General features: G+C 38.5%; 1 protein-coding gene across 1 annotated transcript; it reads left to right on the forward strand.

Annotated features, from left to right (window-relative positions):
* Positions 1-24,739: 24,739 nt before the first annotated feature.
* On the forward strand, positions 24,740-115,700 carry SLC15A5 (solute carrier family 15 member 5). Its single transcript, XM_002752196.6, has 9 exons — positions 24,740-25,157; positions 30,323-30,545; positions 43,742-43,911; positions 52,153-52,373; positions 56,761-56,947; positions 80,592-80,780; positions 87,713-87,844; positions 109,403-109,511; positions 114,385-115,700. Exons 1-9 carry the CDS (start codon positions 24,797-24,799, stop codon positions 114,530-114,532), a joined length of 1,740 nt encoding a protein of 579 aa, XP_002752242.3. The 5' UTR covers positions 24,740-24,796; the 3' UTR covers positions 114,533-115,700.
* Positions 115,701-144,179: the final 28,479 nt, after the last annotated feature.

Here is a 144,179-nt window from a genome sequence, read left to right on the forward strand (position 1 = left end):
GATGTTATTTGTGGCAGGATTTTTGTTTTGTGTTTTGCTTTTATGTTTTTTACAGGGGTTGGGTGGTGGCGAGGGAAGAGTTGGAAGACAGTGGGCATGTTTCTAGTTGTAAATGTGAAGAAGGTGTCTATGGCACCTTCCTGTGTGTGTCTGAATACTTCCCTTGTGTGTCTCCTCTAAGCATGACTAAGCACTGATTGAGTTAAATATTTGTGCTTTTCACCCAGGTTCAACACATTGAATCTTGGGCTTAAATATATTTGACAGAGGTAGCACCAATTGTCTCAGAGATTAATGCAGATTTATGTAAAAAATAGGCAAACTAACGCTGCTCTAGCACTTCTTATTTTTAATTGGCACATAACTGTACTTATTTACGGAGTAAGAGTGATATTTCAATGTAGGTGTACAGTGTGTAATGATCAAATCAGGGTAATTAGCATATCCACCGCCTCAGACATTTATCATTTCTTTGTGTTGGCAACATTCAAAAACCACTTCCAATTACTTGAAAACAGACATTGTTGTTAACTCTACGTCTCCCTAGAGCACTGTAGAACACTAGCCCTTATTCCTCCTATCTACTTGTACTTTTTCTTTCATCTATTAACCAACCTCTGGCTGCTCCCTGACCCCTTACCCCTCCCAGTTTTTTACTCTCTTATTCTACAAGAGAATAGAAGCCACTTTTCTACTCTCTATTTCCATGAGATCAAATTTTCTAGCTTCCACATAGAAGTGAGAACATGTGGTGTTTATCTTTTCTGGCACTGATTTTAGCGGGACAAGAGTCTAGTTCTAAAGAGAAACAAGTTAAAGTAAACACCTGCCTTTGGGAAACGTTTTTCCTCAACCCCTTTCACAGACTGGTCTGTCTCACAGAGAGTTGTTCCAAAAAAAAAAAAAAAGAAAGAAAGAAATGTCTTAAAATATAATGTGCAACTTAAATGCTAAGGCAACAAAAATCCTTTTTTTTCTTTTTTTGAAAAACAAACTAGAGAACAAAAAAAGGTTGAATTCTTCTCACTGAATCATAACTTTGCTTTTATCACAATCTAGAGGTCCTTGTCACCACCAACTTTTATTTTTATTTATTATTATTATTATTATTTTTACAGATAACCTGCACAAGACTGCAATTCACAAAGCACTTTATCCTCTCCTGGATTTCCTTCATGACCTTGGTCAAACTGACTTCCGGCAGGCTTGGCTGGGAGCTAGGCAGAAGCCTATCAGGCAGGAAGCAGGAGGCTGGGTCACTGCTGCCCGTCGCAGACCCCACACCCACATCCTAAATCCAAAGACTCCACTGCTTTTAGTATTTGGGCAACAAAGTAGAATACACAATAATACAAAATAAAGAATAATGCTTCAGGGACCTAAGAAATCAGCCCAAAGGATGATGGAATCAGAGAGTGGATCCCCTCCAACGGCATGATGCTTCTGTCACTGCCCCACTCTCCTACAGACACACACACTTCACTCGCTTTGAAAATTTAAGGAATTAATTGTAAACAAAAGGGGAAGAAAGGCCTCCAGAATGTCTGGAATAACGGTTTAGTGTAACACATTTGCACCCTATTGACAAAAACAGGCAGAATTGAGAGGCCCCGAATAATATTCAGGGATATAGACAGATGCGTTGGAAGGAAAAGTTTAAAGAGCTTTGTCGGTCAAGAGGGGGCTATTAAGTGAATGTGACTTTTTGCTGATCACTAAGTGGATAATGATACTAGCAGTAGCAGTGGTAGGTTGAACTTATAGGGAACTTTCTATTTAATATCATTTGTGGTAATTTATTAATAATTAAATATAAAGTATACCTTGTTTCCTATCTCCATAAAATGCATGTTGAATTCATCCCAGATGTTCCTCCGCATTAGCCAACATACTTTCATCAATCCACATAGCAAACAGCAGAATAGTTTTGTTAGCAAATGGGAAAGGGAGAAAAAAATTAAATTTTATTGTCAACCCTGTGCCAAGACATACTACAAACATTACAACACTGAATCCCCACAACAATCATAGGAGTATTATATTACTATTTTCAATTTATAAATGAGAAATCAGAGATTTAGAAACGCCAAATAACATTTTTAATGTTTCACAACTAGGAAGTGGCAGAATCAGTATTTGAATTGTAGCCCATCTGGCTTCAAATCCCAGCAAGCTTTCTTTCCTCAGTGTTAAAATCCTCCCTAGTGAATGCCTTATGCAACTGTGAAGCAGTAGAATGGGAGAATTTTTCCTACTCCTCTAATCTAACTTTGGGGATTTTTTTTTTAATGGAGAAAACTGACATCAGGCGGGGTGCGTGGCTCATGCCTGTAATCACAGCTCGTTGGGAGGCTGAGACGGGTGGATCACCTGAGGTCATGATTTCGAGACCAGACTGATCAACATGGTGAAACCCCGTCTGTACTAAAAATACAAAAAATTAGCTGGTCACAGTGGTGGGTGCCTGTACTCCCAGCTACTCAGGAGGCTGAGGCAAGAGAATTGCTTGAACCCAGGAGGCTGAGGTTGCAGTGAGCCAAATCACGTCATTGCAATCCAGCCTGGACAAGAGTGAAAGTCCGTCTCAAATAAAAAATAAAACTAAATTGACGTCAAGCCTCATACGAAACGCTGCGAGTAGTGAAGGGCTTCATGGAAACTTCCTGGAATATGCGGCTTTGCCTCCTACTACCAAGTCATTCACAGGAAATGCCTATCACTAAAACACTGCTGATTGCAAGTGACTTCCAAATCCAAATAAGCATTTTAAGCCTGTTTAATATATCAATACAGTAACTCGCTCCTGGGTCCCTGAAATCGTTTGTTTGGACCTGATGTCTATGTAGTCAGATTGAGGTGTATATATTAGCATGTGCAGGGAATTTCACAAATAACTTGCATTGCAAAATGTTAAGCCAATTTAGATTGTGTGAAGGAGGGAGTACTTAACTCATTTCCAAGTGACTGGGATTAAATGGGTCATTATAAAGACAACACCTTCAACAAGCATCAAAAAGGAAAATAAAACTTTTGGCCAAAAACAAACAAACACACACACTCCATCACGTAGAGATGCTTTGGAGTTCAACTGAAATAGAGGTTAGAAAGGAACTAGTAAAGAAAACCTAATATAAGTTGAAGAAATTTTTTTTATTTTTCTTTCTTTTTAAAAAAATCACTTCCACTCAACAGTGAAAGACTGTCCCAAGGGAAATAGTAGAGGACCTGTTGCTTGATTCTCTTAAACTCAGTGGACAAAACACCAGAGGGGAACAATGTTGCCTTCACTCCCAGAGGCACAGGGTCTATGTGAAACTTATAATAATTTTCCATTTCTAATTCTGATGACATGAAAACCAGGGTTATGTGCTTATTTGATCGAGTGTTGGATTGGATTTGAACAGCAACATTTCATAGCAACTGAAATTTGCTCATTATGTGTGCTGGGACGCCAGCCAAAATACCATTACAATAGTCCAAAGGGAGTAAAATAAAAAGTTTCAACATGGATCCTTCCATCAGGAACAGAGAATTGGCAGTAAAAGAAAAATTTCATTACAGTTGAGGTGTGACTTATTTGTCAGGTATTGAAGTAAAAGAGGATTCTCTATAAGAGAAACAAAAAAGATGCCTCTTAAAATAGCTTAAAAGGAAGTTCTTTGCTGATCAATGAATGACTTGAATGTGTCCACTGATGTAATGCTGTTTACAGTGAAGTCATGCACATGTTATTTATTCAATCACTCAACCCACAGTTGTTTTTTACCACAAAGTACTTTTTAAGTTTTATTTTGCTTTTAATTGACACCTAATAATTGTACCTTTTTATGGGGTACGATGTGATGTTTCAATTAATGTATACATTGCACAACGTCTAATCAGGATAATCTGCATATCTATCACCTCAACATCTGTATCTGGCTTATTTCACTTAACGTAATGTCCTCCAAGTCCACCCGTGTTTTCACAAATGACAAGATTTCATTTATTTTTATGTCCGAATAGCATTTCAATGTATATATACCACTTTTTAAAAATCCATTCATCCATCCATTGATGAGTGCTTAGCCTAGCTACAGCTAGCGTGTGATCCAACAATCCCACTTCTAGGTATACATCCAAAGGAAATGCAGTCAGTCTGAGAGCTATCTGCATTCCCATGTTTACTGCAGCACTATTCGCGATAGCTAAGATTGGACTCAACGAAAATGACCAAGTACTTTGCCAGATGCTGTCAATACAAAGAGGAGGAAGACTCTGTCCACGTATGAAAAACAGAAAGAGAAATCGGGAAAGGAGATGTATATTGATAATTATACTGCAATATTATGAAGCACAGAGTGTTATGGCAACACAGAGGAACAACATCTTATCTGCCACCAACTGAGACATGAGGACATCCTCCTGGAGGACAAGACCCCTGAAATAAATCTTGAAATATGAAAATAAAACTTGTCCAACTGGAGAGGGTAATATTTATGAAATTGGAGACAGCACGAGTTAAAGAAAGAAACTAACACCAGAGTTATATTAGGAACTATGGTGTAGTTCGGTGCTGATGAAGCAGAAAGAAAATTGAAGGCTGAAGACCAGGCAGAGGCAGATTATGGTGGGCAGCGTGAGGCTTCTCAAGGGGCCTGGGCTTTATTCTGGACACTGAGATGCTAATAGAAGACAGTGGCAGCTGAGTAGAGAAGAGATTATGATGACACAAAAGTGGAGGCAGGGTGATCAGTAGAGAATCTCTTATCATAATTATAGCAAGAAATAATGATGCCTGAATAAGGGACAGTATGGTTAGTGGAAGAAATGGACAAGGGGACACGGCCCGTTCACCCTTGGAAGGGTCACTGAAGATGAACTGACAAAAGGCAGTTAATAGGAGAAGAGGCATACACATTTATTTGATCATAGTTGTATGTGACATGGGAACCTTCAGAAAGAAGACCCAGAGATATAAAGAAACTGTCCATTTTTATGCTAAATTCAACCAAGTACGAGCAGTCACGTAGAAATAGGATTGGACTGAAAGAGTATGACCTAATGCAATAGACTGGATGGGAAACCCAGCCAGGCCTGTCTGGGTTCTTCTTGGCCTAAACATGCATTCCTTCCAGTTATGGGGCAGGAACCATCCTGAAATGAGAGTTTTACAACCGACAATCAAATAAAGCATGTCAGATAATTTCTTTCTGACCAGTTTTTTCCACAGAAACGTGGCGAGAGGGGAAGAAGCAGGTTAGAGTAATCTTTTTCTGTTTCATAGCTGGCTTTGGAAAAAAGAGATTCTGGTTTCTACGGCCCACCCTGGGAAGAGGGATTCTAGTTTATATGGCTGGCCTCAGGGGAGAATGAAGGGCCAGAGACAGGAGGGCAGTGGAAGGTCAGAGAGAAGCCTGTGCTTTTGAGGCTGTTTCTGAGGCCTTCAAGTGGTGTTATCATTTTCTGAGTCCCAGAGTAGAAAAGAGAAGGGAGTATGAGAACTATTTTAAGATAAAATGGGTAGAGCCTGGTGAAGGATGTGAAGGATGCTGAGGGAGAAGAACAAATATCTGAAACCTCAGAATTTTCAATGAGAAAAGGGAAGGGTGTAATAAAAGATAATAACATTTGTCCATAGGGCAAGAATGTAAGAGGCTGAAAGAAACAGTGATAAAGATGGCACACAGAGAGAGCTCTGAGAAATCTTCAGTAAATTATGTCATTTCCCTGGGCTAATGACCTCACTTTTGCTTGGAGTACTTGATTAGATGCCTTCTGATAACATATTCAGGTCTATTATATTTGCTTTCTAATTTTTATTTTTTTAACTAGGTAACATATAGCTGTATGCTATATATAAAAGTGCTGAAATGCATCGTGGTCGATTCAGTTCCAGTCTAAATCTGGCAATACTGAGCCGTGCCGCTCCTACCTCAGCGTCAGCTGCCAAGCCGGTTCTACAGTGCTCTTTCAGGCCCATCGTTTACTTCTCTTCGTTTTTCTATCAGTGTCTCCAAAAAACGAGGCACAACTGAAAGTTTCTGCTTCCTCTGATCATCCTGAAGCACAATTCTGATATCAATCAGCATTTTCATCATATAAATCTCAATTTTCAGTTCAAACTACTAGTACATACGGCATTGCATTTTCTGCTGTTTGGTATCTGACTCAGTCAGAGTTTACCTGTAAGTACGAGTCAAGAAGATGAGAAAAACAAAAACATCATTTGGGCAGCTCTTTAGACAGATCAAACAATGTCAAACGGCCTTTCTATTCTAATTGTTAGTAATTTGCCTTGACATACACATTTTTTCATTCATTTGACAAATATTCATTGAGCACTATTTTGGGACTCTTGAAAACGCGTCTGTTAGAAAAAAATGTAGTGAGAATTTCTGCCATTATAGAACTTAATTCTAGTATGGAAAATATTTAATTGAACGTGTGTGTGTGTGTGTGTGTGTGTGTGTGTGTGTGTGTGTGTGTGTGTGTAAAGATAGGTAGATTTGATAGATAGGTTAAAACTTGGGCAGAGTAAAGGATATTGGACTGAAGGGTTTCCTGGATGTGGAACTTTCAGTGTTAAAACCAGGAAAGTCTCAGGCAAATTAGAACAAGTTGGCTGCCCTGCAGGGCGGAGGGAAGTGGTAAACAATTCTGAAGAGGAAGCTCAGTGTCAGCTTAATTGAGAATATGTTATCTGAGCAGGTCATGATGGAGGTGAGGAAGCTGGACATGTGGATAGCTAGGAGAAAGGCATTGTAGACAGAAGGAAGAGGTAGAGAAAACACCTAGGGTGATGGAAAGCTTGGCATGAATATATTAGGTCCGTGCAAAAGTAATTGCGCAAAACCGCAATTACTTTTGCACCAATTTAATACATAGAAAGTACATATTAAGACAGATTATGTTTATAAGGCAGTAAAATAAAAGAGTGAGGTGTAAGTCAGAACAGTGTTCGAATCTAGACTCTTCTACTTCCCAAGACTCAGACTGGACCTCCCCAAACTCCTTAGGGGCACAATTATACATTGTGAAAAATAATAAAATATAAAGAGCTTGGATATTCAGTGAATGGAAAGGGATTTAATAAAATTGTATTTGTACAAAATCAATGAACCAGAAGAACTTTGGAACCAAAATTCATCATACGTTTTCTTCAGTATCCTGTGAATCATTCGGACTTTGTCAATATAAATAAAACCAACATGAAACCAATCAATATAATTTTTTCATACATGTTTCTGGCACTTAGTTTCTGCCTTGTCTTAATGATAAAATATGGGCATGAAGAATCCTGAAACACTCAATAAATATTTGGTATGACCTTAACAACCCGTCTTAATCTGTACCAAGACTAACTCAGCATTTCACAAGAAAAATAGAATCTTGCATTTTCTCAGTAGTTTAATTCTTATTGACGGCTTCTCTGGATAATTCACACAAAAGAAAATCCTTAGCTGAGAAGGACTTTATTTGAATTAGTTAGAGCTATTTCAGTAAAGCATGCAATTGTATTAAATTTTAGATTCATTTTGCATGTTGTGGACAGAGTATACCTGTTCAACTAGATTGAATACTTCAAATAAAACCAGATTTACAAAGCCCAAATCTTTCCTCTTTGGTTATTTCCTACTCAAGGATACATTTTGGCCTAAAATGTACCAATTCACAGCAGAAGTCCCTTTCTCTTTACTTTTTACCACATCCTAAGCAATTCCTCCAAGGACTTCCTCAGCGTTATCTGCAGATGGGAAAAGCAATTCACAATGCAATAAAATTTATAGCTCATAAAATTATGAATAAGCCAAACGTTAAAAAAGAAAAGTTAAACTAGGTTTAAAATGATTTTTATAATATCAACCACATGAATTGACACAGAAAATGAATTGCAAATGTAAGGGAATGCAACAACTAAATGCTCTGTGCTCTCTGGGTGTTAAATGGAGACTGTCAGCACAGCACAAAGAGATTCGGGAAACAGTCAACGATTTCTCTCAGCAGAGGTGGCCAAAGTAAGGCCCAAAGTATATTTTTTAAAGTGGTTTAACTGGGATGACTGTATGTACACAAGCCCCAAAAAAGGAGGCATCTGGACATGAGATGGTGAAATGAGGTGTCAACTCTAGTCATCACTGTGGTTTTGTATAAGAAAAATAAAAATACAGCAGATGAAGAATTGAACAATCGAATCTTTTTTTGGCTCAGTAGTAGAAGATCATTTTTTAAAGAAATATTAGAATACACAGCAATGTTAGAACAGACTCAATTTTCCATTTCCCTTAGCTACTTATGAATACCTCTGGCTACACTGACATCACACTCTAGAAGGGTGAGTAATGAAAACAAATGTTTAACCCAGAATGTGTGGGTCTGTCACAAGGTTCGTCGGTGGTGGCATTTTGTTTCTTACTCTACACGTTTTTCCTGGATGACCTCACCTATTCAGTTGGCTGCAATGATTATCTACACATTGATGATTCCCAAATGAGCATCATTATCACTCACATGGTTGTGCCCCAGGCCATATTTTTAACATTATCTGAGTCTTTTTCAGTCACTCTAACCAGTATGCCTAAACTCAATCTAAATATCCAATCCCAACCTGCCTTTTCCTCTGTATTCTCCATCCCAGTTAAACATCATTCAACCCAACGAGTGTGGGATGGCAGAGGAGGCAGAGACGGGGGAACATGGCATCACTCCTTCTACATGCCTCCGGACGGACCCACTGTTCCTAGCCCGGTCGACACAGTGTATTTAGACACTGATACCTATTCCCAGTATCACTTTCTCTCAGGTCTATTCCCAGCCTGTCCTCTACTTTGCTGTCTACAGCTGGGAGGCTTACTTCTGCAAACTCTGTTTATGAAACTCCCTCACCACTTCCTTCTGCTGTACTTTGATCAACGGGGTACACATGGAAAATTGGAGGCTTGCAGAAAGGGGTGAGGTCAGGTGATTTCAAGCCAGACTTGGAGCCAAATACACCATGTTTATCAGGCTCATGTTGTTTTTCTGGGTGAAATTCACTTTTTACCTTTTCCACGTAACAAATGCCCACATTCTTCATGCCCAGCTCAAATACCACCTGACTGTCTCCTCGTCTTAGGGGAATTAATCGATTTCTCCCTCTTCCTGAGCACTTTAAAAATACCTTGAGTGTACTGTTCAATCTACCAATGAAAGTTATCCCTCGCCAAAGACATCAATATGTTGGTTACTTAAATCAAATAAGTACATTTTAATTTTTATCAACTTGACATTTGACTGTTCAGTTCTTCCTAAATCTACCTGGCAATTCCAATCCTGCCATTCTCATTTTCTTCCTACACTCCCACGTAAGCAATGCTTTCTCTCTCTTACATAATGAAATCCTCCAAAAAGCCTTGCTTTCCCCTCTTCTTACTCTTACTCACTCCTTGAGTGACCTCAACCACTCTTAGGGCTCCCTCTACCATCAGTAAACAAATGACTATTATTTAATCTGTATCTCTGGCCCAGATTGGTCTCCCCGACTTCCTATATGAACAGTCTGGGCATCTCTTTCTCTGTGCCCCATAGGCTTCTCAAAGCAATATATCAACACTTGGTTTATTCTCTCCCTCACTGCCACCCAACCTCCTACCACCCACCCTCTTCTTCACTCATCTGCATCTCAGGGAATAAATAGCACTATAAAATTTCTCCAGCCAGAAATCTGGGAATCAAGATTGATTTCCCGTCCCCTAGCACAGAAATTTTTGTAAATTTTTCCTCTTTAATGACTCGCTAATCTGTATGATTTCCTATTCCCCTCATTATAATGCTCATTAATAGGCTCCTATCAATCACTTATCACTGAGATCCGTTCCATACTACCTGGTTACTATGACCTCCTGTCCATTCTTCCCACTGCTACTAGAAAAATGCTCCCTCTGCTCTCTAGAATGTAGTTCTGACCCCATTAATCCTCAGTTGGAAACTTTTAATGGCTTCCCACTGAGAATAAAATCTAAACTCTTCATCGTGACTGGCAAGGCTCTCCACAATTCTGCCACATCTAAATCATTTCTCACCACTCCGGCTCTTCACATTGTGCTCTAGAACTAGCGAAGAGTACCTACAGTTCTCCAATTCTATTTGCCTTCCTATTTCATTTCCTGGCTCTTTCTCTCTCTTCCCGGAATGCAGTTTACCTTCTTGTCCTAGACAACCCTGCATTCTTCACCGAGATTTCATGCAGACATCACTTCCTTCAGAAAGTGTTTATTGTACAATCTCTTTAAGGTGCACCTCATCTCATATCCCACAGTGCCCCATGCATATCTCTCTGAGAACAATCTTCAGTGCTTTCTAATTGTATTTATATGCATTTAGTTCTATCTCAACCCTGAGACTATGAATTCCCTGAAGGCCAAATCTGTGTCTTTTTCTTTCGGTTCTTCTTATTTAGTACATTGTTTTAGCATACAGCTGGTTTTAAATAAATATTTCTTGAATGAATGAAGTAATCTCATCATACTTATCTGTATACATATGGCATGTCTAAAATATGTAACATACTTCCTTAAATAAATTGAAAGTTAATGATCAGGCCTTATTCACTTTAGAAACCACACCACCAAGCAGAATGCCTGACATGTAGCAGGTGCTCAATAAGTGTTGAATTTTGTTGGCGACAGATGGTTTAGATCAAGATAATTTGGTGCCTGAGTTTATTGGATAATTACGCTAGCCCACTGCTCTCTTGTCCTGCGACAAACTATTAAGACAGTCTGTGCCTTCTGAGGACCTATACTGGGCTGAGCACGATGAAAAGCTTACACGTGATACAACGCTTGGTCTTTGTTCTCTTAGGATTTTACAATCTAAATATATACATTCATGAACATGTAAATTTTCTATCAGAGTCCATCATATGGATGGAACAAACAGGACCTTACTAGACCTATACAATGGTTCACCACTCTTCCTGGCCCCCATGGATCCAGAGCCAACCTTGTTTCCATTCGTATATGCTGTTCCACAATACAAAAACTTTTCTAAAATCCATGTCAAGAGCTGGGAAATGAGTCGGAAAAAGACATCTCACTCAATGAGATAACTTACTCTAATTTCCTCATTAGTGAAAACGACATCATCATAAAGAATATCTGCCAACAATCTGATATAAAAATGTACATGCATCATGAAAAATAATTGCTGTTCAATTACTACTGAATTATAAAGCCGTCCTCGTACAGGTGCAATAATGCAAGAGCCTTGAAAAGTATGAAAAATTACTTAACTCAGGTAATTACATGTGTGTGAATAACGTCCCCAGAATAAAATGTGCAGAGTTTGAAGAAACAATGAAATTAAAACCAAAGAGCTATTTATAACTCTATATTTTTAAAGTTCTGTTTTTTTTTCTTCTGTATAAATTTTGAAAGGCCAGGGATAATTTTTGAACTACGAGTTGCAGGAATAGAGAAAGAGATGGAATAGCTCTTCCTTTGCTTCCCTTTGTCTCATCTCTCAAACTGGATCTTCAAGGAGGGCACCACAAACAGAAATCTAGCCACAACCATGGTAATTGCAGCTTTTAAAATGGTTAAATCTTACTTATGCCCTCTGCATCGTTTACATATATGAAAAGTAAAATTTATAGGAAGATTATTCTATTACTGTTCTGAAAAAGATCTATTTCTTGTAAATTTCCAGGGTCTTTAGAAATTAGACTCAGAGAACAAGGAAGTGTTTTAAATGTCATCTAATCCAAAGCCCTTAGTCACTGTATAACAAACTAAGGTTCTAAGAAGTTAACTGTGCAAATTTGTGTAGATAGTGGAACAACTAAGTCTAAAAGCATTTCTACAGCAGATTGATTTGATTAGGTATGTGTTTTATTGGTCCAAGTCAATTTCTAATTTTTTTTTTTTTTTTTTTTTTTTTTTTTTTGAGACAGAGTCTCGCTCTGTCGCCAGGCACCAGGCTGGAGTACAGTGGCGCGAACTCGGCTCACTGCAACCTTTGCCTCCAGGTTCAATCAATTCTCCTGCCTCAGCCTCCCAAGTAGCTGGGATTACAGGTGCACGCCACCACACCCAGGTAATTTTTGTATATTTTTTGTAGAGACGAGGTTTCATCATGTTGGCCAGGATGGTCTTGATCTCTTGATCTCGTGAAATTTTTAAGATACTCAAACTTCAAAGTTCTAGGACAGATTTTATTCAAGAAGAATGTTGGACAAAATGGGAGTAGCCCCAAAGGGGCATGAATTTTATTGTAGGATAAACTATTAATTAGTTAAGTTAGCTTAGACCAGTCAATTCAGGTCTCAGATTTTCAGCTGTAAGACAATGTAACATAAAAGGCTTGGCCAAAATGCCCTCTTTTAAATCTAATGTTGTATGACTTTGAAATTAGGGGAGAATTGGTCTAAAATGATGAACTCTAAAAATCAGATGTCACCATCCTTACTCTTTATCCACCTCACCAATCCTTCCCCCTTCATGATTTAAATTTAAAATCAAATTTAATTTCTTTGAGTCTCTTTTTTATTTCTTAGAGTGAACTAAAAATTTGGCTATTAATTCAACTCAAGATTATATTTTCATTATAAATAAGACATAAGCATTTGGATCACGTGCTGTTAATCGATGTCTTCAGGGCTTCCTTAAGGTAGCCATTTCCTCAAAACATTTCTGCTAACTCATAATCTAAGAATATGATAGGTTTAAAAGTGGGGGCCTTAACATTCATGAACAATTTAATTTCCCCCTCCACACCTGCCCTAAAGTTTTTGAAAGCAAAACCCAAATCTCAGATGAAGGACAAAGAATTAGGTCTATCTCGACACTGATTCACAGTATGTGATCCAAATGCTTACGTCCTACTTATAATGAAAATATAATCTTTCATTAAAATAATACCCAAATTCTTTAGTTCACTCCAAGAAATAAAAAAGAGACTCAAAGAAATTAAATTTGGGTCAGGCCCGGTGGCTCACGCCTGTAATCCCAGCACTTTGGGAGGCCGAGGCTGGTGGATCACGAGGTTAACAGATCGAGACCATCCTGGTCAACATGGTGAAACCCCGTCTCTACTAAAAATACAAAAAATTAGCTGGGCATGGTGGCACATGCCTGTAATCCCAGCTACTCAGGAGGCTGAGGCAGGAGAATTGCCTGAATCCAGGAGGCGGAGGTTGCGGTGAGCCAAGATCGTGCCATTGCATTCCAGCCTGGGTAACAAGAGCAAAACCCCGTCTCAAAAAAAAAAAAAAAAAAGAGAGAGAGAGAGAGAGAGAAAAGCAACTGGATTCCCTTCTTTCATCAACTACTGGATATGCCCCAGGTGCGTCAGACTCAATGTGAAATGGTAAAGTCGTGTTCCATTGTCCCGGTCTGTTCCCTCGTGCAGAATAGCATCACCATCCACCAGGATGCCTATGCTAGAAATCTGCACATTTTTGATGCTTTTGCTTCTGTCATTAATACTCTACCTCTAATTTTCTATCAAATTCTAGTACTTCTGGCAAACCTTGGTACTTCTTTTTCTGCATTTTGCCTAGATTATGACCCCAGTAGAGTGGTGGTGGTGGTCAAAGAAGTAGCTAAGAATGATCCAATTTCACCGGTACTTTTTTTTTTTTTTTTTTTTTTGAGACGGAGTTTCGCTTGTTACCCAGGCTGGAGTGCAATGGCGTGATCTCAGCTCACCGCAACCTCCGCCTCCTGGGTTCAGGCAATTCTCCTGCCTCAGCCTCCTGAGTAGCTGGGATTACAGGCACACGCCTCCATGCCCAGCTAATTTTTTGTATTTTTAGTAGAGACGGGGTTTCACCATGTTGACCAGGATGGTCTCGATCTCTTGACCTCGTGATCCACCCGCCTCGGCCTCCCAAAGTGCTGGGATTACAGGCGTGAGCCACCGCGCCCGGCCTCACCGGTACTTCTTAATTGGCACCCAGACTTCAGACCTTAAATGGGCAAAATGGCTTTGCAGCAAAGACTTTAGCTCTTTATACCTTGCTTTACTGTAGAAATTCACTCTGTGTAGACAGGTCCATGAGTGACTTCAAGAATGAGTCAAAATTACATCTTGTGAAGCTATGTATGATCTGGCTTTTCTTACTCTTCAGTCTCATTTCTCCCCCAACTCCTGCAGCTCCATGACCCAGGACTTAACAAATCTGCTCCTGCCTTGAATCATAAAAAGACCTTTTTTTTAAGGTCCTGAAACAGTACATGCTCGTCATCACAGAGAGCATAGCCTCTGTTAAGAACAATCCTCACCTTATACCTCTTCTTCCAGCTGAATTCTTTTCCTCCTTTAGATCCAAGCACAGATGTGATTTCCATGGAAATGTTTACGGGGACTTGCTTCGGTTGAGATGCAAGCCTTGCTATATGCCTCCATGACATTTCCTTCTTCCTCCATCAGAGCATATAGCTCACCGGACTGTCGTTCTTGCTAATCGTGGGTATCCCTCACTAGACTGTAAGATCCATATAGCCAAGATAGGTATTTTGTCATCATAGAGTTTTGGTGCCTGGCTTCTGTTAGGTGCCCAGTAAATATTTTTAGTAGTCAGATACAGTCTACTTGCTATCTAGTAATGCTTTTACTTCATTCATAACATCCTGACAATATCTAAACCCACATTTTTCATTCATTCAGAAAATCAACTAGGCATTCATTCATTCAAAATATTTTACTATATAGGTAGCAAGTGGATTTTACCTGGTTATTAGAATCAAGATCCTGGGAGTCAATTGGGAGGCGAACTTAGTAAGTAGCACTTCTTGTAGAACTCTGTCTGAATGAAAGTAATGTATGTCTCAGTGAACGTAATTTAGGTCTGGCTATTTCAGTACATGCTCAGGAATGTGCTGAAATAACTAGTATATTCCAGGCACTGTGCTAGGCTTATAAAGATAAATATGAAACTGCCTCCTGTTCTTGAAGAAAACTCCTGATAAGCGAGAGGCATTCAAACTAATTAATACAATATAGTATGTGTTAGAAGAGAGAAATATGAAGTGTTTTAAGGGCCCAGAGAGACTGTCTTTGAGAACCAGAGAAACATTTACTGAAGACGTGATATTTATGCTGAAGTTTAAAGACTGAAGAGAAGTTACCAAAGTAAATGGAAAATAAAAGTGTGCCCAAAACAAGAAATAGCATGTGCAAAAGCATGAAGAAGTAAAAGAACATGGCATAGTCCCGGCACTGTGAGCATGCTCTCCACTCCATGGCAAAACAGCAATAGAAGACTCTTATCACAAGGCAGGAGCGTGATCATAAAGCGCCTTTTGTGCCCCAAAGAATTTCTAACTTGATCCCATAGTTTAAAGAGATTGTTTACATATTTTAAGCAGAGGGACATATTGAACAAGGTTAGATTAAACAAACAAACAAAAAAAAATCTCTGGAGGTTTAGGGAGGATTAAATAGAAAAGTGTTTCCCAACATATTGGAAATTGGAGTTATTTTAAGTGATATGTGGTTTGGGCATTAGATAATGTAGAATCCTGCAGTAAAAAAATGGTTGTTTATGTACTATCTTTCAATCTTTCTTATTATATAAAGGAAAAAGCATATGTTGAGTGGAGGTGGTGGCATCAGGCCACTTAAATATCCTGCTCTACTACTTGTAATTGATCTTAAATAAGTTATTCCCATTCTGTGCCTCAGTTTCCATAATGGTAAGATGGGGTTCATAAAAATGGTATCTTCCTCATAAGAAGTTTCAAAGATAAATGAATTCATACTTAGAATAGTCTGGCCAAAGAAAACAGTTCATAAATATTAATAATTATTTTTGAGTAGTAGTATCATTACCTTCCATTTATGGCAAGCAATTTCATTTATGGTAGTTATTTAAAGTTTCCTTGTTAAGGAGGTAAAAGGTCTCTCCAAGTAGAACTATAAAACGCTGATAAAAATTACCACAGATAACACAAACAAATGAAAAGCCATTCTATGCTCATGATTTGAAAGAATCAATATAGTTAAAATAGCCATACTGCCCAAAGCAATCTACAGATTCAATGCTATTCCTACCAAACAATCAGCATCATTTTTCACATAACTAAAAAACAAACAACAACAACAAAACAAAAACCACTGTTCTAAAATTCACAGAAAACCAAAAAAGAGAACAAATATCCAAAGCAAACCTAAGCAAAAAGAACAAACCTGGAGGCACCACATTACCTGACTTCAAACTATACTATAAGCCTACAGTAACAAAAACAGCATGGCACTGGTTTTTATATCATGGTATTGGTATGAAAACAGATACATAGACCAATGGAACAGAATAGAGACCCCAGAAATGAAGCTGCACCCCTAAATCTCCCTTTGCTGATGTTCAATGAAGTAAATAAAAATAAGCAATGGGAAAACAACACCCTAGTCAACAAATGGTGCTGGGATAACTGACTGGCCATACGAAGAAGAATGAAACTAGATGCCTACCATGCACTATGTTTAAAATTTAACTCAAGATGGATTAAAGATTTACATTGAAGACCTCAAACTATAAGAATCTTAGAAGAAAACCTAGGAAACACTATTCTAGGCATCAGCCTTGGGAAAGAACTTACGACTAAGTCCTCAAAAGCAACTGCAACTGCAACAAAAATTGACAATTGGGACCTAATTAAACTAAAGAGCTTCTGCACAGCAAAATAAACTGTCAATACAGTAAACAGACAACCTACAGAATAGGAGGAAATATTATCAAACTACACATTTGAAAGAAGGCTAATATCTAGAATCTATAAGGAACTTAAACAACTGAACGAGCAGAAAACAAACAATCCCATTAAAGAAAAGCAAAAAGACATGAACAAATACTTCTCAAAACAAGACACACCTTCAGGAGGCTGAGGCAGGAGAATTGCTTGAACCCAGGAGGCGGAGGGTGTGGTGAGCTGAGATCGCGCCATTACACTCCAGTCTGGGTACCAAGAGCGAAACTCTGTCCCCCCCCAAAAAAAAAGAAGACACACAAGTGGCCTCCCAAAAAAAACCATAAAAAATACTCATTATCACTAATCCTCAGATAAATGCAAATCAGCCACAATGAGATATCTCACATGAGTCAGAATGACTATTATTAAAAAGTCAAAAAAAAAAAAACAGATTCTGGTGAGGCCGTGGAGAAAAGGGAATACTTGTACGCTGCTGGGGAAATGTAAATTTGTTCAGCCATTGTGGAAAGCAGTTTGTAGATTCTTCAAAGAACTTAGAACTACTTTTCAATCCAGCAATCCCATTACTGAGTATATATCCAAAAGAAACCAAATCTTTCTACCAAAAAGACACATGCCCTCACATGTTCATCACAACACTATCCACAGTAGAAAGGAATCAATCTAGGTACCCATCAACAGTAGAGTGAATAAAGAAAATGTGGTACTTATATACCTTGAAATACCATAAAGCCATAATAAGGAATGAGATCTTGGGAGGCCAAGGCAGATGGATCACTTGAGGTCAGGAGTTCGAGACCAGCCTGGCCAATGTGGTGAAACCCCATCTCTACTAAAAATTCAAAAATTAGCCAGGCATGGTGGCGCATGCCTATAATCCCAGATACTAGGGAAGCTAAGGCAGGAGAACTGCTTGAGCCCAGGAGGCAGAGGTTTCCGTGAGCCAAGGTCACGCCAATGCACTCCAGCCTGGGTGACAGAGTTAGACTCTGTCTCAAAAAAAAATGAGAGTATGTCCTTTGCAATAACATGGATGCAGCTAGAGGCCATTATCTCAAGCAAATTAACACAGAAACAGAAAATCAAATACTGTATGTTCTGGTTTAGAGGTGAGAGCTAAACATTGGGTACTCATGGATCTAAAGATGACAATGATAGAATCTGGGTGCTACTGGGGGGTGGGAGGGAGAAGGTAAGGATTGAAAAACTATCTGGTACTATGCTCACCACCAGCGTGATGGGCTCATTTGTATCCCAAACTTCAGCATCATGGAAGATGGCCAGGTAGCAAACCTGCACATGAACCCACTACATCTAAAATAAAAGTTGAAAAAGAAGTTTTCTTCTTAAATAAACTTAATGGTCTTCAAAAATAAGAGATTTTAAATAAGACTATTCAGAAAAAATAGGAAATAAGGCAAAAAAAAAAAAACCCACAATATAACAAATGGCAAAAATCAGGCCAGTCAGAGGGACAAGAAGTAGCAGATAGGGCAAACTGATGTAAATGATGTGTAAGTGACTAAGGTCCACGAGAGACGGAAGCAGTGCCTGAGGCAGCAGTGCCAGGGAGGTATACTAAAGGACTCGAACTACAGCAGAGAAAAGGAATGGATGTGTAAAATATGAAGAATGTCGGACCGGGCATCGTGGCTCACGCCTGTAATCCCAGCACTTTGGGAGGCCGAAGCGGGTGGATCACGAGGTCAAGAGATCGAGACCATCCTGGTCAACATGGTGAAACCCCGTCTCTACTAAAAATACAAAAAATTAGCTGGGCATGGTGGCGCGTGCCTGTAATCCCAGCTACTCAGGAGGCTGAGGCAGGAGAATTGCCTGAACCCAGGAGGCGGAGGTTGCGGTGAGCCGAGATCGCGCCATTGCACTCAGGCCTGGGTAACAAGAGCGAAACTCTGTCTCAAAAAAAAAAAAAATTAAGAATGTTGAATTGACAGCACTGCCCCTCCCAAACACCACAAAGTGTAAAATAGCCTAGCACGTGTTAGGGACTCAATAAATATTTTCCTGAAAATGGTAAATACAACAGGCAAAGAAGAAGTGAAGCGAGGACATCTCAGATTTTTACCTTGAATATGTTGGTAAGTAGCGACGCCGTGAACCAAGGAAGGGAGAAGGAGGAGTAGGATCTGGCAAGGTGGGGAGTGAAGCTTGGAACACGGGGAGTGGGAATTTCCAGTGAGAAGCTAGATGGGCGTGTTTACCCATCTACCACAAACTCCAGAGGAGGTCTCAGTTCAGCGCACCAATGTGGAAGCCACCCGTGTTGTATTTAAATCCTTCTATTCCTTATGATTAAACAGGGAAAAAAAAGGATGAACAATATGGATAATATGGACAGTGTCTGTATTCGTGTTCTTCAGAGAAACAACCAATAAAATATGCTTGTGTGTATATTTCCATGGATTTTAAGGTATTGGCTCATGTGATTATGGAGGTTTGGCAAGTCCAAAATCTGATGGGAGGTTGACAGCATGGAGATTCGGGGAAGAGCGGCAGGTGAGTCCAAAGGCACTCTGTTAGGAAACCAGGTAAAGCTGACGTTGCAAAGGAAGTCCGCAGTCTGCTGGGCAATTCCCCCTTTCTGAAGGCGGGGCTGTGGTCAGCCTCAGCCTCTTGTTCTATTCAGGCGTTCAATCAATTCGATGAGGCAGTCTACTTTACTCAAAGTCCACTCAAAAACACTCACACGGGAATACCCAGAATAATATTTAACCAAATATCTGGGGCCTATTGCCCAGCCGAGTTGATACATAAAATTGACCATGATGGTGTCCATGTGGTAATTCATTCCCCCACTTTACTTACTTTATACTGATTTATCTGGCACGTAGAATTCAACAAAATAGCAAGCTTTGTAATGGTCATTACATAGTGTGGAGGGAAAAATAGGAGAAAAACACCCTCCATTCTTAGTTATTACCAGAAAGGGGAAAAAACACACTATGTTGGAGAAGAGTTGAATATCTTACATGTTCTTGGGACTATATGAGTTATTTTCTGCTAGGGGCTTGCATTAGTCCATTTTCACACGACTGTAAAAAACTGCCTGAGACTGGGTAATTTCTGAAGAAAAGAGGTTTAATTGACCAACACAGTTCTGCAGGCTTAACAGGAAGCATGGCTGGGAGGCCTCAGGAAACCTGCAATCATGGCAGAGGTGAAGGGGAAGCAAGCACTTCTTCCATCACAAAGCAGGAGACAGAGAGAGAGAGAGAGAGAGAAACAGGAAACAGAGAGAGACAGAGAAAGACACAGAGACAGAGACAGAAAGAGAGAGACAGAGAACGACACAGAGAGGGAGACAGAGAGACAGAGAGAAAGAGAGGCAGAGAGAGACAGAGAAAGACACAGAGAGAGAGACAGAGAGAGAGAGAGGCAGAGAGAGAGAGAGAGACAGAAAGAGAGAGAGAGAGAGATATAGTGAGAGAGAGATAGAGAGAGAAGGGAAAAATGCCACACACTTTTAATCCATCAGGTCTCAGGAGAACTCACTAGCATAAGAAAGACAAAGGGAAACGACCCGCCTTGATCCAGTCACCTCCCACCAGGTCCCTCCCCCAACACTGGGGATTACAATTCAACACGAGATTTGGGTGAGAACAAAGAGCCAAACCATATCAGTGCTGAAGTAATTCTCTTTCACACTGGACAGAAGGACCAAGGTATAGATATACAACTCCCAGAGCCTCTTTATAATGGAAGAGTACAGGCTTACACAGAGAGTATCTTTTTCACAAAGCAAACAGTGAACCCCAATATGCTGTCTTTTCATTTCTGCTTCACATCTCAAACAAGGAAGCAAAAATTTCACTCCAAGTCTTTGATGTGCCATTTTTAACAATTAAATTATAGTAAAGCCAATCTTCATGTGCTTCACAATGCCTTCAAACCAGCCACCAAACCTCAGAGTCAGTGGAATTAAATGGAATCAATAGGCCTAAAAGAATAAATATCTTCAAATGACCTTTGTGTATACCATTTACAGAGAATTATTCAGCTAGGAAAGCTCTTCCCTTAAAAATACTTACTGTTTAGAGGAGCTATGAAAAGTGATTCTGAAAATAAGCACACAAATGGAAAAGCATTGCAGCAGCCCACTGTCCAAACATTTTAAAAGGCACCACCATTTTCTCAACATCTGTAATCATCTTGGAGGTAGCTTATAGAGATCCTTTGTAATCCTGAATATTTTAAAATAGCCTCCTTAGAAGCAGGGCCTGCATTCCTAGTGTGTTCCCCAAACAATCCTTACAAGATCTTATGTATACATGCTCTAGGTACTCAGAAAAACACAGGGATGGCATCAGTTCATCAAGTGAGCATCTGACTAATTTTCTCTATTAAATAAGATGCATTTGCCAACACGTACAAGTACGGTCGACATCATTACTCCCCATGTTTCCTCTGTGACTTCGTCTTCCCAATGAAGAATTCCAGTGATAAGTATGGTCTTTGCCTTCCAAAAGTAATATGGGTTTTTCAATTTTAACACATTTCTGAAGTTTATACTGTAATTTTGCATTATATGTTAAGAAACTGAAACACTTTCTCACACTTTTAGCCGGTGATATTGCTTTCGAAAAACCTGCCTAAGAATATAATCTGGGAATGGGGAAAGCTTTATGCACAAATATTCATTTCAGCATTATTTATAAAGGTGTTTTTTCTTTCAACTGTGGGTTCATGGTCCAATGTTTGAGAAAGGCCAGCTTATAACAGATCTGAAACAAATATAACTAACCAGCGATGGAAGAATGGTTAGGTAATCTATGTATCAATTAATGCAACCATAAAATACGATGTTTACAATGAGTTTATAATGGCATGTTAAAATGCTTTATGTACCTAACAAAGGGATAGAAATGTATTGTGCAATGATTGTATACAATTATACAATTTAAATGTTTTAAATCTACTAATAAAAAAAAGAACCATGGGGGAAAAACATCCAATGAAATTCTCCAAAAACTTTCATGGTTTTTCTTCTATTTTTAGATACTTTCCAGCTTGTATCCAATTTACATATATTGCATACATGGCCTTCATAAAGGAAAAAATACCACTTCATTGCAGAGAGAAGAGGCGGGGATACAGAACAAGCCTGCGTTGGAACAGGGGAGGGGTGGCATAAAACTAAAGTATGTGTAAGTCCCCACTCAGGGCCCCAGTGTGTTGATAAAGATGAGGACATTCAGTATTCCCTGCCAAGTATTATTCTCAAGTGGAATTACTACTTGTCCTTTGAGCTCACTCTGAACTTTGTGCTGGGAACTAGTAGGGATGTGACAAATAAAAAGGGGGTGGTTTTCCGTTGCTTCAACTCTATTCTGCATAATCCAGCCCTCAACGTCTGCCCCTCGTGCAAACTGGAATTTGGAAGTGGTTCCATGACACTTCTTTATGGGTCGTTGCTTAGAGTAGCTGGAAAATGTAGGAGTATCGAAGCAAGTAATAACAAAGGCATTTCCATGTACAATTCCTGAAATTTCATAAGCCCTTTTTTATACCAAGCCTCAGAAATGATCTTCTGAGACAGGCTTTACTGTTTGTATTTTGCAGTTAATGTAATAGGCTCATAGACGGAAAGAAATTTGCCTTAAGTGATAAAGGGGCAGAAATATAACTTAGTTCTCCTAAATCCCACTTAAATGAATCCTATTTGCTAACTATTATGTCCCTATTAAAGTCAGATTTCTTCCCCCTTGCAGATAACTAAAGTAAACTTCATTTCTGAGTAGGTGGCTCTCTTGGAGGTTTACCAAATATCCCCTCCAAAGAAAGCAATTTATGTTGCTCTTACTGACTCAACTGTCCCCAAACTACAGGTTACCACAACCTGGAGCCTGATCTTGATTGAGCAAGTATACAGAGAGGAGCCAAACAATTCAAATGGGATTATCGTCAGGCCCTGGGAAAGAGCAGTGCTACTCTGCTTGGGGAGAAAAGCTTTGCCAGGGGCTAAAGAAACCAGCCAGTGGCTAGAGAACAGCTTGCCCTTGCATCTAGGGTAAACAAAAAAGGAAAATATTATTTAGGTTCTTTGTAAGCCACAGAAGCCAAATGGGGCTAACTAAATCAAACCAAAATTAATGGGCATGCTTTGAGCCTTCTACATAGGAAAAAGTAATTGTGCCTCTAGAAAGAAAAGAACCAGGTAAGTGCTGAGTTCTCCATCAGGGCCTCATGGGCAGTTCCTTTTGGGTACTACTGATAGGATTTGGCTGTGTCCCCACCCAAGTCTCATCTTGAATTGTAGTTTCCATAATTCCCAAGTACTGTGGGGGAGCCTGGTGGGAGGTAATTAATCACAGGGGCAGTTTCCCCCATACTGTTCTCATGGTAGTGAATGAGTCTCACAAGATCTGATGGTTTCATAAGGGGTTCCCCTTTTTGCTTGGCTGTCATGTTCTCTCTTTGCTTGCTGCCGTGTAAGACATGCCTCTCACTTTCCATCATGATTGTGAGGCCACCCTAGCCATGTGGCACTGTGAGTCCATTACACCTCTTTGCTTTATAATTACCCAGTCTCGGGTATGTCTTCACTAGCAGAGTGAGAACAGACTAACACACTGCCATCTGAATAACTCAGCTGCCATCATGCCCATTCTTGAGTCATTCCACTCAAGATTAAAATTCCAGAGGAGAAAAGTCAAGGCACTATCTTAGACCGTGTGTTGACCCCCTTGGCCAGAAGAAAAGGGATATCCTGATCAATAGCCCTGCCATGGTCTCAGGTGATAAATAGGAGTCATTCTCCAAAGGTAGGGTGAACAGGTGTTAGAGTGTTGCCCTGGACAGTCCCAGGTTATAACTGTTTTTTTTTTCAGGAGTAACTATAAATAGCATCACTTTTCACCTACAAAACGGTCCAAGTTTGGATAATAAATTGCATGATCAATTTACACAAAGGAAAGATGGGGCGTTGTTACCAAGGTAGCAATGCTGAGCAGATACAAATAGCTACCATTGCAATGAGGCTGTTAGTAGGGGTCAACACAGAGCGTTTTGCTCCCGGTCTCTCAGGACCAAAAGATGAGAGTCAGAGCCAAAAGCCCCTATCGGTCACTAGGCTTTGACTCCAGTGTGAAAATAGCATTCCTATATTCAAGCGTTGAATTATTACGACTTTGACCCAGTAGTTCCAGTCCCTTATCTTCCCATGTCCTTGCAGCTTAAGCACTGAATGTGAAGGTGTTCTCTTTCACTGCCGTTTTTCTTAGCTTAATTGGCCCTCCTGCTTTCCAAAATAGAATGCTAACATCCATTCACCCAGCTGGAGGGTCAGGGTGATACTAGATCCAATATTCCCCGAAGCCTGTGGAGGCTGGTTGCTGTATCCCTGACTACTGATTAATAATGAAGGAGTCGACCAGCACCTTTGGATTCTGATTTCCTCTGAGAGGCTGTTCTACAAGCATGGGGTCAGCTTAAAGGAAGCAGGGTTTTGTTTAATATTTTCTCCTTTCATTAGTGCACTTAAATTACTTTCTTGTAAACTCTGCTTGTTACCTAAATGTACTAGCACTTTTGTTAGCTAATTAACTTTTTATCAGAATTCCAACCAAAAATAACAAGAAATGTAATAATGATAAGGTATCGTGCCCCCTCAAAACAGATTTCCTTTTGCACTTTATCTCTTGGTACTATTCTGGCTTGTTTAATTAAAGTATCAGAAATTATTAGACTCAAATTATTTCTTGATCTAGTGCTCAAATTCTCCTGAAAAACTGCTTCCTCTGCCTCCGTATTTAAACCTTTATCAGTGTGAGGCAGATGAGTTTCCACCTGTTTGCAACTGGATTCATGTAATTCAATATAATTTTGGAAGAAGATCCTAATTTTGCCGCTAAGTAATTAAGCAAACAAATCAGATTTGGCTACACTGAGCTATCGTGAACGTTTAAATACGTGTGTCTCCTCTCCTGTGCTCTCGGACCATCAAAATGAACAACATTAATGTGCAAAAACACAAACCGTATGAAAGTTTAGCATGGGGTTGTGAAATTCAAAGCAACGTTCTTATTTATTTTTTCATTAGAGGGATGGGGCTCAAAATATCACCAAGTTCAAACCACTAACGTAAGTCGTGTTCAAGAAGGGTAGTCATGTCCGTTACAGCCTTCGCCGTAAGGGATGAGAAAGCACGCTTACATCCCAGCATTCAGGAGGAGAAAACCGTGAGACATGCTGGTGATTTCTGCTCCTCATACTCTGTGAAAAAACTCCGGGTTGGAATGTGCTTGCTTCTGGTGGAGCTGTGTGAGAGGTTCGCCTTCTTCGAAGTGGTCTGCAACATGATCCCCTTTTGCACCATCAGGCTCGGCTACCACAACTGCCAGGCAGCGGTTTTAAACTTGTGTTTTATCGGAACGTCAGTGCTCACCCCCGTGTTCACCGGATGGCTCACCGATGTCTATTTACGAAGAAACAGACTGGTGTATATTTGCTTGTTTCTACATTTTCTAGGTGAGTGTTCTCTGTGGACTGGATTGTTTGGTGACTTAATCGAGTAGATTTTTGTTCGAATTTTTAGCTGATGTTATTTCCACTCTGCTCTTAGCATAAAATGTGATAAACAAGTAACCATGTGGTTTCAATGTATTTCATTCTTTGTGCTTTTGAAGAATGCTAGTGTGTGTGTGTGTGTGTGTGAGAGAGAGAGTATACTTTGATGCCTATATCATTGCACTTGTATTTTACAATAACTACTCCTTTACCTATCTGTCTTACTCCTTAGAATGCCTTCCTTTCTCCCTTTTTTACCTCAAGCCCAAATTCATGACACATTCCCTCAGAAATGTGAAATTCATCTGCTTCACAACTGAGATGAGATGTGCTAAAAAAAAAAAAAAAAAGAGGTTTCTGAAGTTCATGTGAAATAATTGAGAAGTGTTTTTATCCAAAGGTGGTCTTTTAATTAGTCATATAGTAATTAAGATTGCATATGATGGCGTGACTTCCATATTATGAACTATGATTATATGCTTTAAAAATGAGTAAATTAGACACTACAGTGTGCTTCTTTTTTTTTTTTTTTTTTTAATTTTTTATTTGATTATAGGTTTTGGGGTACATGAGCAGAGCATGCGAGACAGTTGCGTAGGTACACACATGGCAGTGTGCTTTGCTTTTCTTCTCCCCTTCACCCACATTTGGCATTTCTCCCCAGGCTATCCCTCCCCACCTCCCCCTCCCACTGGCCCTCCCCTTTTCCCCCCAATAGACCCCAGTGTTTAGTACTCCCCTTTCTGTGTCCATGTGTTCTCATTTTTCATCACCCACCTATGAGTGAGAATATGCGGTGTTTCATTTTCTGTTCTTGTGTCAGTTTGCTGAGGATGACGTTCTCCAGATTCATCCATGTCCCTACAAACGATACGAACTCATCATTTCTGATTGCTGCATAATATTCCAGAATTTACAAAGAACTCAAGCAGATTTACAGTGTGCTTCTTTACATATATATTAATGTATCTATGCAAACGTTTGGGACCAATTGTGAGAAATGCTGGGACAAGATCAACATAGTTTAATAGGGAAGAGAGAGCAAGCTGAAGAACAGACTAGAATTTTAGGATGAAAAGTTCAATTATTCTTCTTAAACGACAAGAAGTCTCTAAAGATACCATGAAAACGACACTTGAGAAGTGCTCAGGATGGACACACAGTGAGGGATTAAACAGAGAGATCAGAAAATCCCAGGATGAAGGCAATAACGTGCCGATTCAGGAAAGAACAAGTGAAAAGCTTTAAAACTTGGCAACTAAATAAAGGTACGATTGTGATGGGGGACAAAAATTAGCTCCTAGTTTCTGACCCGAGCAACTTGGGAATATAGCATGCTTTTCACCAACGAGAGGCACAGCTGAAATGAGTGTCGGTAGGGGAACGGATGAGAATGAGACGGATAGATATCAGGTACTCGACGTATCACACAATCTCAGGCAGGTGGTAAATTACCATTCAGAGAATCCGATGGAATGTAAGTCAAACCTGTAAACTTCGCAGCTGAAGTTCCATGAAATAAAAACTAAGTCACTGCATGGCAAATAATCAGTCAACATTCCACAAATATTTCTTACTGACTACTCTGACTAAGGCATTATTCCGGGTCTGGAAATGCAGTAGAGAAGAAAGCGGTCTGTTTTTGCTGAAGCTGACTTTCTGGTGCAGGGAGAGAGAAAATAAAAGAGGAAATAGATATAAAGTGATGTGGCAATGAGTTAGGATGAAAAATAAAGCTGGGTAGGGGACAGGATGGAATGGACAGTGACGGGGCTGCTACTTGGTGCTGAGAGAAAGCTTTCTGATGAGAAAACATTTAAGCGAACCCCAGACTCATTTACTCTGCTTACCTTGGTAACAGCCCACACCAGTAACATTTGGTGACTTCTTGTTTAACGTGGTAGTTTCTGTCAGTCTAAATTCTGAGGCAGGTCATCAGACAAGACAGAAATCCCAACTTCAGAATGGGGCAAACAAAAGACTTACGTCAACTCTACATCCATTCATTTTTTCACTAAAAGTTATTTCTTTGTTGCCCTCCACTTACAGCTGCCATCAAATTCCAACCAGTCACTAAATATCAGAGGTTATATTTTTAAACAGTCTCTTCTGCCTGAATGTCTACAACCCTAGCTGAAAAAAACGCAGCTTTCTCCTTTTTGACCATGCCAGCCGCCTACTTATTCCCCCAGTAGTCAGTCTCCAGTTCACACTCCATTCTACCAACAACACCGACTTCCTGAACAAACAAATCTCTATATTGGCTCTAGTGTCTAAAACATAAAATCCAAATGTATTAATTTAGCATGCAGGAACCTCACCAACCAAGTCCAAGTTCACCTCTCTAGCCTTCTCGCTCAACATTCAACCCCAACCTTACTGACCTTCTCCCAGCCTCCTTCCCTAGTTTTCTAATCTTACACATGCTCTTCTCTCTCCCTGAAATTGTCACCTTCCCTTAACTTTCCATCCCTTATCCATGACTGGAAAACTCCTGCTGTTCTTTCAAGAACCAAATAGTGTTTGCTGCTAGCTTCTCTGTGTTCAGCCACACCCATATAAAAGCTATATGATCGCATCTGTCACTTTAAAACGTAATTGTCCACCTGCATGGCTGACTTCTCTAATATACTCGTTAGTTCCTGAAGAGAAGAGCCAGTGGACCCCCACCACCTAGCAGCGGGAATGACACATCACGGTGCTTCTACAGCGCTACTAAATGCACATGTACTGATGATGCAATACACAGCTGCACACATCACAGAGGAGACTTTTCATCACATATGTCATAAATTTGTCTTTTTATTACATCATTTTACAACAGATAGGAATAAAGTTTTGATTTAACACAATCAATCAGCTTATTATGACATTTTCTCAAAAGATGGAATAAAGTGCTTTTCTAAGTTACACAAATACATCATTCAAACTAAAAGTGCCTTGTCCCTAAGTAAATGGTTGCTGCATGAAATGGTTTCCCTGCCCATCCTCTTTGGACATCACTTTATCTAGCCAGCCCTCATGTGACACCTACAGAAAAGAAGACGGAGCAGTAGACAGAGAGCAGTTAGTTCCACATCTGGCTAACCTTGAAAGGAAACATTTCAAACTCAATAATTTAAAGGGCACACCTCATGGTAAATGAATCTGCTGCCAAATAGCAACTCAGTGCACGTATTCTTTACATTGTGAAAGCCTCTGTAGGTGAGATGAAAGCATTAGACCAAATTTTTATCTAAAGGAATTTATAATCTAATTGAGAAAACAAAACACACGAAATAAAGACATAAAAATTCATACCAAAAAATCTTAATGTCAAATTAATAAAATGAGCAAAATGAACTTGGAGGAGCCATTTTTCACTAATCAGATCATCAAAACAAAACAAAATGAATGATGGTAACTAGTATGAATGAAGGTCTTCTCATACAATGATGGTAGGAGATTAACTTGTTGCATTTTTTTTTTTTTTTAAGACAGAGTCTCACTCTGCCGCCCAGGCTGCAATGCAGTGGCATGATCTTGGCTCACTCCAACCTCCACCTCCCTGTTCAAGTGATTCTCCTGCCTCAGCCTCCCAAGTAGCTGGGATTACAGGCACCTGCCACCACGCCCAGCTAATTTTTGTTGTATTTTTAGTAGAGACAGGGATTCACCATGTTGACTAGGATGGTCTTGATCTCTTGACCTCATGATCCACCCACCTCAGCCTCCCAAAGTGCTGGGATTACAGGCGTGAGCCACCACACCCGGCCATGTGTTGCATTGTTAAAGAATATTTGCCAGTGGATTTAAGAAGCCATAAAAATAGGAATGCCTTTGACTGACAACTTAGGCTAATAAAGAGGAGCACAAAACTTATGTGTCAGGGTATTTTATGGTATTCATTTAAAATAACTGGAAAGGTCTTTTAAAACACATTATGACTAGAATATCACAACATCACTAGAAATCGTGTTGGAAAAGTATAAAGGTACTTTAAAAATTGTTCATATTATTTGGTTACATTAAAAAATTAACAGTGTAACCTCAATTTAAGTAAAATATATTTATAAAAGTATATCTCTGAGTCGTGACAATATGGGCCTTTTGTATTATTCTGAGTACTTTCCTCTATTTTTTCAAATTTTCTGAAGTAAGAACATATTACTTTTGTAATCTGATGGGGAGAAATGCTATTTCGAAAAAAAATTATTTGACTACTTGATGATAGGAGGTCCAAGAAGGGAGAGAATCACAACTGGGCTACTTTGTAACATCGGGCAAATCACTTAACCACACTGATCCTGTTTCTTAAAAAATAAAACAAAATAAGAAAATCTTCCAAAATCTGTCCATTCACATCACAAAGTTTGTCCAAGATGAAACAATGTAGTACATGAACATGCTTTGCAAAATACAGTGAGCTTAGCAAAAGCATGGAATTGTACGGTAATTTTTATTCAACAAGGAGAGTCATCAAATGCGGTCCCTGCAAGGTGGAAGAGAGAGGACAGTCAACCTTTTTTTGTTAGTTATGTCCTTTCTCCTTCCAGCTCACACTCCACTGTCCCCAGCCTTCTCATCTCTGTGTGTGGCAAAGAAGGCTTTATCCAGCTTTGTGAGAAATAAGAGAAATAAGAAAGGCATTACAGTAAGGAGAAAGAGAGGAAGAAAAGGGAAAAAAAAGAGACTGTGTCCTCCTCTAACTGTAATAATGTTCTTCTTAAAAGTTTTTATGTAACAGGCTTCTGAGATTTCTGAGATCATGGTGTTTTCTGTCACTCAATTGATTAAGAACAAATAACCTTTGTTAACAGTTGTTTTCTCTGGGGGTGAGAATACTAACAGCTTCATTTTTTATATAATGCATTTCTAATTTTGGCAAAATAAACATGATTTGCTTATGCACTCTAAGAGAAAACATAGTTCAAGCTTGAGGAGAATAAAACCCCTAAAACTCTGGATTAGTTAAGACACATACTGAAGGAGATGTTTACAATTAGAAAACATCAGGCTATCCCCACAACTGCGATGATAAGACACTCACCACATGATGCTGCTGTCAGAGGAGAAGCCCTGTGTATAATGTGATTCGGCGATCCAGTTGTGCTGTGCCATATTTATTCTTTTTTCTCTACCTACAGGCACTGCTTTATTATCCGTGGTGGCTTTCCCCTTGGAAGATTTCTATCTGGGCACATACCACGTGGTTAACAGCATCCCCAAAACGCAGCAGCACAGTCTGTTTTACGTAGCACTGTTGACCATCTGCCTTGGCATGGGAGGCGTAAGAGCCGTCGTCTGTCCACTGGGTGCTTTTGGCCTTCAGGAGTATGGACCACAAAAAAGAATGTCTTTTTTTAATTGGTGAGTAGCACTGATTAGGAGAGAAAAGAGGCTTATGACCAGTCTCACTGTTTACTTTCCGATACCATATGGATAGTAGTTGCTCAGTCTTGGTGATGAATTGCGCTGTGACAATGTGATGAATCTGTGATCATGAGGCAGTCAGTAATCGCAGGAGACTCTAAGTCTCGTGGAGACCAGTACAGCTTACCAGCACCTTCCCAACCCGCGCTGATACATTTATCCTCCACGTAAAAAGAGTTGAAGTGCTTTGCCCTGCAGAATAGAACATGGCTTTGGAACCAAACATACCTGGGTGAAAGTGTGGACTCTGCGTAACACAAGCTGGCTGATCTTGACCTAGTCATTTATTCTCTAGTACAGTTTATTCATTTCTGAAGGGGGCTAATACCTTTTCTCCAGTTTTATTAGAGGTAACACCATGTGTATTGCTGGCAAAGAACTTAGTGCATAGTAAGTGACCAAAACATGGTAGCTGTTAGTATGTCCATATTGTAACAGACTAATTTGGCAGAAATTATAAATTTCTAGGCCAATGAAGAGAGAAGATGCAAAGATGCAACATGGATTTTACAATTTGTTAAAACATCACCCAGCATCTCTGTTTCTCACCCAGTTCACTCACAATACCTAAAAGAATGTATATTCCATGAACTCAAACAGCCTTCCTGTGACTCTTAGTCTGTCTCAGTGAGTTCTTATGGAGTTCATCTGTTTTTGTGTTTTTTAAGGAAACAATTTATATTACTAAATACAAATTCAAGAAAAAAAATTACTATTTGGATCTTAACGGAGGGCAGTTATGCATTTAGAATAAAACTTCTTTGTTGCTGTTATCTGTCAGTGGATGTCAAACAGGTGTGAGCTACCTTGTCTATTTTTAGAGTAAATAGTGTCTACATGTATAGGTATATGTAGCTATCGCAAGCAGTTCCTCTTTTCTCTCTTTCTTTTTCTTTCTCTTGCTCCCCTTTTTTCTTTCTCTGATTATATTAATATTACAAAGCGCTCAGCCCTATTTTGGATTAAGTCCTAATGTCAGAGAACAATGCAGTTTTACTAAAGGTAGAAGGAACTCTTTACTTCCTTGCAGCAAATTCTGCCTCCTTGACCTGCCCAAAGGAGAAAGAAAAATCCTTCTTTTTTATTCTATTCGGAGGTTTTAATCCTTAATTAGCAACATCATTTTGATTAAATAAGACTCTGGAGGATTAAGACTGGAGAGCAATCAGTTGCTCTGAAAGATAGCTCTGGAGAATTTATTGTACTGTGGTCTTAGTCATTCAGAGTTGTGTTTAATCAAAGTGACATTTCTCAGTGTTGATTACAAAGGAGACATTATATGAATGAAATATTTCCTTTGGGAAACAGAGGGGACTCCCACTGGGTTTGTGCTTTAGGGCTTCAGGAAGGGGGATGGGGAACAGGGTGAAAATGAATTTCTGCAGCTGTAAGGAACCGGGCCAAATTTAGGATGAACACATTTGGATTTTTAAAAATTATTTTCTGAGTTCACTACGTATCTCAGGGTTTTAAAATTTTTAAGTTAAAGCATCTAGAGATGTGTGTAAAGAATCAGGCTGTTACTCTTTAATGTGATAAAAGAACGGATGGTACGCCCCTTGAAGGCTGAGTCTGGTTGTTTTACCTTTTTTTAATTTTCCAGTTTGAATATGAAAATACAGGCCAACTTTTAATAACGTTTACTTACCTTATTGCAGTTTATAGGAATGACTGCTGATTCCATTCCTGTACATAGTACAGAGGTTGGTGGCAAGATGGACAGAGACCTTACTGGTCAACCAGACAGCTGGCAGAATCCCGACTCTGTCACTTAAGAGTTTTGTGGTCTTTGGCAAATTCCGTAATTTCTTCATCCACAAAGTGGAAATATCTTGGAGAGCTATTGTATCACTTATTCATAAAGAATCCTGGCATATGATAGGTATTGAAATTATGACAGTTATTGTTGTTATTATTGCTAAATCATGTATAGGCCATCAGCTGAAACCAGTGTCTAAATGCTGGGAAAGAGGGAACCCATTTAAGAGGAGATCATCTCTAAAAGCAGCAGTTAATTAATTTGTAATCTGTGTCTTCCAGTCAAAAATGCCTCTAGAAATTACAAGCCTGATAAATATAATGAATTTTAGTTGTGCGTTAAAAAACAACCTACCACTTGAATCTGTAACCACTTGAAGGCTGCATTCAGTCCTGTCTGCAGCACAGATGTCGATGTTCATAGTTATGGGACCTTTAATGAGATGTGTCATTGCTTCTATACCACCTAAAGCTTCCCAATGATCATGTTAAGTAGCACAGACTGGAAGTCTCGGGCACTGAAAGCACCACTTCCGAATAAGGCTGCCAACCGTAGGTGAGAAAACCACTCCCAGCCAACATTACCATCTGGTACTGGATCTTCCTCAACTAACACACCTCACTAAAAAAATAAAGCTAAACTCCCTGAAATCAAGAGACATCATAATCTGCCAACATCCTTGTGTCACCCAGATCAGAACCTGGCTCATTCCACATATTTCGAAAGCTAAGATGGATAATTAAAAAGTGCCATTCTGGAGATCACCAAGGTAAATACACCTGTGCAGATTCTTTTCTGGAAGCAAAAAGAAGGAGGATAATGAAGTCTGTTCCTGGCCCCAATTTTAAATCTACCACAGTTAACCTCAAATCTTGTTTCTGCATTTCTCTACTTACTTCACCTGATAATTTGCATCCTATCTGCATATCATAGTTTGTTACTAAGGGGTTACTAGGGTGCATTACACATAATTAAAAGCCCAAATAGAATATTGGTAAAGTTCTTGAAAAAGTCTAGAGGTTCATTTATTTCACCCCAGAAATGTTGAATATCTGGTACTCAAATTGACTCTACATGATATGTCTCAAACTGAAACATTCTGACTTAATACTCAAATATCTTTTATCTTAGGGAAGCACTAGAGGTAAAAATGCATTATCCCACAGCATTTTTCCAGAATCTATTTTAGTATTCACAAGAACACTGAGAAAAATGATTGTCAATCCTAGGTGCACATTAAAGCCACCTGAGGATCCTTTTTTAAAAAGAGCAAATGCCTGGGTCCTGCCGCCAAAGATGATTATTACATTGGTTAGAGGTAGGACCCATGGACCAGGATGTTTTTGAAGCTGTACAAGTAGTTAGAGTTGAGAGCCAGTGTTCTAATGCAGTGTTGCTGATTTTAATTATCACTTGAGAGCTTTGTTGAAAATGTTTCCCAGGTCCCATCTTGAACCTCCTGGATCACAATTTCCTGGGAGGACAGGTGGGAAATGCATATTTTAAATGAGTACTATCTTAGTCTATTCAGGCTGCAATAACAAACCAGCAGAAATTGACTGGCTTATAAACAATGGAAATTTATTTTTCACAGCTCTAGAGGCCAGAATTCTGAGATCAGGGTTCTGCTGAGGATTCTCCTCCTGGATGTAAGACTGCCGGCTTCTCACTATGTCTTTATATAGTGGAAGGGGCAAAGGAGCTCTTGGAGGTCTCCTTTGTAAGGGAACTAATCCCATTCAGAAGGGCTCCAACCTTACGATCAAAAGCCCCACCTCCCAAATACACTACTTCCTAATACCATTGTTACAGGATGCGTAACGACTAATACCAAGTTAGGATTTCAACGTATGAAATTTGAGGGGACACAAATCTTCCTACTATATCAAGTACTTCAGGTGATTCAGAAGATCAAAGTGTGGAAACAATTTCAGAACCACAAGGAAAGTCTAGTGATGCCTTTGAAAAGAAATGAAACCAATCACTGATTGTGAACCCACTGCTGTGTTTCAGACTGCTTTGGAATTTTTTGACAATTTTATAGCAATTATAATCACATTTAGACATCTACCTGATTGAGAAATTCAACATAATTCTGAAAAGATAGAGAAAATATGTAATTCGACATATATTCTTCAATTGTAAAATCAGTTTATAAGGTCCATTTCAGCCAACAGAACCAAAGCAGTTCATGAAATGATCTTACTGATACTCAAATGTCCTGAGTTGCATGCTGAGGAGTAGTAGCTTGTAAATGGCTTTGACAAAAATCACCAGGCCCTCCCAAATTCTGTTTGCACTGGCTTTAGCCAGTTTAGCAAACGCTACCCTCTCACCCTAATAACGAAAGCACCTGCTTCTTTACCTTTGCCAAAAGCGTAAGCTTTCAGGAAGTACACTCAGAACTTCCTTCCAACATATATGACTGTGGAAACCAAAGACCACCGAAGGAAAGAAACACAAGACAGTCCTTACCTTTCTTAATTTTATGTTGCCTCCTGCATTTTCTTAAGCCCTGCACATTCTCTTTTAAGCTTGAAAGGTACATGAGTCAGGACAACTGTTAAAATTAGAGTGTTTGCCAGGCACGGCACCTCACACCTGAATCCCTAGGCTCTGGGAGGCCTAGGCAGGAAGATCACTTAAGACCAGGGGTTTGAGATAAGCCTGCGTAACCCCATCTCTACCAAAAAAAAAAATTCTTTTAATTAGCCAGATGTGGTGGGGTGAGCCTGTAGTCCCATGTACTTGAGAGGTAGCCTGGGTGACAAGAGTGAGATCCTATCTCACAAAAAAAAAAAAAAAAAAGGTTGGGGGTTGTTGGCAAAAGCATGAGGGACTGGGAAAGGGAATGAAAGAGGTCAGAGAGTAAGAGACACAGGGAACGCTTGGAAAGAGCGTAAAGCAGTCCCCCGATTTTTACGCTAAAAACTGCTTCAATTCTAATGTCTAGTTGCCAAAATCAATATTTTATTAAATTGTCTTTTTTTTTTTTTTGAGATAAATTTTTTTTTTTTTTTTTTTGAGACGGAGTTTCGCTCTTGTTACCCAGGCTGGAGGGCAATGGCGCGATCTCGGCTCACTGCAACCTCTGCCTCCTGGGTTCAGGCAATTCTCCTGCCTCAGCCTCCTGAGCAGCTGGGATTACAGGCACGCGCCACCATGCCCAGCTAATTTTTTTTTTTGTATTTTTAGTAGAGATGGTGTTTCACCATGTTGACCAGGGTGGTCTCGATCTCTTGACCTCGTGATCCACCCGCCTCGGCCTCTCAAAGTGCTCGGATTACAGGCTTGAGCCACCGTGCCCGAATTGTCTTTTCTTTAACAGCTCTATGGGGGGGGGGGAAAATTACAGATAAAAACGAAACTTAAAGTTTCTATTTGCCCCTTCTTTCTCCAAATACTTGGCTGCCAGAATATTCTTTGAAGTTCTTCAGCGGCCAATGGTTATGCTAAAAGCAGCAATGATTGACAGCAGCCATCCACCATGAAATCACTGCCCGAGTATTTTATTTCACTGACTCCTCTAAACAGTTCAATATTATCCCATTGAAGAGTCACAGATCCCCTGGAAAATTATCTCAGTATTGATCAAAGTAGAATGAAATACTTTCTCTGGAATATTTAAATGGCCCGCTAATGCTGTGAAGACCTGAAACTTGCAGGAAACTTGACTCCCTTCTTTGATACTGTCTCAGGTTGGGAGAGACCATTTTAAACAGTCTCTCTTCAAATCACTAAGAAGAAACATGAAACGTGTCAAAATTGGCCAGTCTGAGAAACAGCAAAATATTTGAGTAATTTAAATTTATTACTAAATTAATTAAGTGAATATTTAAAATAATCTGGGGAGAATTGCTGAGCTCTGCAGCAACAATTTTTTTCTCATTCCTATTCAATACCATACAATCATGAAGACAAAAAAATTACCACTTATCTACACTCCCAATTATTTGCACTTCCCAGTCTATATTTAAAAGTAGACTAAAGAAACATATTTTTACTGCTGCTTTCAATTTTTCTTAATCACTGGTATTTGTTTTGCTTTAGTGCTTTGCTCTCTGACTTTTTGTGTGAGAGGTGCTTTATAAATTCAATTTGCTAGTGAGCTATGAGATGAAAGAAAGCAGTCTTAATGATAAGTTTGAAGACTGTGGGTTTTTATTTCTTTTATGTTTTTATGGATGATACATATACAATTTCACCCTTAATTATCTAGGGCTTGTCCTGTCCATGGATCAACAAAGACATATATAAAGCATGCCTGTAATAGGTAATTCTTTCAGAAAATTACACAATCAAATAGGTTGGGTGACATTTGTTAAAATACATTTAGTACTTCATGTAAAATCTCTTCCTAGACATTCAGCACTATAATGTTTTGGTTTCTAACTGCTTTTCACAAGATTTAAGCCTCGAATAATCATAATTGTCCTTGACCCTCTTTAGAGCATTGCAGTTCACCTCACCATGTGGTAGACTGAAGAGTCACACAGTGTTCTCTTGGAGTTTCTCAGCAACGCTTGACATTTTCCAAAGGGTTTCCTAAAGATGGAAGGAACTGTAACAGCGCTTTTGGCTCCAGATTCTCTCTGTTGCTGCAGCCGCAGTCAAGTGTATGGCTTGCAACAGCATGAAAGGATAACCCGCGGCTGAGCCTAGGGGCTCCATCCAGTTGTCCCAGAAAATTATTACTTTTTGTACCTCACCTACATTGTGATAAATAAATTCCTGTTAGTGGATGACAGTAAATCAGTTTGCTCAATGTGATCATGTTCGATGTTCTATGACTCTTCTCGGTCAATTACTGACAGGTTTTACTTTGTTTTCATTGTGTTTGTTTGATTAATTGATTTTTATGAGATGCCTTATGATTAATCTATTTCTTATTTAATCTCCATTTATTTTGAATCTAGTACTCTGCTAGGTCTCATGGAGATAAGGAAATAAAGAGTAAAATGTTACCAGCAGGGAGCTTCACAGTCTATAAACTAAAAGCAAAAAACGGACAAAAATGAAACAATTAAAGAATGAGTATTTGCTTTAGAAGTTCAGAGAACAGGCCGGGTGTGGTGGCTCTTGTTTCTAGTCCCAGCCACTATGGGAGGCCAAGGCAGGTGGATTACTTGAGCTCTGGAGTTCAGACTAGTCCGGGCAAAAGAGCAAAACGCCATCTCTACAACAAATAAAAAAAAAAAAAAATTGGCCAGGCGTGGTGGTGCACACCTGTGGTCCCAACTACTTGAGAGGCTGAGACGAGAGGATCACTTGAGCCCAAGGGGTCAAGGCTGCAGTAAGTTGAGATCATGCCACTGCACTTCAGCCTGGGCAACAGAGTGAGATCATATCTCAAAAAAGAAAAACGTTTGCAGAAGAGAACAAGTAGAATATTCAAGAAAGTATGTAATGAAGGAAAAGAGACTGAATGTGGGACTTTGAAAGTGAGACAGGGCAAACAAGAAATAGGACAAGTTAAGGAGACAAGCATGATAGGTGTGTTTCAGGGAGAGCGAGGAGGCTAGCTTGATTTGACACATCTTTCCAAACACATTATCACATATCTATCCACTTCTCTCTCTTTCCTTTGCTACCACTGTGGCCCAGTGTGCTCTTAGCTCTCATCCAGACTGTTAAAATAGCTGTGATTTTCTCCATACCTTGCCTCATGTGCAATTCATGGAGCTGACACAATCATCTTTCCACAGAAAACAAGATCATATGCACCCTCTGCTCAGTTCCCTTCAGATGGGTTCCCAGTGCACTGAAAATAAAATCCAAACTTCTTACCATGAACTGCAAGGCCCCTAAATGACCTGGACCACGCTTCCTGCTTCATCTTTTCTTTGACTATTCTATCCCTTGCTCGCTGTATTAGTGTGATTTCATGCTGCTGATAAAGACATACCCAAGACTGGGAAATTTACAAAAGAAAGAAGTTCAATTGGACTTACGGTTCCATGTGGCTGGAGAAGCCTCACAATCAGGGTGGAAGGCAAGGAGGAGCAAGTCACTGCTTATAGAGATGGAAGCAGGCAAAGAGAGAGCTGTGCAGAGAAACTCACATTTTTTAAATCATCAGATCTTGTGAGATTCATTTGCTATCATGAGAAGAGCACAGGAAAGACCCACCCCTGTGATAAATTATCTCCGATTGGATCCCTTTCACAGGGTGTGGGAACTATGGGAGCTGCAAGTTGAGATTTGGATGGGGACACAGAGCCAAACCATATCACTCACTGTGCTCCAATTTCACTGCTCTTTTTTTCCTGAAACTGTGATTGGAGAAAAATGAACATTTGATGATGATGACATTTGCGTAGCACCATGTAGTTACAGTCCATGTTCTTCATTAAAATTTTTTACCAAAAAGCCTGTTTAGAGTATGTGATTCCCATTTTAAAAATTACCCTGAATTCTAGAGAGTAGAAGATCACGGATCATGTGATTTTCAGATTTTGTGACTCTAACTCATGTCATCAGACTACCAGTCTGAAGAGGCAGAACAACAATTACAGTTAATTGATATATAAAATTGTTAATTGATTGATATATAAAATGTGATGAGAGGAATGAAAGGTAATTTCAAATGTTAAAGGCTGGATTAACAAAAAATGATAGTGTCATGAAATTGATAACCGCAAAGACCCAGAAAGAGGAACTAACAGAAGATTTAGCCCAGTTAGCCCTGTACCAGGATGATGGCTGCTGCTCATGGCTCTATGAGCAATACCGCTGTGTGAGTTCGGATGAGTAATTTCAGTTCTCCAAGTTCAGATTTCTTCTCTGAAGGAGAGAGAGAAAAGTTTTCTGACCTCAGTTTAGGCAATGATTTCTGAGAAACAATCCTAAAAGAATGATCCATGAAAATAAAATTGTAATAGGACTTCATCACAATTAATCTTCTTTTCAAAAGACACCTTTAATAGAATGAAAAGACAAGCCACAGACTGGGAGAAAATACTCACAAACGACATAATTGAGAAAGGACTCATAGCCAGAACATATAAGGACAGAAACCTCACTAAAGAAGATGTGCAGATGGTAAATAAGCACATGGAAGGATGCCCAACATCATTAGTCATTAGGGAAATGCAAAATAAAACCACAATGAGACATTGATACACATGTACTATACCATTATTTGGCAAGGATATGAAGACTAGAACTCTCATCCGCATGTGGTGATAATATTAAATGTTACAACTACTTAAAAACTCTTTGAAAATTTCTGTAAATGTTAAATATACATCTACCATATCACCAAGTCATTCCACTCCTAGGTTTTACCCAAGAGAAATGAATGTGGATGTCTGTTCAAAGACTTGTACATGAATGTTCTTAACAGCATTATTTGTAATAGCTATAAGCTGAAAAATGTCTATTAACAGATAAATGCATGAACAGTGGTACATTGACATAATGGAATAGTACTTGGCAATAAAGAGGAATGTGTACAGACAAATACATTAACAAGAATGAATCTCAAAATAATGGTGCTAAGTGAAAGAAGCTAGAAGTCAGATTAAAGGATACAGATAATTTATTTTTTTTTAAATATATATGAATTGCAAACTAATTTATAGTGACAGAAAAAAGATCAGTGGTTGCCTAAAGATGAGGAAGGGCAAATGAGAAGGGTCAGGGGGAGGGATGACAAAGGGACATGACGGAACTTGAGAAGCAATGGATATGTTCATTATCTTGAATGTGGTAATGATTTCATGTGTGCATACATATTCAAAACTTATCAAATTGCACACTTCAAATACATGCAGTTTATTGCATCTCAATTATATCTCAATAAAGCTCTTTAAAAAAACAAGAGAAAAGAAAGTAACAGTAACCAAGCAGTATGGTATTGGCATAAGGATAGATTAGTGCAACAAAACTGAGCATCAGAAAATAGACCTACATTTGTATGGTCAATTGATTTTCAACGAAGTTGTCAAAAAATTATTGAGGAGCAGGGCGCGGTGGCTCAAGCCTGCAATTCCAGCACTTTGGGAGGCTGAGGTGGGTGAATCATGATGTCAAGAGATCGAGACCAGCCTGGTCAACATGGTGAAACCTCATCTCTACTAAAAATACAAAAAATTAGCTGGGCACAGTGGCACGCGCCTGTAATCCCAGCTACTCAGGAGGCTGAGGCAGGAGAATTGCCTGAACCCAGGAGGCGGAGGTTGTGGTGAGCTGAGATTGTGCCATTGCACTCCAGCCTGGGTAACAAGAGCGAAACTCCGTCTCAAAAAAAAAAAAAAATTATTGAGGAAAAGAGCATCTTCTTAATAAATTGTACTGTAATAACTGAATATCCACACAGGAAATAACTACCTCAAGACACCCTACTGAAAATTGATTCAAATTGAATTATTGACTTTATATAAGATCAAAACCCATAAAAGTGATTTTTTTTTTCAAAAATCACAGAGGAAAATACTTGTGATTTAGGCTTGGAAAGTATTCTTTACATGGGACACAAAAAGCACAAACCAATAAAGATAAAAATTGATAGACTGAAATTTAATAAAATTTTAAACTTTTGCTCCATTGAGAAAATGAAAAGGAAAGGCCCATATTATAAGAAAATATTTGTAGAACATGTATCTGACAGTTGACACACATCCAGAATATATGAAGAGTTTTGACAAATCAATAATAGGAGAAGAAACTACCCAATTAAATATATATAGAGAGAGGATTTCCATTATTAGTCAATATGAGAAGAGCTCTATTTCTCCCAGGTACCCTCCTTACATAAAAAAAAAAACACAAAACCTAAACCTAATACAACAAACAAACATGGGGAGATTCCAAAAGGTAGAAAGAAGACAGTCTCTTCCTAGGGTCCTTGGAACTTGAGGAAGGACAATAATGAGTGTCCCGGTTTTTGTTGTTGTTGCTGTAAGTGCGGCTATGGAGAAGCCTAGAACTTGGAACCAGGCACAGATGGGTGAGAGCCGAGGTGTGGCAAGGAATGGGTAGCTCCAAAAAAGTCCCTCTCCCCTTACCCAAAGTACTAGGAAAAAGGTAGCTGAATATAGGAGAAAATATTTTTTATGCTATCTGTCCTTCTCCAGCCAAACACTATTAAAATCACTGCCTCCCCTGCATATTTCTGGCCCCATAGCTTCAGCAGACACGAGCAACAGTCTGATATTTTACATAAACACTCGGAGAATCAGGCAGGAACACTCTGATTCCCAAGTGGAGTGGTGGTGCTGAGGGCAAGGGAGGAGCTTGTCTTTCATCTCCTGCCCAGCAGAAGCTGGCAGTGCTCTCATTCACCCTCCTGGGTGGTGTCAGCTGGGTACAGCAGGGAGCTGAACCTCTACTCCCAACCAGCAAGTACGCAGCAGGGCTAGTCTCCAATTAATTAACAATAATATTCCATGTCCTCAATTACTCTTTCTCCCCTGCTTACTTTCTTGTACTCTCCTGTGTTATGGAGGAAATAATCTTAGTTAAAATTCAACTCTCCACATATTCCATTATTGTACTCATACAGCAACAAATCTGGAGAAAAATGCAAAATTATATTATGTTCCCATTAAGTTCATGACCACCAAATTGGTTCCTTATCATTGCCTAGCAAGTATGTGATGTCCAGTCAATTTCTCTCCTTCTTTAGATTACTATTTCTAAATATTTTCTTTCTTCTCAAATGCTCAATATTCCCTTTCCATTGCCAGTTTTGCCTGTTGGTTTTACTTCTCCTTTTACTTATAAGAAATAGAGGGAAATAAGGGAAGGAATGAGGGAGGAAAAGAGGGAGGGAGGAAGGCAAGGAAGGAAGGAGGGTAGGAAGGAAGGAGGGAAGAAAGGAAGGAAGAAGGGAAGGAAGGAAGGAGGGAGGGAGGGAAGGAAGGAGGGAGGGAGGGAGGGAGGGAGGGAAGGAACGACGGAAGGAAGGAAGGAAAGGAGGGAGGGAATGAGGGAGGGAGGGAAGGAAGAATGGAAAGAAGGAAGGAAGGAAGGAAGGAAGGAAGGAAGGAAGGAAGGAAGGAAGGAAGGAAGGAAGGAAGGAAGGAAAGGAGGGAGGAAATGAGGGAGGGAGGGAGGAGGGCAGTTAGAAGATGTGCAGCCTGGACAACACAGTGAGACCTTATCTCTACTAAACATAAAAAATAGAAATAAAAATTACCAGGTATAGTCGTACATGCTTTTGGTCCCAGCTATTTGAGAGAAGCTAAGGCAGTAGGATTGCTTAGCCTGGGAGGTCAAAGCTGCACTGAGCCTTGACTGCACCACTGCATTCCAGCCAGGATGACAGAGTAAGACTTTGTCACAAAAAAAAAAAAAAGAAAGAAAAGAAAAAAGAAAATGGTGTGGGCATGCCCCAGGATGACCCCAGCGGATCACGTTCCTGCTTAGACCCTTCCCCCTAGTGTGCGCACAACCAGTAACCTGATTCAAGCCAATAGCGTATGGGAACGATGATGGGATAGCACTCCCCTCATGTTATATGGTAAAGGCGAAGGGAGTTTGAGGTTTCTCATTCGTTCATGTGAGTTGATCAGAGCCCAGATTATACTGGGTGAGTCCCATCTGATCACATAAGCACTTTACATTTTAGTGATAGTGTAAGTGTACTAAAACATATCTGTCGGTGTTTGCACAACTGAAGCACGTCAAAAAACTAATATGTATACAAGTTATACACTTAAATGAGTAAATTTTATTGTATTTAATTTTACCTCAATTTTCTAAGTAGAAGTTAAAATCTCTTCTTTGCAATGGGATTCTAATGGCAAGATTTAGACCCAGTGAAAGCTTGAGAGGTAGAGATGATTTTCTCAGAACCTGCCAACCAGACTGCTGGAGTAGGTGCCTCTCTGCAATACTAACAATTGGAAGAAAAATGGAAAGTTTCATTCAAATGTCAGTCACTTCTTCAGTTACATGCCTGTTCTAGGTATAACCCAGATATTCCTGAGTATTTGGTGTTTTCCTGTATTTTGAAAACTGGAATCTACAGGAACAATGAACCTTTTAACCTTTCCAGCTTCGTCAGGGGTGTTTGAACGAATGATTAAATGTTGTCTGTAGCTTCTTTATGCTGCAGAGACTGTATGGCCTGCACAGCCTAAAATATTTACTGTCTATCCAGCCCTTTATAGAAAAACTTGGTCAAACCTGTTTTAGATGCAAGAGATTCCTTCTAAATCTATTCTAAACAAGGATAAAACAAAGATAACGAAACAGGTAATTCAGGGCTGATGTGTATACACTTGTTAAAAAATCTGATAATATTTGCAAATATCAGTTAACATGCCATCATTTCATAGTTGACATTTGAATAGAAGCATTCAAATCAGCGATTGTTATGTAAAGCAACTCAATGGTATTTATATTTTTGTCTGTGTGTATACCCCAGGTTTTATTGGCTCATGAACCTAAATGCAACTATTGTGTTTCTGGGAATATCTTACATCCAGCAGTCACTGGCCTGGGCCCTCGTCTTACTTATTCCTCTCATGTCTGCACTTATGGCTCTGACAATTCTTCACATGATGTACTATAACCTGATTTATCAGTCAGAAAAACGTAAGTAAATTATACGTTACATTCATTCCTGAATTTATAGTTTTCTTGACAGATTTCCTTTCTCTTTGATATTTTGTAACTTCTCTTTCAACTCAGAATCTGAAGATTGGGTCAGTTATTACCCTTGGTAGGAATGATCTGCAAGAACATTTTTAAGTCAAAATTAAGAATATTTCTTTGCAATGGGATTCTAAAGATAGGGAGACCCTGCTGTAAAAAAATAATGATAATAAATCACTTCACAGCCATCACTCAAGATGGACAATATTAAAAGATCAGAAAAATACTGCATTGACAAGGATGTGGAGAAATCGTGGGTAACCTTTGTGCATGGCTGGTGGAAACGGAAAATGGTAGAGCCATTATGGAAAGCAGCAAAAAGAGTTCTCAAAAATTCTAAGTATTTTTAATCACATAAATACGTTGATATGGTAGGTAAGGATTTGTTAATTTTGTCAGTCTTTCCAAAACCCAACATGCTTTCACTGAGTTCTTTTCTATTTTTTTTTTGGGGGGGGGCGGGAGGAAGGCAGGAAGGAAGGGAATAAGGACGGTAGGGAGGAAGGAAGGGATGAAGGAAGGAAGGAAGGAAGGAAGGGAGGAAGCGGGGAGGGAGCGAGGGAGGGAGGGAAGGGAAGAAAGGAAATTCAAGCAATGAAAGAGACATTGCCGACCTGAATCTAGAGGATTACAAGTTGATTTCTTTTTTTTTTTGAAAGAAGGAAAGAAAAAAAAATAAGTAAAGGAGAAGAAGAAAGAGGAAGAGAAAGAGGGAGAGTAAATGGAAATATTGCTTTATTTTGAAAAAAATTGGGTATTAATAATGGCCAATCAATGTTTCATTTAAACTAATGGGTAGGTGTGATGTGGTATTGACAAGAATGTATATTTTGTGTATTTGAAGTGGAGAGCTCTATAAATATTTATTAAGTTTACTTGTTCTGGATCTGAGTTCGAGTCCTTGATATCCTTATTAATTTTCTGTCTCATTTTATCTAAGTCTCCTTCTCTTTTGCCTCTGCTCTGATCTTCATTATTTCCTTCCTTCTCCTGACTTTGTGCTGTTTGTTTTTCTTTCTCTAGTTTCTTGAGGTGCCAGGTTACGTTATTGATTGGAGAACATTCTTTTTTTAATGTAAACATTTGCCATTATAAACTTTCTTAGGGAAATTAAAACAAATAAAAACAAAACACACTATGCCAAAACTTGTGAGCACTCAAATTCTGATTTGTAATCTTTTTAGTTCTTTGAGCATCTCGTAAGTTTTGAGATAGTGTGTTTTTGTTTTAATTTGTGTCCAGATATTTTCTGAATCCCCTTGTGATTGTTTCTTTGTCCCATTTGTTAAGAGTATGTTGTTTCACTGTTCCTTTTTTGTCAGTTTTCAGAGCATTTTTATATTTTGGGAATATTAACACTTTGTCCGTGGTAAAAGTTGCAAATGTTATTCCCTATTTATCATATATCTTTTTAACTTCTTTTTGTGTTATTTTCCATTCACAAATTTTTCCATGTGTTTGTTTCGTCTTTCATTGGGGTTTATGTTTGTAATAAAATTCATCAATATTCTCCCTATTGCTTCTAAATTTTGAGTCATGGTAAAAAATTTTACTCATTTTCAGGTTATAAAAGAATGAATTCATCCACATTTTCTCCTAGTATTCACTTTATCGCCTCTTTTCTCTACTTCTCTGACCCCCTTTATAAATTATATTAGAATAGCTTTTAAGAATAAATCCAATTGTATCTTTTTTCCATGTTATTATCAACTTATCCTAATCTTACTTATTAAAAAGTCCATGTTTTTCACACTGGTTTTAGATGCCAGCTTTATTCCATATTTTCGCCTGTGCTTCTGGAGTTCCTATTCTGTTCCATTGTTAAGTCTGTCTGTTCATCTTGTTTAACTCAGACCTTAATTTGTAACATATTTTTCTTTTCCTGCTATTTCTCTATACAACTACTACCAATAGCAATGCAGCCAGTTACAATTTTAAAAATTAAGCACATTCACCAATGTTACTTGATTTTTATCACATACCTAGAATGTAGGTGGGAAGGGCACCTTTTGCAGACTAGACTCTGCAGGCCTTGCCTCTGCTCCTGTAACACTTTGAACACATCTTTACCATTTTATTTACTGCATATGTTGAAATTATCTATTTATAAACACAATTAGAAATTCCTGTGTCTTATAAATACTTGATTATGTTAAGTGTTCAATCAGTGTTTGTTACTGTTAAACTGAGCACAGAAGCTGAGACATACTATAATTAAATGACTTGCTCAAGATGTCAGAGAAAAGAGCTGAGGTGGAACCAGAACCCAGGCCTTATTTTTCTTAGGCTGGAGCTCATTCTATTATACCAGATATGGAGGCAGTGAAGCACTGAAAATATTATACACAGAAGCCTCTGCTTTGTTTCTGAGAGCTCTGTGGCCTGTGGACCACACTTAGCAGTACGTGTCCTCCTAATAGTCTATAGAATGGGGTCAATATCCAAAAAGTCCCAAATAGCAAAACAAGAAGAAAATGTATAGGATTTTTCTTGAAAACCACTTAGGTACTTTCTCAAGTGTCTAATACCAAATAATTTTGGATTTTGTGAATACACACACACAAATGCACACATATGTATACATACATTCATATATACTATTTTTGGATTCAAATTTTCTAAATAGTTGCTCAGCATCCATTCATTTGCTTCTTAATCTACTGTTTGAATATATATTCATCTGAATAGAGACATACCAGTCTCTCTCCTTCAACTAACACAGATCTATGTAATCTGTTTACTGCCAGCCTATGACAGTCCAAATGTTACATATTTTAACATGTGATAAGGTAACATGTTTTTGGATGTTAACCAGATAAAGTTTTATTAGCTACAAGTACAATTAGCATAGAAAATGTTCTCCCGTGGTGGACTTTACACGAGGCTCTACAAAACGAATATTTGAGGGCTGTGCATTGTTTCGCTTGTATTGTTTACTATTTCTAAATTATAAGATCACCCAACTCTGATGAGGTAAAACTCTGTCTTTCCTCTAGTGAAGTATATAATCCCTATTTTGGCTTCTTTCTATCTGATGACTACATTGGAAATTCCTCAAAGCTGTAATTCAAAGCCATAGGTGACCTTAAAGAAATGATTTTTTATATGCTACCTTTTATTTTAAGGTAACTTTTCAGATGTGGACCATGCATTCCATTATGTTTAGCTGTCAAGCACGGCTTTCATTTGCATTTCTTCCCACTGCTATAATTTTGAGAACTGGCAGGTGACCAAAGAAGAAAAAATGTGCATCTACCATCTAGAGTGCAATGTAGGCTTTTTTTATTATAATTAAGTAGCACAGATATTCATGATTAGATCAAGGTCAGAAGAGTAGAACGTTAGAGCCAAGGACGTAAAGGTACAAAGAATAGGAAAATTGCTACCTAAAAGTTTTTTGAAATAGTAATAACTACAATCGTTAAGTTTTGCAATAAAACACTTAAAATAGCTCATCTGTTTTATTTTAAAATCTGCACGCCTGGTGTGTTTGCTGTGCACATTTAAACCAGAGCCTGAAGTCTCAGTTTAATTTTTCATTTCAGTATTTTCTTCAATTTCTCATTTCTGCTCCTGGTACAGAAAATCAATTTGAAAACTGTAATGACAATGGACTTTTTAAAAGGCTGAGCCTACATGACATCCAAAATTATTTGCATAGAAGTCATGAGTTTTCTATTAAGGCTAATGGATTAATCCAAGGAGGTACTATGTTTAGATGTATATGTTTTCAGCAGGGTATCCCTCCTAATATTCAGTGGTAACTACAGTTTCATGGGACAACTGCCACTGCCCTTGGGTAGATAGATTATTGTATACTTCCTTTCCTTGGACTCTCTTGCTGACTTACTGACTCTCTCTCAATCCAGTTGATCAACTTAGGTCTATTACTTCACCACTCTCCTTCCCTCTTACAACTCATCTACACATCATCGACCTTTCCCCAGTCTGCTTAACCAACTTTTCTCCTGTGATCATTTCCTAACCGATGTGCAGCCCTAGGACTCATTCCAGGGACCCTGAATCTTCTCTTCCTGCCCTCTTTTCTTGACTAATCTCTAGACCCATGGCTTTCAATGCCATCTAATACACCGAATGCTATTATCATATTGACCCCTCTCCTGACCTTGTAAAGCATATATTCTGCTTCTCTCTGACATGTAGACTTGGTTATCTAATAATTCCTCAAACTTAATTTGACCAAAACTCAACTCCTGATTCAGCCAACTATAAACTGGCTTCATTTTTTCTCCCACTCCATAAAGTCACCGACACCCACTGTGTAAGGGGGAAAAAAGTAGACATCTTCAACTCTTCCCACTTTTTCACCTCTTTCCCACATCAGAAAATTTTACTGATTGTTCGAAAACCATCCTATTCTCTTCATTTCTCTTCATGGCTACTACTCAACTAGTCCAGGTCACCACTATCTCTTGCCTGTTCCCCAGGTCCCTAAAATTCATTATCTGCACAGCTACTGGGGTTCCAGAGTATCTTTTTAAATATTTATATCATAGGATCTCTCTAGTCTACTTAAAACTTCTTAATGGTTTTCTATCATATTGTAGATAAACTTCAAGCTCCTTACTTTGACCTATATAATTTGGCCCCTGACAACCTCGTAGACCTTATCTCCTGCCAATCTTCCCTCTAACTGAGTTACTGCCTTATTGGCCTTTATGATTTCTGAACCTTTCCTGGTTAATTTCTACTCCATGATAAGCCTGACATATGTTTTCTACATCTCTTTGCCTATTTCTTGTCATTTAATCCTCAATTCAAATGTCAACTGTCTAGGAGGTCTTCTCTATACCCTACCGTACATTGAGTGTCTATCATATGAGCCCACTGTGTTTTCATCATAGACCTTGTCTAATATTTTCCTGCTTGAAGCATCCCCCCCAGCCACAAATAAGAATCACGGGTTTGGCTGGGCGCGGTGGCTCACGCCTGTAATCCCAGCACTTTGGGAGGCCGAGGCGGGTGGATCACAAGGTCAAGATATCGAGACCATCCCGGTCAACATGGTGAAATCCCGTCTCTACTAAAAATACAAAAAATTAGCTGGGCATGGTGGCACGTGCCTGTAATCCCGGCTACTCAGGAGGCTGAGGCAGGAGAATTGCCTGAACCCCGGAGGCGGAGGTTGCAGTGAGCCGAGATCGCGCCATTGCACTCCAGCCTGGGTAACAAGAGCGAAACTTTGTCTCCAAAAAAAAAAAAAAAAAAAAAAGAGAATCATGGGTTTGTAGGTACTGTTCACTGCTATATTTGTAGGGCCCAAAACAGTTTCCTGGCTCCTAGCAGATTCTCAGTAAATACGTTGAATGAATCAATGATTGTAATGACATTTCTTTGGCATCAATTATATGTGCTTGCCGTGTTACCTAGAGTTTTAGACCTCATTCATATGTTATCATTTCTTGTTTCTAGATCATTTTGTTTTTGTTGCTTCATATCATTGTATCTGATACAATTTTATTTGTTTAAACAAGTTCATCTTTCAAATTACATATCCAACTGAATCCAGTGCTACACAAAGCCTGCTTCATGGAACAGTGCTGATCTCTGAACTGTTTGTTGCCTGTATACAACGAAATAAATGCAGACACTAAGAGAAAACATATAGAAACATTATAGACACTCTGGAAAACATATAGAAAGTTACATCTTATGTCTGTTGAATCTAATAATAAAAATATTAGGGTTTATATTTTGTATGTCTTTATTTTATGTTTAGGTATTTCATTTTTATTAGAGTTCACAAATGAATTGACCATGATAGTTGATAAATTTTTTTAAAAACTGATTTTTAACAGTTTGAGAAGCACTAATCTGAACTACCTCTCTTTAGAAATAAAATGATGGCAATAATTGTTTAATAAGATTGCATATATCAATTTGTCATGTATTAGAGGCAGATTCAAATTTATCTTGCCACGAATAGTGATTTTTTTATACAAAAAAGGGATAGTGAGTTCAAAATACATTGTATTCCATACAAACTCCTGAATTTTAAAAGTTGGGGGGAAACTGGGGAAAATACCTTTGGAAATAATATTTCATCCTGCAAGTACTTATAATTTAATAACAAAACCTATCTGAAAGCATAAAGTAATTTGGATCAGTGTTCAAATAACCCTACTATCTATACACCAAGGCTCTGTAAGACTTTAGCAGAGAACACGCTGATGAGTAACAGAGACAAGACTGTAAGGACATGTCAGGAAGCTAAAACTAAGTCACCAGCCCAGGCCTGTTCAAATTCAGTTCATCAGCACATTCTCAGTTCTCATCTGACTTAAACCTTAAGTAAACTAATTGAAATAGCTAGGAAAGTCTCATAATAGAGCAGCTCGTTCTCTAATCATAAAGAGCAGTCCCTATTACTTCTTTCCTAAAAGAAACAAATCTTGGCCTCTCACAGGTGCTTCTGCCTTCTTCACCTTACCAGTCCCTGGGCTTTCATCTACTTCAGGTAATAGTGACTAAGAAGAGGCAAAAGTGACTATAGACATAAGCCTGTCTCCTGTCAGCCAGTATCCCGACATACTCTCAGATGACCTAAACACACTTCACAAAGGCCACCAAAGAGCCAAAGCTGTAATCATTCTTGGTCACTACCAATTTGGGCTGGATTTGATTCAGTGACTTAGAGGTGAAAGGCTCCATATTCAATTACCAGGCCCCCAGCTTCCTCAATTAATCAAAGGCTGACATCATGGGTCTATTACAAGTCTTGAAGAGAAGACCAGACCAAATCAATATAACCACTTTATAGCCATAAAAATATATTCATACATATTCTTTATTTAAATATAAAAACCAAGACTCCATGGCACATAAATGAATTTTGTTAGAATGCATTTGGTCTGGAATTTTATTATAGAAAACTTGAACACAATCAAAATGACTTTCAAACTATACTTTGAATGTCTGTAGCAGCCTTCTTTGGAGAAACTCAAACATTTTCACATTTATTTTGCCATTTATCTGGCAACAGTAGTTTGGTGTCTACATAATTTTGGGGGAGAATTTGTCTGGTCAAAGGGAGCGCTATGAAAAATTGTAACCATCATGATGGGACAGCTGAACTGCTATTTAAATGGGGGTCTCTTATCTGTCATTGTATCAGGAAATCCTAATGGAGTCAAAGAAGAGGTAGAAACTATGAGTGAGAATATGCGGTATTTCATTTTCTGTCCTTGTGTCAGTTTGCTGAGAATGATGCTCTCCAGATTCATCCATGTCCCTACAAAGGACATGAACTCATTGTTTTTGATTGCTGGAAGGGAGTACTACACACTGGGGCCTATTGGGGGGAATAGGGGAGGCACAGCAGGTGGGGGAGCTGGGGAGAAATGCCAAATGTGGGTGAAGGGGAGGAAGGCAGCAAAACACACTGCCATGTGTGTACCTATGCAACTATCTTGCATGTTCTGCACATGTACCCCAAAACCTAAAATGCAATAAAAAATAAAAAAATAAAGAAAAGGTAGAAACTGAAAGATCATAAAAGAAGAGAGAATGAGGTTGCAAATCACTAGCAGTAAGTGACTGCTGCCATCTGAAGCATAAAGTGCTTCTGATGGTACAGCAACAGCCATCTGAACTCACCAGAAAGTACTGGAAAAGTCAAAAACAACTAATCTAATCCGAACTCTTAATGACACTAACAGCGTGTATGAACTCATTTAGAGAGTTCAAAGTTTAACCTTATTTCTGAAATCCAAGGATAAAGCCAAAGCAGAGATTGCATTTCCCTTCCTCTCCGTGTCAAAATAAGAAACCACCCTCTACCTGCCAAGTAAAATGGGGATATTTATATCATAATCTATATGAAAAAATAGTGCTGGTTCTTTGTGTTAAGGATGGTAGTCATTGATGCATTAACATTAGAGGCTTTTGAGAGATTCTGAAGTCCTTCAGGGTGCATTATTTTGTCACCTTTCTTACCCTTTTAACATGTTTCACTGATCTTACCTTTTTCACGTTTTACATCAACTGCCAGGTGCTGCTAGGTGCCACCCTGGGCTGGCCGTCAGGGTGCCAGAATCCCTGTCAGAAGTGTGGGATTTGAATCCAACCCCTTGTGTGCTAAAACTTTCTCACTTCACTTCCAGCTTGAAAACCTGGAGAACAATTCCCATACTAATACACAGTATCTCCGATTACTTGCAGGTGGTTCTCTCCTGGCAAGCTCCAGGGTGTTGGTTAGTGCACTGAGAACATGTCATCTGCAATACTGCCATCTAGACAGAGATGTGACAAGCCAGTTAGACCATGCCAAAGAAAAAAATGGTGGCTGCTACAGTAAACTCCATGTAGAAGACACAAAATTTTTCCTCACCCTTCTCCCTCTCTTCACTTTTCAGCTCCTATACAGAATTTGCATTATGCAGGTAAGGACCCGCGATGAGTACCACCCCAACAACAGGAAAGTGACTGCATGTCACCTGTACAAGTCAAAGCCAATTTTCTCCCCAACAAGCACTTTCCACGTACGTCGGCAGGGAGTTATCCCACAGAAGCTTCTCATCATCACAGGCTCTGATTTCCAGAGCTAAGTGGGGTCAGCAGAGGCATACCTGAGGAGACCCTGGGATGTGTTTCATTTGTGGAGCTATAAATGTCTGTCAGTAGGTGCAGGGGGTGCTTCAGAGTGCATAGTAAGGCGTAAGAGCAGTGCAGGAACATATCAGATCTATAGGCAATTACCAAACTTCCCTTTAGCCAAAGGTTTTACCTTCCTCTCTCATTAAACCTTTAGAAAGTGGTACTAACAAGTAGCTAAATTGACTGATTTGAGTACCGCCTCCACTGTACTCTTAAATGTAGGTACTAATGAGCAAGTGATTCTCTCCCCACCCACTCTGTTAGTTCCTTGGGGAATTAGTTCCTGTGCTGTGAGGAAATCAAGGGAAAACACTGAACTAAAGTATCTTTTTTAGATGTATGTGATTTTAAATTTTTTGAAATGTGGTTGAAGGCTAACTTATTTATAGAGAAAAATAAATGATTACAAAAGTCTTTGAACAAATCTGGGACTCTGTTGATTGCTGGCGCCCAACTTGGAATTTAGAAGTCTAAGTAATGAGTTACATTTAGAAATCACAGAATAATAGAGCTGCAACAAAAGTTAGAGATTAACTTCATCAACTACTTCATTAGTTAAAGAGGAAACTTAGGCTCAGAAAAATTAAGTGAGTTTCTTTTGGTAGAGGTGAAATGCCACAGGTCACAGTTAGTAGTAGTGCAAGGTCAAGTGGAATCTATCCTCTGTCTCTCAGTACAGTGCCTGCCCCTCTAAATCAGGGGTTATCAATCCACCATCTGCAGGCCAAATCCAGTCCACTACTTATTTTTGTACATCCTGTAAGCTAAGAAGATTTTTACATGTTTATGTGTTTGCAAAAATAATCAAAAAAGAATAGTATTTTCTGGCACATGAAAATTATATGAAATTTAAATTGTAGTGGTCATAAATAAAGTTTTATCAGAACATAGCCATGCTTTTGGGTTTGTCATATCTATGTCTGCTTATGTACAAAAATAGCAGAGTTGAGTAATTGCCACAGAACTCACATGTGGACATATTTACTATCTGGCCCTTTGCAGAAAAGTTTGTTGACCTCTGACTAAATAATGCATGACAGCTAGTCTGATTTAGGAGATTCAAACTCCCTTTTGACTCTCCATTAGCAGTAGGCACAAGAACAGAATACAGCAGAAATATTGCCCATATATGTAAGCATGAATGTAATGAAACATCTTAGAATGGAGAAACTGATAAAGAGTACAAAGTTACTCCATGTAATTTTGTCCATAGCTAACCTCAAAATCTTATGTGTAAGTAGCACAGATTATCAGCTCCTTCCCTTCATAATGCAGTGAATCCTGATATTTCTTTCCATGAAGCTCCAGCCTCTTTGCACACGGTCATTTTTTTTAAGTTAACATAAATTACAATACATTTTGATAAACTAATTTTTAAGCATCTCACCAAATCTAGATGCCCAATTCATTGCAAAGCACAGAAACTAATACTTACTGATCACCTGTTACATGTCATAGCTTCTAAAAGGAAGGTTCACAGTATGTAATGTAGTAATGTAATCTCCTTAATAGGAGATTACTTCACTACGTTGCTAACATTCTCCTAAATCTGAGGCTGGGAAACTAACTTGCAACTTATTCCCAGTCACCTTGCTAGTGTGTGGCAGAGCAATACCCCAACTCAGGATTGGTGTCAAGGGCCGTGCTTTATTGCCCTCAATACCACTCTTACACTGGGTTAAAAATTCTGGATACAAACTACATAGATTCCAAAATTATATACAGTAACGCTATTGTAGAAACTTCAAAGAAAAATGCTTAGATCACACTTCGCCAGGGAGGCAGAGGAAATTCCAACAGGAGAGGCTGGGGTTAGATTTTTGCCCCCAGATGAAATAGTCACCAGTACAAAGGCAATCAAAGTACCAAGAATAAAACATCATAGAACTTCATACATATTTTAAATTTAGTAGCCATTATTGACCTTCAGTTGCAAGACATACCTCTAAAATATGTTGATATTAAGGCTGATGAGGCTGCCACTTGACATTACTGGCCACTGAAAGGTGAAAATGAATCTCTATTGACAGCAATTATTTCTGAATACTCATAGGCTTGAATGAAATAAAAGTATTTAAAATTTTACAGGGGGATGATTTCAGAACTTGAGGCAGAGGCAGAAATGATTTCAAGCTTTCAAGACACTGGAGCCTTTTCTAAGATTAGGCAATATATTAATATTGCTTCACTAAAGATTAATAGTACATTTGCCACATTATTAAGTTAACAGATTTCTGTGTCTGTGATTCATGCCGATAATAACTTTATTCCTATTAACAATAATTCTCATTTGAAATCGGTAACAGAAACTTCCAAGTTGTGCTGGGAGCCTTTCGGTCTGAGGGTTGTTCCACTGCCAGCACTTTTTGTTAAAACACATCATTCATTTTCCTCTGATGGGGGATCCATACTTAGTAATTTTATTGAAGTAGGGCAGAACTAACTAATGTTCGTTTAACTCTTGCCATCTGTACCCAGCCAAAAGAATCCTTGTTTACTATGCTAAGGGTCAAATGAAAGATCAAGATAATTGATCACAAGAACAGGTTTTCTATAGAAAGAATTTCAGTGGAAATGTGGTCTTGTCCTGTGTGTTTGGGCAGTTAACATGGCAATGGGCTCAATTGATAATTGGTGGACTTGGTAACAGCTGTACTGACACCATAACATTGATTCTCCATATACCCTCTTGAATTGTACAATTGAGTAAAGAGAAGGAGTTACCCAAGGTTTCTGAGGAGAAGTTATCATCAGGATATTTGGATGAGGCTGCTCTTCCAGGATGGTGCTAAAGCAGGGTTCCTAATGCAGTTCTTGTGCTATACGAGTTTGGAGGATTCATTATTCAAGTAAACTTGGTTGACTTTCTCTCCATGCCACTCAATAGCTTTGTGTACCACTGGGAATTAAAGAAATACTCTGAGCTACTAATGATCATGATGAAGCTGTAACAAAGCTCATGAACTAGATAAGTAAAGGGACACCCCTTTCGTGTGACATCATCCCTTGGTTCTAATATCACACCAGGTTGCCAAGAGGCTTGGAATACACTAAGAAGCTACAAATTAGTATTAGAGTTTTAGTTGGCCTTGGGGTTATTTTTTTAAATGAAGAAATTCTAGCAATACATTGAGGGTTTGGGGTGGAGCACAGGTTTTTTTTTATTATTATTTTGTATCTTTACTTCATTATGCAAATCTTTTTCATGTTGTTTCCTTAATGGAATTCCAGTATCATGTAATTAGTTTGAAGGGAGGGCAAAGACACAGAAAGGTTTTTATTTTCTCTCTCCATGTTACTTAGTTCGCATTAGAAACAAAGCCTCTCTATAAGGCCCCCACAAAGAGCCTACAGCAATTAACATGTGTCAGCGTTGGGCCCCTCTTCTTAGGAAAAGTCATTTCTATATTGCCACCAAACTAGATGCTTTTTAAAGAATCTATTTTAGCCCCAGTTTTTTTTTCCATCAAGGTAAAAACAGAAATCCTTAATATTTTCTACTGGTTTTGTATTAATGTTCATGAAGAAAAGTTATTTTGCTTATCGGCAGAATATAAGTTATTTGGTTTTGTTTGTTTGTTTGTTTGAGACTGAGTTTTGTTCTCGTTACCCAGGCTGGAGCACAAAGTCGTGATCTCGGCTCACCGCAACCTCTGCCTCCTGGGTTCAGGCAATTCTCCTGCCTCAGCCTCCTGAGTAGCTGGGATTACAGGCACGTGCCACCATGCCCAGCTAATTTTTTGTATCTTTAGTAGAGACGGGGTTTCAGCATGTTGACCAGGATGGTCTCGATCTCTTGACCTCGTGATCCACCTGCCTCGGCCTCCCAAAGTGCTGGGATTACAGGCGTGAGCCACCACGCCTGGCCGTTATTTGGTTTTTTATGTGTCATCTTAAGCACAAAATTGGGGCCATCATTACTTTTCATAGAAAAATTAAGAGAGACTAAATGACGATAGAGTCTTCCATGAAGAATCAGTCCTATTGTCAATAGACTAGATAGAACTCCTACCACCAAAGATGAAGACCCTTTATCAGCTCATAACTGGGACCTTGAAAAACAAGGGAACATCCAGCGCATCCATCACAGAGTACATGCAAGCATCTGGTGGCTGATGCTTTCTTCAAAGTTAAAACACTGTCTTAATACATGGCTATTTCTCTCTCGAATAGATTCCTTCAGGGTATTATCTGCAAACCATGAATTCCAACCTGAATTTGGATGGATTTCTTCTGCCAATTGCAGTAATGAATGCCATCAGCATCCTACCATTACTAATTTTAGCTCCTTTTCTGGAGTATTTCAGCACCTGCCTATTTCCCTCTAAGAGAGATGGATCATTTCTGTCGGCAAGCATCAGTAAGTACAACTTAACCATTTCACGTGAATCGTTTGAAACTTTTTAAAACAACACTCTGCTAAGATCCGAACTAGCTATATGCTCCTGAGTAGTGTCAGATTTTGACAAATTGGAAAGAAGAAGAATTTGGGACTTACAACATCCATCTTCCCAAATCTCTAGCCAGACTTGTGTCCCATCTTTTTCCCATCCTTTTATGTTTATGTCTGCTCAGAAGACACACCTGATATAAAGAGATGGCGAAATTTCCAGCACTACCAAATGACCTATCCTTAAAGTCAGGCGGTCCTTATCCCTTATGTCAATGGCAAATATGTTCTTAAAAATAAACATATTTTTAAGTTAGTTAAATGAATCTTAGTTAATGAATTCCAAAAGGTCATTTTAATTTCTGAATCAGTAACAAAATTGATTAAGGATTAGTATTGTAAATTATGGCTTCAATACAATGCTTTATCAAATAGTCAGTGGTGTAGCAATAATGCTTTTTTAATCATATTTTAAAGTGAAACAACTTAGGACATTATTCTCAGAACATAATCAACAGGCCATAAAATAAAATTTATCAGATTGAAATGGGAGAGAAGGATGGAAATCCATTCTGATCATACTCTCCTCTGCCTGTCTTCCCTCGACACCTTCAGGGAACAAGACAAAAGTGTAGGTGAGGTAAAACATTTTAGTCTAAGAATCAGAGAACTCTGCCACTGAACCGCTCCTCGTGACTTTGAAAAAGCCACCGAAGCCTTCCTGTTTTACTTTGCTTATTTTTTTTTTCACTGAAGGACATACCTTAGATAAATTTTGGATCCTTTTGTTCTGTAAAACTTTTGAAATCAGTCAGGATGACTCAGTGCCCAGAACATAGTCCAGGCACATAGCAAAAGCTCTATAAACGTTAGTTATTTTTATGAGTCATCATGTGCGGGGGACATATTTAATTGTTTGGTGAGCATAAACGGAAAGCAAAGGGAGTTTGAAGTTCTTAAGTGATATGCAATGGTAACCTAGCATCTTATCCTCTACTTGAGAAACCATTCTATTGAAATAGTCAAGGTCAGGCATATACAAGATTCTCTTCTCTCACGCAAACTGTTCTTATTCTTAAGCTCTTCTTTTGAAATAATCTGTGGAGACTATACAGTCTTCTAGTCACAGATACTTTCTGCTGCTTCTCTGTTTACAGAAGTTACATTTCATCTGTTTCCTGTTCTTTATCTACTAGATCACTTAAGATCACATCATGGGGGTGGGTTTGTTTGGTTAGAACTAAAAGTGACTAAACTCACCTTAGTTTATTTTGTCATCTTCAATCATAGAGGACTTCAGTACATAACCTTTTGTGATGTGTTTCTTAAGCCAGTAACCCCATTTTTATTTATTGTAATAAGCTTTAGCAAACTATAAATCTTAATAGGTTTTGACAATCCATCCTTAAGTCTTAAAAAGTATTTTCTGTCTGTCAATGTAGAAATCCAAAAGCCAGCTTGAATGTCCAGGATTAGCATGGAAACTTTGAAGATAAAAGAGAAAAGACATGGTTTGTATACAGCCCTAGCAGGTCCATGATTGAAACGTAATGTGTGCAGGACAAAATGGAGGAAAATCATACTGTGAAATGCCAAAAATTTTGGCAGTTTTGTAGAGTATCAAGAAATATCCCAATCTGAGCTTCCACATCATGCTCATTACTACAAATTTTAAAATTTTGGATACCTTAGGAAAATATCCTATACAACGCTGATAAAATAAATTCTTCCTGAGAATAAGAAATCTTAAATTCACTTTAAAGTTCAGTGACTTTCTTTTGGACAATTCTGTACTCCCACATATTCGAAATCATATCTATTCCTAAAGAAGATATTTTTTTTCTGGATTAAGAACAGTTAGAGTTATTTAGTATGTTGTTTGATGTTGTTAATGAATTAAACATTCCCTTCAAAATTGGTAACGAGACCTATTGCACAGGAAGAAGGAAAAACTAGACTCACTTCAAAAGACACTAAGCTAGTTCCACCGGGTACAGAATACTGACTTCAGTTGTTTCTGAACCACACTCCATTCATTTATTCATTTGCATATGTTTTGCTAGGGGAATATAAAAGTGTGATGATATGCATCTTTTAAACTAGATATTTCCTTAAGTTTTCCATATTCTGATTCTGATTATGAAAGACTAACAAGTTTTATAAAGACATAAAAGTACCAATCTGGGGTACTTTTTGATACTGATTTACATAATTGAATTAGTCTAATAGTAAAGTTACCTTTCACTTTGAACTCAAGTGCCTGAAAATATGGGTGAAGTAGATGAGTATATGAATTATGAATGACCTTATATTTATGAGTTCCTAATTTGAACTTAGGTAGCTTTATACACATATCACATTGAATTTCATGATAAACTATCATTTAACAGATCAGCCATCACAAAGATAGAGTCATTTGAACAGGTTTTCTAACTTTAAGGGTATAACTTATTATTATTACTGTTACTATTCTGCTTACCAGCTAAATGAAGCTGTTAGATTGCAGAAGTGAATGTATTGATGTTAGCTTGGCATCCTTAATGATGTTTCCAATCAGCACTACGAAGTCACTGAAAAACTCCCTTTGTCATCACAGTGGGCAGTTACCCCTTAGACTCTCACACTCCCTTCCACATTCAGGAATTCCCCTTCCGGGAACTGTCATATTTGAGGAGGCAGATGGTCAAGTCAATGGCAATGCCTAATGTTTGACATACAAAATCACAGCCCAGATCAAGAGTGAGATGGGGCTATCTTACCCAGTTGGTCAAACTAGAAATTTACAAAGGAAAAATAAACTTTTTTTTTATCTAGTTCATAATCAATGCAATGACAAAGGTGTTTCTGATTCAAAATACAACATTCCTGAGTTCATCACCTATGGAGGGCAAAAAGTAATCAGGGTACCAACTATGAAAAAAAATGGCTAAGTCTTCCAAGACTGTGAAAGGCAAAGACTTCATAGGCTCAGAGTGCTTTACCAAGGACTGCATTTTCCTGATATTACACTTGTGTGGATTTATCTATTTAAGTCAATCTTAATTCACTAAATATCCAGAACTAATGATATTATTGTAATTTATCCTCTGTCATAATTGGGTTTGCTTCATTTTATCTTTTTTTTTTAGTTAAAAAATGTTTACACTATGAGTATTTCCTTTGCTTAGCATTAATTAAAATCCTGCAGTATGTGGCATTCAGCAGTTAGTGCTGACACACACAAGCATTAATCTGACTAAAATTAGCCTAATTAAGATTGGTATTAAGGCTTACACAAAGCAGAAGTGTACAACACAGTAGGTAGCAATTATCTTGGCTTTTACATAACATTTAAATTGAAATGTAGATGAAATAGATTCACATAACTATAAGACTTTTCTCTTTAAAATAAAAACATAAAAATTCAAATTCCACCTAAAAGCCTTTACCTTTATGACATAGACACAGCCAGTGTAGGTCCCTTTATACATAACCAGTAACTTCAACTAGTTCTAATAATTGACCCTCAAATAAAGTTCTTTCTTTGGTTGAAACCAAGGTGGTTGCTAAATTTAAAACCAAGTCAGGGATCTCGTTACTTTCATTGCAAGTACAATTATCTCAGGAAAAATTATTTTTTAATAGAGCTTTCAAACTGATTTATTTTCCCAAGAAACATCACAGTATGTACCCATCGGAGAATACTTGATAGGAGGAACTGTGTAAACACCAAAAGAAGTAAACCATGAATTGTAAACATCTAGCCTGAATAAGTCATTCATTCAGTTGCACATTTGTTTGATAAAAGCACATTAGTATTCTCAATTCTTAAATGTAACATCAAGTTGGAATTAAATCTGAGGTGAGGTCAATCATCTAATATGTAATCTGAAGCAAATAACATGCCTTGTAGAGATATATTTGTGTATTTGATCTCTATGTAAATGATTACCTGTTCTACATTCAGAAATTAAACACAAACTGAAGCTGGGTCTTCTGAAACGAATTTCAATGGTCTGTAGAAAAACAAAAGATAGAAGATCATCTAATATATATATATAAAATATATATATATATATATATTGTGTGTGTGTGTGTGTGTGTGTGTGTGTGTGAGAGAGAGAGAGAGAGAGAGAACATGTAATGTGTTATGTATATATTATACACAGGAACACTCCATAAAAATAAAAAAAAAATGCTACACTAAAAGTGAGTGAAAAATATCTTCCCCAAAGGCAGCAGATACACATGACAATAAAATTATACCTACCTTTATGAAAGTCGTTCATGAACACTGATATATTAACACTGAGCAAATTTCCTATTCTGGGAATTTGCCAAAATTATGGATCCAAGGGGAATTTCTCAAGGACTCAATAGAATTTCATACTTATGGTTGTGAGCTTACATATCAGAAACTCAAACATTAGCCTACCCATAGAAATCCATAGTTTTCTCAGCGAATAGATTTATATCTAAAGAATCTTTTACCAATACCTAAAGAATCTTAATATGCCTTTTTTAGCATTAAGTTCAGCTTAATTATGAAATCATAAGTGCAACCCTAATGTTCAAATAAATTCTGAATTTCTTTTATTTCATTGTAGATTAATTTGAAAAATTATTAGATGGTTTAATAATAGCATAAATTATAAGAGCTTCAAGACTCTTGTGGACTTGTCTGCAGCCACACAGCCAATATCAAAACACACATTATTTATCTGAATATAATATCTCCTATGCAATCATTGTGCTTCATCTTGTAAATACAGATAGGCTAGAGGTTTAAAATGTGTGCATTCTGATAAACTCCACTCTGCTTTGGGCTTGTTATTATCTCACACAAGTTAAGAATTAAAAATGGAGTGGATTAAATTTAGGCTAGAATCAAACTTTGCTTTCCAATTTTAAGAAAGTCATTTTTCATTGGCACCAGAGTGCAGTAGCAAATAAAAAGCAAACATAGATCCTTCAGATGAAATATGCTTTGCCCTAAAATACCGAGGCATATGAGTGCTATGGCTTGACTGTTTTTGTTCCCTCCAAAATTCATGTTGAAATTGAATCCCCAATACAACAGTATTGGGAGGTATTGCTTTTGGGAGTTGAGTGAGTCATCAGGGCTCCAGGGTCATAAACGGGATTAGGTGCTCTTATAAAAGGGCTTGATAGAGTTCAGCCCATTTTCCCTTCTACCTTCTGCCATGTGGAAGGTGCCATTTTGGAAGCAGAGAGCAGCCCTCCCCAGACAACCAAGCCTACCAGCACCTTGTCCTTGAATTTTCCAGCTTTTAAAACTATGAGAAGAAATAATTTCTATTCTTCACAAATTACTCAGTCTCAGACATTTTTTCAAATAACAGCATTAGCAAATTAAGACAATAAAATAAATATGTGTGCTTTGCTTAAAATTTTCTGGAGAACTGTCTTTCATTGGATTTTGCTAGATCAGGCCTGATAGTGCCATGTGCTTGAGCCATGCTTCTTATAGTTTAATTTGTATAAGAATCATCTACAGAGTTGGTTTAAATGCAGATTCTGAGTCAATGATGCTGGATCAGAGCCTGAGATTCTGCACTTCTAACAAGCTCCCGGATGATACCTACACTACTGCTCAGGGAGGACACTTTCAGTATTAGTGACAAACAAAGTGGCCAAAAGACTGCTCTCTCAGGTTTCATGCACATGTATAGGCAGCAGTGGCCCCGGTAAAATGTCACAGTTCTCAGTAGACCAGAACAAAAGTTCAGTAGCAGACAATAAAAGCTGATGACTAAACAGGGAGTACCCAATCACTACAGCTCATGGGCCAAATCTGGCCCACCATCTGTTTTGTGTGACCTGCATCGTAAGAATGGTTTTCACAGATGAATATTTGCAACTGATTTGATCATAGAAAACACAAACTTTGAACCCCAATTAAGTGAAATTGCATCACTCTCCCAAAAGAAATTATTTTAAATTTTATCAATTTAAAATATTGTAGAAATTTATTTTCTCTCTTGTTACATAGGTCCCTACTTATCCTCAATTTGGTTTTTTTCACAAAGTCTGAAATACCATGGCCTTTTACAGAGAAAAAAATAGTGATGCTTGTATAAATTTTTGCTGAAAATGCCAGAAATTTACCTTGATAAAATATAAGCATTTTTACGTAGCACAAGTAACATTCAAAACAATAAAAGTGCAAAGTATTTTTAAAATCCAGATTGCCTCAAATTAGTTAGATTAGGAGTGACTTAGAAGATACTCACAAAATTCAAATTCTGAAAGAAAATCAAAGAAAGCAACTTGAATTACTGTTGAAAAGTCCAGTGCTTTTCTTTTTCCTTCCTTCCTTCATTCCTTGTCCTTCCTTCCTTCCTTCCTTCCTTCCTTCCTTCCTTCCTTCCTTCCTTCCTTCCTTCCTTCCCTCCTTCCCTCCCTCCCTCTCTCTTTCTCTCTTTTATTCTTTCTTTCTTTCTTCCTTCCTTCCTTCCTTCCTTCCTTCCTTCCCTCCTTCCCTCCCTCCCTCTCTCTTTCTCTCTTTTATTCTTTCTTTCTTTCTTTCTTTCTTTCTTTCTTTCTTTCTTTCTTTCTTTCTTTCTTTCTTTCTTTCTTTCTTTCTTTCTTTCTTTCGACAGAGTCTAGCTCTGTTGCCCAGGCTAAAGTACAGTAGCACGATCTTGGCTCACTCCAACCTCCACCTCCATGGTTCGTGCCTCAGCCTCCTGAGTAGCTGGGATTACAGTTGTGCACCACCATACTCAGCGAATTTTGGCATTTTTAGTAGACATGGGGTTTTGCCATGTTGCCCAGGCTGGTCTTGAACACCTGGCCTCAAGTGATTCTCCCACCTCAGCCCCCCAAAGTGCTGGTATTATATATACAAGCTGCTGCACCTGGCCAGAAGTCCACTACTTTCCTGATGCTCATTTCTGTGTTACAACATCTTTTACTAAATGAAAAGCTATTCTCTTTTTCATAATGCTCTAAAATTTCATGTTATCATACCTTGGTAAAGGTCTTTTTCAATCACTGTACTTTTGACCAAGGTGGGCTCTTTCAATTAGAAAAATTTCATTTTTTAAAAAAGTTTTCTTTCCTCCATTTTCTTTGTATTTCCTTTTGCAACACAAAAGGAAATATTGATCAGATGTTGGACCTTCCTAAAATAAGTCAATAAGTCTATTGATTAGGTGTTCTCATTGATCCTATTGATCAGATGTTGGACCTTCTTAAAATAACTCAATAAGTCTCAATATTTTCTTTTCAAATGTCTATAAGTGTGTTTATTTGTTTGATTTTTATTGTTATTGCCTTTTTTCTTTGTTGTTTCTCTATTTTTTGGAAATTTATTTGACTTTATTCTCCAAATTTTCTGCTGACTTTGTATTTTAGCAGTCATATTTTGTTTCTAAGATTTCTTACTATTTTTTTTCTTAGCTATTTATTATTTGAGGACATTAACTACAGATTACTGGAATCGTGGGAAAGAAAAATAAAATTGTGTGGTCAATCAGCCATCTTAACTGGAAGTTCCTAAACTGCTCTAAATATTGGAATGCAAATGAGAGTCTTTTTTTTGTAAAGTAGGATCTTAAAAGTATTCTAAATCTGCATATTTCTTTCCAACTTGCAAAGAATTTTCCCCATTATTCATTATCTAATACCAAATTTTGTACAAAAGATAACTGAGGATATTTAAGGTAAAGTGACTGGCCCAGAGTTACATAACTAACAAGAATCATACTAATCCCACTGGCGGAGACTATTTAATTGGAAAAATACTTGGCCAGAGGGATCCAAGATGGCCAAATAGGAACCGCTCTGGAGTGCAGTCCCCTGCGAGAACAATGCAGAGGGTGAGTGATCACTGCATTTCCAAATGAATTATTACCACCCACAGATCAGGAGATTCCTGGGCTGAAAAGTGCCATGAGTTTCCAGCATGGCTGTTTCAGCCAGCGCAGTGGGACTCTGCACAAAACTCACACAAATCTGGGTGGCTGTTTCAACTGGTGCCTGGAATGCCTGGGAGGCAGAGCTGTCCATTCAACTGAAGAAAAAGGGGCTGAAACAGGGAGCCAAGTGATCTGGCTTGGTGGGTACCACCCCCACAAAGACCAGCAATCTGAAACTCTCTGGATTGAGAGTTTCACAGCAAGCTCAGCTGGACCTGGGACGTTCCAGCTCTGTGGGGGGAATGGCATCCACCATTACCAAGGCAGTTCACCATTACCAAGGCAGCCTGCCATTACCGAGGCAATCTGCCATTACTGAGGCAGTCCACCATTACTGAGGCAGACCGTCATTACTGAGGCAGTTCTAACTATACCTCTATAAACAAAACTGCAAGGAAGTTCACACGGCAGAAGGGGAGAGCCCATGGTAGGTCAGCAACACCTCTGCTGGCAGACTGACATTAGGCTACCTCCTTGTTGGGCAGGGCATCTCTGAAAAAAGGCAGCAGCACATCAGGAACTTATACATAAAGCCCTACCTTCCCAGGACAGAGCACTTAGGAAAGAAGGTAGTTATGAGTTCCCCTGCAGCAGACTTAAACGTACTTGCCCAGCAGCTCTGAACAGAACAATGGAGCTCACAGCTCAGCACTTGAGCTCCTATACGAGACAGACTGTCTCCTCAAGCAACTCCCTGACCTCTGTATATCCAAAGAGACACCTCATAAAGGAGAGCTCAGGCTGACATCTGGCGGGTATCCTTCTGGGATGAAGAAAATGGAAGAAAAAGCTGGCAGAAACACTTACTGTTCTGCAGCCACCACAGGTGATCCCCAGGCAGGGTCTGGAGTAGATCTCCAGCAGTCCTACAGCAGAGGAAGGAAAACCATAAAACAGAAATAAATAATTTCATCATCAACAAAAAGGATGTCAACTCAGAGACCCCATCTGAAAGTCACCAAGTACAAACACCACAGGTGGATACATCCATAAATATGGGAAGAAACTAGTGCAAAAAGGATGAAAAAAACAAAAAAAAAAAAAAAAGCTTCTCCTCCTCCATAGGATCACAACTCCTCACCAGCAAGGGAACAAAGCTGGATGGAGAGTGAGTCTGATGAACTGACAGAATCAGGCTTCAGAAGGTGGGTAATAACAAACTTCTCTGAGCTAAAAAAACATATTCTAACCCAATGCAAAGAAACTAAGAACCTTGAAAAAGTTTTGATGAAATGATAATGAGAACAACAGGTTAGAGAAGAATATAAATGACTTGATGGAACTGAAAAACAAAACACACGAACTTCACAAAACATAAACTGGTTTCAATAGCTGGATTGACCAGGCAGAAGAAAGGATATCAGAGATTGAAGATCAACTCAATGAAATAAAATGAGAAGGTAAGATTAGAGAAAAAAACAGTGAAAAGAAATGAACAAAGCCTCCAAGAAATATGGGATTATGTGAAAAGACCTAATCTACATTTGATAGGTGTACCTGAATGTGATGGAGAGAATGAATCCAAGCTGGAAAACACTCTTCAGGATATTATCCAGGAGAATTTCCCCAACCTAACAAGGCAGGAGAATAGTCAAGTCCAGGAAATACACAGAACACTACAAAGATATTCCTCAAGAAGGGCAACCCCAAGGCACACAATTGTCAGATTCACCAGGATTGAAATGAAGGAAAAAATGCTACAGGTAGCCAGAGAGAAAGGTCAGTTTACCCACAAAGGGAAGCCCATCAGACTCACAGTGATCTCTCAGCAAAAACACTACAAGCCAGAAGAGAGTGGGGGCCAATATTTAACATCTTTAAACAAAAGAACTTTCAACCTAGAATTTCATATCCCGCCAAACCAAGCTTCATAAGCAAAGGAGAAATAAAATCCTTTATGAACAAGCAATTGCTGAGAGATTTCATCACCACCAGGCCTGCCTTACAAGAGCTCCTGAAAGAAGCACTAAACATAGAAAGGAAAAACCAGTACCAGCCACTGCAAAAACATACCAAATGGTAAAGAGAATTGACACAATGAAGAAACGCATCAACTAGTAGGCAAAACAACCAGCAAGCATCAAAATGGCAGGATCAAATTCACACATAACAATACTAATCTTAAATGTAAATGGGCTAAATGCCCCAAACAAAAGACACAGATTGGCAAACCGGATAAAAAGTCAAAACCCATCAGTGTGCTATATCCGGGAAACCAAAATCACATGCAAGGATACACATAGGTTCATAATAAAGGGATGGAGGAAGATTTACCAAGCAATAAAGAGAAAAAAAAATCAGGAGTTGCAATCTTAGTCTCTTATAAAATGGACTCTAAACCAACAAAGATCAAAAGAGACAAAGAAGGGCATTACATAATTGTAAAAGGATCAATGAAACAAGAAGAGCTAACAGTCCAAAATATACATGCACCCTAATTAGGAGCTGGCTTTTTGAAAAGATCAACAAAATAGACAGACCACTAGCCAGATTAATAAAAACAAAAATAGAGAAGAATCAAATAGATGTAATAAAAAACGATAAAGATGTAATAAAAAATCACCACAGATTCCACAGAAATACAAAATACCATCAGAGAGTACTACAAACAACTCTATACACATAAACCAGTAAACCTGAAAGAAATGGATAAATTCCTGGACACTTGCACCCTCCCAAGCCTAAACCAGGAAGAGGTCGAAACCCTGAATAGACCAATAACAAGGTCTGAAGTTGAGGCAGCAATTAATAGCCTATCAACCAAAAAAAGCCCAGGTCCAGATGGGTTCACAGCCAAATTCTAGGAGACATACAAAGAGGATCTGGTACCACTCCCTCTGAAACTATTCCAAACAATGCAAAAGAGGGAATCCTTCCCAAATCATTTTATGAGACCAACAGCATCCTGATGCCGAAACCCAGCAAAGACTCAACAAAAAAAGGAAACTTCAGGCCAATATCCATGATGAATATAGATACTAAAATCTTCAATAAAATACTGGCAAACCAAATGCAACAGCACATCAAAAAGCTTATCCATCACAATCAAGTAGGATTCATCCTAGGGATACAATGCTGGTTCAACATACACAAGTCTGTAAATGTAATCCACCACATAAACAGAACCAAAGATAAAACCCATGAGAATATCTCAATAGATGTGGAGAAGGCCCTTGACAAAATTCAACAGCAATTTATGCTGAAAAGTCTCAATAAACTAGGTATCAACAGAATGTATCTCAAAATAATAAAAATTATCTATGACAAACCCACAGCCAGTATCATACTGAATGCGCAAAAATTAGAAGCATTCTCTTTGAAATCTGGGACTAGACAAGGATGCCCTCTCTCACCACTCCTATTCAAAATGGTATTGGAAATTCTAGCCAGAGCAATCAGGAAAGAAAAAGAAATAAAGGGTATTCAATTAGGAAAGGAGGAAGTCAAATTGTCTCTATTTGCAGATGACATGATTGTATATTTAGAAGACCTCATCATCTCAACCCAAAATCTCCTGAAACTGATAAGCAACTTCAGCAAAGTCTCGGGATACAAAATCAATGTGCAAAAATCACAAGCATTCCTATACACCAATAACAGACTTAACGAGAGCCAAATCAAGAATGAACTGCCATTCATAATTGCTACAAAGAGAATAAAATACTTAGGAATACAACCAACAAAGGATGTAAAGGACCTCTTCAAGGAGAACTGCAAACCTACAAACCAGTGCTCTAGGAAATAAGAGAGGACACAAACAGATGAAGAAACATTCCATGCTCATGGTTAGGAAGAATCTGTATTGTGAAAATGGCCATTTTTTACAATAGTAATTTATAGATTCAATGCTATTCCCATCTACCTATGACCCTCTTCACAGACCTGGAAAAATCACCTTAACTTCGTATGAAACCAAAAGAGAGCCCACATAGCCAAGACAATCCTAAGCAAAAAGAACAAAGCTGAAGGTATCACACTACCTGACTTCAAACTATACTACAAGGCTACAGTAATCAAAACAGCTTGGTACTGGTACCAAAACAAAGATACAGACCAGTGGAACAGAACAGAGGCCTTGGAGGCAACACAACATATCTACAACCATCTGATCTTTGACAAACCTGACAAAACCAGTAACAAGGAAAGGATTTTCTGTTTAATAAATGGTGTTGGAAAAACTGGCTAGCCATGTGCAGAAAGCAGAAACTGGACCCCTTCCTGACACCTTACATTCAAATTAACTCCAGATGGATTCAACACTTAATCATAAGACCTAACAACACAAAAATACTAGAAGAAAACCTAGGCAAAACCATTCAGGACAGAGGCACAGGCAAGGAGTTCATGACTAAAACACCAAAAGCATTGGTGACAAAAGCCAAAATAGACAAATATGATCTAATTAAACTCCAGAGCTTCTGTACAGCAAAAGAAACAATCATTAGAGTGAACTGACAATCAACAGAATGGGAAAAAATTTTTCGGCACTACCCATCTGACAAAGGGCTAATACCCAGAATCTACAAAGAACTAAAACAGATTTACGAGAAAAAAACAAACAAACCCATTCAAAAATGGGTAATGAATATGAACAGACACTTTTCAAAAGATGACATACATGAGGCCAAGAAACATATAAAAAATATTCATCATCATTGGTCATTAGAGAAATGCAAATCAAAATCACACTGAGATACCATCTCACACCAGTTAGAATAGCGATCATTAAAAAATCTGTTGAGAAATAGGAACACTTTTACACTGATGGTGGCAGTGTAAATTAGTTCAAACATTGTGGAAGACAGTGTGGTGATTCCTCAAGGACCCAGAAATAGAAATTCCATTTGACCCAGCAATCCCATTACTGGGTATATACCCAAAGGATTATAAATCATTCTATTATAAAGACACATGAACACATATGTTCATGGCAGCATTTTTACAATAGCAAAACCTGGAACCAATCCAAATGCCCATCAGTGACAGACTGGACAAGGAAAATGTGACACATATACACCATGGAATACTATGCAGTCATAAAAAATGATGAGTTCATGTCCTTTGTAGGGACATGGATGAATCTGGAAACCAACATTCTCAGCAAACTGACACATGAACAGAAAATCAAACACCACATGTTCTCACTCATAGGTGGGTGTTGAACAATGAGAACACATGGACACAGGGAGGGTAGTATCACACACTGGGGTCTGTTGTGGGGGACTATGGCAGGTACAGCAAGAGGTAGGGAGGTTGCAGAGGGATAACATGGGGAGAAATGCTAGATATAGATGATGGGGGGATGGAGGCAGCAAACCAGCTTGCCATGTATGTTCCTATACAACAGTCCTGCATGTTCTGCACATGTACCCCAGAACCTAAAGTGCAATAAAATATATGTGTGTGTATATATGTGTATATATATAAAATAAAACAGAAAAATACTTGGCCATTATCTAGGTCTTCAACCTCGATTAATCATGAATAGAAGAACATAATTATTTAAAGATTTGTTGTCTTTTTTAAGAATTAAATAAAAATTCTCAAGTGCCTTATTCTCTTGGTGAAAATATTTAAAAATTCAACTAAAATTTGTAAACAAACTGAATAATTTAACATCATTCTAATTGTTTACTGTATTGTCTAAAGCAAAGCTCATGGGACTAGTATTAAATTGTATCGCTATTGTCTGGAATAGTTCAGCTTTTGCACTATTAGAATTAAAAAAGAGCTCAGTAAAATAAGCTGCACATCACAGCAACCAACTCTAATTTTACCATAGACTCTATCTTTAGCTTAAACTCATCAATGTGGTTGTTGAAACTTACCCCTATATTCTATGAATTTCTTTCCCATCTATTCACTCTCAGCAAGCGACTAGCCTCTCTAAGTGGCAAGAATAAGATTATATGGTGAACATGTCCTTAAATTCACTTTTCTATTTCTCAATATTCTCCGTATTCTAAATATTCTATACATTTATTTTCCTTTAGAGGATGACTTATTTTTTTCCTTGCTGGACATATATCGTAAATATGTCCTCAGATTCACTTTCCTATTTCTCAATATTCTCCATATGCTAAGCATTCTATACATTTCTCTTCCTTTAGAGGATGACTTTTTTTTTCCCTTGCTAGGATTAAACTTGGGCCCTTAAACCTTTTCTCTCTCACACCTACTTCATGATGCTTCTGTATTATGTATTTTTTTGTTCATATTTCTTCAATTTTTCTCATCTCCACTGACTCTTCTTTCATCTATACAAACATAACTAAACCTTTCACATCTTAAAAAAGAGCTTCCTGTGATCCTGCTAACTTCTTAAGCAATTTGTATAGCTTTTTCCTTTTCTGCACACCAAACATCTTAGATCAGATAACACTGCTTACACGTACTCACTGCCCACTCACTGTTCAATCCCTTGCTTTCTGATTTCATCATGGGAATACTGCTGAGTATACAACAATCCTGCATGTTCTGCACATGTACCCCAGAACATGTGCAGTATATGATCTGAGTATAAAAGGTAACTGGTAATTTATTCTTCAATACAGTTCACTTGTCAAATGTTTCATTATCCTCTATCTCTTAAAATATTTAAATGTGGTCATGTGTGTGTGTGTGTGTGCGCGTGTGTGTGTGTGTTGCCTATCGTGAACCTGGGCATTTTTCTTGGTAGTAAAGAGTAATAAACAAAACAAACTTAGATCCAATTCTTATGAAGCTTCCAATTAAGTAACTGGAACACATGGTACAAATGAACACACTAAAATATTTTCTTTCAAATTGTAGTAAGTATAGTGAAAAGTGGATGTTCTGGGATCTAATTTAGATTATGAAGTGCGTATCTAAAAGACGAAGAGACATTAGACGGGTGAAAAGCAGGGGACGGTTTCAGACAGAGTGAAGAGCAAATCAAAGCCCCTAAGGTGGAAAAGAAAGAATTTAAAATATTCAAGAAAGATGAAGATTATTGTGGCTGAACCACAGTCAGGCAATAGAAAGTAGCAGGCAATTAGACTGGAGTAACAGGCGCCGGTCACACAGGCCATGTGAAAAATTACGGATTTCTTCTTAACTGTGTGGACCCCCATAGAAGGAATCAAGCTGAACACTAATATTCAATTTACATTTACATAAGATCGATCTGGCTGCTGGGTGCTTACTACGCTAGAGGTGGACAAGAGTGGAAACAGGAAGACCAGTCAACATGCTACTGCACGTTGTTCGGGTTAAAAATGAGAATGGCTTGTCTTGGAAAGATGGCAGTGGCTATGGACAGAAGCAAACTGATTTATAATATATAGTTGGCCCTTGAACAATGCAGGGGTTGGGAACATCAAGCCCCACACAGTCAAAAATTTATGTGTAACTTTGACTCCCCCCAAATTTAACTAGTAATAGCCTACTGTTGATGGAAAGCCTTATTGATAACACAAACGATCAATATATATTTTATGTTATATGTATTACAAAGTGTATTCTTACAATAAAGTCAGCTTCAGAGAAGAAAATGTTATTAAGAAAATCATAAAAAAGAGAAAATATATTTACTCTGTATTAAGTGGAAGAGGATCATCATAGAGACCTTAAACCTCAGTGTCTTCACACACTGAGTAGGCTGAGGAGGAGCAGGAGGAGAGGTTGGTCTTGCGTCTGTCTCGGAGGTGGCAGAAGTAGAAGAAAACCTGCATATAAATGTACCTGAGCAGTTCAAACTCATGTTGTTTAAGGGTCAACTGTATTTTGGAGACAAAATCTACAGAACTTAATGATATATTTGGAGGTGGGGGAAGAGAGGGGACCACAGATGTAGAAGAGATCAGATGAGTGAAGAAGAATTAGAAAAATCAAAAGTTCTACTCTGTGTATCCTCCTCTTTGAAGCCTTTTCTTACATATGACCTATCTTTCTGGCCTTGTTTTCAGCCATTTGATTTCATTTTCTTGTCCCAAATGCAAACATGCTTGAAGGCACTCTACCTCCCCAATCCTTTTTCAGTTTCACCTGGCCCTAAATGCTAAGCAGATGACTCATTATTTTTTCTCTCTTGATTCATCCAATTCCTGAGCTATGACACATTTTCAATTGTTTTTTGAACATTTTTCTTTAGATGACCCCTTTGTACCTCCAACTCAACTCAAAATTAAATTCACATTTTCCCCGTATCCACGATGGTTCTTATTTATATTACCACTACCGTCTTTCTAGCCACCTGGACACATATCACGAACTTCTGCTTCCCCCTTGCTCTTTGCTTCAGTTGCTATGGTTTTATCATTGCACTCTATTGCATTTTACGTTCCTACCTTCCTTATATTTTCCTGAAGTGGAAGCCCTGATTGCAACTTAAGCCCCCATTATACTTTACCATGTTATTTTCATCACGTCTGTCTTCCCACCTCCAGTATCTTTCCTATTCTACCAACCAGCACATGACCTTTGCAGTAATCATCCTAAATGACAATTGTAATCATTTCACTTGTGTCTAAAATCTTCAATGATTCTATTATCTTCATTCTATTATCTTCAGAGTAATTTTCAAATTTCTTAAAAGTGTATTAAATGCTTCTATGATTTGACCCCAATCTATCGTCTACCTTGAGTCTGAAATAACTTGAGTGACTCGTTCTCCTGAAGATCTGTCTGATGCTTTCACAAAGTTGTCCCTTTGCTCATGCCACCTGGCTGCCTTCACCCTTTCATACTGAAAGCCTTCTTTCTTAAAAGCATAAAATGATGTCTCTCACCTCCTCAACCAGCAGTAAGTTCTTCCTCTGATACTCCCCAATAGAATATGAGTCTGCAATGAAACAGACTTTTTTCATTTTTTACCCCCCACGGTGTTGAGCATACTATCTAGCATACAGCAGGAACAGAGCAAATATTAAATTGCATTGACATATTAGCACTCTTTCTGATAAGTTTGTAATGTACCCAATAATCTTGATAAATGCGATGATATAATGAATTTGGCCTTAAAGTCAGATAATATGTGAAATGTCTATTTTTTATGTGAGCTGTTTACAGAACCAAAATCTTTACTTTACTATGAGTAAGCCTTTATAGGCCTTAATTTAAAATAGTAATAAGTTAAGAATGCCTCAAATTTTTGAATGGAGGTTTATTAAGATTTCCTCCTTTTTTACACCTTTGGTTTCCTGGGGACCGTGGAAGGAGCAGTCTTTATGAATATATTTAAATTCTGAGATATAATCAAAAATTTACCTACCAGTTTCTCTATCAACCAAAACAAACACTAACCTATTTAAACATTAGATTGATTTTTCTGAACTGAAAGCTTTGCCTTATCTAAAATTTTATGCAAGTTAGCAAAATGTGACTATCTGTAAATTTCAAGTAAATTCCATCAAGCTAAAGTTTGCCTCTGCTCTAACAACAGGATTAAGTCCAATAACATGAATGCTAAATGGAGAAATGGAATGGTTAGAGTAGATATGGACTCTGCAACAAAATCCCTACTCACTTTCAACAAAAAACTTCTAGATAATTCCTTAAAAGTAAAAGGAAGAGTTGACCACTATCTGAATAATCGTTTGCATTTATATTCTTCACTTAGCTAATTTACCTCTTTAAGAAATTTTTTTCTAAACCAGAGTTTCTACTCTTTAATTCTCTAATAGCTACTTTACCTTCTCTGTAAAAATTAGAGAAATGGCAGACAACTGAGGGTCAGTAATACCTTGTTTATTTAAAAAATGTTCATAATAATAATTAAAATTATATTTAAAAATTTTATATTTGAACTTCCTCCAAATCATTTTTTACTCATATATCCTTTTTATAAAAGTTATCTAGAATGATATCTCTTATCTGGGAGTAGAAGTTTTAAAGCATTGCTTTATCTGCAATAATAATTGCTACTAATTCAAGGGATCCGCATCTGCAGATTTAGCCAATCTTGAATAAAAAATAGATGGTTTCTAGTTGTATAACTAGGTATTTTATTATCTTTGTAGCGGTTGTGAATGGGAGTTCACTCATGATTTGTCTGTCTGTCTGTTATTGGTGTATAGTAATGCTTGTAATTTTTGCACATCAATTTTGTATCCTGAGATTTTGCTGAAGTTGCTTATCAGTTTAAGGAGATTTTGGGCTGAGACCATGAGGTCTTCTAAATATACACTCATGTCGTCTGCAAATAGAGACAATTCCTAATTGAATATGCCTTATTTCTTTTTCTTGCCTGATTGCTCTGTCTAAGAACTTCCACTTCCTATGTTGAATAGGAGTGGTGAGAGAGGGCATCCTTGTCTAGTGCCAGATTTCAAAGGGAATGCATTCAGTTTTTACCCATTCAGTATGATATTGGCTGTGGGTTTGTCGTAGATAGCTTTTGTTATTTTGAGATACGTTCCATCCATACCTAGTTTATTGAGAGTTTTTAGCATAAACAGCTGTTCAATTTTGTCGAAGGCCTTCTCCACATCTATTGAGATAATCATGTGGTTTTGTCTTTGGTTCTGTTTATGGGATTGATTACATTTATAGATTTTTGTAGGTTGAACCAGTCTTGCATACCCAGGATGAATCCTACTTGATCATGATGGATAAGCTTTTTGATGTGCTGTTGCATTCAGTTTGCCAGATTTTATTGAAGATTTTTGCGTCTATGTTCATCATGGATATTGGCCTGAAATTTTTTTTTTTACTTGTGTCACTGCCAGGTTTTGGTATTAGGATGATGTTGGTGTCATAAAATGAGTTAGGGCAGATTCCCTCTTTTTGTATTGTTTGGAATAGTTTCAGAAGGAATGGTACCAGCTCCTCTTTATACATCTGGTAGAATTTGGCTGTGAACCCATCGGGAACTGGACTTTTTTTGGTTGGTAGGCTATTAATTGCTGCCTCAACTTCAGACCTTGCTATTATTCTATTCATGGTTTCGATTTCTTCCTGGTTTAGTCTTGGGAGGGTGTAAGTGTCCAGGAATTTATCCATTTCTTCTAGATTTACTTGTTTATGTGCATAGTGTTGTTTGTAGTAATCTCTGATGGTAGTTTGTATTTCTGTGGAATTGGTGGTGATAATGCCTTTATCATTTTTTATTGCATGTATTTGAATCTTCTCTCTTTTCTTTTTTATTAGTCTGGCTAGCAATCTATCTATTTTGTTGATCTTTTAAAAGAAAACAGCTTCTTGATGTTTTGAAGGGTTTTTTTGTGTCTCTATCTCCTTCACTTCTGCTCTGATCTTAACTATGTCTTGTCTTCTGCTAGATTTTGAATTTCTTTGATCTTACTCCTCTAGTTCTTTTAATTTTGACAATAGGTGTCGATTTTAGGAATTTCCTCGCTTCTCATGTGGGCATTTAGTGCTATAAATTTCCCTCTAGACACTGCTTTAAATACGTCCCAGAGATTCTGGAATGTTGTGTCTTCATTCTCATTGGTTTCAAAGAACATCTTTATTTCTGCCTTCATTTCATTATTTATCCAGCAGTCATTCAGGAACAGGTTGTTTAGTTTCCACATAGTTGTATGGTTTTATGTGATTTTCTTAGTCCTGAGTTCTTATTTAATTGCACTGTGGTCTGAGAGACTGGTTGTTATGATTTCCATTCTTTTGCATTTGCTGAGCAGTGATTTACTTCCAATTATGTGGTTAATTTTAGAGTAAGTGCATTTTGGTGCTGAGAAGAATGTATATTCTGTGGATTTGGGGTGGAGGGTTCTGTAGTTGTCTATTACAACCACTTGGTCCAGATCTGAGTTCAAGTCCTGGATATCCTTGCTAATTTTCTGTCTTGTTGATCTAATACTGACAGTGGAATGTTAATGTCTCCCACTGTTATTGTGTGGGAGTCTAAGTCTCTTTGTAGGTGGTTAAGAACTTGCTTTATAAATCTGGGTGCTCCTGTATTGGGTGCATATATATTTAGGATCACTAGCTCTACTTGTTGCATGGACCCTTTTACCATAATATAATGCCTTTCTTTGTCTCTTTTGATCTTTGTTGGTTTAAAGTGTATTTTACCAAAGACTAGGATTGCAACCCCTGTTTTTTTTTGTTGTTTTTTTTTTTTTTTGCTCTCCATTTTCTTGGTAAATCTTCCTCCATCCCTTTATTTTGAGTCTATGTGTGTCCATGCATGTGACATGGGTTTTCTAAATACAGCACACTGATGTTTCTTGACTTTTTATCTGGTTTGCCAGTCTGTGTGTTTTGATTTAGCCTCTTTACATTTAGGGTTAATATTGTTATGTGTGAATTTGATCCTGCCATTTTGATACTAGCTGGTTGTTTTGTCCATTAGTTGACATAGTTTCTTCATTGTGTCTATGGTCTTTACCATTCGGTACGTTTTTGCAGTGGCTGGTACTGGTTGTTCCTTCCCATGTTTAGTTCTTCCTTCAGGAGCTCTTGTAAGGCAGGCCTGGTGGTGATGAAATCTCTCAGCAATTGCTTGTCCATAAAGGGTTTTATTTCTCCCTCACTTATAAAGCTGAGTTTGGCTGGATATGAAATTCAAGGTTGAAAGTTCTTTTGTTTAAGGATGTTAAATATTGGCCTCCACTCTCTTCTGGTTTGTAGGATTTCTGCTAAGAGATCCACTGTGAGTCTGATGGGCTTCCCTTTGTGGGTAGCCTGACCTTTCTCTCTGGCTGCCCTTAGCAATTTTTCCTTCATTTCAACCCTGCTGAATCTGATGATTATGAGCCTTGGGGTTGCTCTTCTTAAGGAATATATTTGTGGTGTTCTCTGTATTTCCTGGATTTTAATGTTAGCCTGCCTTGTTTGGTTGGGGAAAATCTCCTGAATAATATCCCAAAGAATGTTTTCCAGCTTAGATTCATTCTCCCCGTCACATTCAGGTACACCAATAAAACAGACATGAAGGACCTCTTCAAGGAGAACTACAAATCACTGCTCAAGGAAATAAGAGAGGACACAAACAGATGGAAAAACATTTCATGCTTATAGTTAGGAAAAATCAATATCATGAAAATGTCCATATTGCCCAAAGTAATTTATAGATTCAATGCTATCCCCATCAGGCTACCATTAACCTTCTTCACAGAACTAGAAAAAACCACCTTAAACTTAAGCTTCATATGGAACCAAAAAAGAACCCACATAGCCAAGACAATCCTATGAAAAAAGAGCAAATCTGGAGGCATCACACTACCTGACTTCAAACTATACTATGAGACTACAGTAATCAAAACAGCATGGTACTGGTACCAAAATATAGATATAGACCAATGGAACAGAACGGAGGCCTTGGAAGTAACACCACACACCTACAACCATCTGATCTTTGACAAATCTGACAAAAAACAAGAAATGGGGAAAGGAGTCCCTGTTTAATAAATGGTGTTGGGAAAACTGGCTAATCATGTGCAGAAAGCTAAAACTGGACCCATTCCTTACACCTTATACAAAAATTAACTCCAGATGGATTAAAGATTTAAACATAAGACCTAACACCATAAAAACCCTAGAAGAAAACCTAGGCAATATCAGTCAGGATATAGGCATAGGCAAGGACTTCATGACTAAAATACCAAAAGCAATGTCAACAAAAGCCAAAATAGATAAGTGGGACCTAATTAAACTTAAGAACTTCTGTACAGCAAAAGACACAATCATTAGAGTGAACTGGCAACCAACAGAATGGGAAAAAAATTTTGCAACCTACCCATCTGACAATGGGCTAATATCTAGAATCTACAAAGAACTAAAACAAACTTACAAGAAAACAACAAACAACGCCATCAAAAAGTGGGCAAAGGATATGTACAGGCACTTTTTAAAAGAAGATGTTTATGCAGCCACCAAACATATGAAAAAATGCTGACCCCACCATTAGAGAAATGCAAATCAAAACCACATTGAGATACCATCTCGTGTCAGTTAGAATGGCAATCATTAAAAAGTCTGGAGCCAACAGATGCTGGAGAAGATGTGCAGAAATAGGAACACTTTTACACTGTTGGTGGGAGGGTAATTTAGTGCAACCATGGTGGAAGACAGTGTGGTGATTCCTCAAGGATCTAGAAATAGAAACTCCATTTGACCCAGCAATCCCATTACTGAATATATACCTAAAGAACTATAAATCATTCTATTATAAGGACACATGCACACCTATGTTCACTGCGGCACTGTTTATAATAGCAAAGACTTGGAACTAACCCAAATGCCCATCAAGGATAGACTGGATAAAGAAAATGTGGCACATATACACCATGGAACACTATGCTGCCATAAAAAAGAATGAGTTCATGTCCTTTGTAGGGACATGGGTGAATCTGGAAACCATAATTCTCAGCAAACTGACACAAGAACAGAAAACCAAACACCACATGTTCTCACTCATAAGTGGGTACCGAACAATGAGAACACATGGGAACACATGAAGGGGAACATCACACGCTGGGGTCTGTTGAGGGGTAGGGGGATAGAGGAGCCATCGCAGGGGGTGGGGAGGTTGGGGAGAGATAATATTAGGAGAAATACCTAATGTAGGTGAAGGGGGGATGGAGGCAGCAAACCACCAAGGCATGTGTGTACCTGTGTAACAATCCTGTAAGATCTGCACATGTGCCCCAGAACTTAAAGTAAAATAATAAAAAAAAGTTTTTTTAAAAAAAGAAGGTCATGTATAGACTTTTTTTCTTGTCATGATTCCCTAAACAATATGGTATAACAACTATTTATATACCATTTGCATTGTATTAGGGATTATAAGTAACCTAGATATGATTTAGAGAATAGAGGAGGAAGAGCGTAGGTTATGTGCAAATAAATACTAAGCCTTTTTATATAAGGGACTTGAGCAGCAAGAATTTTGGTGTCTTTGGGATCTTGGAATCAATCCCCAGCAGATATCAATTGTCTTTTTTTTTGAGGGGGGAGGAATGGAGGAAGGCAGGAAGGGAGGGAAGGAGGAAGGGAGGGAAGGAGGAAGGGAGGGAGGAAGGCAGGAAGGGAGGGAAGGAGGAAGGGAGGGAGGAAGGAAGGGAGGGAGGAAGGAAGGAAGGGAGGAAGGGGGGAGGGAGGGAGGGAGGAAGGGAGGGAGGAAGGAAGGGATGAAGGGAGGGAGGAAGGAAGGGATGAAGGAAGGAAGGAAGGGAGGAAGGGGGGAGGGAGGGAGGGAAGAAGGAAGGAAGGGAGGAAAGGGGGAGGGAGGGAAGGGAAGGAAAGAAGTCAAGCAATGAGAGAGACATTGCCGACCTGGATCTAGAGGTTTACAAGTTGATTTCTTTTTTTCTTTTTTCTTTTTTTTGAGAGAAGGAAAGAAAAAATATGAGTAAAGGTGAGGAAGAAAGAGGAAGAGAAGGAGGGAGGGTGAACGGAAATATTGCTTTAGTCTGAAAAATATTGTCTTATTTAAATTATCACAAGCACCCTACAAAGTAAGCATCATTAACCCCGCCGTAGAGCTGAGGAAAGTGATACTGAGTTTACATTACTGACCTGGGGTCATATATGCAGGAAGTCAGGGAACAGGAAGTCAACTCAGCCCTTTCTGAGACCAGAGTCTAAGCGCTGGATGGCCAGACAGCACAGTTAACTGGCGTCTGGATATTCTGGATATGCCCTGGATAACAGGGCAAACAAATGATGAAGAAACATCTAATGTCAGTGCATAAGAAATGTTATGACCTATTACATAAATCTCTAGCTCTGCCTTTAACTTCTTTCTTCTGCATTGTTTCCTTTAGTTGCCGGAAATCTTTTTGCTGCATTGTCTGTGATGATAGCTGGCTTCTTTGAAATACACAGAAAACACTTCCCTCCAGTGGAGCAGCCCCTTTCAGGAAAAGTTCTCACTGTTTCCTCCATGCCCTGTTTCTACCTGATTCTTCAGTATGTTTTACTTGGAGTGGCAGAAACGTTGGTAAACCCAGCCTGTGAGTAAACCCTTTTTCAACTAATGTTAGAACATACTGAACCTTTACACAGAACACATCCCCTCAACCAGAACAAGTAAAATGGTAGGTGATCTCTTTACCCACTAGAGAGTTCCCACAATACTTCAAGCAAATTTATTTATTATTTTCATTTTTACAAAACATTTCATTTCTCCTCAGTCCTCTACCACTTACAGAACAATTGTCAATTCCGCCTGGATGTAGATGGAACAAAAGATTTTTAACCTGGTTAAAGGCAATAACCATTTTGTCAGACATACCAAAGGAGGAAAATTTCTGCTAAAATCCAGAAGACAACTCCAGAACACTAAGATGAAAACTCTTCTCTTTTCCCTTTCCTCCTCTCACCTCACTCCCTCTCACTCATAAACTCACATACATACCCCTCCAAAACTGACATTTAATGTTCTTTGAGAGTACATAAACATGAAAATGAAATGAAAATTTAACCCAATTTTCCAGATAACTCAATGTCTTTAAATTAAATTACAGTAGATTAAACGTGATCACTAATATTTCATAAGACAAGTTCAAAATAAGTTTATTAAATGTCAAGGGTTTCTGAATTATCTAGATTGCTTATATTAATTAAACTAGCCATTTAACAATTTATCACAATATTTCAGTGACTTCCTGCAATACAGTAATGTGTGTACATGTACTTATCAGTGTAATTGATTACATCTTATGTTTCTATCTTCCTTAAATTTTCCTCTAGTAAGAGTCGTGACTGTAACTCAACCCCCCATTATACTTTACAGATAATGTTTTAATAACTTCTAATTGTCTTCCTGCCTCCAATCTGTCTCCCATTCTGTCAACTGACACATGGATTTTAGAGTAGTCATCCTAAGTAACAATTCTAACCATTCCGTTTTTGTCTAAAATCTTCAATGAACCTATTATCTTCAAAGTTGTTTCCAAACTTTTTAAAGATAAATATTTAATAAATATGTATTTAAACATATACATACTTATGATACCAAAGCAATTCCTTAAAAATTGAAAATAAAACTAAGTTTGAATATAGCCATATATGTATATGTGTCTCAGACTTCTTTTTTTATAATTTTAAATCATTTCTTTTCATACCTTTTGCATACATAAATTACTTTATGAGACTTTATACTGGGGACGTCACTGTTTAACATTGCAAGGAAGACAGAAGGAGTGTAAAGCAATGCTACGACACAGATAGTCGTGATCTCCTCTGATGTTATTCCCAAAAATGTGTTGGAAGTAGTCAGCCAAAATTTTCTGGGTTGGAATAGAGTAAATAATGAGGAAAGGTAATGAGTGAATATGGGAAGGAAATTCCTAGCCAGCTAAGCAATAATGATTCAACATACCAAAGCCAGAGAGGGTTTGGGAGGCCGAGGCGGGTGGATCACGAGGTCAAGAGATCGAGACCATCCTGGTCAGCATGGTGAAACCCCATCTCTACTAAAAATACAAAAAATCAGCTGGGCATGGTGGCGCGTGCCTGTAATCCCAGCTACTCAGGAGGCTGAGGCAGGAGAATTGCCTGAACCCAGGAGGCGGAGGTTGCAGTGAGCCGAGATCGCGCCATTGCACTCCAGCCTAGGTAACGAGAGCGAAACTCTGTCTCAAAAAACAAGAACAACAACAAAGAGTATTTTAAACTATAAAATGAAGTATTACCCTTCTGGGAGCCAGTACAGCATAGAGGGTAGGCTTTATGGTCTTAAAGTCAGACAGACCTGAATTCAAACCCAGTTCTGCTACTGACTAACTCTGTGACCTTGGGGAAATTATTCCGCATTTCTGGGCTTTTCTCATTATCTATAAAACAGGGAGTTGTTCAAATGACTAAGTGGAAGATTTTACGTAAAGCAAAAACCGCAGTGCCTAGTATATGGGCAGCATTCAATAATTAGCAGTTATAATGTGTCGCTGTTATCATTACTAAAAGTAATGGCAGAAACCACAATTACATTTGCACCAACCTAATATCATCTTTCACAACAATTAATAGTGCCAGACTCAGAACAGAAGCACAGGTGCCCTGCTCGCAGCCCTTTTTGCCATAAGCAACCTGAACAGCCAGGAGACCTGGCAGTATAAGCAGAACTGTCTCTCACCAGAGTCATCCTACATCCCTCTTTCCTTTTACTTCTCCTTCTAATCCAAAAGCAAGTCTTAGTTTTTACTCTGAAATAGAACTTAAATCCGGCACATCTCACTATCCCCTTTGTCTCCTCCCGGCCTACAACACCATCATCTCTAGCCCGATTCCACCAGAGCCGCTCAACTTTTCTCCCTGCTTCCTCTCCTGCCCTATGAGTCCATTCTCTGTTCTTCTCAAAACGTAAGTCCAGTCGTTCCCATGCTTGAAATTCCACAGTAGGATTTTAGAGAGAAATTCCCCACCGTGGCGAATAAGGCTCCACGTGATTTGGTCTCTGCGTGCTGTCCCCCCTACCTTTGGTTACCTTCTGCTCCTTGACCTCATCTCCAGAAATGTGTGTGTCTCTAAGATGCTAGACTTCTTTCTACCCCAAGGCCTTTGCACTTGTTTTCTCTTTATTAAGAATTCCCCTTCCTCTGTTTTCAAATGAGTGGCTTCTTGTCATTATTGTGCCTTCTCAAAGGTCATCTCTTTGGAGGGGCTTCCTTGAGCATTCCATCACTTTCTATTTCATTACTCTGGATTGTTTGTAACAGCACTTGTCAGAATCTGAAATTACTTGATTAATATTTATATTGCCTGACCCTCACTGTGAGAATATACACTCCTGACGTCAGTGTATGTTTTTCCTCCCTGAAAAGTACATGTGCAAGATAGGTGATCAATCAATATATTTTGATTGAAGAAACAAACAAACGAAATCTATGGCTATTTTTATATGGTACGATAAAAATATATCATTCAAACACTTGACAATGTCCTACATTGATGGCATTAAGCAAGGAAACACAATGAATCACTCCATAAATGACAGTGGACATAGTCTATCCTCCTAAGACATGTTATTCTTTGGAGATGAGCTAGAGAAAAAGAGCAGCAGAAACTTCTCAAATTATGTTTTCATCGTAACAGTGTCTCATACTCTATGTTTGTTTATTCAAAAAACTACTGTGTGGGTATCTACAATGTGCCTACTACTGCTCTTGAGGCTTTAGACACATCAGTTAATAAAAACAAGACAAAAATTTCTGCCATTGTAGAGCTTATAGCACTTCTGTGGTTGAGTAGTAGAGAGTAAGCTGGGAAGACAGAAGGCTCTAGTCTGAGGACGGTGCACAAAATTGTGATTATGGGGTAGGGGCAATTATTGATCCAGGACATGGCTTTGCAGGCCAGTCTCTGTTACAATTACTTAACTATGTCATTGTGGTATGAAAGCAGCCATAGACAACATATAATAAATGAGTGTGACTGTGTTCCAATAAAACTTCATTAGAATAGGTGGCAAGCTGAACATTACCTGGCCATAGCATTGGCCAACTGCTGGTCTGAGGTACAAGGCATAGGCCATGACCTTGTGTGTGAGTGGAGTGGAAGCTAAGGAAGATTGGAGATCAAGGACATTGGAGGTCAAGGAACTGGACAACCAAGATCGAAAGGATGGATGGTTGGAAGGATGATCTATATGTCTAGCAAAATGGCCAAGCATTAAGGCAGGAGTAGTACCACAGAGTGTGACAATGAGAGAGGAACTGACAACTTTGAGAAATAGAGGAAAATGTCCTGTAGATTGGCAGATGACAGCACAAAAGAGAAGTAGTAGATGGTATCATCTGAAAACATGACGTTCAAAGCTGAAGCTTTTTTAGGGTGAAGGAAGAAATAACGGTCTAAACATGGCAACAGGATTAAAGTTCGTTTACTGGGACTATGGTACTTCACACGTTCAGAATAACTTCACCAAACACAATAAACACATTTTAACTGTTTAAGAACAACTAGAGTCAAAGAATTTCCAGCAATAAGTCCCCAGTACCAGGTGCCTTAGGAAGGTGGTTATGGCCCCCTATTTTGTGGATTCTGCATCTGCTGTGATGCGGCAGCTTTGCAAGCACTCAGCAGCTACTATCTGGAGGCACATTTTTAGCACTCATTTGCAAGAAGACCAGCTTTCACATACACATTGAATTTTCTTTTATTGTGTCTTCTTAGTAAAATAGGAATTTTAGAATAATGACAGACTTGTTGATATTATCTACATTGTAATGGGCTAAAGAAATATCTTGGAGCCTGAAAAACCAAACTGATGATCACAAAAGTTTTGAAAGATCAGAACATGCAAGTAGATGCCTAAACACGTAGATGTGAGAACTTGAAAAGCTAAGTCCTATAAAAGGGAACTGGAGGTTTTCAAAAACGACTAAAATGACACCAAAGAGAGATTAACCAGCAGGCAGAGAGCTGGCAAAGTGTGTTCATGAATTATAGACCATACCAGAAGCTCTAGCAAGAGAAAAGCAGAGGATTAATAATTAACTAGCAGAGGAATAACGGGAGTGTATGTTCTGCTTTTCCTCCATGAAAGAAATCCGCTTACTTACTCTTTCTGCCCATTGCTAATTTCCTTGTATTTATGGAGAGGAAAGTTTATCAGCCAAATCCTTTTTATAACTGGGATTCATTTCTTCCCAAAGCCTATCCAGGCTTCCTCTCATACTCCCATTTGGACCTTTCTGAAAATCCTCCAAGGCTCCTGCTGGTGATTGGTAGGACACAGAAGAGCCGTGTTACCTTGCCGCCAATATTTGAAGGCCTTCTCCACAGTATTTCATCTATCCCCACTACTATCTGCATCTCCAGTCAGCATTTGTGGGAAAAGTGCACATCGAGCACTGCCCTTTATAATGTACTGTTCCTGCTCCAGAGTTTAAGCCCAGGAAAGATAAACTGATGCCTTTTCCCACCTCTCAGTCCCAGCGCTCAGCACTTTTCCTGAAGCACAGAGAGGGACTCCTTTAAATGTTTGTGGGATAAGTAAATCAAAACGTGGAGGACACACCGAAAGTAAAACAGAAATGTTACATTAATGAAGGAAAGAGCATTAATGCATTTATGTCACGTGTTAGTAAGTTCATGGAAAAGCTCTGGTAAATGCAGAGTTTTGCTGCAACAAGGTATTAAAAAAAAAACGGGTAAATATTCCTGAGAGGAGCGGGAGGAGATAATAAGGTCTCTTACTTCTCATAGTAAAGGACACTAAAGGTTTAGGGTTTACAGCACAGTCATGCACCGCATGACAACATTTGGTCAATGATGGATCACATGGTGGTTTCATAAGATTATAATATTATATTTTCATAAGAATATAATATCTGTAACTGTATTATTTTTGTGGTTAGATATGTTCAGAATCACAAACACTTACCACTGTGCTCCAGTTGCCAGCAGTATTCCATACACTCACATGCTGTGCAGATTTGCTGCCTGGGAGTGGGAGGCTGCCCATGTAGCCTAGGTGTGTAGCAGGCTAGACCGTCTAGGTTTGTGTAAGTATATTCTATGATTCACATGTCACACTATGACAAAATTGACTAATGACACATTTCTCAGGACATATCTCCATCACTAAGCCATGCATGACTGTATATCTGTTTTCTATCATCGCTTTTCTTTTTAAAATGAGCTTTAATATTTATTTATGATTTCATTGTAGAAAAGATTTGCAAAGCACAAAAGAGTACAAGGAATATTAGAAATCCATTAATTCACCCACTCAAGGCTACGACTCTTAATATTATTTAGCATATTTCCTTACAACTTTTTGGCACACATACATAAAAGAGATTAGTATAATAAACTCCCCTATATCCATCTTCTAGAATCAATAATTTTCAACTCATAGCCAAAACTTGTTTCATCTCTACCCTCATTCACATATATATTTCTCTCCTTGTATAATTTTGAAGCAATCCCAAATATCATATTAAAATAAACATAAAATATTTTAACACATAGCCCTAAGATCATAGAACATTTTAATATACTATGTTTATACAGCATGTACGAAATCCCATATACTTATTTTCGTCTATTTCTGATTTCAAAAGAAAGTTGTTTTTAATAGAAATTTTTTTAAAAAATTATCTTTGTGGGTTTTTTTAACCTCTTGGCACCATCGTTACTTCGCAAAAATGACATAGAAAGAAATGATAACAATTTTGGAGACTCGATGCTTAAGGTATTGTCTCTGTCTGAGTACCCCTCCTGAAATGAGATAACACATATTAAGGGCTTTGTACAGTGCCCACACAAGTAGGAGCTACTCAGTTTGATAAGATTAATATTGTTAAAAATACCTAACCCTTATTCAGGACCTACAAGTCAGCATTGTACTAAGCACTTTACGTGTAATATTGAGGTAAGCGTCCCAACACCTCCATGAGTGAAGAATGATATCATTCCCATTTCACAGAGTAGGGCATTGAGGCTTGAAAAGTTTAAGTCAGTTATAGTAGATAATTTTGACACTATCTTATCTAACTCCAGAGCCCATGCTCTTAACCTTGATGCAATTTTTATATAATACAAGTTTTCTATAAGGAACCTAATGAATTACACAGAATCACAGAATTAATAGATTGTCATAATGTTGTCTAATACAGGCCATCCCTCAATCCAAAATTTATCAGAAATATTCAATTTGGAGTGAAATTAAGGTGAATATATTAGAAGACTCAACTACTAAGTAACCAAACGCTCCTTGTAGCTGGGTCAAGGTATATTTTGTCATATTCTATTCCTTGAAGACATCCATAAATTGTATTACAGTATAGCTTCCTACAGTAAGCTTAACAAATTCCAACCCAAATTTTGACTGTGTCAGTAAATTTTCCTTGATACGTAATCAACGTCAATTTGAACAGTATCTATGAAAGTGTTTTCAGGAGAATGTTCTAAATTCTGACCTCTCTTTTTCTCTCAGTCTCTGTAATATCATACAGATTTGTTCCAAGCACTGTCAGAGGAACCTCCATGAATTTTCTGACACTGTTCAATGGATTTGGCTGTTTCACAGGGGCACTGCTGGTGGAGTTGGCATATCTCATCTCAGAAGGTAAAAACAGGTTCATGGCATGCTTATATACATTGATTTGATGACTAGGGAACTGGGAGAACAACCCTTAGGAGAGGGGCTCTGCCAGTGCGGTCTTCTTTTTTTAATTGATCCACTTTTGCAATTAAGATAGAATTAAGATAGGAAACACACTCTTGCTATATTCATTAATTTCTGGGAATTGTTTTTCTTTGGATAGGAGGAGGTAATTACAGAATGTCACTTCTCATGAGACACTGTCTGCTGTCCTTAGTGTATTTTAAAACAAACTGGTCATTATATTATTATTAGATTTTTCATTGAGGCCATATTCAATAATTCCTCACAACTGTCATAGACGGGCCTCAGAAAAAGTAAGACCTGTAATAAATACAGGGCACAGGGTACCTAAATGATTTTTTTTCTCATGATTTGCCACAGTTTCTATCTATGCAAACAAAGAGAAAGTGTGAGTTGAATAATAAATGATATTTGAAAATTTTCCCAATAGAGATTTTGGTCAGAAAAAACAACTAATCTGAAAAATTCAAATATTATTTGAAAGACTGAAGTAGCTTCTAAAGCAAGCATTAGACTAAAGCAGATATTAAAGAACTGCTCTCTGGTTGCATGTTTTGATAAAAACAAGAACCAGACAGGATGACAATAATGATTAGCCATCACAGTGAAATGACTTGGTCTGTATTTTAAATCTGGACTTTGGAAATTTTGTTCTAACTGCCAATATAGCTTTAATTTAATTTTAATTTACTTTTTCTTATTTAATGGAAATAATCACAAGTGTATTCTCTACTTTCAAAAACACTTACAGTTGTGCACTTAAAATGATGTAAGGAAAGTGTTAGTTTCTGTTATCTTGTAACAAACAAATTTAATTTACCTGCTTTCAAACTATGGAAAAAATCAACTTCTATGAAGGAGACATTCCTTTTAACACTAAATATCCATTCAAAAAATATTTATCAAGGACCCAATCTGTTCCAAGCACCATACTGGGCACCGGTGATACCATGGCAAGCAAAATAAACACTTGCAAGTCCTCAGGAAATTTCTAGGGGTACAAGGAAGCAATGAAATTTCAAGTGAAAAGGCCAATGGTAGATACAGTAGCAGAGTTCTTGGGAAGAAACCTATTAATCCTTGACTGATGACTGACAAGATCAAACTCGACCCTTTTCTTAGTCATCTGAGAAAAATAAGGTAAAGTGTGTGTTGAATATTTACTATGTACCAGACCGTGTGCCACATGGAATCGTGTGAGATGTGGTCCAGTTCTCAGAGAAATCAAATTCAAGCTGCCATACTAACTGTGTGAACTGTGGCAACTTGCTGACTTCCCTAGTGCTCAGATTCTTTGTACATGAACTAGACACAAAGCACTGGCATTAAGATTTTGTAAGATAACCTCGAAAAGTCTTACCTATATTCACACCTGAAACATTTTTAGTGTTGAACGTTTCCTTTCTGTACATTGCTTAGCAAAGATATGTCCAAAAATTTGCTAAAACAGAATTTCTAGAATCACATCACATTTGACATATACACGGAGATCTGCAAAGTCAAATATTACTATCAGTTTATCTTTTATACAAATGTAAATTTTTCACAGGTATGCGTAAGCAACTTACCCAGAGTTAGACCAAACCAGCCTAGGTTAAGTTCTCCCCAAGACTATCCCCACTTTAGATACTAGCCACAAGTTTGGAATTTCCTAGGGCTGTCATCACCTCTGACAAGCTGCCTATAAATGTGGGGGCCCCACAGACTCCCTCAGGTATGATAATTTGCTAGAATAATTCACAGAACTTAGAAAAGTACAATGCTTATGATTACAGCTTATTATAGCAAAACAATACACATCAGAATGAGCTAAAGGGAGAGGCACACGGAGCAAAGGCTGGGAGGTTTCCGAGAGTGGAGCTTCTTTCATCCTCAGGGCTACACTGCCCATGGGACACATCAGTGTGTGATGATATAAGAATAATGCCAACCAGGAGAGCTCACCTGAGCTTCATGCCTAACGTTTCTATTGAGACTTGATCACATAGGCACTATCGACTGAATCATTGTGAGCTCAATCTCCATCCTCCTTCTGCTCCACAAAAGTTGGGCTGGTATACGTGGCTCAAAGCTCAAAGTCTGATTGTGTGGTTGGTCTTCCTGGCCGACCACTCTCCATTCTGAGTCATCTCATTACCATAAATTATCTGTGGGCCCTCTCCATTCTGAGTTGCCTTATGAGCATAAACTATCAGATGGGAACTGAGGGTCCCACCGTAGATAACAGACATTCTAACCACTCAAGAAATCGAAAGGATTTAGACTGCTTCCACAAATCAGTCCAGGCAAAATTTTTAATCACACAACTATTCTTATAAAAACATTTCACTGAAAATCTAAATTTTTATTGAAAATCTGTTTAGTATGGTAGGAGCTTTTATGCATTATTATAATTATTATAGCAACTTTATATTGCTATTCTTATTTTTTAAATGTAACAATTAAGGCAGAAAAAATACAGTCAAGTTCTGTAGTCATCACAACCAGTAGCTGACAGAAATTTAATCCTCTTAGCATTCTGAAACCAATTCCAACATTGATTTCAATACACCAAGCAACTTGTAGGAATCCCCAGATGTAAGGGTTTTTAAGGACATTGGTTACTTTTGCAATATAAACTCCTTTGGTGGAGGTCTGTATAATATCAGTAATATTCTAGACATAGAACAAAGATGGAGAAACAAAAGTTTATGTAATTTTGGCATAATTTGGTGCTCATTATAGTAAATTTATCAAGGACCTAGGGTGAGGGCATCCTAGCAAGATGGGTTGTGGGGTGGGGCAGTTTCTCCACTGTGCTCAAGAGAACACCATTTAAATTACCACTAATCAATTTAAACTTACTTCTTCTTTTAAGTGTATTCTTTCCAGTTTATAATAATAGTGTGCTATATCAAATTATATCCCAGTAAATTAGAATCATATAGTTGAATATTACCTTAGATCTCAACTCATCTAACACTGTACCAAAAATAGAAGATGTAGTAACATAATCTGGTGCCCAGAAAGAGTCTCTACTTTGAGATAAAACCCAAGTGTACCCATCTATTGATTACCATGTTCTACAGAGTAAGTCTGATTTTCCATTCACATAGCAGGTCTTCAAACACTTGACACATACTTGAAGAAATAATATGGCATAGTGGTTAAGAGAATAGATTCTGGAGTCAGACCACCTGAATCTGAATCCAGGTATTCTAGCTATGTGTTCTCAGTTTCTATTTCAGTAATGATAATAAATAATTCATTATGTTGTTCTGGAGATTAAGTAATTAATATGCATAGTAAGTGTTCAGTAAAGATTGCAATCATGATCCCTTCTATTTTACACATGAACCACCCCAGTCTTTTCATTTTGCAGGATTCCTTGATTTTATCAAGGCCCCTCCATGTATTAAACATACAACAACTTGTCAGATCTTTCTTAAAATATGGCTTCCAACATTGAACATAATATGGGTACAACCAGGGTACAAGATGGGAACAACCAGGATAAGTATGTTACTTTTATCAACCTGGACTCTCTCCCTCTCTGAATGCCAACAGAGTTTGTTGACCTTTTCATAGTTCCATCCTGCTTATGGTCAACTAAAACTTGAAACTTTTTTTAATTTTCAGGAGTTGCTTTCAGTTCAGTTCAATTCATCACAGTTCTTTTTTTCTAATTAAATGCAGCACTTTATTTTTATCTTTAATAAATGTCAACCCATCATCCTAAGTAATAGACATTTATGAAAATTGATTCCGTGTCATCTAGGGAATTACTAATCGTTACTTCTTTCCTTGCTTTGTATCATCTGCAAATTTGGTAAGCAAGTTCCTAGACTTCCTCCAGGTAATTGATAAAATTTTTGAATTGGACAGGACCAAAAAAAAAAAAAAAAAAGTCTTACAGAAAATTCCTAGACCTCATTGCAAGTTAATGACAATCCATTAATCCTCTCCTTTTGGATATAATCAGTTCCCAATTCACCTAATTACTATCATTCAGCCCACATACTTCTCCATCATTCACTAAATGACATCACAGGAGACTTCCGGAAAGAGGATAAGTCTCTCTTTGTGACAGTCCTTTTGGCCATCAGAACAGTATTCTTCAATAAAAGAAACGATGTTCATTTAGGTGATTTGGCTATAGTAATCCTATACTGGTGTAATAAATAAAAGAGAGTGACCATAGCATGGTTTTGGGTAGGTCAGTATCTCTCTAAAACTGTTTTTTCTTAATTAAAAAAAGGAAATTGCACTTCACTTTTCTCAGAGAGGATGAGAGAATAAAATTAAATATTTGAAAATTTCTATGCCAGAGATTATTTTTAAATATAAAATTGTCATACATTATAATTGTCCACTTGGCTAAAAACAAGATCAGTCCGCTCAAACAATCAGACCAATTTTTTTGGCAGAAGTGACTGTAATGACACAAACACTCTAATTAGATATTTACGCACCCTACATCCTTCAGCATTTCATTTAGTATATAGGATTCATGTCAGCTGAGCATGTGTGCATGTGAGTGTGTGAGAGTGTGAGTGTACGATTGGAAAAGAAGATCAGCGATCACAGCCTTCCAGTCTCCAAGCTGCATTAGTCATTTTTAGCACCATGATGGAGAATGCTGTGAATGCGGCAAATTCAAAAGATTTCTCAAAACTTGACTGTGCAGACAGATAACTGTTAGAGTGACATTTTCAGTACAAGTGAGAAAACGGATCCTTCTGGGATCTCTAACTCTGAGTACTTTAAAGGAGAAGATACAAGACTAAACCCATCCTCCTACACTAATCATTTCAGAAATAGTTTATCTAAAAGTAGCAATGCTAATATAAGGGAATGAAGAAGGCAGTCACACTGCTTATTTCGACTCTACCCCATTAGCAACAAGATCAGTTTCCTCACACTCATAAATTCGAACTTACCTTTTCACAAAAATAACAACACAGAATTCAGTAAAAAATGACATCTTAATTATGGACATGCAGGTGACTGAAAGATCCAAAGCAAAATGTTTAAGAGGAAAAAAAGGGATAATTGGACAGAATAAAGAGGTCAACTGATAAATCTCCTTGTCCCTACAAGTTCTTTCTCCTCAAACTTCAGAAAAGGGGCAAAGAATGTACCTGCTTAATTTCCATCAGGCTTATTTTAATTAAAAATGAGATCTCCTAAAAGACTCATTTAAATATCTGTGATTATTGAGGCCACTGACAGTTATGTCAGCACGAATCACTGAGTTGCTTTTGAAACAGGAATTTGCAGTTGCAGTAAATTTGAAAGAAGAAAATATTTATGCATCTGGAAAAGTATTTCAACTGCATTCCATGGGCTCATGCCTGCTATCTAAGAGATGCTCCTTCAAAATTAGATCTATGCCTCAGGTCCAACTTGATAAGAGGTTACAGATTTTCAGATTCAGAGGAAAAACTAAGTGACCTCCTGCCATAATTCACCCTTAGCCAGGCCCATATTCCACTGGTCAAATGGTTTAGTGCCAGTGTTCCTCTGGCTAAGTCAGCAGGGCCCCAGCAGCTTCCACAGGCAAACCCTGTTCATGGTCCTCAGAGTTAGGTGCAAAGCCCCTCTCATACAATGGTTTTATGCATTTCAGATACAATCGATTCTATATCCTTAAACTTTTAAACTTTTACTCCACAGAAACCCCCGATGCTGCACAGAGGACGTTGAGTATATAACAGCATCAGGAAAGGCCAGCTTTAGACTGTGGAAAGCAATGTCCATTGCTCTTGGCTCATGAGAGGTAGACAAGGCAGACATTTGAGTCAGATGAACTTGAACTCAAACTCAAGTCAGCTCTTAGTGAGCTCCTAGATCTGAGGTCCTTACTCAACCATACTAAGTCCTAGTTTCTCCTTCTCTAAAATGGAGTCTGTTTCTCTTTCTAGTCTTCACTGGTAACTTATCTTTCAAGCTTTTCACAAGGACCAGAAGAAACAGATAAAAACCACCAACTAAATGTAGGTGGACAAAAATATGATTTTTTTATAAAAAATAATGAAATCTTAATTGAAGTGGGACCTCAACATCTTCCAAGTGGACTAAATGTATTACAGAATGATGTTTTGGTATGGCACTTAATTCTTCAGAAAAGAATAGATTCCATATTTTCAGAGTTCAGTCGTCCTGTTCAACTCCAATTCCAGGTGGAGATTGGGAGGAGATGAAATTACAAAGTGCTCTGAGATTTTTCTTGGCCTCATGGACCCATGTAATTAATGGAGCCTCCTATGCATGACAAACTAGGTAGAGTTAGAGACACATGCACATGCACACTAGGAGTACCTGGAAATGGTCTTGAAGCTGAAACTAGAAAGATGGTACAATTTAGCTTAGTAAGCATAGGAATGAAGTATTTCTGGTAGAGACCACGTATATCAAGGCCCATAAATAGAGAATTGACAGGTGCATAAGAGGAACCCAGAGAAAGCCAGTAAGCTGCAAATTTTCAAAAAAAAAAATGAAGAAATGGGCATGAAGTAATGTTGGAGAGTTAGATCGGGGCACAACATCACGTGGGACCTTTGGCTACAGAGATTTTATTTTTACTTGAGTGTTATAAGAATGATAACATCCCAAACACCAGTGACCTATTGGTGTCTTAGGAAGATCAGTATGGATGCAGTATGATTTTGAGGGAAGAAAGAATAATTTGGGAGAAACAAGAAGGTATAATTGAAGTAATCCAGGTAAGCCTGGAATAGTAATGGACTAGACAGGAAGTAGGCAGATGGAGCTACGTGAATGGATACAAGCTATATTTTAGATGTAGAATCAGTGTCTCAGTGATGGTTTTGAGAAAGGAGGCATTAGGGTGCAAGAGGGAGCAGGTGGTATCAGGAAAGCATCCCAGACTCTGCCAGGAGCTACTGAGTGGGCAAAAATTCCATTTACTAAACTGAAAAGACTGGAAAAAGAATAGACTTGAAAATTTGACCTCCATTTGCTTTTTAACACATTGTTTGACATACCCTGAGACATGCAAATAGAAATATCTGGAGGCCAGGAAAAAGAAGGTACTTGTTAGAGATATAACTATGAAACTCTGTGGCACAAAAATAACATCAGAAACCACGGAAGTGAATGAAATTACCTAGTGCGAGTATTAAGAATGAAGAGAAAAAGGGGCCCCAACATTGCAGGTTTGATGGAAAAGAAAAAATTTGCCACAGAAAATGCATAGCAGCCAGAGAGCTAGGAGGAGGGAATTATAGATGTACATATACACACATGCATTTCTGAGAGACATTTGAGTGTATCATTCTGATGAGAATGCCTGGGGTAAATGGAGAAGTTAAAAATGGAAGAGAAAGGAGAGAATTGATGGAGCCAATGCCCTGAGGAAAGGAATGGTGGACTCAGTCAAGGACAACACAGAGATCTTGGCTTCTGTTCGGAAGGTGGGTACTTCTATCATGCACTGAAACAGAAGAGAGACGATAGGCACAGGTGCACACAGATGGATAGTTCTGATACTGGAAATATCCTGGAGCCTTCCAAGGCACCCCCCATTTTTTTTTTTTTTTTTTTTGAGGCGGAGTTTCGCTCTTGTTACCCAGGCTGGAGTGCAATGGCGCGATCTCGGCTCACCGCAACCTCCGCCTCCTGGGTTCAGGCAATTCTCCTGCCTCAGCCTCCTGAGTAGCTGGGATTACAGGCACGCGCCACCGTGCCCAGCTAATTTTTTGTATTTTTAGTAGAGACGGGTTTTCACCATATTGACCAGGATGGTCTCGATCTCATGACCTTGTGATCCACCCGCCTCAGCCTCCCAAGGCACCCCCCATTTTTTAATGAGGTATGCAGCAAGCCATGTGTGAGAGCAAAGAGAATAGGATGGGAATGGGGAGTAGGAAGAGCAAGGATTATGAAATTATTAGGAAGATAAAAAATGATTTAGAAGACAAGTGTTAAGATCACTGGTGGTGGCCAGGCATGGCGGCTCATGCCTGTAATCCCAGCACTTTGAGAGGCCGAGGCGGGCGGATCACCGGAGGTCAGGAGTTCGACACCAGCCTGGCCAACCTGGTGAAATCCATCTCTACTAAAAATACAAAAATTAGCCAGGCATGGTGGTGTGCACCTGTAATACCTGCTACTCGAGAGAATGAGACTGGAGAATTTCTTGAACCCAGAAGGCGGAGGTTGCAGTGAGCCGATATCATGCCACTGCACTCCAGCCTGGGCAACAAGAGTGAGACTGTCTCAAAAAAATCAAAAAAAAAAAAAAGATTGCTGGTTGTTGAAGGCCCAGTTGATGTTGGTGATCACGAAGAGTGATCCCAAGCTACGTAAAGCATGAATTTGCCCAGTGATATTCAGAAGCTCAATGCAGGTGTAAATATGTCTGATAGATATTTAAATAGTCTAAAGAGCACAAGACACAGGGTGAAAGGCACAAAGTCTACTCTTAAAGTAATTTGGGGTAAAAGTCTAGTTTCCTTCAAATATGCAAAACATAAGAAAAGCTTTCTTCCAAAAGTAAGAAATTAATATATCTACACTATTAGCTTAGTAGAGTTGCATATGAAGAACAGACTGTACAAATAAGCAGGTTCTGGGCAAAAATCCATGAAATTATTTAAATTCAATATTTTACTATTTTAAATAACCCCACTTATAGATTGAGTTAATTCAGTCACAAATACATATTGGGTTCCTACTATGTGCAAGCACTGGCTAGATGCTGAATTAATAATACCAAGTCTGATGTTTAATTAACAAGAAGAACCTTATAGAAATATTTGACACTCAAATTAATATCAGATATATTCATTTGATTAATGCTATTACAATTACAGTTCATAGCTAATGGCATTATCGCGCTATTATCACAAAGCATTACCTCTCTTCTAAAACTCATTTCCATGATAATTCATTGAACTCATCATGAGAACACACTATCTTGATGGGTTTTTACCTCCCAATGCTCTTCAAGAGGATGAACTCATCCTTCTAAGAAAGCTGGTTATGCCAAATATCACCCATGCCAGTTCTTTCTGCAGTTCAGGTGAACAATGCCTAGCAATTTCTCTGCAGTTTTGAAAGACACAGTGTTCCTTCCTGGAAACAGCAGCCTGACTTCATTTTTATCCACAATTCCCAAGATCTAGAAATGCAAATTAAAGTCGTGATGCAGGCATTATTATCTAAAGCAAAGTATTGAGCATGTGCAGATCTGAGGCCGAATCTCCGTTCATCCATTCATTCAACAAATATGTATTCTGTCCCTTTTCCATGACTTTAGGCAAAGAGTTCAGCTGCTCTGTGCCTTCGTTTCCTTGTTTGTAAATTGAAGGTAATAATAATTTGAGTCATTATTAGATAAATATGAAAAAATTGGTAGAAAAGTCAAAGTTAGAATACAGTTGGTAGGTATTATTTCCTTCAGGTATCATGAAAATTAATGTGTTTTAAAAATTAACTCAGGTAGGAGAGCTATGAATCTCAAATGAAGCATTTAAATCAGGTTACTGAAAGGAGGAAGGGAAGAAATTAACATTTATTAAGTGTCAGTTATATGCAGACCTTGCTATATGCATTTCACAAAGATATTATTTCATTAAATCTTCACAACAATTCTTTGGAGGTAGATATTTGTAGCCCCATCATATATAAGAGGAAAATGAGCTCAGAAAGTTGCATAAATTGTCCAAATCACAGAGTAATGGTGGATTCCTGATTCCAAAGCTCTTGTTACATCCACCCTGGAGACAGACTGTTACATCTTTTTAATGGCACCCTTTTCCGCTCCCAAGCAAAAAGCACATAGTGAAGTAGAAGGCGTGCCTCAAATAAAGCAGAGTATAAAATCCATCTCAGTTTTGTCTCAACAATTTTGGACTTTTGCTAAAACACCAGCACTACAGAATAACAAAACAATCTAATGAAGTCTGAGGGAAATAATTGCTCACTGACTCCAACTATCTTTTGAAGAGATTCCAAAAGGCACATTTTAAGATTTTCATAGTTCCATTACATTCCAAATGAAACAGTAGTTTGTAAAAAGGGAAAATATTGCATCTTTCTCCGAAGAGAGATAACAGAAATCTGCCTTGAATCAAAAGCAATGTGCTGTAGCACTTAATGCCACATACACTTGAAGTATCTAGTAGAGCTGTGCTCTCAGGAGGATGTGGAGGGACATATCACTGAAGGGAGTGAATCTTAGGGTGCAGACCTCTTTCATTTCTGTCGTTTGGGGTAGTGCAATTTCTAGAGTAATAGCTTAGGACAGTTTTATAAATAGCAAATAACCTCCAAGCTACACTATGAAGGCTGCTAATAACAAGCCTGCTCTTCAGAACTTCAACTGCTGAAGAGTCCGTGGTGGTAGAAAACCACCCCTTTCTGTTGTTTTATAATTCACCAGAAATGATTTTTGGAAGTCAAATATTTCCAGTATGTTTGAGAAATTGGTGTTAAAACACTATTTTTATTTTTTTCTTTTCTGCTGTAAAGGTAATACATAATCAAATAAATCGAAACAATAAAGGAGAAAAAAAAAGACTTTGAAACTGTGATGGCCATACTGCTATTAGAGTAAATTTTCTTCCAGTTTTTTTCTATTTGTGAATATGAGCATATGTGTAGGCATTAAATTTATATGTGCAAACATAGATTTTAAACAAAATTAGAGTTTGAATAGAACCTGCTGAATGCTCAACCAATACATTTGTATAAAATCTCTACTTTCTTCAAATAATATTATGAGCATATGTCTATGTCATTTGGAGTTTTTTTAAAACCTCACTTATGGTATTATATGTTTCATTGCATACACACATATATGTGTATTATATATGTATATTGTGTGTATGTGTTGTGTGTTGTGTGTGTGTGTGTGTGTGTGTACCTTTCCCTCCTTAAGGAATAGTTAGATTGTTTCTAATTTTTCTTGCTATAAATATTACTAAAGTGAGCGTTCTTTTCTATAATCATTAAGTACATAACTTATTTCCTCCTTAGACTAGAATCCTGGAAATGGGATTATTCCTTCAATGAGGATAAATATTTTAAAGACCACTGAGAATTAAAGCAAAATTGATTTCTAAAAGACTGCATCAATTATGTGGCCATTGTGAAATGACATTACTTGCCTCAAGATATTAATTTCAGCCCTAAGCATAATATTTTGATCTTTGTCTATTATATTCCACTGCTACTTTAATTTGTATTTTTTAAAGTGTAAAATTGAAATGTTTATAGGACATTTTTCTCTTTTTTCTGATATGCTTAGTCATATTCTTGGTCTATTTTTCTTTTGGTCTTTTTTTTGTCAGTTTATATATGCTCATTATACTTTAAGAATATTATGATTTGTGTCATAGTTATTGCTAGTATTTTCCCAGTTTTAACTCAAAATTTTATTTCATAGATAAATTTATTTTATACAAGTTTTGCTGCTATGTGTAATCAAATCTGAAGATTAATTTCATTGCATTTATCTCTGGTTGTAGAATTTTAATGGTTTCACATTTTGGACTAATTTTATTATTCATGTGGATTTCATTTTGGTTCTATTAAAGGAAATACTTATTTGCTTCAAATAGGCAACATTCACAAAAGAATTTAATATACGGTGTGAAAAGTTGGTTAAACTTTAAATATTTCACAATCATATGGTAAGTGAAATGAAACTAATCAGTTTTAAATATTTTAACATATTCTTAGGTGGTCTTGGGACTGTTTCAGGGCTTTCTGTCTTGTTCCTTTCAGCTGCCTCTTTATTTTACCTTATTATCACTCTCCTTTTAATTATTATAATAATTTTATGATATATAGTTTATATCACCTATTGCTAATCATACTTTTCTTTTTGGTTATTCTTTATTTATGAAAACCATGTTCTCCATGGCTTATACTTCTGGATGAATTTCACATTTTTATTATTTTTTCTCCTATCTTTTTTTTTTTTTTAGACAGTTTCTCACTCTATTGCCTTGGTTGGAGTGCTGCAACTTCTGCCTTCCTGGTTCAAGCAATTTTTGTGTCTCGGCCTCCAACTAGCTGGGATTACAGGCATCTGCCACCACGCCAGGCTAATTTTTATATTTTTAGTGGAGACAGAGTTTTACCATGCCAGCCAGGCTGGTCTCAAACTCCTGACCTCAAGTGATGACCCTGCCTGAGCCTCCCAAAGTGCTGGGATTACAGGAATGAGCCACTGCATCCAGTCCCCCAATCCTATTTTTATTTTAATAAAATGAGTAAAACTTGTACGTTAATTTTAGAAAAACTGAAGTTTTTACAATAGATAGTGGCCCATGCATGTATATAACATAATTTTTCAATTTAATACTTCAAAGTTGAGTTCAGTAAGTTTATTTCTTCATACATATCCTGAACATTTCTTGTTGAAATTATCATAGACGTTTTATACATTTTTCCTTTTTGCTATTTGAACTGAATCATTTTTCCTCATTTACAGCTTACTGAGGTGATCACTGTTACACAGGGAGATTATTACCATTTATTAATGTGTATGTCTTCATCTGCATCCAATTTCATAAACTTTCTTACTAAATTTATAAGAGTATTTCAGTTGATCCTTTTACATTTTCAGAAAAATTATCCTAAATTTAATATGATATCCTAAAATTATCCTGTATAATTTTCCTTATTTCCAATATTTACTCCTATGCTTTGCCTCTTTCTCAGGACCCAGAACTTACAGGGCAATGGTAACACCAGAAGACAGTCAATTTTATCTTCCCATGATCTTAAAGAGGATACCTTATATTTTTTATTAAGTATATTCGTAGGATTATAAACATGATCTTAAAGAATATTCCTTATCATGTGAAAACTTTATTCTTGTTTTCTAAGAGGTAAACAAATCAGGTTAAATTTTATTGGATGTTTCTTAAGTAGCTCTTAAGATCACTTTATGATATTTCTTGATCAGTAGAAACTGAACCTATCATTAGGGTGCATTTAATTAATAATTTTTTCAACATTAAATCATCTTTACATATGTGTGATAAACAATACTTAAAAATTATTCTTTTGCTATGTTCTGGAAAGATCCAGAGAAAAGATTTATTTTTTTCTGTGAAAGTTAAAAAATGCCTAATCTCTCTCTTTTTTTCTTAAACTGCATTTTATGTTTAATTGACAAATAATAATTGTATATATCTATGGGGTACAATGTAATGTTTCAATATATACATACATTGCAGAATGACCAAATCAGTCTAATTAGCATATCCATCACCTCACATAATTATCATTTCTCAGTGGTGAGAACATTTAAAATCCACTCTTTTAGCAATTTTGAAACATATCATACATTATTATTGAATACATCACCGTGCTGTGTAATAGAACACCAGAACTAATTCCTCGTGTCTAACTCAAACTTTGTAACAGTTGGCCAACATTTCCTCTTTCTCCATCCACTCCCCTGCCCACCTCAGCCTTTGGTAACCACCATTCTACTCTCTTCTGTGAGTTTGACTTTCTTACATTCCACATGCAAGTGAGATGATATGGAATTTGTCTTTCTGTGTCTTCCTTATGTCACTTAGCATAAGGTGCTCTAGATTCATCCATGTTGTCAAAATGACAGAATTTTCTTCTTTTTTAAGCCTGGATATTCCATTGTGTATATATACCACTTGTTAAAATGCATTAATCCATTGATGGGCACTTCAGTTGTGTCCATATATTAGCCATCATGAACAATACTGCAACAAACTGAGAGTCCAAACTGATTTCAACTTCTTTGGATATATATCCAGTAGGAGCATTGCTGGATCATGTGGTAATACTATGGTAATGCTGTTTTTAGTTTATCGAGGTATCGCCATACTGATTTCCATGATAGCTGTACTAATTGGCATTCTCACCAATAGTGTACTAAGGTTTCCTTTCCTTCATATCCTCATCAACACTTATCTTTCATTTTTTTAAAACATTCTAACTGGTGTGAGGTGCTACCTCATTGTGGTTTTAATTTGCATTTCCCTGAGGATCAGTGATACTGAACAGTTTTTTATATACCTGTTGGCCATTTGTATGTCTTCTTCTAAAAAAAAATGTCAATTCAGGTCATTTGCCCGTTTTTAATTAGCTAATTTGGGTTTTTTTCTTACTGAGTAGTTGGAATTCTTTATATGTTTTGGATATTAGCCCCTCACCCGATACATAATTTGCAAATATTTTTCCCAATCTGTGATATACCTTTTCACTCTGTTATTGCCTTTGCTGTGCAGAAATATTTTAGTGTGACACATTCTCATTTGTCTGTTTTTGCTTTTATTGTTGATGCTTCTGTTGTCATAGTGAATAAATCATTACCTAGAAATATATTATGAAGCTTTTCCCCTGCTCTAGTAGTTTTACAGTTTCATGCCTTACATTGAGGCCTTTAATCTATTTTGAGTTGATTGCTTTTGTATCTGGTATGAGATAAGTGTCCAATTTCATTCTTCTGCATTTAGATGCACAGTTATCCCAGCACCATTTATTGAAGAGACTGTACTTTCCCCTTTGTTTGTGTATTAGTCCATTTTCATACTGCTATAAAGAACTGCCCAGTACTGGGTAATTCATAAAGGAAAGAGGTTTAATTGACTCACAGTTCAGTATGGCTGAGGAGGCCCCAGGAAACTTATGATTATGGTGGAAGGCGAAGGGAAAACAAGGCACCTTCTTCAAAGATGGCAGGAAGAATACTGAGTGAAGGAGGAAGAGTCCCTTATAAAACCATCAGATCTCTGAGAACTCACTCACTATAATGAGAACAGCATGGGGGAAACTACCCTCATGATTCAATTACCTCCACCTGCTCTCTCCCTTGACACATGGGGATTAGGGAAATTACAATTCAAGATGAGATTTGGGTGGGGACATATCAGTTTGTTCTTGGCACCTTTGTAAAAAATCAATTATCTGTAAATGCACAGATTTATTTCAGGACTCTATTATGGTCCATTGATCTATGTGTCTGTTTTTATGCCATGCTGTTTTGATACTAAAGCTTTGTAGTATCTTTTGAATTCAGGTAGTGTGATGCCTCCATCTTTGTATTTTGCTCAAGATTACTTTGCTATTTGGGGTGTTCAGTGGTTCCATGTAAATTTTAGAATTGTTTTTCTATTTCTGTGAAAAGTGTCATTGGAATTTTGGTGGGAATCTCAGTGTCTCTTTTTAAAAAACCATTCTTTGTAACTTTTTCCTACTATTATTGGTCATTAAGTATTTCCATTTCTTCTTGGCTCAACTTTGGCAATTAATGCTTACCTAAATACTAATCCCATTTCCTTAAGAGTTTTGACCCTAAAATCGCATACTCATAATTAAACATTGCTCTCTCCTCTGCATCTGTTGTTACACATTCTGATTGGATTTGCCAGTTTATTTTGCTACATTTTCTCCAGTGAATCATCTCAGAACTATTACATCTAAAAAAGTTCAATATATTGATTTCCTGTCCTCATCTTTATTTCCTTACTCCCACTTTCCTTAAATTTGTTTTATGTATTTTCTAATTTTTTTTGTCTTGAATGTTTGTTTTATTTATTTTAATTCTTGCTTTAAAAATGAAAACCTATGTGTCTTTAAATGTGCCTCTGGTTAGAGTTTATATCTATTTCTTTAAATGTGTATATGCAATTTCCTCATTTTCTTCATTTTTCTAAATAGTTTGAGATTGGGGGTTTCTTTTTGGACCAGTTATTTAAGAGGCATATCGGGCCCGGCATGGTGGCTCACGCCTGTAATCCCAGCACTTTGGGAGGCCGAGGTGGGAGGATCACTAGGTCAAGAGATTGAGACCATCCTGGTCAACATGATGAAACCCCGTCTCTACTGAAAATAGAAAACTTAGCTGGGAATGGTGGTGTGTGCCTGTAATCCCAGTTACTCGGAGGCTGAAGCAGAAGAATTGCTTGAACCCAGGAGGCAGAGGTTGTGATGAGCCAAGATCGCTCCATTGCACTCCAGCCTGGGTAACAAGAGTGAAACTCTGTCTCAAAAAAAATAAATAAGTAAAAATAAAAATAAACAATATCTTCAATTTCTTGAAGGTCTAGTTTCCTATTAATGTTACTGAAACTTCTGTAAGAGGGTACAGTATTATTTCTTTTTCTTTTTTTTTTTTTACAGGCACGTGCCACCATGCCCAGCTAATTTTTTTGTATTTTTAGTAGAGACGGGGTTTCACCATGTTGACCAGGATGGTCTCGATCTCTTGACCTCGTGATCCACCCGCCTCGGCCTCCCAAAGTGCTGGGATTACAGGCTTGAGCCACCGCGCCCGGCCTGTATTATTTCTTTATACGAAACAATGTTGTAATCTTTATTAAACACTTGTCAATCACATTAATTTAATTCTCTGCATCCCTTCTTTGCCAATTTGATTTTAAAAAAAACTCACCAGAATGTGTTATAGTCATTGATACTAATTACTTATATACTGTTACTTCCAAAAGACAACCGATTTTGTCATGATTTCATTACTTACAGGAAATTCATTGGCATATCTTTAGTTTGAATTGTGTTTTTCATCAATATAAAAAAACTCAGTGTCCCTTTAAAATTTTTTTTAATTCAACTTTTCCTGAAATTAGTATTTTCCATTATATTTTGTCTTTGTCTTATGAGTTTCTCATTTATTATATTATTGTTATTATTTTAAGCTTTCTGATTCTGCATTCAGGGTGTTTCCTATAAGCAACAGTTATAATATGTATTGTAGTCGGTTTTCCTTACCCATATTGGCCCTTTCTCTGTTTACTCATCCTCAAAAGAAGAGATTCGCTGAGAGGTAGTGTTTACTAACGGGATATTTTTGCTAAGGTGTAAGAAGTGTTGGATGCTGTGCAACCCGAGTATATCTTGTTCCCATTACTTCTTTTATTTATCATTTTTTGAAATTTTTTATTGATACATATTAGATGTACTTGTTTTCAGGACACGCGGTCATTTGATAAATTGATATAATCAAATCAAGGTGATTTGGATATCTATTACCGTAAATATCTGTTTCCATTACTTCTTGTCCTGTGATTCTACGGGAGTTGCACTCCCTGACGTAATTTAGAAGCAGCGGTACTTGGTTCTGAGTAGCGGTACGGACGGATGTACGGAAGGGTTCCTTCCTCTCTTCTCCTCCCTCCTAAAGAAAAATCAACAGTAATTATCCATTAAAGCAAAACCTATTAATATTTTGTCTAGAACTGACCTTGATTTCTGTGGTGAGGGCATGTTTTGATCATCTCCTATTCACCACATTGGTGACTGGGGGTTGCCTCTTACTCTAAATAGTATGAGATTATGGAAAACAGGCATCTAACACTAGACAGATGAGACTGACAGCAGTTTATTAGTCACACACTCACAGCCTGGGAAAGGAAAATACTCTGATATGTGCAGAGTCACATGGGGTTGTGCTCAGGCATGCAGGGAACAGGCAGGTTTGGGGGTCAGGCTTTGGGGGTCAGGCTTTGTAGTAACAAAGTGTTGTGATGACAGCCTGGTTCCTGCAGACTGGATGTGATTGGTTGGTTTAAATAATGTCGAGAGCAGTCGAACACTATTACTAAGTAGCTGGTTATATTATGAAAGTAATAACTAGGATTCTCCATGGGCATTACAAATGGCATGGAATGAATGGCACATCGGACCCTACGTGGCACATTGTTTCTCATGCTCCTGTTCAGCCAACCTGCGATCTGGAGAAGTTTCGTTAGTGTCATTATAGACCTCAAGTCTTCACTTTGTCTCCTTTACAAGGATGCTCCTGATTTCAGTCAGCTACTGGAAATGTCAGATGAAAAATGGCACAAATGTGAATTATGACAATAAAAGTTTATAAGCTACTAAAATAAAGTTATAGTACCTAAGAGCTGAGTCAACTGACAATGTTAAATGGAACATTTTACAACCGGTCCTGGGATAATGATAAAAAAAAAAAAAAGCACACAGAGCATGAAGAAATATCTGCCAGGAAACAGGCCCAAGATCAAGCTCAGGCTACATGACCGTGTGTGAGCTTACCTGGAAAGCAGGCAGGAGGAGGCGATACTCTAAGGTTTGTGGACTGCCTGCTCTGTGTTTGGCCCTTGACAGCCATTATCTCTGGGACTCCTCATGACAACTCAGTGAGTGAGATCTGTTGTGATCATCTCATAGAAACTGAGGCTTAAGTGGTCCAGTGATCTGCCCAGCGACGACACTGTTAAGACAAGACTTAACTTTAAAAGTCTGCCTGACTCCAAAGCCCAAGCTCTCTCTACATCTTTTTTTTTTTTTTTTTTTCCTTTTTTTTCTGAGACGGAGTTTCTCTCTTGTTACCCAGGCTGGAGTGCAATGGCGCGATCTCGGCTCACCGCAACCTCCGCCTCCTGGGTTCAGGCAATTCTCCTGCCTCAGCCTCCCGAGTAGCTAGGATTACAGGCACGCGCCACCATGCCCAGCTAATTTTTTGTATTTTTAGTAGAGACGAAGTTTCACCCTGTTGACCAGATTGGTCTCGATCTGTTGACCTCGTGATCCACCTGCCTCGGCCTCCCAAAGTGCTGGGATTATAGGCTTGAGCCACTGCACCCGGCCTCTATATCTTTTTATACCCAATTCTGTCTCTTCACAGAGATACATAACCTCCATAGAAATAAAGTAAATTGTAAACATCCTGAGGAACCTTTCTGTCTGACTTGACACAAGCGTTTGCCCCGTGCTATCAATTCAGGCGACGCTTCTCTTTCCCGTGTAAATTAGCTATTCCGAGAATGTTAAATGACACCTACATATGGCAAAAATATGGGACTAGAACGAAGATGACCATTAGAAAGAAAGCCACATGCCAGAAACGATGTCTAAGGATGACTGAAGGAGCACTGCAGAAAGTTCGAATATGTAATATCGTAGTCTTCTCTTTTTTTTTTTTTTGTTAGATAATCCCACTCACAAAATGTTTTGTCTACATCCAACGATTTATATTACCTTTCTCTAACTTTTCTGGTAGAAACGTCCTTCTCACCTGTCACACCAAACCCCCAAATACCAAGGTCACAGTACTTCTCATTTGTTTTCCGCAGCTTCCCCCATGACGACAGTGCTCTGTTGTGCCCAGGGGGATCCAGTGGTGTCTCCTAAAAGGCTGGTATTTGCTGTAATGACCCAATTTCTTAAAAATATTATGTTTTACCTTTAAAGATCTTAGAAAATTTGTATTCTTCCTCTTCATCTGACTCTGTTATAATAAAAAGATAGTGTTTTCAATTACTTCTTATGGACCAGAATTCATGCTCCAAGAAAAATTAATGTCATGTTAATTTTGAGGCATCACATACTCTGTGCAAACTCCTCTTACTCTAGCCAGAGAAACCCGGTGATAATAAGGTATAATCGCATGACATGCAAAGTGCTGATGTGAAATGAAAAGGACAGAAAGACGACTGGGATATTAATTCAAGAGGGGGAAAAACGGCACTGTTTAAACAGGCTTAGAAGGATGGTTTAGTTCTTCCTGAAAATAAGGAGGATGTTATCTCACCTTATCTTGACCTCCACCTCAACTCTCCCCATTCAAGTACAATCAAATGTTTAGTTTCTGTGTGTATACACAGACATGCACAAACACACAAACACAAACATACACACAAAAGCACACATATACACATCAAAAAGGCTACACAATATCCAATAGACAGACTTACAGATAAACAGTCAGTGAACTTCATTTACTCATCTAAACATCAGATAAAGGCGCCTTGTCACTACAGCAATAAAACCATATATTTTCATTATAATAGGACCCAAATAAAGTAGTAAAGTGGAACTTACAAAATAGGTAATATTTATTTGGATAGGTATTATGATACCTTTACTAATTGGTATTATTTTGCCAAATAATCCCTACTTGTCAGGCACTGTTCTAAATACTAAAAATATAAGGATAAATAAGATGCACACAGCTTCTGCAAATTCATAGCATAATCAAGATTACCTGTACCACACAGTTCTGCTGACAAAATACCTATTTTGTAAGTTCCACTTTACCATTTTATTTATCTGTGCTGTAATTTACTTAGGCTAGCTTTCACATATGGGTCCAGGAATATAATAGACACAGCTAATTTTCATTGTTGATCCACAGTAACAGTCATTGAGAAGGTAAAAAACAAAAGACAAACAGCTTTAAATGGGAAGTGGCACAGTTAGTCACGATTGCCATGCTTATGCTCCTGCTGACTGTGACCAGAACAGTTAAGTTAAATCCCATTTAAGAGTGTGTGTTGTCAAGGGAGATGCCAAGAACCACTTTCTACTGCAGGAAACAACCCTACAGTCCATGTGTCAGCGATGGTACTGAAGCCCAGTCCTGTTGGTTCATAGACTGATTGCTCTGGTCCCATACCCTCTTCACCTCCCCTTGTAGGAGTTGTTCCTACAAAAAGGCAAAGACATGATGAATTCTTTGCATTTGCATATTCAAAGATGTTCATTTCCTGTTCTCATAATGCATAACATTTAAAAATTCAACTCATTCAGAGATACAGTTAAATTCTCTCTGTTAAGTTAGATTTTTCTCTTTTAAGCATTCTGTAGTACTATGTATCTGTAATACAGTTGGTAATACTAGATCTCCTTGCTGTTTTTAAAGTATTGCCTATAAATAAGTATGGCATATATAATATGTATAATATAATGCATTATATTTTATATATTAAATGATACCCCAAAATTCACTGAGGAAATCAAAAATGTGTGTGGATAGAGACAGAGAGATAGAGATAGATAGAGTTATAGCACAGATCCAAAGCAAAAGTCAAAACTTAGAAGCAAATTAAAGCAATTACCTTGAATCCTGAGTAGTTTCATATATACCTAGTATGACATCATAATGAAATAGAGATACATTATTTGGTAGTATTAAATTGAAGAATTTACTCATTAGGTCAAAAGAAAATCTCCATGTTACCCAGAGATTGCAAGTAATCTGACCAACAGCGTTATGTGATCTTACCATAAGGTGTCCCTGGATTTATCAAAGTTGTGAAAATAATTTAACATCTGTCACCTACATACATTATCTCACTATCCTTACAATTAGCATATGAAACAGACTATTTGGTCACAGAAAATATTTTTCATTCATTCACTATGTATTTGCCAAATAATCCCTATAGGGCAGGCACTGTTCTAAATACTAGAAATATAAGGATAAATAAAACGCACACATGGCTCCTGCAAATCAATAGAATAGTCGGGATTACCTTTACAAGCCGGTTCTTCTGACACCCATATTGCAAATTAACGGTGTTTCGTGACCTTCAAAATGTTTGGGGTGCTTTGCTTATCGTTTTACTGTTAATTACAGAGTTAAATAAATTTTGACAATCAAGTTTCAGATGAGCTTTTTTGCTTTGTGGATATTACTGAAGCGAATAAAGCTCTATGAATTGTGCAATGATAAAATATTCACAGAAACTTACAACTCTGCAGCTGAATAACAATTACATTTGTTCCAAACAGGCAATTGGTTTCCAAACACGTTAAACAAAGGCAATTTAGAAAGCTTCTTCTTCTTCCTGGCATCATTAGCATTGTTGAACGTCCTGGGATTCCGGAGTGTTTCACAAAGGTAAGTAAGTGTGTGGTAAGATGAAAAATTTCTGAGTCCACGAAATACTGGTCTGGGAACCATCACTGAGCCAGCGGGAATGCTGCATGCCATGACTGGACAAATTAGCATATTAGAGAAATTCGACAGATTATTCAGAGCAAGAAATTTCAATTTAGACTTCACTTTTTCCATCGATCCTCATAATAAAAGAGTGCTTTACAAATTCTAAAACATGTTCTAACACAAGATTTTTCTCTCCACTATGTATCATCACTTTAGAATTAGAAATAACCATATTGATAGTAAGAATGAGTGAATCATTACCATTAAAAGCAAATATCATTAAACAAATAGCTAGAAATCTAATGATGCTTGAGATTTGGATCCTATTCAGGCCTTTAAATCAGCAGTGATCATTTCAAGGTCAATTAAAAAAAACTGTACAAAAGTTCCTAGCTTGTCACCTGAGACCACCTGAGAGTGGCTTAATATGTATCATCTACCATCCATCAATCCATTGCCAGACCATCTTTGTCTCTCTCTCTCTCTCTCTCTCTCTCTCTCTCTCTCTCTCTCTCTCTCTCTCTCTCTCCCCTTGAAATATTCTTGTACAGCTGTGTACTTTTGAGAAAATTCTCCTACATCTCTGGGCCTGTGTTTTTACACCTGTAAAATAAAAAAACCTCTTGTGGGTTTTAGGGGAACGAATTATGATAAAGGGCTCAGCACAATGTCTGTCACAAAGAAGGAACTAAACAGATTTTCCTTTTCCTCATTTCCTTCCATCCATTTATCTCCTTAGTCATGTAGTCATATATTATCTCATCCATTGTCACTTCACCCTTGCCTAGATCATTATTTTATTAACCTAACAAATCTCTTTTTGAACATCAGCCATGTAATAGGTAGTGTCATAAACTAGAAAGATGCAAAGTCAGTAAGTCAATAAAGGTACAATTCCATCAATGTTCTGCTCTGATTGGCTTATAGTCCAGTATAAGAGAGGCTCAAACCTCATGCAAGGCAGCATTGATGACAAAATTAAAACCCTTAATGGCTTCCTGAATTTTTATATTTCTCACACTCTAAAGTATATAAATTATCAAACTGATCCTTTCACAGTGCATACTTTTCCTGAATGCTGATCTCATTCTTTTTTTTTTTTTTTTTGAGACGGAGTTTCGCTCTTGTTACCCAGGCTGGAGTGCAATGGCGCGATCTCTGCTCACCGCAACCTCCGCCTCCTGGGTTCAAGCAATTCTCCTGCCTCAGCCTCCTGAGTAGCTGGGATTACAGGCACGCACCACCGTGCCCAGCTAATTTTTTGTATTTTTAGTAGAGACGGGGTTTCACCATGTTGACCTGGATGGTCTCGATCTCTCGACCTCGTCATCCACCCGCCTCGGCCTCCCAAAGTGCTGGGATTACAGGCTTGAGCCACCGGCCTGATCTCATTCTTAGATGAACAATCATCTTAGAGAATCAGAAAGTTTTACAGAAAGATCCAACAGGAATGTTCTTAGCATTGTAGCAAAATAGATTTCCCAATGAAGACGGAAGCTGGAGGCATGGCGTCCTTCCCCTCCGTGCACCGCATCTAGACCCATAACTGTTGCTTATCCAGTAATTCTCAAACACCTGCACTGTCTCTCAGTTTTTACTGCGTATCCCATGGTAAGGTTGGATCCTTGAAATAATTTAGTTAAATTACTTGAGTCCAGTTCCTCAAGTTATCTATAATACAACTTCAGCAAGCGGTTTAACCTTGCTAAACCTCGGTTACTTCATTTTAAAAACAGAAATGATAAGAATAGTAACTGTGTCATAAGGTTCATGCGAGGATGAGTAAATGCTCCAAAGTGTTAGCAATTATAATTACAATGGTCTCATACCTAGCCGTAGGCTCTCTTCTTCCTCCTTTTTATTCTCCTCCTAGACTTATGCAGAGGTGTGACCAGGATGACCACGGGCATGGACAGAGTTCAGGTAGACCTAGCACGGGACCCAGAATCCATTAGACCAGGATTGACTCATTAACACACCCACTCAACCAACAGGCTAAGCATTGTTTCAGGCACTGGAGTTGAACCGGAGAATTCCTAGTCTACATGGAACCAACATCTAGGGCCCAAATGAAAATATTCAGCTGTGATTCTTTCTCTGTGATTGTGGAACAAGTCAGTTCCAGTAAAGAAGTGAGTCATAGTGGTGTGGGGTGCACAGGACGAGGTAAGAATGAAAACATACAACACACCAGAGATTGGAAGAACCAAAGATGAGAAGGAACGAAGTAAAAAGGCGAAGTTCATTCAGAAATAAATCTGATTCTTACCGAATCTCCATATCCTATCTACTTTCTCTTCTCCTGCATACTTTTTTAGGGAGAAAATAAAGAGAGAGAGGAAGAAACAAAGCAGGAAGAAATTAATTTTCCATGTGTTGAGCAGCCTGTGTGTGTTGGGTGGCAAGCTATACACACACACAACTGCACTGAACTTCCCCATCACCTTCTTGGCACATAGATCTTATAATTCTACTTTATAAATCAGAAACGAAACTGCAAAGCTAGTTAATTAAATTCACAAAGTTCACATAACTAGGATTCAACCCCAAATTTGTCTCTGAAGCCCACACTTCTGTACTCCTGCGCTGTGCTGCCTCCAAGTGCCATAGAAGAGCCCTCTTCTTGCTCTCGGACAATTCCTAACTTGGTTTGGGAGAAAACAATTGCCTTCAGTTAAAGTAACTCTACCCGCTACCACCTGTTGACCAGCACCCCACAGCAAAAAAATGGATGTCACACAGAAGAAAGGAGAGCCTGGAAAATTTGCCTCCAGAGATTAAGCAGCTAGAACCAGTGACATCAATGCCAAGGCACATGTTGCCTTGGGGACCTATTGGCCATTAGGATTGGACAGGCCAAGTCAGAAGAGTTAAGCAAGACACAGTGTGAAATCTGAGAAAGAAAGACCATTGCCTGCAGTGAGGAGCGCATGACTGCGATTTTTTTCTACACTGATGGTTTTTGTCAAAAACATAAGCATGCTTATTATTCACATAAGCAAGAACAATGGCATGCAAAGAAACAGGCAAAAGTACCAATGTCCCAGGGACAGCATTATTGAAACGTATTACTTATAAGTCAAATTTTATTTAATCTCAACACATATGCAATCATAATCCCATTTTTATCAAACCCAAAGGTGTATCTGTTCAAAGCCAGGTGACAGTGGTAAATCTTTCAAAAACAAGGCAGTCCCAACTTATTCTTGACCTCAAGATCTTGAGGACAGTGGACTAATTATGAAACAACATCCTCACCAACATACAGGTAGGATGAGGTCTGTTTTAGCACCCTAGAAACCTCCACATCCAAGCTCATATTTGTCTGACATAATATTAGGGTAAGTCCTAGAACCAAACCAATCTTGTGAGGGCGTCTGGGACATTATCTCAAATCCCCAGCTGCATAAAGCTAGGAATTATATTTACATATAAAGCCAGACTTACCTGTCACATGTACCAAATCAAAAAAACAAAAACAACCCCTCCACAATCAAATCTGAAATACTGCACTGGTGACATGTCATACTCGAGGCTTTCCAGTTTAGGGATGAAAAAAGTAGGTAGATGAAATGTATTTTCCTTGCTGAAAAGTATTAGGTAAATATGTCTATAGTGCTTCATATAAATATGTATCCTATCCCACATTGGGTGCTAAAATAAAAAGAAATTTCAGGTGTTTTGAGGAGAAGGGAGCAGAGAGTCTTTGTTTTTATAACTAACACCACCATCCTTCCAGTGTTGTAAAACACATCTTATAAAGTTGATATTGCACTTGTTTTGTCAAATATTTCAGTAATCTTTTGTGCCTATGCTGTAAGAATTACTGAAAGTGACATAAATCAGAGACAAATGACCAGAATTGTTCAGGCAGTATTCATTCTCTTACAGTTATAGTTATTTTTAGTAATGTATTGAGAAGGAAAAGAAGGTAAAATTAACTTTTGAAACCTTCACAAATCAAAAATAGATGACCGACCTCATCTATTTGTGAGACTCGTGTGTGTTTGATAAAATTAAACTTATAGCCGATATTCATTTGTTCATTTGACAAATGTTTATTGAACATCTACTATGTATCAATCACTGGGAATAAAGCAGTGAATAAAGCAATTTGAAGTTTCTATTTTCTTGGAACGTACCCAAAAGCGTTTAAGAAAGTAATTTGTCTTTAGAGGCAGTATGCCATAGAGGAAAAAGGCCAGGATTCAGAATAATCAAGTTCTGGTTCCAAATCCAAACTCTGCCAACTACTATTTCTATGAACGTTAAGCAAGTTATTTCACCTCTTGGAAGTTTCAGTTTCTCAGTCTGTGAAATGGGGTGATGCTAAGTACTAGCCCCTTACATGGGGCTAGTACTTAGAAGACACTGGAAAGACAGGCTTTTCTGGAGCTTGGGGATGGGGAGTGCACAATCTAGAAATACATTCACGGAATCCTTCTTTGACAATGGCGGTTTCCACATAGTCTCAGCACTGAATTTACAAATCCCTAGTAAACCTCTTATGAGTCCTGACCGCCATGAAATCTGTCGAGTCAATAGGCTTTCAGACTTACCACCATCTCTCCATCAGCTCTGAAGACAGCACAGCAGGTTGTAAAAAAGCGCCACCTAAAGGTCCTTATGAGACTCCTGACTAAGTCACGAAAACGCCTTTGTCCTTTTAAAGGCTGTTTTGGTGAGCAGCACTCTTAAATAATCGACAGTGTTGTGCCCGTATCTGTGAGCCCATCATAAAAGGTAGACAAGCACAGGACGGAAGCAAATGATTTATCAATTCATCTACATCTGGTCCTAAGAAAAGCTTGCTTTCTTTCTTTTTTAGATATTGTAATCTAAATCATTTTAATGCCCCGAACATCCGTGGAAGTAATCTTGAAGAAACACTTCTCCTCCACGAAAAGTCTCGGCAATGTTATGGCAGTATACAGAAATTTTCTTCAAGTATTGATCTTTGGGAGACAGCCCTGTGAAACTGGATTTGGGTCTGCCTGTCTTATGAGAACAGTATTCATTGTTTTCCTCTTCAGCTGAGCAGTTTATGTGTTTCAGTGTAACAGGTAATATATATGAAGGTGATTTGATCAATACCGTCTGTATACTTTACTACAAAGACTAATTATGACCTTTCTGGTAAACGGTGATGCTTTCGCATTAACGTTATGCATTAGAATTAATAAAATAATTTCAAATCTAGGTGATTATGACCAAAAAAATGAGTTTTCTATACACTATAATACCTTACAGCTTTCTACAGCAGTTCAGTCATTGAAAGCAGATGACTTTTTTTGGAGTTTCAGTGATTCATTTTCTAATGACTCATACAAAATGACAGTATTTTAATACACTCTCTTTCAATACACTTATTGAGAGCTTATTACATGCCAAGCATTGTGACCATATACTGTATATAGTTGAGTAAATAATAAACATTTACATGATTTTGCTATATTTGCTCTTAATATTGTACTATCAAGATATGACTTCATTAAAGAAATTTTCTCTGGATTTAAAAGCAGTATTACTAAGACAGGTGCCCTTAACAGAGAGAATGTCCTCACACTAAAAAAGTTGAAAAATAAATGTAAGTTAGGGAATTGTTGGAATTAAAGGAAAGAGGAAATGAAGGAAGATAAAATGGGGAGTGAGAGGAGGGTAAGTGACCAAACCAAACAGAGCTGCTTAAAGGAATTGTACAAATAACATGTTTCGGTCTCCGCTGCCAATTCAGAAGCATTCAGAGAATCATCTTCTAAGTGTTTGTTCTCTTATAAGCAAAAATATGTATAAACTCATTTTAAAAAATCAAATGAAATTAATGTCTGTTTCTTTCTAGCAGTATTTGTCAAAATTCGGTTGAGGACAACTTGCTACAGGTGAATCTTTCTGGCTCCTACACAGACGGCCTTAACCAAAACCTTTTTTCAGATTGGGGTCCAGGAATTGTTGGTTTTAAGAAGCACACCTAAATCGTTCTAATGTTCCCCAAAGTTTAAAAGGCATTGCTTTTCCAGGACAATTCATGCTGGGTAGGACAGGTGAGTTTATCGGCTGACTGCAAATTATTCTACAATTATGCCCCTCCCTTGTGTCTACAGAAAATATTTTAGGTCTGTAGAATAAAAGATTTATTCAACTTGATTAGGTGGGCTATGCATTTTTAATTGCAAAAGAGGAGCTGTAAAGCACCAGGTGTTTTTCTTACTCAAATTATTTTTTGTTTGAGGACAAATGAAAAGACTTGGTAGTACAGGCATAAATTCTTTCCCTGCAACTTTTTCAAATCCTTTCTGTTTAGCAATTGTATCCCAGCAAAACTGTGAGGCAGACTCCTGCTATTCCTTAGAAGCTTTCCTTGCTGCAAAAGGTTAAATGCCAAGTTTGCAATTTGGGTTTAATGAACACCCAAAAGAGCAAGTAATCTTTAAACACTTCACCTCAGTACAAGTGGGAAGCTCTAGTCTCTGCTACTGTTAGAAAAGGGTCTGCTTTATGTTGTTCTCCCCACTCCCCACAAGTTTGCCTTCATCTCCTTAATTCCTACATCATAATAGAAAAAAGTGCTCATTATGCTTTCACTTGTCCTTAGAGATGAAAGATCTACAGAATTATAAAGTTGACCCAAAGCAAACACCGAAAGAGCTTAGAATTCTCACGTTGGCGTTGACACTCGTGATTAGCTAAATTGCAGTAACTGCACAGGCTTCCGTTCAGAACAGGATGCATTCACACAGCAGTCTCTTCTCTACTGCCTAGCAACATTATCACTGAGCACCTGGAATAGTTTAGGCATTAAGTGTAATTGGTTTTGCTTTACATAAATCTGTAGCTTTGTAAATAAGCGGAGCATTTCAGCTTCTATATAACACCAATTAACTTAAAGGGATGCGTTGTTTGCAGAAGCCTGCTGGTTCCGTACTGCATTTCTCCAGTGAAGTGGCGGGTGAAGTTCTGTGTCCCTGCAGTGTTCCATTTCCTCCAGCCACTTGGTGCCAAGGATCTGTACCCAGCCACTCATCTGCTCCATTTTTCACTGGTGGCAAAAGGTTGGAAAAGTGAAGACTTCCCTAAGAAGCACCTTCTGTGCTCTATTTCTGTCCATGGTCAAGGCCTGAAAGGCAAGGTATTTGAAAATGTTTTCTGTGACCTGCAGAGCACGGGTCTGACCCCACCTGATTCTGTTCACAACTGACAGTAACATCTCTTTTCTCTTCCTTTTTTTCTTGTAACCCTTCAATCCACTGTAGCCAAAAGTCACTACATTGACCATCCATACAAAATTAAGAAAACCATACTCTTATTACATAAATTTACAAGTGAAAAGAAGTCACACTTCACCAGAGTGACTTCTTTAATAGCCAAAATAACCTTCAGAGATCTGCTCCTGAAAGTAGGTAAATATTCCCAAGCCGCGTGGATATTTCTCCTTTATACCGTTTAATCCCTTCTCTCTCATATCCCCTTCAGGTAGTCTTGATTTATAGCATTCTTCCACCCTGGCCAACCTTTCATTCTCTTGGTTTCTGAAAGTGTTTTATCAACGATCAGAGTAACAGTATCACCAAATAACAGCCAATAATTCCAAAAAGTTTCCTATTATAATATTGCACGATTTATAAATTGAAGGAGAGAAAATAATCTCTTCTGAAAACTGTTAGGCCCCTTGTTCTATGAAAACAGAGCTTCACCTCTGGTACTCTGAGCCAGCTGGGCGAGAGGCATCTACCAGCTACCCATTCTCTCACTACAAGAGAAGCCAGTGTACAATTATTGGTCCCGGACTTATGAGTAAAGCCTTTAAATAAAATCAGCAGCCAAGTGACGACAGCACACAGGTGCTGCTAGTATCCAGGTCTGCTTGTAGAGAGCACGGAAATTAAAGAGACAACTAATAGTAGCAACTCACCTCGATGTCACCTCTCACAGTTTACAAGTTGCTGTCACACATATTATCACATTTGATTAGCACCATCGCTCTGGGAGGCAGGCACATTTTAGCATGTCCATTTTGTAAATGAGAAACTGTAACTCTTGAGACCTTAAGTGATTTATCAAGAGTCACAGAGATAGTAGGTGGCACAGACAGGACTTGAACCTTGGTCTGTCTGTCGCTAGGGCGCTAGCTCCTTCTGCAATACTCAATGTCACCAACATTGGATCACTCCCCAGCCACTTAAGTGAAACACTCTCTACATCATCCAAAAGGGAACAAGCATGGGAGAAAAGATTATGTGAAGGTTACAGACTCTGACCAAAGCTTTTCAAGCATCTCGTCTCCCTCACTCAGCTCTCCCTGTGGAGCCATACCGTGTCTGACATGGACCTCAGGATGTCAGAAACAGTCCCTGAAAAGACCACTCAGATTGAACACCATGGCAGGGGAGGAGGTCTCAATGTCAAAACCATCCTTTCCTTTTCCTTTCATCAAACTGACTTGGCTGTGCTACAGTCAATTGCAAACTGCCTTAGAAAAGCAATTTGAGAAAAACGAAGGTACCCTGAAAAGAGTTACTAATCATGATGATGACTTCTGTAGTGCTTGTTAAGTTCAAGACATTGTTCTAAGTCTTTTCAATGCATTTGCTGGCTGAATCATCACAGTAACCCCATAAGTTAAATACAGTGGTTAATTATATTTTATGATGAGAAACATGAAAGATACAGGAGCTAATAACTTTCCAAGGGTTATGCAGACAGTATGGGCAGAGTCAAGGTTTGGACCCAGGAAATCTGTCTACAAAATCTGCGGGCCATTCCTCTCCACATAACTGTCTCTCAGTATAGCTGTTATCTACAGGAGGTTTTTCTATATTCCAAAGCGAGCTGAATTCCAGGGAAGATAGTGCCAAAGCTTATTGGATTTCAGTCTTCTTCTGTCTCAACACATAAGAATATGACTTCTTCCATCGGTAATTACCAGGTTGAAACAACATTGATACTCAACATCCCTACACTTTCCCCCTTTTTCTCCTTTCAAGAATAATCACTTTCTCCTGCTTACATGTGAAAGTAAAGAGATATTCTAAGAAGAATAAATATTTTACCAGCAACATTCAGTAAGATGAGAGAAGACATGTGGTTGGGTAATCTGAGGTGGAAATAGTTACTGTAAGGCAAGGGAAAGAGTTTGTTAATGCCAGGCACAGTGGCTCATGCCTGTAATCCCAGCACTTTGGGAGGCCAAGGCCAGTGGATCACCTGAGGTCAGGAATTCAAGACCAGCCTGGATAACCTGGTGAAACCCCATCTCTACTGAAAAGACAAAAATTAGCTGGGCATATTGGCAGGTGCCTGTAATCCCAGCTACTCAGGAGGCAGAGGCAGAAGAATCACTTGAACCTGGGAGGTAGAGGTTGCAGTGAGCCAAGATCACACCAGTGTACTCCATCCTGAGTGACAGAGCAAGACTCCATCTCCAAAAAAAAAAGAGTTTGTTAAATGCTATATACAGTGAGGAAGTTAAAGAAGGGACCCAAAGGCATGGTTCTTGGGGCAAAATGTCAGGTTCTGTGGCAGTGAGTGGGCACATCTATTTAAGAATTGTTGTAGGCATACTCTTCTAGCATTCCTGAAATGACAATGTACGCCTCTGTTTCTCATCTGAAACAGTCACAGTTAGATCAAGATAGGAACTGGAGGCCAACTAGGCTCTCTGCTTCCTCGAGTTCTATGCAGACATTCCTGACATTCCTGGATTCCTCCAGCCCTGTCCTCCTGCCTTTCTTCTCCAGGAATACTCAAAGACAGTGATGATAAGACTTTCTCTCTCTCCCTCTGGCTGTGTGTTCCATGAAGGCTGTCTAGAGTAGAAAAGATGCTATGTGAAAAAATAATAATAAATAAAAGATGCTATATGAGAGCCAGGACCATTTCCCCAGGTGATGCACTGTCCCTAGTCCACTCAGAGGCTTTACTAATTATTAAATTATAATAGCACCCAAACTCTAATCAATCATTCATCACACAGGTTCGAATCCATTTCCTGGCTGAGAGTCAGTTTGTTTCTTAAGCTTGCTAAACCACAAGTGACCAGATCTCATATACATACAGTAATGAGTCGATAGCCTATGACAAGTGCCTATTACCGTGGTAGCAGCAAATCAGGAGCACCTTTAATGACATGTATGCAAAAAGAAAGGCAATGGTTCTAGCAGGGACAAACAATGGAGAAGAATGAGATCAATGGGAGGCAGAGATTCAGCAAAAACTGGGGGACAGACACCAGAACATAAAGACATTACCAAGAGAACCTACATCTCATTATCGTGGTGAGTTTTTATTTTCCCAAAGCAATCAATGGATGCAAAATGAGGAGCGTGGAGAAGACATGCCAAATTTTAAAATAAGTGAAAGAGCTCTATGTCAGAAATGCCAGAGGGGAAGTGAGAACCTCAAAAGTGAGAGCAGTGAGTAGCCATCTGGAAATTTCGATTTCCCATTTTGGCACACAACATAGCACATAGTAGGCATCTTGCTTCATCTGAGTGACTATGACTCCACCTTGAGCCCACCATACTGCTTTTTTACCATTTTCCCAAGCATCTAATGCTAAACCATGAGCTAAACCTGCCTGATCAATTTCCATTGTGTCTCCAGAAATTCAGACTTTTGTTTCTAGTGCAGCTTATGCAGTTCTGCCTTATTTCATTGCAGCCAACTGTGCCTGAAAGACAGGAACAAACAAGATGGACAAGCGTGGCAGTGAGTAAACCATTTTACTGCAATTAGAAGTTCACGGAGAATAAATTATCCTCTAGTTCAAGCTGTCCAGCAGTAATTCTCATTAATAATAACGCTTCAACAACAGTCTGCTTCCCACATCGACAGTGAGTGCTAGAAACTCATCCCAGACGCTAGCCCGGATTGCCATATGTAACACACAAGAGAAAGTTTAAATTACAAAGATGCCTGAATGTAGAACTGGCCGTGAAGTTCACTGGTTAGATAAGCAGGTGGAACAATTCAAAGTGAGCCTCTCGTTCAAGCTTTCTCTTCTAATTCCTGCTAAATAGTAAAGGGATTTTTCACATTAGTGAGTAAGCCTACCTAACAGTACAGTTTCCTGAGGTCTGTCCTCTTGCCTCATCAGAGATGTCTCTTTCACTGCCTTTACAATACATGGCCACGAGGCTACAGAGAATGTGGGGTCCATGAAGGCAGAGACTATTGCAAAGACACACACACACACGTATATACATATATTCACATATATACAGAAATACACATATATACGTATGAAGTCCCAGCTAGCAGTTGATGCTGGATGTCATCTAGAAGACCCTCCACATGGGAGGCGCATCCCAGATAGACTGCTCATGTTGTCTTCCTAGATGAGCGACTTTGACTTTCTTCAGAGTATGGTGGTTGGTATGGAAAGGGAAGCAACCCAGTAAAGAAAGCAAGCCAGGCTGAAATCCCATTGCTTCTTACGTTCTAGCCTTGGGGGCTAACCAGTATTACGACCAGTGCATTCTATTTGCTGAGGCAATCTGAAAGCTCTATCTAGATTTAAAGGGAGAGAAAATACATTCCATTTCTTCAGAGAAGTAGCAAGTAGAAATTCATCTGGGACCAGAAACATTATTTAAGTTGAAAGCTAAATGGTTGAAAGTCTAATAGTTGAAGCTAAAGTCTAATAGTTGAAAGCCTATTAGACTTACAGCAGATCTCTCAGCAGAAACCCTATAATTCAGAAGAGAGTGGGGGCAGATATTCAACATCCTTAAAGAACAGAACCTTCAGCCCAGAATTTCATATCCAGCCAAATTAAGCTTCACAACTGAAGGAAAAATAAAATCTTTTATGAACAAACAAGTACTCAGAGATTTTATTACCACCAGGCCTGCTTTACAAGAACTTCTGAAAGAAGCATTACACATAGAAAGGAACAACCAGTATTTAGCCTTTCTAAAAATATACCAAAAAGTAAAGAGCATCAACATAAAGAAGAATTTACATCAACGAATGGATAAAATAGCCATTTAACATCAAATGGCAGTAATCCTAAATTTAAATCGACTAAATCCCCCAATCAAAAGAAACAGCCAAAACCCAACAGTATGCTACATCCAGACCCATTTCACATTCACATCCAAAGATATACAAAGACTTAAAACAAAGGGATGGAGAAAGATTTACCAACCAAATGGAGAGCAAAAATAAATAAATAAAAAGCAGGAGTTGCAATTCTCGCATCTGATAAAATAGATTTCAAAGCAACAAATATATAGTGGTAAAAGGATCAATGCAACAATAAGAGCTAATGATCCTAACACCCAGATACATAAGACTCATAAAGAGATTTAGACTCAACGAGACAGAAAATTAATGAGGATATCCAGGACTTGAACTCAGATCCGAAACAAGTAAACTCAATAAATATTTGTAGAGCTCTCCATTTTAAATACACAAAATATACATTCTCCACCTCAAATACACAAAATATTGATTGCCATTATTAATACCCATTTTTAGAATAAAGCTACATTCCCATTTTCTCTCCCTCTTTTTCTTCCTCTTTCTTCCTCTCCTTCACTTCCTTTTTTTCTTTCTTTCTTTCTTTTTTATTAAAAAAGAAAGAAAGAAAGCTAAATGGATATCTGCTAGCCCAACAAAGGGCAGTGGTAGGAGCACTCCAGGTCACCTTAGGAAGTAACATAAGCAAAATACCGAAGCGTGAAACAGCACAACTTCGGGGAAGTCCAAGTCATTTGCTGTGACTGGACCACATGACTCAAGGGCAGAGTAATGTGATGGAATCTGCTTCAAAAAGATCACTCAGTCAAAAATGCAAAGGATAAGTGGGAGGGACTAGACAAGAGCCAGAGAGCCCAGTTAGGCGACTACTTGCAGTATCAGTAAGAGATAATGAGGTCCAGGTTACGATGGGATTGCTCTGGATGGAGAAGAGGGGAAGAGCATAAGACATTCAAAGATAGAATAATAGAAGGAACCATTTATTGAATTTCCATTCTGCATGTAGTTCTCACTCTTGTGTAATTTTCACAATAAATTTATATCTTGGAATTATTATACGCATTTTATATATAAAGAAACTGAGACACAGAGAAGTCAAGCTGCTTTCTGATTTTCCCACAAGTTGAGCCAGGTTTTGTAGACTCCAGCAATGAAGCCCACACATTTAATTACTAAGCTATACTGATTGTAAGTGCGGGTGACAAAGGAAAAAGGAGTCCAGGATCACTACTAGGTTTCCGGATTAAACAACTTATGTGGGCCGGGCGCGGTGGCTTACACCTGTAATCCCAGCACTTTGGGAGGCCGAGGTGGGTGGATCACGAGGTCAAGAAATCAAGACCATCCTGGCCAACATGGGGAAACCCCATCTCTACTAAAAATACAAAAACTACCTGGGCGTGGTGGCACGTGCCTGTAGTCCCAACTACTTGGGAGGCTGAGGCAGGAGAATTGCTTGAACCCGGGAGGCAGAGGTTGCAGTGAGCCGAGATTGCGCCACTGCACTCCAGCCTGGAGTCTGGCAACAGAGTGAGGCTCTATCTAAAAAAAAAAAAAAAAAAACACCTTATGTGTTTGTTAATGTGACAGAGATAAAGAAATGCAGGAGGATGAGGAAGTGGAATGGATAAGAACATGTTTGTACACAATGAGTTTGAGACAACTGTAGGAAATTGAGTGGAGATGTCAAGTATCTTATTGGTGATCTAGACAAGGCATAATAGGTTTTGTTCATATGGAAATGGGTTGGAGTCATCAAGCATTTATACTCAAGAAGGATCTTAGCCATATTTTTAGTTTATAAATGTCAAATTCTAGCCCAGAGAGGTGAGGTGACTTAGCAACAGGTAAATAAACTCTTGTCTACCTTAGCTGGTAAAGCCTCCAGGACCACTGACTGTCAGTCCAGCTCAGTAAAGTATGTATTTACTAAAGAATTATAAGGAAAAAAGAAAAGGTTTCATAATCCAATGCTGGATTTAACAAACTTAATTTAGTTTAATTTCGATAGGACTTTTCAGAAACTTTATTATATGCATTGGGAATTTGCTGAGAAAGGGGTTTGCTATTCAGAGTCTTCTAAATACACAGGGCAACATAGTCCTTTACTCAGGGAGCATTTCTCAGCACTGACCTTCTCTAGACACTTTGGAAGAGCTGGTAGGGTGGAAAGGGCACAGGCTTGGGATTCAGACAGCTTTGAGTTTGAACTAAGTCTCTACCAGGTAGTAGCTGGGAAGGCTTTGACATACTATTTAATCTCTGGACTTCAGTTTCCATATCTGCAAAATACAAGTAAGAATCTAGCAGTCACAGCTATTTTTACATCAACATACATAACACCTGTCGCAAAGGCCCTCAGACATGGAGACTATCAATAGAAATTAGTCACTTACTATTTTTTCTTATAAATCAGCAAATATTCATTTGACATCTCCTATGCTTCCAAACCATTCATGGAAATATATTAATTGTTAATTTATTTCTTACTGCTATTTCAGAAAAATTAAAACCGTCTGTCTTTTCTATTTATTTTACTCCAAACAAAATTTTTAGCCGTTAATACCAATCACTTTGATACCAGACTCTAAATGCATCCAACTGTGGGGCTAAAAGAGATAAAGCCCCAGAAATCTCATTTATCAGAACAAAAAGTTCTGGTCAATTCATCACAACAAGTCTTCAGTCCATGGAATTTGGAATTTCTCCAAATACATAAATTACAGGTCTCTTCTTCATTGGTGCTGATAATTACATTTAAAATGGAGTTAGAGCATGATATAGATAATCACCACATATAGATCCAAAGAAACAAATAAGGTCTGGATTGCACATTGAATGTTTGCAAAAGAGATGTTTTTTAAAAGAGTGCTTTGGTAGCATTCACTTTGTTCCTCTTTTTTTTTTTTTTTTTGGAAAGAAAAAAGAAAGAAAGGAAGAAAAAGAAAGGGAAAAAAATAATGAAAGAGAGAAAGAAGGAGGAAGAGAAAGAGGGAGAGAGAACGGGAATCTTGCTCTATTGCCCAGGCTCGAATGCAGTCTAAAAATGGGTATTAAAAACCTCTTTTATGCCAATAAACACTTCGTTCCTCTTTAATGAACAGCAGTTGTTGAATTCATCTGTCTTCCTGCCTACACCTCTTAATAATGAGTGAAATTAGGTCCACTTCTCGTTTGGAAGGCAGGCAGCAAGTCAATAAACAGAATTTAGCCCAGGTGCTGTGAGTCTAGCCTCAGGAAAGCACTACACAGGATATCAAAAAAAAAAAAAAACAATCTCACACTAAAGGCACTTACAATCTCTTTCCAAGATGGCTGATTAGGAGCAGTTCAGGATTGCAGCTCCCAGCAAAAGCATGGAGGGTGAGTGGATGCCACATTTCCAGATGGATTTTTATTGCCCACAGACCAGGAGATTCCAAGGCGGAGGAGCCCCATGGGTCACCAGTGCAGCTGTTTCTGCTGGCACAGCTGTTTTGGCCGGCATCCTGGAGTTGTGATTCTCCATACAAAATACACAGGTCCAGGCACCGTGTTTTGTCTGGCTATTGGAGCTCCCAGAATACAGAGTCACCCATTCAACTGATAGAAAAGGGGACTGAAACAGGGAGCTAGGCCAGGAGATTCCTGGGCAAAAAAGCACCACAAATCTCAGCACGGCTGTTTCAGCCAGTGCAGTGGGTCACTCACAGGAAATCACACAGACTCCAGCGCCTTTTCATCAGGCGACTGGAACACCTGGGAGACAGTTGACCATTCAGCTGAAAAAAAAAAAAAGAATCTGAGGCAGGGAGCCAGGTGATCAGGCTCAGCTGCTCCCACCCCCATAAAAAAATCAGCAATTGGAAATGCTCTGGATTGAGAGTTTCACAGCAAGCACAGCTGAACTTGGGAAGGTCCAGCTCTGTGGGGGAGGGGCATCTGCCATTACCAAGGCACTCCACCACTACAGAGGTAGTCCACCATTGCTGAGGCAGTCCACTATTGCTGAGGCAGCCTGCCATTACAGAGAGAGTCCGCTATTACAGAGGTGGGCCACCACTGCCAAGGCAATTCTAACTATTCAAGTGTAAACAGGACTGCAGGGAAGTTCACACAGCAGCTGGGTGGAGCCCACAGCAGCTCAGCAAAGCCTCTGCAGGCAGACAGTGACTAGGCTGCCTCCTTGCTGGGCAGGGCAGCCCTGAAAAAAGGCAGCAGCACAACAGAAACTCATAAATAAAGCCCTAACTCCCCAGGAAAGAGCACCTGGGGAAAAAAAAAGGTGGGGGGTTTATGAGTTCTGCTGCAGCAGACTTAAATGTACCTGCCCAGCAGCTCTGAAAGAACAATGGAGCTCACAGCTCAACACTTGAACTCCTATAAAGGACAGACTGTCTCCTCAAGCAGCTCCCTGACCCCCGTATATCCAAAGAGTCACCTCATGAAGGAGAGCTCAGACTGACATCAGGCGGGTATCCTTCAGGAACAAAGATAGCAGAAGAAGAAACTGGCAGCAACCCTTACTGTTCTGCAGCTGCTGCAGGTAATTCCCAGGTAAGCAGGGCCTGGAGTGGACCTCAGCAGTCCTACAGCAGAGGGGCCAGACTGGTAGAAGGAAAACTAAGAAACAGAAAGAAATAACTTCATCATCAACAAACTGGATATCCAATCAGAGACCCAATCTGAAAGTCAACAACTACAAAGATGACAGGTGGATAAATACACAAAGATGGGAAGAAATCAGTGCAAAAAGATGAAAACACCCAAAACCAGAACACCTCTCCTCCTTCAATGGATCACAACTCCTCACCAGCAAAGAAACAAGGCTGAATGGAGAATGAGTGTGATGAATTAACAAAATCAGGCTGAAGAAGGTGGGTAATAAGAAACTTCTGTGAGCTAAAAGAACATGTTCTAACCATGCAAAGAAACTAAGAACCTTGAAAAAAGATTTGACGAAATGGTAACAAGAATAAACAACTTAGAGAGGAATATAAGTGAATTGACGGAGCTGAAAAACATGAGAACTTTGCGAAGCATGCACAAGTTTCAACAGCCAAATTGACCAAGCAGAAGAAAGGATATCAGAGATTGAAGATCATCTCAATGATATAAAACGAGAAGGCAAGATTAGAGAAAAAAGGTAAAAAGGAATGAACAAAGTCTCCAAGAAATATGGGACTATGTGAAAAGACCTAATTTACGTTCGATAGGTGTACATGAATGTGACAGAGAATGAATCCAAGCTGGAAAATACTCTTCAGGATATTATCCAGGAAAACGTCCCCAACCTAGCAAGGCAGGCCAATATTCAAGTCCACGAAATACAGAGAACACCACAAAGATATTCCTCAAGAAGAGCAACACCAAGGCACATAATCGTAAGATTCACCAGGGTTGAAATGAAGGAGAAAATGCTAAGGGCAGCCTGAGAAAGGCCGAGTTACCCATAAAGGGAAGCTCATCAGACTCACAGCAGATCTCTCAGCAGAAACCCTACAAGCCAGAAGAGAGTGGGGGCCAATATTCAACATCTTAAAGAAAAGAACTTTCAACCCAGAATTTCATATCCAGCCAAACTAAGCTTCATAAGTGAAGGGAAAATAAAATGCTTTACGAACAACCAAGTACTCAGAGATTTCTCCACCACCAGGCCTGCTTTACAAGAGCTCCTGAAAGAGGCACTAAACATAGAAAGGAAGAACCAGTACCAGCCACTCCAAAAACATACCAAATGGTAAAGAGCATCAACACAATGAAGAAACTGCATCAACTAATGGCCAAAACAGCCAGCTAGCATCAAAATGGCAGTATCAAATTCACACATAATGACATTAACCCTAAATATAAATGGGCTAAATGTCCCAATCAAAGACACAGACTGGCAAATTGGATAAGAAGCCAAAACCCATCAGTGTGCTGTCTCCAGGAAACCCATCTCACATGCAAGGATACACAAAGACTCAAAATAAAGGGATGGAGGAAGATTTGCCAAGCAAATGGAGAGCAAAAAAAAGCAGGAAGTGCAATTCTCATCTCAGACAAAATAGACTTTGAACCAACAAAGATCAAAAGAGACAAAAGAGGACATTATATAATGGTAAAAGGATCAATGCAACAAAAGAAGCTAACGATCCTAAATATATACACACCCAATACAGGAGCACCCAGATACATAAAGCAAGTTCTTAATGACTTACAAAGAGACTTAGACTCCCACACAATAATAATGGGAGACTTTAACACCCCATTGTCAGTATTAGCCAGATCAACAAGGATTTTCAACGAGACAGAAAATTAACAATGATATCCAGGACTTGAACTCAGGCCTGGACCAAGCAAACCTAATAGACATTTACAGAACTCTCCACCCCAAATCCACAGAATATACATTCTTCTCAGCATCACATCATACCTACTCTAAAATTAACCACATAATTGGAAGTAAATCACTCCTCAGCAAATGCAAAAGAACTGAAATCATAACAAACAATCTCAGACCACAGTGCAATCAAGTTAGAACTCAGAATTCAGAAACTAACTCAGAACCTCACAGCTTCATGGAAACTGACCAACGGGCTCTTGAATGTTGAGTGGATAAACAATGAAATGAAGGCAGAAATAAAGATGTTCCTTGAAACCAACAAGAACGAAGGCACAACATACCGGAATCTCTGGGACACATTTAAAGCAGTGTCTAGAGGAAAATATGTAGCAATAAATGCCCACATGAGAAGCAAGGAGAGATCTACGATCAACCCCCTATTATCAAAATTGAAAGAGCTAGAGGAGCAAGACCAAAAAAAAAAAAAAAAACTCAAAACCTAGCAGAAGACAAGAAATAATTAAGATCAGAGCAGAATTGAAGGAGATAGAGATACAAAAAACTCTTCAAAAAATCAGTAAATCCAGGAGGTGGTTTTTCAAAAAGATCAACAAAATAGACAGACCACCAACCAGATTAATAAAAAAAAAAGAGAGCATAATCAAATAGATGCAATAAAAAGTGATAAAAGGAATATCACCAAAGATTCCACAGAAATACAAACCAACATCAGAGATTATTACAAACATCTCTATGCACATAAACTAGTAAACCTGGAAAAATGGATAAATTCCTGGACACTTGCACTCTCCCAAGCCTAAACCAGGAAGAAGTAGAAACCCTGAATAGACCAATAGCAAGGTCATAAGTCAAGGCAGCAATTAAGAGCCTACCAACCAAAAAAAGCCCAGGTCCAGACAGACTCACAGCCAAATTCTACCAGACATACAAAGAGGAGCTGGTTCCATTCCTTCTGAAACTATTCCAAACAATCCAAAAAGAGGGAATCCTTCCCAAATCATTTTATAAGACCAACATCATCCTGATACCAAAATCCAGTAGAGACTCAGCAAGAAAACAAAACTTCAGGCCAATATTCATGATGAACATAGATGCAAAAATCTTCAATAAAATACTGGCAAACCGATTGCAACAGCACATCAAAAAGCTTATCCATCATGATCAAGTAGGATTCATCCCGGGGATGCAAGGCTGTTTCAACATATGCAAGTCTATAAACGTACTTCACCACATAAACAGAACCAAAGGCCAAACCACATGATTATCTCAATTGATGCAGAGAAGGCCTTTGACAAAATTCAACAGCCTTTTATGCAAAACCCTCAATAAACTAGGTATTGACAGAACATATCTCAAAATAATAAAAGCTATTTAGGACAAACCAACAGCAAATATCACACTGAATGGGCAAAAAGTGGAAGCATTCCCTTTGAAATCCGGCACTAGACAAGGATGCCCTCTCTCACCACTCCTATTCAATATAGTATTGGAAGTTCTAGCCAGAGCAATCAGGCAAGAAAAAGAAATAAAGGGTATTCAAATAGGAAAGGAGGAAGCCAAATGGTCTCTATTTGCAGATGACATGATAGTATATCTAGAAGACCCCATTTCTCAGCCCAAAATCTCCTGAAACTGATAAGCAACTTCAGCAAAGTCTCGGGATACAAAATCAATGTGCAAAAATCACAAGCATTCCTATATACCAATAACAGACTTAAAGAAAGCCAAATCAAGAATGAACTGCCATTCACAATTGCTACAAAGAGAATAAAATACCTGGAAATACAACTAACAAAGGACGTAAAGAACCTCTTCGAGGAAAACTACAAACCACTGCTCAACGAAATAAGAGAGGACACAAACAGATGGAGAAACATTCCATATTCATGGTTAGGAAGAATCAATATCATGAAAATGTCCATGCTACCCAAAGTAATTTACAGATTCAACGCTATCCCCATCAAGCTACCAAAGACCTTCTTCACAGAACTGGAAAAAACCACCTTAAACTTCATATGGAACCAAAAGAGAGCCCACACACCCATTCTAAGCAAGAAAAACAAAGCAGGAGGCATCATACTACCAGACTTCAAGCTATACTACAAGGCTACAGTAAACAAAACAGAGATATATAGACCAACGGAACAGAACAGATACCACACATCTACAGCCATCTGATCTTTGACAAACCTGACAAAAACAAGCAACGGGGAAAGGACTCCCTGTTTAATAAATGGTGTTGGGAAAACTGGCTAGCCATGTGCAGAAAGCAGAAACTGGACCCCTTTCTGACACCTTACATACAAATTAACTCCAGATGGATTCAACACTTAATCATAAGACCTAACAACACAAAAATCCTAGAAGAAAACCTAGGGAAAACCATTCAGGACATAGGCATAGGCAAGGACTTCATGACCAAAACACCAAAAGCATTGACAACAAAAGCCAAAATAGACAAATGGGATCTAATTAAACCCCAGAGCTTCTGCACAGCAAAAGAAACAGTCATTAGAGTGAACCAGCAACCAACAGAATGGGAAAAAATTTTTGCAGTTTACCCATCTGGCAAAGGGCTAATATCCAAAATCTACAAAGAACTAAAACAGATTTACAAGAAAAAAACAAACAAGCCCATTCAAAAGTGGGCAAAGGACATGAACAGACACTTTACAAAATAAGACACACATGAGGCCAACAAACATATGGAAAATGCTCATCATCACTGGTCATTAGAGAGATGCAAATCAAAACTACATTGAGATACCACCTCACGCCAGTTAGAATGGTGATCATTAAAAAATCTGGAGACAATGGATGCTGGAGAGGATGTGGAGAAATAGGAACACTTTTACACTGTTGGTAGGGGTGTAAATTAGATCAACCATTGTGGAACACAGTGTGGTGATTCCTCAAGGACCTAGAAATAGAAATTCCATTTGACCCAGTAATCCCATTACCGAGTATATATCCAAAGGGCTATAAATCGTTCTACTGTAAGGACACATGCACATGAATGTTCATTACAGCACTGTTTACAATAGCAAAGACCTGGAACCAACCCAAATGCCCATCGATGATAGACTGGACTGGGAAAATATGGCACATATACACCATGGAATACTATATAGCCATCAAAAACGATGAGTTTGTGTCCTGTGTAGGGACATAGATGAACCTGGAAACCATCATTCTCAGCAAACTGACACAAGAACAGAAAATCGAACACCACATGTTCTCACTCATAGGTGGGTGTTGAACAATAAGAACACATGGACACAGGGAGGGGAGCATCACACACTGGGGTCTGTCAGGGGGAAATAGGGGATGGACAGTGGGGGTGGGGAGTTGGGGAGAGATAGCATGGGGAGAAATGCCAGATATGGGTGATGGGGAGGAAGGCAGCAAACCACACTGCCATGTGTGTACCTATGCAACAACCTTGCATGTTCTTCACATGTACCCCAAAACCTAAAATGCAATTAAAAAAGAATCTCTTTTGCCAGATTAAATATTCATTAGTGAAAGAAATAATTAAGTTGGATGATCAAGTGTTAAAATGCATGCTATAACAAAAGAAAGAAAACTAGACATTAGGTGTCACCTAATAGAAACATATAACAACTAAGAAGTAGATTATGCCTCCTCCAGACCTAACTACCAATTTACAGGGAAGACAGGGGAGGTAGGAACACGTTAAATGACACTGCAGGGATGCAATAAGCAAAATCAAGACCAAGGGAGACTCACGAGACAGAAAGCTCAATTTCTGTCACAAATACATTTTTTAAAAAAAGAGAGAGAAGAGCCATCTTTAGATTAAAAGAAAGTTAAAATTATATCAATCAACTCCAATATTTGGATTTATATAGATCTTGATTTAATAAATATTAAATAAAATGTTTTTAAATATGGGTGAATTGGAAGAGACTGTATTTGTTAATATTAAGAAATTATTGATAATTTTAGGTGTGATGATGCAGTGGTTATGGCTTTTTAAAAAGAACCTTATCTTTTGGATATCCACACAGAAATACTGATGTGGCTCAAGCCTGTAATCCCAGCACTTTGGGAGGCCGAGACGGGCTGATCACAAGGTCAAGCGATCGAGACCATCCTGGTCAACATGGTGAAACCCCGTCTCTACTAAAAATACAAAAAATTAGCTGGGCATGGTGGTGCGTGCCTGTAATCCCAGCTACTCAGGAGGCTGAAGCAAGAGAATTGCCTGAGCTCAAGAGGTGGAGGTTGCGGTGAGCTGAGATCGCGCCATTGCACTCCAGCCTGGGTAACAAGAGTGAAACTCCGTCTCAAAAAATAAAAATAAAAAGTGCTATAAATGCAGTCAGTATGTCAATGACAGAGGCAATTAGTTGCTTAATAGACTGTTTTTGATAATCCAGTTTTCTCATCTAATGTTTGGAGGATCCACTGTCAGAACTAAGGGAAAAGGAGAAAGAAAGAAATAAAAACACATTGAATATATGCTTGCCCCAGATTTCAAAAGTGTAGTTAAATAATCTTCCCCAAATCTAAGATAAAGGAACAACATCTAACTGTCTCATCCTTCCTATTGACTATGCTGCCTTGAAGTGATGAATCCAAGTTAATAAAGATCAAGAATTTCATGCACCAGATGAATTTTGGTTTTTACCCTGAGGACATATAATAACTCTTTGGTGTCTGATGAAAGAAAGGCATGTATCCAGAGGAACTCCCAGATTATTAAGTATTTTCTTAGGTTTTATTCTTTATCCTGAAAAGAATTTCACTGCTATGTATAGCTGAATTGGCTATGGATGAGGTTTAAACAACCAGAAATAAGCATTCTTCTCACCCCACATAAAAACAATTACTTCTGTGCAAATCTAGTTGAAGGTTAAAGACATGGTAGCTTAGAAATATTACAGATAATGGGCCAGGGGCAGTGGCTCACACCTGCCCCTGGTGGCCAAGGTGGGAGGATCACTTGAGGTCGGGAGTTCAAGACCAGTCTGGCCAAAATGGCGAAATCCTGTCTCTATTAAAAATACAAAAATCAGCCGATATGGTGGCACATGCCTGTAATTCAAGCTACTTGGGAGGTTGAGGCATGAGACTCACTTGAACTTGGGAGGCGGAAGTTACAATGATCTGAAATAGCACTACTCAACTGCTTCCTGGGTGACAGAGCAAGACTGTCTTTAAAAAAAAAAAAGGAAAGGGAAGGAAGGACAGAAGAAGAGAGAGTGAAAGGAAGGGAAAGAAAAGTTGACCCTTCTCAGCAGAATACAGAACATTTCGATTTAGTAAGTTTGGTGCAGCTGTTCTCATAAACCCATGAAGAATAGAGCCAGTTGTCCATTAAGGATTTACCAGCCATTTCTAATCTTCACTGTGCAAAGTGTCCTTTGGAGATTTCCCTGTACTAGTTGGTGACGAGCACTCTTCCTTTCACAGTCATTTATGGTCACTGAGGAATCTGAATTGTAAGAAATGGATTGTCTGAAAATTTACATATGATTACTGACTTTGCTAGAGCTCAACTTGTTCCAAAGTACTCTAACAGGACATTTAATAAGTGAAAAAAAAGTTTAAGAAACTGTCTGAACAGTTAGATAAACGGCATCTTAAAACCAGATTACCTTTTGTTTTTGGCAGCATAAAGGATGTTTACTTGGGAACTACAACATTCCTCTCTTAACCCACTATCCCCAGGTTTGCAAAAATACAGAGAGTAAAAAAAAAAAACAATATTTCCAGTCTTCTGAGATAAGTAAACTAGCAAAATCTAGAGAACTCCAGTAACACTCAGAAATACCAAGCCTAGCTCAAATAGTTCAATTATTCATACTCACATTAATTACTTCAAAGTTAAGTATTGACTGAGTGTGGTGACTCATGCCTGTAATCTCAGCACTAGGGGAGGCTAAAGCGGGAGGATTGCTTAAGGCCAGGAGAGCAGCCTCGACAACACAGTAAGATCCTATCTCTACAAAAACAAAGATAAAAAATTAGCCAAGCATAGTGGTGTGCCTATATTGCTAGCTACTCCGGAGGCTGAAGCAGGGGGGTTGCCTGAGCCCAGGAGTTTAAGTCTGCAATGAGCTATGATCACACCACTGCATTTCAGCCTGGGCAATAGGTGAGATGGTCTCAAAAAACAAAAAGGATCAATATTGACAACCGGATATGCCAAGCACAATACCTAGCAGCAAAAAGGTGATGAGGACAGAACAGAAAAGACTCCTCATGGATTACGCAGTCTAAAGAGGAGTCAAGGTTGTCTCATCTGACACCTAAAAGATGAGGATAATTTAACCAAACAAGGTGGGACACTTGGCAGCCTCCTTACATGACCGCAGAAAGTCCTCAGAGACCTAGAATTATTCTTGCAGGGTCCAGGTGAAGGGGCTTTGTCCTCTTTTCTGCACCCCATCTGGGATGAGTTTCAATGAGTGTAGAGAAGAAAATTGAATCATTATATAATATGGAGAATGTGAAAGAAGAGAAAACATATGCCCTACTTCCAATCTGGAACTCTGGGAAATAGCATTTGCATTCATTCAGTCAGCCAGCCAATCAATAAATATTCAGAGATCCTGGTGTGTGCCAGGCATACCTTTACAAGGTTGTGGCTATTTTTCTCTACACCACTAAAGCAAGGCACCAATAGAGCCAAATGGCTTCAAGAGATGTCCGGGGCAGAGGACCCAAGAGTTCCCCAAGTCTCTGGCGCCTTTAAAAGCTGTAAAAGACACACTGATCCTTCCCTCTTTCTCACAATTTTGTGAAACAGAAGTTAGTTCTAAAAGAGAGAGCAGAGTGGGAGTGAGAGCAAGAGCGAGAGAGACAGGGTAAGTGACCCCAAATGGGCTTGTAGTCATGACGCAGGGGCAAGGCAGCAGGAAGCAGCATGAGGGACCAAATGGGAGAACTGTGTATCACAGGAGAGAGCACTGCAGGACAGATAATGACCAGGGACTAGGTACTAACTCTCCTCTTCATTTGCTTGAGACTGAAGACCTCACAGCTTAGATCAGCCCTAGGAAAAAGGAGAAAGTAATGACCTGATGGAGCTTCGATCAGAAACTGAGCAAACTCAGATTCAAGGGCTGGTATTACTGGTAACCGTGGAATAATAGTGTCTCTGAATGTGTACTTAGTAGAGCTACATAAAATGAAGCTATACAAATACCTTTTTAGACAACAAAGATACTTGAAAACACTGCAATTATTGCAATCTGTACACGAGATGGGTGTGTGTGTGTGTGTGTGTGTGTGTATTTTACAAGCAAACCAAATGTTCCTGAATATTGGAACCCTCAGAATAGTTACCTTGGGAGCCTCTATTTATGACGTTGGCATTTTTCACTCTTTCTGAAGCCTTCCACATCATTTTATAAACCATACAAAAAAGGCAATCCTAATAGTTTACATTGAGTCTCCATGTTTGATAACCAATTGTGGAAGAAGGGAAGGAAGGAAGGAAGGAGGGAGGGGAGGAAAGAAAGAAGGAAGGAAGGAAGGAAGGAAGGAAGGAAGGAAGGAAGGAAGGAAGGAAGGAAGGAAGGAAGGAAGGAAGGAAGGAAGGAAGGAAAGAAACGAGGAAGGGAAGGAAGGGAGGCACTCAAATCATGGCTTTATTCACCAAACTTGACACTTGTAGGTTTCTGGCAACTCCCAAAACTCAACTGACAAACGTTCATTATCTCTGAATATATTAAAAGAATAAAAGCAATCCCAGAGATATTTAAGCAATGGCCACTGTGTTGAATACACGTATCGTTAAGATGACTATTCTGAATGAAAACATTCATTTGGATTTGTTAATACATTTGTGGGAAAATAAGAAACAACCCCAAAACAGCCACATTACAGTCCTGTGTATTTAGGGCAGCCGCAAACCTCTCATCTCTGACTGAACGGTTACTCCCTTTGAAGTCTCCTGCTCTCTGTCACTGTCTCTTTCTCCACTCTGCCTTCTATTCTCCATCCTTTGAAAGGAGCCTTTCCATGGGCCTGAAGCACTGGGACTGCCATGGAAGAAGAGAAGCCAGCTTGACCGGGCCTGGGTCATGCAGCCCCCGCTGTCTCTCAAGCAGGTGTCTTTGCATTTTTACAAGCATTACTCTTAATCTCATTTTTCATTCCCATCTTGCAACTTTATGCCTTCCTATTGATCTTAGTTCTGCTGCTTAGAGACACCAATGAGAAATGCCGAGAACATTCAATAAATAAAAAATATCCATCCGCTGTACGTGATTCCTCTTTAAAAATTTGTGCAAGTAAAATAGTGTTATTTCTGCTCCCTGTTAGTTCTTCAGACTAAAAGTTTATGCCCTGAATGTGGAATGAGTGTCAGGGGATGGGTAGAAGGTGTTCTCAATTTCAAACCCCAGTCCTAGTTCTGAGGCCCGTTATTGCCTTTGAGAAGTTGCCTTCTATAATTATTGATTACCTCATACATACTATAATTGAAGTCACATCTACAAAGATCTCAGTTTAGATTGCAGCATGTGTGATTTTTCCAGAATGAGACATGCATTTATTTGCATCCCTTCTATATTTTAAAAGTTGTTTAAATGAGAAAACACTCTTCTACACCGCTTATTTTGCTAGTCTGGTCTCAACAGGGGATCTTAGTAGATCGGTGCATCTATTTTATTTAAGTAGTCTTTTGTTTAAAAAATACATAAAAACAACTTGAAAGAAGTTTTTATCAAAAAGGTGAGCCAACTCAGAGATTAAAATTATACCCCTGATCTCCGTACTATGAAAACTTCAGGTAAGTACCATGAAGTAGGATGGGAAGAATCCTGACAGAGCCATCAGGGGCTGTGGGTGCTGATATTTGTTTCCCAAGCTATGCAGATTTCATTTCGCTCCCTCCAAATCCTGATTCTTTAACCTGTGAAAAGAAAGGGGCTGATCTCCACTGGCATCAATATTTTCTAGGTTTCATGAATAAAGGGTGAATATATACTCTCACAAGCATCTTGTTCCATTTCATGACAACTTTGACTCTCTCTTTTCCTCATTTCTAAGTTGCTTAAGAGTGTTAAAAATGTCCCATCCATTGGTAGCAGAATAGGGAGGAGTAGATGCTGATGGGTTACAGTATGAAGCTGTAGCAACTGGGCTCTTTTCAGTTCTAAGGGATAAAAAAAAAAAATCTAACCTGGTGTAAAGAAAAATGGAATTTATTGGTTCATGCCATTGAAACATACCATCAGGGGCTGAACTGTGCTCCACTCTCACATTTATATGTTGAAGCCCTAATTCTCCCTCATTCACAAATAAGTGATTATATTTGGAGATCGGGTCTTTAAGGAGATAATTAAAGTTAAATGAGGTTATATGGAGGGGCCTGAATGCCATCTGACTGGGGTGCTTAACCAAGAGGAAACGTGGAGACATCAGAGGCACACACTCACGGAGGAGCCACCGTGTTAAGAGGCACGAAGGTTACCACCTGCAAACCAGCGACAGAGGCCTCAGAGGAAATCAGCACTGCCAGAACCTTAACCTCGGACGTCCAAGTTCCAGAGATGTGAAAGAGTAAACTTCTGTTGTTTAAGTCACCTATAGGCTGTGGTATTTTTTTATGACAGCCCCAGCAAACCAATACAAGTCCCTTGTAGGGCTGGCTATAAAATTTGCAGAATCCAGTGAAAAATGAAAATATGGTTCTCCTACTTTAAAAAGTAGGAGAAGAGTGTGACTCATGATGCTAAAATATAACTCTTTTTCCCTTCTGTGGTCTCATTCTCACTTGTAATGGGGGTTTTGTTGTGCAGGTTTTCTGAAATTTGGGGATGATTTTGGTTTGCTAGTTAAGTGTTTCTAAGCAAAGGAAAACTTATATTTTTAGTTATCAGCATGAATTTTACCACTTATCTGTATATTGTGTAAAACCAGTTTTAAATGGAAATACAAAAGCTCTTAAGTCATGTGTAGAACATGAAATGCACAATTTATATTTCCTAGCTCATACATGCATATGTACATATATATATATATCATTTTCACCAGAACAGTGGAAAAGCTTCAAAAACTCAACTGTGATGTTATTTCACTTCTTGATACTCATTCTACAAACACCCTCTATTCTGCATTTATCAATGAGTGAAGGAAGACTTAAAAGGATTTTTCCATCTATGTCATTATTATTTCCAGTGTAAATGATTCAGTAATACAGAGAAGCAATATAAAAGAAAGGTTCTGGAAGATCACCTGAGGTTGGGAGATCGCAAACAGCCTGATCAACATGGAGAAACCCTGTCTCTACTAATAAAGTGCAAAATTAGCCAGGCATGGTGGCACATCCCTGTAATCCCAGCTACTTGGGAGGCTGAAGTAGGAGAATCGCTTGAATCCGAGAGGCAGAGGTTACAGTGAACAGAGATCACGCCATTGCACTCCAGCCTGGGCAACAAGAGCGAAAATCTGTCGTTAAAAAAAAAAAAAGAAAGGAAGGAAGGGAAGGAAAGGAAGGAAGGGAGGGAGGGAGGGAGGGATGGAGGGAGGGAGGGAGGGAATGGGAAAGAAAGAAAGAAAGGGAAGGAAGAAAGGAAGAAAAGAAAGAAAGAGAGAGAAAGAGGGAAAGGGAAGGAAGGAAGGAAGATAAGATCTTGTGGAAGCATCGGTGGAAACAGGAAAATAGAAATAGTGGACCCTACTATGTATACTCAAAGCTCTTTCAACTATCAAGGAGAGTCGTTAGAGCAAGCTTGAGCGCCTAGCACTCTCTTCTCCAAGAATTTCTTCCCTGGACAGAGAATGCACAGAGTTCAGAGGCCTCTTGCACAAATAGGTTCCTGGTGAGTAACCTCACTGGCTTGGCTTTGTCGGCAGAAGCAGATGTGACCAACGGCCTGAGGTGACAGCAGCATAGGCTCAAGCTTGTACCACCAGCAGTAAATTAATTCTGATGATATATTTGGCCAGGATAAGATCTGAGTTTGAAATCTTGTTCAGGATTGAGTCGTTTCAGGATTATAGATCACAGAAATGTTATTCTGTTTCTCATAAACACTTCTGTCATAGATTAGATGTGGTGGCTTACGCCTGTAATTCCAACACATTGGGAGGCCAAGGCAGGTGGACCACTTGAGTCCAGGTGTTTGAGACCAGCCTCCAGCCTGGCCAACATGGTGAAACCCCATCTCTCCAAAAAATGCAAAACTAAGCCTGGCATGGTAGCCTGGATCTGTAGTCCCAGCTCCTCAGGAGGCTGGGGTGGGAGGATCACTTGAGCCAAGGAGGAAGAAGTTGTGGTGAGTCAAGATCATACCACTGCATTATTTTAAAAAAAATAATAATTCTATTATAAAAAGTTGCTTGGAACTGAATTTAGTGTTCTTGAAAGATTATGGATGTAATCCCAGCACTTTGGGAGGCTGAGGCAGGCGGATCATGAGGTCAAGAGATCGAGACCATGCTGGCCAACATGGTGAAACCCCATCTCTACTAAAAAACACAAAAAAATTAGCTGGGCATGGTGGTGCATGCCTATAGTCCCAGCTACTTAGGAGGCTGAGGCAGGAGAATTGCTTGAACCCAGGAGGCAGGGATTGCAGTGAGCCGAGATCACACCATTGCACTCCAGCCTGGCACCTGGCACCGACAGAAGGAGACTGTCAAAAGGCAAGGAAGGAAGGAAGGAAGGAAGGAAGGAAGGAAGGAAGGAAGGAAGGAAGGAAGGAAGGAAGGAAGGAAGGAGAAAGGAAGGAAGGAGGAAGGAAGGAAGGAAGGAGAAAGTAAGGAAGGAAGGAAGGAGAAAGAAAAAAAGGAAGGAAGGAGAAAGAAAGGAAGGAAGGAAGGAGAAAGAAAGGAAGGAAGGAAGGAGAAAGAAGAAAGAAAGAGAAAGAAAGAAAGAAAGAAAGAAAGAAAGAGAAAGAAAGAAAGAAGAAAGGAAGAGAAAAAGAAAGAAAGAAAGAAAGAAAGAAAGAAAGAAAGAAAGAAAGAAAGAAAGAAAGAAAGAAAGAAGGAAAGAAACAGAAAGATCATGGAACTGAGTTTATATAAACGTAATTGTGAACAGGAAGTTAAATGTCATGTGGTTCAGTTCCCTCTTCTTGGCCTCTGAAGAAATCTTTTTTTTTTTTTTTTTTTTTTTTGAGACAGAGTTTCACTCTTGTCACCCAGGCTGGAGTGCAATGGTGCGATCTCGGCTCACAGCAACCTCTGCCTCCTGGGTTCAGGCAATTTTCCTGCCTCAGCCTCCCGAGTACCTGGTATTACAGGCACGTGCCACCATGCCCAGCTAATTTTTTTTGTATGTTTAGTAAAGACGGGGTTTCTCCATGTTGACCAGGATGGTCTCGATCTCTTGACCTCATTATCCACCCGCCTTGGCCTCCCAAAGTGCTGGAATTACAGGCGTGAGCCACCATGCCCGGCCGAAGAAACCTTTATTTTAAGTAGTGGCAAGGCTGGAACCAGAATCCAGATAATTCTTTTTCATGGAAAAATCCCAAGAACAACACGGTCGAGATTACTGACACCCTTATAAATTTGGCATCTGCCACATTTAGTCCTGGAATGTGGAAAATTTGCCCCTGTACATCCAGGTCACTCTTATTCTGTACTCTCAGCAGAAGATTACGGAGAAACTGTCGAAATCCTGCAAACTCTGAATGGCTTCTCTTCTCCAGGCCTGTACAACAAAGCTAAGATCTAAACAGTGTGCATCTTATTTTCCAAAGCAGGCCTCTTCCAGTTTTTTATTGAATTTTTTAAAATCTGTCATCCATCTAAAAGGATTTTTTAAATGATTTTCTTTCTCACACCCACTCTATTTTCCCCACAAACTAGGATATAACTTTAGAAAGTTAATGAACTCGTGGCTCTTTAAATCGCACAGCCCTCTGTGATGTTAGCCTCGCTTTCAGATGTAGTACTTCAGAGGTAAGGGAGGGCTTTCACAGCACAGAAAATAATAAAGGTTTAGGCCATTTTAATGATGAAGAGACTGAAGAAAAGTTAAGTGAGAGTCACACGAAGACACTCTAGGGACACAACTGGGACCCATGTGATCCTGTCCCCAGGCTACCAGACAGAACCTGTATATTATTCAAAGAATACTCCTGCTGGTTCTATGATCTCTCTATGTAATGAGACAAAGATCAGCCTCTTGTTGAGATAAGTGTGTATAGGTGTGTGTATGTGTATGTGTGTGTTTCGTTCACAGCATTTAGCTCAAATAAACATTTTGCTAATTGTTTATAACAAATGTAATGCTTCCAAAAACTTACTAATGCTATTCAGTTCTGCCTCCCTCTTTCTGACTAAATGAGGGCCTGTGAGACGAGTCCCCTAGGTCACCACGATGAATGATTTAGTTGTCATCCTTCCTACTTAGGCTGCCTACCTGGATCTCAATTAGTGCTGATTATTACAAGGACTTCATTACCCAAGTGAGGAAATGTCTCCCCTGATAAAATCTATGCTACAGAGAAAGAATTTAAGTGTGTCTGCTTCTCAATCAAACATTCAAATTTTCAGTGAGCCTGACATCTCATCTGTGAGTGGAGTAACTGGTGAGACTCAACATGGTAGGAGTGTGCCCCTGTAGGACCAAGCCATGAAGACCCAAGGAGGGTCCTGGTAGGAGTAGCTTCTACAGTTACAAAGATAAGTTGCCATTGGCATCTGGCATAACACTGACAGGGAGCCCATGCTGTTGCTCATGGAGTGATGATCTCTCTAGCCCCCAGCTCTGCGACTCCTCCCCACTGAGTTCTCAGCGTCACCAGACTTGCCCCTAGTCACCAGCTGGGCTTCTGCTGATATTACCTCTAAGGTGGGGCTTCTCAACCTCCACGCTACTGATATTTCAGACTGGGTAATTCATCGTTGCGGGTGGCTGCCCTGCGCATTGTAAGATATGTTGTGGCACCTCTGACCTCTACCCACTGGATGCCACTAGCACTGCCTTGTTGTGATAACAAACATATCTCAAGACATAGCCAAATGATTCCCGAGGAGAGGGGGTCAAAACTACCCTTGGTTGAGCACCAACTCATCTGGAATCATAGAAAGTGGGGTCAGAAAGAAGCCACAAAGAAGCTGGTTCCTACAAGATGATTTTTCACCTTTGGGTGTCCCAGTGCTCTTACAGAATTTGGTGCATAAATGCATTTAAATACCTAGTGGAAGAAAATTTTATTTCAGAGACCCTCTGAAGCCCAAGAATTAATGCTCTGGGGCATTAATTTTTTTTATATCAATGCTGATATTTTTCATACAGGCTTCCCCAAGAAGCAAAGCAAAACCAAAATCCAAAACAAAGTCTGAAAATGCAGAAGTTCAAATACAGAGAAGTTTATAAGATAGAGACATTTTTAAATAACTGAAGTCTAGTCACAAAATGTCTTGGCAAAATTTAAGGGCTCACAAGCTCTACATTTTTCCTTCTTTTCTGAGTGACCCCATCTCTTTGCCTCATTTTTCAGCTTTATCTGCATCCTCATTCTTCCCAGACAAGCATCAATTGGAACAGTTGTAACGGCTCGCCTTTATTTAGCACTTTCTAAGCAGACACTGTTCTCAGCACTTTCATTTATATTCATTCATTTCATTTTCACAACAACTCTACAAGACAAATACTATTATTATTTTCATTTCACAGATGAGGGGAACAAAACACTTGGTGATTAAATCACTTTGCCAGAGTCACACAGCTGATAAATGGCAGAGCTCTTGGCCCCTCTAGTGTCCAAACTATGTGTGGTCCACAGTCCTAAACGCACACTGGGTAGTAGTTTTCCGATGGCGAAAGGAAATTTTCATGTATTTCCCAGGATGTGTGAATGCAGCAATCAATACTGCAGACACTTAGCCAGCTTTGTTTTCCTACCGCCTCTCTCTACCCGCAGTCTCCCTGTCTCTTATCACCTCGCTTCCCTGAGGAGGAACACAAAGTTTTGTTTCATCGCAGCATGCTGACTAATCTTCCTGGTTAGTTCAAATGACTCAGGCATCACTCACCAACGTTTCTCAAAGTTTGGTCAAGAACCATCTGAGTATGAGCCATGAGTAGTGCTTAATGAAGTATAGATTCTCGCATCTTACCTTAGATCCACGGAATCCAAATCTCTAGAAATGAGGCCCAACACTTTGCACTGTAAAGAAGCTCTGTGAACGAATTTGCAGCATGAAGAAATGAGCTCAATGGGGACTTTTGTGGTGGGTAATTCAACTAATTAGGGCTAATTAGGTGGAAGTTCAAATTCTCAGACAGAAGAGCCAAGTTTGCTTGGCACTTTTGCTCTGGCCTTTTCCTTAGTTATTTATTTAGCCATCTTGCAAACAATAAGCAGCTAGAACACATGAGGACATGGAGAGACAGTTTGGATAAAGTGAAGCTAGTTCCCAAACTGAAAAACTCATTTCAACTGCATCACTTTTATTGCAATGGGAAACATTCTTTTCCCTTTGGCAGTTATTGAATGAGTAAAAGATCTTAACTATAATCAAGACATAGGATAAGTTTCCAAAAAAGGAAACCATCAGTGAGACTTTACCCCAGTTCTTAGTAAACTCAAGTCTGTGTTTTAGGTAGAGCATCTTAAAGGAAGCAGAGCCTGCACTTTCCCGCGTGCAGAACCTTGCGTGATTGCATTGTGAGCAGATTCGTTTCACAAAATACAGTCAATGAAAGCTCTCAATAGGCTAGCCAACACCAGTTTACAAGGGTTATACTTTGGCCATGAACCCCAATTGGATGATTTCTTTATCCACCCAACTCCTGATCTACCAAATCTTTCAGCAGTTTAGACTCAACTGAGCCAAAGCTAATCAAAGATTAAGAATCTTACTCTTAGTCATTCAAATCAGACTGTATCTCTAAGTTAACTTTTATTTAAGTTGCCAATGCCAGAAGTACTATCTGGTGTGTGTGTGGTTTTTTTTGGGGGGGAGGTAGAGGGGATGTCGGTGCTGTTTGATTGATAATCTATATAGAGATATTGGTGCTATTGTAGAGCCAATACATAGCCAAAAAAACAAAGTTAGCTTCCTCCTTTGGGAACTATCAATTAGGAGCCTGGGAGTAAGTGCTTAGAAGGGACATGAGTCCTTTCCCAGTAGATGAGACCCAGTACTGTTTTCCCAGCAGGAACTGAGTGCTGGGACTGCTCCTTAGTTACAAGCAAGTTTTATTGTTTTCCCCAAAGGAAAATAAAATAGTCTAGTGGTAGAATGTAATTAGAGAAACAGAACTTCATTTGGGAGCCTGATAAAATCTTTCAGGAAAAGGAAATCCTGTTTTCCGTATTCTCTGAATGTCTCAGACCCTAGGTGAAAAGACACGACATAAATTCTACTGCTCT

The sequence above is a fragment of the Callithrix jacchus genome, chromosome 9 (genome assembly GCF_049354715.1).
Source record: "Callithrix jacchus isolate 240 chromosome 9, calJac240_pri, whole genome shotgun sequence".
Taxonomy (NCBI): Eukaryota; Metazoa; Chordata; class Mammalia; order Primates; family Cebidae; genus Callithrix; species Callithrix jacchus.

Excerpts from the sequence above, each read along its gene's own strand:
- SLC15A5 (XM_002752196.6), top strand. The coding sequence starts at position 24,797 with ATGTCCGTTACAGCCTTCGCCGTAAGGGATGAGAAAGCACGCTTACAT. Across the intron at positions 25,158-30,322 it reads CTTGTTTCTACATTTTCTAG|GCACTGCTTTATTATCCGTG; the intron begins GTGAGTGTTCTC and ends CTCTACCTACAG. Across the intron at positions 56,948-80,591 it reads ATTTCTGTCGGCAAGCATCA|TTGCCGGAAATCTTTTTGCT; the intron begins GTAAGTACAACT and ends TGTTTCCTTTAG.